Source organism: Sinohyriopsis cumingii, chromosome 6 (assembly GCF_028554795.1).
Source record: "Sinohyriopsis cumingii isolate HCF-2022 chromosome 6, ASM2855479v2, whole genome shotgun sequence".
In the NCBI taxonomy this organism is placed as follows: domain Eukaryota; kingdom Metazoa; phylum Mollusca; class Bivalvia; order Unionida; family Unionidae; genus Sinohyriopsis; species Sinohyriopsis cumingii.
In genome coordinates this window covers 77529007-77650902 of record NC_142966.1, presented here as the reverse complement: position 1 = coordinate 77650902, position 121896 = coordinate 77529007, and the positions used below count along the sequence as shown (strand labels likewise).

The following is a 121896-nucleotide window of genomic DNA, read 5'->3' as shown; positions in this document are numbered from 1 at the left end:
CATTTCACATGATGACAGCAATCATATCTCCTGCCACAGTTGCTTTGCATGAACAAATAGGTACAGTTTAAAGCAACCAGGGTGCTGCTGTAAAGTTAGTCTGGTTCCCTGACTTATTTCGCTAATCCTAATATGAAACCTGATCCATATCAAACATGGATGAACCGATTATCCAGATTTTTTGGCAGCTATCATTTTTCTGTAGTTTTTTCTGGTATGCTGTAAGTCTGTATTTTAAGGGTAATTTTTGTAAGACTTAAGGCAAAATCATAAGAGTTGGCAGGTCTGCTATGGTTTCATAAAATCGCAATAATATATGCCTGCAATTAAATTGAAAGTTTTAAAATAAGCTCTTAAAGCATTCAAATTTAAAACATTTTTGCTGATTTTAATGTTGTAACCAACACTGACAACACTTCTCAAAGTATTTCCTTTATTTCGGAGTTTCCACCAGCCTCAGTAATTTTACAAATCATGAAAGGCTTGAATCATCAGCCAATGGTTAACAACACTTCATTTTTCTCCCCATCTTACTTTAACTTGGACTGTCACAACCAGAGTATTGCAGTGAACTCTTCCACATGCTAAATTTATCATAGGCCTTAGAACCTTTTAGCTAAACACCAATTCACATCTGAGGAAGAATTGAGTTGACAGAAAAAAAACACCAGTATGATATCAAAGCAACTTGGATTGCGTACTGTAATTTGTCTTATTTTAATTTGTTTGCTTTGGTTTGTAGTAATACAGCTTTAGACTCAAACATCTTTAACACATTTTGACATCCATTAGAGTCTACAGTTATTGTACTTCTGGTTCAGAATTGCATAGAGAAAGATATATTTTTTAAATCTTTAAAAATTACTATAGTGTTCACACACCATCCCATTTGTTTGTATCCCTCTACTGATTTTAAAAACAGAAATTTCCATAAAGTTTAAAGCCTACCTGACCAATGTAGAAGATGATTTGCAAATTATAGATCATGTCTTGCTGAAATTCTCCACGACTCCCTTAAATTTTATTCTAAATGTATAACTGCCCAATAATATAATAAATCTCTTAAAAGAGGGAAACACAGCTGATTTGAAATAGAATAAGAACTAGAAATTCTTTGAATAAGAATAATAGTTCTCAATGCTGATGTTCTTGGCTAAAACTGTTGGATTAATTTGGAGTCCAGTGAATTTTCTAAGGCACTATCATTGAATTCACAAAAACATCTACCACACCAAATGCATTGTGTGTGATACACAAATATTTTATTTGGCAAAAACTAGTTGACTAGAGATTACATTTCAGTTATGGAGGAAATACATTTTCTTATGACATAATGATCTTGGTATAAATACAGATGTTAAGCATTTAATATACAATATTAATCAATATGCATCTTCTATATATAAAAAGTGTATACACTGACAGATCAGTCCACCTTGTTACCATAAATAACAGTATTGGATCTGCCATTACAATACCCTGACAGATCAGTCCACCTTGTTACTATAAATAACAGTGTCAGACCTGCCATCACAATTCCCTAACAGATCAGTCCACCTTGTTACTATAAATAAGTGTTGGATCTGCCACAATTCCCTGACGTGTCAGATCTGCCGTCACAATTCCCTGACAGATCAGTCTATCTTCTTACTACAGAAATAACAGTATCTGAGCTGCCTTCACAATTCCCTGACAGATCAGTCCACCTTGTTACTACAAATAACAGTATCAGATCTGCCTTCACAATTCCCCAACAGATCAGTCCATCTTGTTAATGCAAGTTGTGTACATCATATATATTATCACAATTCCCTGACAGATCAGTCCACCTTGTTACTGCAAACAACTTAGTGATGGATCTGCTATCACAATTTTCTGACAGATAGTCCACCTTTTTACTGCAAACAGCATAAGGGTCAGAACTGCCATTACAATTCCCTGACAGATGAGTCAACTTTGTTAATGCAAGCAGTGTAGCCTCAAATCTACCTTGTTACCTCGGTGTAGCCTCAGATCAGCCATCACAATTTCCTGACAGATCAGTCCACCTTTTTACTGCAAACAGCATAAGTGTCATAAGTGTGGCCTCAAATGTACCTTGTTACCACAGTGTAGCCTCAGATCTGCCATCACACTTCCCTGACAGATGAGTCAACTTTGTCAATGCAAGCAGTGTAGCCTCAAATCTACCTTGTTACCACAGTGTAGCCTCAGATCTGCCATCACAATTCCCTGACAGATGAGTCCACCTTTTTACTGCAAACAGCATAAGTGTCAGAGCTGCCATTACATTTCCCTGACAGATGAGTCAACTTTGTTAATGTAAGCAGTGGCCTCAAATCTACCTTGTTACTGTAGTGTAGCCTCAGATCAAAATTCCCTGACAGATCAGTCTCCCTTGTTTTTACTGTGTATCATATCTGCCATTAGAGTTTATCTTGTTATTGCAAACAGTGTAGCCTCAGATCAGTCCACCTTGTTACTGCAAACAGCATAGTATTAGATCTGTCATTACACACATGTAATATGCTGCCAGATCAGGGTCTTTGCTGCTTCCTTGAAAGCATGAGTAAATAGTATTGACCCAGATCTGCCAGCATATACAAAGGCAGATCTGCCAGCTATATAGTCAGTTCTGCTATCTATATGACAGTATCTCACAAGTAAAAATCATCCTTTGAAAATACATTCACTGTGAATGCAAATAACAATCTTTTTGCTAGGATGGGTTACAAAAAGTATTATTAAAGCAAGTTGTTGTTTATACTACTTGCCCTGCAAACATCATTGCCCATTTGTATTAATTATGACTACAGATGCCAAGCAAATGTAAGCCAGGTGGTGAATCAACAAAACTGGCAGCAAGCAATAAACACCTTGTTTAAACTTACTGACAGGATATCAAATGCAAAGACAAAATTGGATGATAAGGAAGCCAACTTTGGTTCCTCTTTAACAGTATTCATGGTGATTTAAAAAATAAATTGAAAAAATGAAACAATTTTTAAAGTGTCACAATATAGTGCTTCATGAACGTACTTCAATAACACAAGCATCAGCCAGAAGATTTAGAGCAAATAAAATCATTTGAAGAATTTGTGAAGGCCAGAAGAGAGAATGATTTTGCCGACAATATTGTCATGAACATGGATGAAATTCCAGTGTACTTTGTTCTCATTCCTGGATGGACCGACGATGTGTGAAAATTAGCATCACTGGTGCAGATTTTTAAAAAATCTGACTTTAGTCCTTGCAGTTTCTGCTTCAGGAGATTTGTCGCCTCCAATGATAATTTTTCATAGCATGGGGAAGCTAAAAAATGTTTATGCACTGAAAGAATGGATCATATGTGTGCATGTGTAATTTTTAAATGATTTGAAAGGTGTCCCACAACTTACAACTTGAAAAAAAAAAAATGATGTGTCCCAGAAGATACAGTGCATAAAAAACTACTTTAAAAATTAAGGTCTCCCAACAAGTATGGTGTCACCTCATACACAACAAAAATACGGTATTTAGTATGATGCTTCACTAACTACCATTTTTTTGTGGGATACAACATTTGTGATTGCTACAAACCCAACAAGCAAATATTCATCAAATAAATTCAATGGATCTCTTTCTAAAATCCACAGATTAAAGTATCCATGCAACACCCTTAATTGCCAAGCCACAGATTAAAATACCCATGAAACACCCTTTGTTGCCAAGCCACAAATTAAAATACCAATGAAACACTCTTTGTTTCCAAGCCACAAATTAAAGCACCCGTGAAATATTGTTTGTTTGCTAATCATTAAATTGAAGTACCCATGAAATTTATGATGATTGATGATTACATTTAAGTCTATCTGATGTTGTTACAATTTGATTCTATCATGTGATTAAAGTAGTTGCCTATTTCACCATACCCAAAAGTATCCTTAAATTAGCCCAAGGACAAAACTCGTACATTTCTGGAAAGATGGATAAGCTGTGGGCTTATCAGTACAAGTGTTCTTAAATCAAAATTAACCAAAACATTCTGAAAGAATAAAGAATGAACTTGTCATCAAACATGGGCTTTTCATGAAACATTAATAGTAATAACGTTGTTTATTTTTATATTCAATTATTACATTATAAACCTTATCCATAATCATGCCAGACTAATACACAAAAATATACAAACAATAAAATACTACAAATAGATTATTTTCTTTCAACTACTGCATATGTAAAAACCATCTCCATCTCCAAGTGATTTAATTGATAAGGCATCTACCACCTTTAAAACGTGAGGAAAATTATTACCACAGATGGAAACAAAGTAGCAACAATTATGCATTTTCTTAAAAGGAGAAATGAAACCTATTCCTCTTTTTACAGGGTAATGAATCAGAAAGTCAAAATTGTGCTAGCATTCATTTTGAACTATGTATGCAAATAGTTGTCTGGGGGACATTATTTCTGGTAATATACCTAAAATAGTAACTGCTCTGTTGACCATGATGTTTTTTTATACCCCCAAGCTGGGGATATATAGTAATTCTCATGCCCATTTTGTTGTCTTTTTTTACTTGTACAAAGATCTCATTCACACAACTAGTCCAGTGGTTAAGAGTCCCTTGAAGGGAGTTACGCTCTCCTTTCTGAAGAGAAATTTCTTGGAAATTATGACCATTTCTTCATTTTAACTGCTGAGTACTGAAACCATCTCTGACATTCTTGAGTGATAGATTTTCAAATTAAGTCGGTGTGGGACCCATACTGGCTGTATGATAAGCACCATTTTCCTCAAGGACAAATTAGATACTATTAGAAGACTTTTGGTGAAAACCAATGCCAGTATCGCCATCCATTCATGAGAATTAGTGACCAGATTTTTAGTATGTTCATTGAAGCAGCCATATTAGACATCTGCAGGGCACCATTTTAATTTTAGACCAAGTAGATATTATAAAGTCTTCTGTGAAAACCCATTGTCAATATAACTTTCCATCGGGAAGTAGCAAAGCTTTCAGAATGGCGTCTGTGATGGCCATATTGGATATCAGATCAGCACAATTGTTATTTAAGACCAACTAGACAATATTAAAAAAATGTTTAATGAAAAACCCCTTACTGATATGATCATCCATTCATGTAGAGTAACAATAACAAGATTTTCAAGATGGCCACTGTGGTGTCCATAATGGAAATCAAGACAACCATTTTTCATTTAGGACCAACTAGATATCATAAGAAGTCTTAAGATGAAAACACCATACCAATATGACCGTCCATTCAGAAATAGGATTGATAAGAATTTCAAGATGGCTGCTATGGCAGCCATATTGGACTTCAGATCAGCACCATTTTCATATGGGACCAACTAGATATAATATGTCTTTCAGTGAAAACACCATATTGATTTGACCATCCATTCAGGAGGAATAATGGCAACAAGAATTTATGACGGCCAATGTAGTGGCAATACTGATGTTCAAGCAGAACATTTTTATTTAGATCTAGAAATGAATGCATCTGTAATGTTTCATGGCAATCCTACAAGTGTTTGTACTCATGGCTTACAGATGACAGATCGCAGACAGCAGACCATCCCATAAGCTTTTATATGACCGGTACAGCTAATAAGACTAACTTCTGAGGTACAGATGCATGTAACGTAATACTGATGCAGTTTCAATCAATGATGACTATCATGACTACTGGGACACATGGATTCACAAGAACTTAAGTTCTCGTCTGGAAATGAAATATATTGGCAGTGTTTGTTTTTCACAATAGTGATCCTGACTTTTGAGATGGTGACCCCACCAAAAAAGAGAACTCACTGAACCCTTCATACCCAAAGGAACGCCACATGATTAAATAAAAAAGAACAAAATTTTGTCAAGTGCATTCCATTTCTCTAGATAAGACAACAATATAACTGGATAAAAGAACAATCTATAACTGCAAAAACTTTTGCAGTATGTGCCCTTGCTATTAACCTAATACTGCTAGGTCTGGCATAATTGAGCTGCTTTTGGATTTTGGTGGACTAGCCTTGAATTAGTGGTGTGATACCTAAGGATCCCATTTGGGCACTTCAGTCTTGTCACCAATACAATAAGATAACAAAACATCCAATACTCATTTTCTTCTCCCAATATCATTGATTAACACCAACTTCTGTTTTTAAGATTGTTTTCTGATTTTATGTCATATAATCTTCCCATTTAAACAAATATTACTAAGCCAGATCTGTATTTATATTAAATTGAGAAAAACAAAGTCATTGCATATAAATAAAAAAATGAAGCAAATATTACACTGGTGATATTTTGGAAGTGCAATTATCAACAACAGCTGACAATTTCCAAACTGCTATCATATACCATTTGTCCAAGTTCAATCCTCAACAAGCTTTCATAAAACATATTATGGACAACATTTTAGATAATTAGGAAACACAATCAATCAATAGTTCAATTAGTTAACCATTCAACCCTTCAAATTGAGATAAACAAACAAAATTTAAAGTTCAACCCTTTTAAGAAGCTGACTATATATAAATTACCTTGTATTGGCTGTTTTTAAAACCCATCCCAGAAAGTTTTAAAGAAATGCAGGACTCTCAAATATATAGTATTAATGTGGTGTATCCAGAATCATGTTATAACAAGTTGCATTATAATGAGGGAGAGCTGTATTTAACTTGTAATGCACAGTATACTTAGTGATATTGCGCATTAAATTTTATTTGAGATATTTGGGTTACATTATATTACATGTGAACTCCACAACCTAAACTGTCTTGGCTAATAGATGATTACAGTAATGCAAAATTCTAGCACTAGAGCAAATACTGAGTTTCCTGTGCTTTAATTTACAAGCACTAGGTACTGTATTTTGTACATTTTTGCAAATGCATGAATAGAAAAGCACTATGAATTGTATTTCATATATTTTTAAAAATGTCAAACAAGACATTTAAAGGACTGACATGCTAAATACATATTTAAAAAACAAGAGGCCCAGGTAGATCTGAGACTGTTCATGTGAATGTCATCTATCTAACAGTCAAAAGCAACAGCAATTGGCAAAGAAATCTGGGTCAGTATACTGGATGCTTTCTGCAGAGATTTCTTCTGATGCTACTGACCACACATAAGAAAACTGTCATTTTTCATAATGTCTGCCATATCTGACATCCTTTGTACAAACTTTAAATCCCTTCATGTAACTATGCTTTAAGTCAAAATTGGGAATATTCTGCTGAGAGCTTTCTCATAAGTCATTTAACGGTTTCTCTAATTTTTAGTAACAGCAGATACAATTGGTGGCAAACTGGCATCTTTTATAAAAAAAAAAAAAATGAAAAAAAGCCCTCATATCAAGAAGCTTTCTGTCAAACTTGGGCAAATTCTCTTGAGTTTTTTTTTTAGTTAGCTTAGGGTTTTCAATCTTTAGCAATGGCAGCAATAATGGCTGCCAAATCAGCATCCTTTGTTTAAAACTGAAGAGCCCTTGATGCCAGACTGGCTTTTGTCAAATTTGGTCCAATTCTGTTGAGTAGTTTTTAAACAGAATTAAGACATCTAAGGTCTTCTTACTTTTGAAGTAATGGTGACCATATGTGATAGTGAATCTACAACAGTTGTAGAAAATTGAAAACACTTAATGCCATTATTATTATTGTCAAATTCTGTGTTCCATGTTATTTTTAAAAAAATCATTTTAAGTTTTTCAAATGTGGGTCAAATTCTATTTAGTGGTTTTTGAGAAGCCTTTTAAAGGTTTTTCTGTTTTAATAAGGCAGATTTGCATAATTTAATTGTTGACTGACATTGTTTAATAACCTTTAAAGCCCTTCATGTCAGGATGCTTTCTGTCAAATTTAAGCGACTTCTTTCTGTGAAAGATTTTTGATAAGAAGTCATTTAAAGATTGTTATATTTTAGTATCAGTGGAAATATCTGAAGGCAAATCATTTGTTCAAACTGGAAAGCCATTCATGCCAGGATGCTTTTTCCTGAATTTGGTTAAATTCTGTTAAGTAGTTTTGATAAGAACCCATTTAAGGTTTTGTTCTTTCAGTAATTGGTGAACTGGCACAAAACAGTAAGACCTAGATGTTAAATTTGGTCAAATTCTTTCAAGTGATAAATTAAAAGACATGTAAAGGTGTTTCTGTTTTTAGCCACAGTGGCCATATCTGATGCTTGATCGGCATCATTTGTAAGTTCTTGAAAACCCTTCATGATAAGATGATCTCTGGCAGGTTTGGTTTAAGGCTATTGGGGGTTGGTTGTAAGGTACTTTTTATTTTCCCCCCACCAACATAAGATATAATTAATATTACTCCCTAACTTGGATGAAATATATATTTCTTAAAGCAACGCCATGCATAATATTTATTTGCAGAAATTCAGCCTAGTATGAATGCATATTAAGTCACAAGACAATCCCTATGATGGCTTCGTTTCATTAAATTTTCAGATCTAGGGTGCACTATATTGTGTATATTTACTCCCCTCAGAAAACAAATTTGTTTGAGTCATAGTTGGAGTTTCTTCCAACCCATCCCACCACATTTTAGGTGTCTGTACATTTGTGTTGGGGTGCAGGGTCAGAATGCATTACTTATTGGCAATGCCACTTGTTGGCATATGGTAGCTGCTTGCTAGCAGGCCATGCAAACATAAACTACCTTACATCAACCCATACCTGCATCAGATTGACAGGAGGATTTATTGTCTCTGAAACCTGCATAGCTAGTCACATAACTGCTCATATTTCACAACCTACATGTCCATGACATCAGAGGTCCCATAGTCACATAATAACAACCTACATGTCCATGACATCAGAGGTCCCACAGTCACATCATAACAACCTACATGTCCATGACATCAGAGGTCCCATAGTCACATAATAACAACCTACATGTCCATGACATCAGAGGTCCCACAGTCACATCATAACAACCTACATGTCCATGACATCAGAGATCCCACAGTCACATCATAACAACCTACATGTCCATGACATCAGAGGTCCCACAGTCACATCATAACAACCTACATGTCCATGACATCAGAGGTCCCACAGTCACATCATAACAACCTACATGTCCATGACATCAAAGGTCCCACAGTCACATCATAACAACTAAAACCTTTCTAAAGTAGTTGTAAAAAAATTGAAAATATTAATAGAAAGTCACAAATAGTTTGTAAACAAATAGATAAGAAAACATACTTCTCAATAATATTTATTCTGAGAACAAGAACCAACTGATATTGCAGCAACCTACTGAATGCTAGACTCATCAAGCAGAGAACACGTCAATATTTTGGTTGGTATCACATGACTACCACACTGACATATGCTCTCTGTCTGCAGAATCTGGCTTTCTCCAGGCTGCTCTGATATCAACAGGTTTCTGGCCATTGTACTTGGAAAAAATATGCTGTGAATTATTTGTCCTTTTGTTATTTTATTACAAACCTGCCATTTAATATTTTTGAATTTTTGTATAACAACACTTGAAATGTAGTTTTGTTGGGATCATGTGATTGTTTAACCTCAGAAGTCATGGACAGGTTGCAAGAGTTGAGCAGTCACATGACGCGCAATGAAAATGGCAAATACCAGGTCAGATTTAATCAACACTATAGTTTCATCTCATCTATCGGATGATTAAACACAAAATGAATGCTAAACTCAAAATATTAGAGAAAATGAATCCTCCTTCTATCCTAGGTATGACTGAATGTAAGGTTGTTTAAATTTTCTAGGGCAGCTAGTAAGTGACTTTCCTATGCCAACACTTCATGGTATCAGTGAATTCCAACTTTTCAAAAGACAATGCGTTCTAACCCCAGACCCCAACATGACTGTCTAAATATCTAAAATGGAGTGGCAAGATTACGAAGAAACTTGGACTAGGTCATCACATTGCTCTTGTATGCTAGTTTTGGTAACTTGCATCATATGCCATAAACCACCACCAGGCATAAATAAAAAATCATGTTGGACCCCATTTTGCATATTTATAAATAATAAAACCCATCCGTCCAACCCTCCCACACCATCATTTCTGGAATAGCTCCCAGTAGTTTAAAGAAGATGGTGAAATAGCAAAAATTGATGGACACACCATGGAGAATGCATGTCTTTATATTTGTATGTTTTGTAGTTACAACTTTAAAATGAATAGTAATAGTTTGAATCAATCAGTGTTAATTACCACAATCATTAAAACATTAACAATTGATCCATTGTTCATGTTTTTTAAATTTTGGCAAATAATCTTCCCAATTAAACAAAACAACACTTTGCCAATAAACAAGAAAAGATGAAAGACAAAGTCATTAACTATAATAAATAAAAAAGCAATTATTGTATGTACCATGTATACTCTCATAAGTCGAGTCCAACTGCTAACATCATAGTCTCTGATATGCTGTTGCATAATGCACAGGCAAATTGGGATCTATGTTGTTTGTTCTACTGGTTACTCTTAAAAAATTGCAGATCTACCAGTGTACTGTGCAGTGGCAGATCTGGGTCTGTGCAGCATGCACCTGAACTTGATAATCAAGCATATATGGTATTATAGCAATAATATCCTGCACAAAAAACAATAACAAACAAGATAAAAAGGTGGATCATTGAAAAATTGCTGTCATATATTTATTGCAAGTCCAGCATTGATATTATTTCCATATTAAACTTCATATGCAGGATATTAATAATAATCAAGACTTTTTAAAAAATTATAAGAAAACAGGAAGAAAATCAACTGCTTGTTTCCAATAAGAAAGTTTACATTTGATGGATGTAGCCTGGATAATAAATGTAAGGTTTTCAAGTTGTGTCTTATAAAATGTATCTTAGAAATAATTGGATGAAATATTATAAATATATTCATGTTAATAAGATTAAGAATTTTAGTTCTTTTCTACTACTATTGCTTTCCTGGAGCAAGGTAAAAAGCAGTTCATCTTGTCACTTCTGACTCAATTCATTTCAATATCTTTGAAGAAAATATAATCTGAGAAAGAATGTCTAGTATTTAACAAAACCTGGATTCTCCAGGAATAGAGACTGTGGTGAAATCGTGTACATTATCACCATGTAACTTTTTTTAATTACCTCTAATTAAACCATAATGTTCTGGTACTTTTGGACTAATTCATTTTAAGACATAGGAATAGACATTTAAAAAATTACCATATATACTTGTTTGTAAGTCAAATCCAACTGCAAACAACACTGACCATAATCTGTCATTACATAAAGCACTGGAAGATCAGAGTTTATGTTATTTGTTCTACTGATTACTCCCAACAAACTGCACAGACACCCATTTTGCAGATGGACTCAACTTATAAGCAAGTATATACAGTACATGTGATTTATATTTCATACATTTAATTCATACTGCAACCACTGATTCAGTAAATCACGAAACACTGCAAAAGACGCATTCAAATATGCTACAAGTGTACATGAAATTTCAACAAGTAGTTGGAGTTATCAATATCACCAAAATGTTTACAGAAGACAGAGTAATCTGTCATTTCTAAGAAACAAAACAATGCAGCAAATGATAAAAACTCATTAAAAACATTTGCTAACTGGCAGGACAAACTATACTTGATATTAAAATAGTAATGAAGGATTTAAATGCTTTTCTGTCAGTGTGTAAATGCCATCTTTGTATATATATATATAGTGTTATTATTTTGATTGTTTTTAACATTTTACCAAACTTGCAAATTTTAGTCATTCTGTTGCTTTTACACTGTCCAGAAAATGAAACATCTAAACATAGGTACAGGAGATTCACTTCAGCCATTTTGTTTTAGGTGTCCAGATAGCTAAGTTTATGCATAGTAAATTAAACTGTTTATGTGAAGGTCACTCAATTATTCTCCATGACTAAAATGTCCAGAGATGTGTCATCTATATATTCCACATCTTCCTTATGGAGGTATGTCTAATATGGGCTTTTCTCTTTCCACTACTATAAAAGCTACACGGGATGCTGCAAAACACCAAGCAGTCCTTAATATAGATGTGTAATGACACTAGCAGCAGCCATCCCAAAAGTTAAAAGTTACACTGCTAAATAACTGATAAACAAAAATTCATTTAAAAAATTTACATTACCCAATAATGACTCACTCTAAACATGGAAATAAGATACAAAGAATCAAGAAAAAAAGGGATATATTGCAAAGGAATATATAATATATAATCTACTAATATAGTTAACAATATGATAATTCCATGCAATACTATCATTAAAAAAATAAAATCTATAAATCTGCATAGATAAATATAAAAATCATCAATTTATTTGAAACTCACTCTAATGAGTTTTAAAATGAATCATAAAATATATTTACACACAAAGCAGGGGTAAAGGAAAAGTACACAACCTTTGTGTAAAAAAAAAAATCAAACATGCAAATCAGCTAAGAAAAAGATGTAAGCAGGATAGAATGTTCTCTCAATCAGGTTGGGGGAGCAGTGAAATGCTTCTAAAAATGCAAAAGTTCCAAACTAAAATTAAACAACCATTCCATATGCAGTTCTTCCTGGCATAACTTATGTAAATTATAATTAATATTTTCAGGCAAGAACACATTTATCACCTACCAGTATAACTCAAAAGCATGCCCTCACCCTATTCTAGCAGGGCTTCTTACAAACAGTGTGAAACATATTATTACATGATGTAAGTAAGCAATGCACTTTCATTTGATAACATGACAGTACGTCATCTGTGATACTTGACCATACTACATTCTTGTGCAAACAGTGACTTTGACATGAAACCATGACTTCTTTTTACATCATGCAGTTGACACAGCACCTGCACTTTGTTGAAACCAAATTAAAATTTGTAATTTGTGATTTGTAATTTAATAATTCATGTAATAAAACAACTTTAGGGCTTTATTTAAAAATGTTTAACTTCATATTCACTGCAATTAAAGGCTAAAACTACATATTTGAGTGTCATTAAAATGTTTGCATGTTCAGCATATTTCTGACATAAAATTTTACAGCTCGTGAAATGGCCAAGTGACTGTTATTTAATATTCTATACACATTAATATAATTGTCATCTGGTGTTTCCATAGTTACCTGCAAAAATGCTATGCTTGTCAAATTTGTGCAATTCAGATTACTTCGACAGAGCTGTTGCTCAAAATGCATTTAACAGAGAAATTAATCCCCAAGATATACTAATTATTGCTTTGTTACAAGATTATCAACAGGCACAAGCAGAACATCTGAACCCAAAGTCGGAGTATGATGGTTCTAATTGTTTTGGAAAATATCTGAACTTAACTGCCAACAAGTGTGACCATTAATCTTATGTGATCATTTACCAAATAAATAAATCACATAGCAAGTGTAATTCTAATAATACAACCAGCTCAAAGGATCAATAAAATCCATGAAACCAGCGTAAACTGGACTAGTTCTATAAGAACATGAATTTGAATTTTAGCAAATACAGAGTTTGTCGATGTGGCACCAAATTTATCTCCAGCGCAGAGCAGCTCTAATGGACTGTTCCAGCTGACGAATCCAGTTGAACTTGTCTTCCTCTGTCTCTGCAGCACAGTACCAATCCTGCCTTGCACACTCTATCCGGAAACCATGAGGAAGATCTGCAGGACACAACAAAGAAAAACATAATCAATCATGATTACATCAGGCAAAAGAAACCTGCATGAAAACTGAGCGATTAAGTTTGTGCATACCAATATAACATACATTAATATTTATAATTATAGTATTTGAGAATCAGCTGAAACAGGGCAATATAAAAGATTTTACAAGGGTGCTCATTTTAAAATGAAATTTATGAAATGAGTCAAATATTATCTATCTTATACAAGCCCTGTGAAGCAAAATATTGAAAATATTTTAAAGGTTTCATAAATATAATGTAAAATTAACACAAATATATCAGTCTATTTGATGAAAAATAATGATTTTATAGAATCAAACCACAGAACAGAGTTGTGAACTGATATGAAATACATTCTTCACTTTACATGATGTTATGACATCATCTGTAATGTCATGTGGTGTTATTACATGTGCTACATGTCTCAAATTATGACATGGGTATATTACTGTAAATAATGCAGTAGTCATGTGAAAAATTGCATGATATTTTGTTTACAACTATCACACTAGAGCTAGCAGCAACAGGTGTGTCAAAGGGTTCTCTACAATCTGTTAGCAAGACCTTAAAAGAAAATTCTGTTGGAAAACCAAAACTGGGAGAAGATAATGGGGCAATAATTCATTCAAATAATGCTGTGGAATGTTAGAAATCTAATTCATCAAAATTCTCTTCAAAATAAATGTGTAAAATAACTTTGGTTGCATAGTATAATTATGCAGTGGAAAACAAAGTCAGAAGAATGGGTAATCATGGGCCACAACTGCTGTAACAATGTTGTGGAATGTGAGATATTTAAACTGTTTCAAGGTATCATCAAGATAAAGCAGCATTCCAAATTTGGTTGAAATATAACAGAGCTTAGTAAAGTTATGCTTTGGAAACCAAAGGCATAAGGACGGGTAATCAGGGCCATAACTCTTGTAAATGCGCTTATGGAAGGCTGAAAATCAAATTCATTCAAAGTATCATTATGACAAAGCTGCATTTCAAATTTGGTTGAAATCCAACACAGCTTAGTAAAGTTATGCTATGAAAACCAAAGTCAGGAAGACTGGCAGTCAGTATAACTCTTGTAAAGATGCTACAGAATGTCAGAAAACAAACTCTCTCAAGGTCTCATGAACCTGGGCAACTAACCAAGTCTGATTTAAATCCAACAAATGATAAGGGATGATTTTGGTCCCTAATAATATACAAACAGACAAAAGAGGCCATATCTCTTCCTTAAATATGTATTTAATTTTTATCCAAAACTGCTTGTACTAAGAGAAAGCAACCATTTAAAAGCCAACAGTTTTTCCTCAATTGAACCCTTTTTTCAATGGATTATAGATATGGTGGCTACCAAATCCCTGTCATGGTAATGGCCCAAAATAATACATTAAATTGTGAATCAATAGGCATAACAGTAATGTGAAGACTTACAAAACTTAATATTTTTTGTTGTATTTGAAACATTGTTTAAATTATATGTGTTCTACATCAAAATTGGGTTGAATACCTCTGATGCCTATTGTTGTTTTCATTTAAAATGGAATGCTTATGGTTATGACTTGTCAAAATCTTAATAGAATCATCCCATAAAGGACAATTGTTGTTTTTCTTAAACATTTTCTTTACAAAACTGCAGTACAAAGATTCTGTACATCATTAATAACCAAATGTTGCTAAGTGTATAGAAAAGAATTAAAAATGCTCAGAACTTAAGCTACCAAAGCGTTTTTTTGTGTATGTTTTGGGTGAGGGAAAAGCTTAATTTTATTTTGTTAATAATTTGATAAAATTATTACTAATTATGATGAATGATTCTCAACTTTGATATTTGTGTATCAGTTTTATGAGAGAGAGAGAGGGTTAGATTGAGATTACAATAGCGGGAAAGCATACAGCATGTGATGCCCTTAAGCAAGATGTACAGTATGGTTATATTACTGCACCCACAGAGGATATAAATTCTTACATATTAATTGTCATGCATGGATAGGCACTGGTTTCTTATTTTATTTCAAATGGGTCTTCAAACTGTGAGGAATGAAAGAAAAGCAACAAAACAGTAATACTGATTAGCAGAACTGTCTTTTTTCCATTGCATACTGCTCTCCCTTACACATTCAATGATATTACCATCAGTGTAATCACTGTCACATAAACAAAATAACTCATCATTATCTCATTAACAGTTTTTAAAAATTGCAGGGTATTTATCTCTAAGGCTCTTGTATCTCTGAAGATTCTAATTTATCACTAATTGATGTTCCAAACTGGCCCTTATCTGAACTTGTTGAAACTTAAGTCAGGAAGATAAGCAATATGGGACCGTAATTTTTCTAAACAAGGATAAATGCATGTAAGGCACAAAGTTAGTCTATGGTTCTTGAGCTATAAATGCCAGTTACAAACAACATCTCATGCAAAAATATGAAATAAATTGTCAAGGGCCATAACTTGGAGATGACAACACAAAACCCATAAAAAGGTACAGCCTGGGTTAAAACACAATCTAAATACCAAACTGCATCAGAATATGTTGAGTGGTTACTTCCCTTTGCTGTTTACAAGAATCTGCCATTGTGAACATCATATATCGATAGAAAAAGGCCAATAACTCTTTTAAAATTGGACTGGTCAGGAGTTATGACTTTAAACTAAAAGGATTTTCATCAACATGAGCTTTTAGCATGCAAAGGGACAAAAATGACAATTATTGAACACTTTTCCTTCGTATATACTAAAATATGCACATCTCAGCACAACAGTACTTTCACAGTAACTTGTTGCCTTTCATTCTGTCCTTATATGTAGCACACATAGTTTTAGCCTTTCTTAGTCGACCACTGCCTGGATTATATTTGTGACTGTCTTCATCTTTGATGATCTTAACACTTAGGAGATTATGTCTAATTGCAGGATCCAGGATTCCTCTTGAGTCATCCTAAATTCTCCACAGAATGGAAAATGTCCTTTTAGCATCTGCATTGGATTGTGGCTATGTTAGTATAACACTGAGTCCATCATAACGTTTAACTTGTTTCCTGCCTGTGGGCAAATGCAGGTTGCTGACTGCTCACCTGAACTTCTTAAGATTGGTTATTATCTGGGTCAAATGTTGGATGTACTTCTTAAATCCACATTACAGGAATAGTAGAAATCATTTTCATGTTCCTTTGTGCTTGATTCCATCATTATTGAATTTCATGCGATATTTTGGTTGTTTTGACTAACTTGAGCTTTTAAGTATTGACTAATTGAACTATAATCCATTCATAGTTGTATTTCTTTCCGAATTACATCGGATGTCACAGTATTATCCATCTTGACAAACTTAAAACAACAATGCCAAACCAACCCTGCTGAAAGAATCCAAGTAATGTTGTTTGTTTTATGCTGCTTGATCTCTTTAGTAATCCAACCATAATATATTAATGTATTTCATCCTTTCTAAATAACTGTGAAAAGGGACCTGGACAAATGTCTGGAATTTGTTAAAAGTAATTTTGAGTATGCAGAGATGTCAGGGAGTGTCAGGATGGATGGGAGACACCTCTCATCTTGGAAGGAAAATTCACATGTATGACTGTTTCAGATGTCAGCCAAGTCCTCAGAGTTGTTTGAAAACTGTTTTGAGAATGGAATACTTTTTCACAATAAGCAGCTTGTAACCAGTCTGAATAAATTAGGGAAATGGTTCTCATGATATCCAAACACAATTTTCCACAATGATGTGCATTCTGCCCCTAGGATATTTCTGTCCAATAATCACATTTGTGACAAGGCCTATATGACAAGATGGACATTATTTCTGTATCACTGCTAATGCACTATCTTCAGATAGTGTTAAAGCATTTGGCCTTTCATCTTCTCAAGTTTCATCCTAAGCAAATGATCTTTCCATCTACCTCACTTTCCGAAACATTTCAGTTATCGTTTGCTTCAACATGACTCACTGCTGTTAGGCAGTTAGGCTCTAGAAATCTCCCATCATGACTGACCAACAGATCAATATGCTATACCTTCAAAGACAGAATTCAATGAGAACCCTCTATAGTGTCTGCAAAATGACAGGAGATTTTGATCATACAGGTGCTTAGTTTCAAACAAGAATAAAACCTAAATATAGATCCATTGAGATCATGGACAAAAGGCAAAAAATAAAATGAGTTAATAAACTTTTTTTTTTGTTGCAATAGAACAAAATCAAGATATGGGCACAACAAATCAAGGTAACTGCAGGTAATCTGCACAATCTATCCCCCACTCTGTTTTAGAAGCTGTATGACTCTGGAAGTCCTTGATCCCACAATGTGGCAGCATGTTAAGTCATGGATAAAGTTTGATCAAAAAATTTCTTTAGTGGTTTGAAAGTTAAACACTGTACAAGGATATAATGTCAAAAATCACATTTTGCTTTGTTGTGATGCTGACTTTGAGGCTGGAGGCCTGGCTTTGATATGCAACCTATATGAAGTCATGATATATACTTGCAAAAGATTTCATGAGCCAGACAAGTGTGTGTGTGTGTGTGTGTGTGATTTGGATTTTTAATGTAGCTTTAACAATTTTTCAGTCATATCGCTATGATGTCTGCAGTGTGACAGTTTATAGTGATGTCTAGCACTGGGGGCATCATGCCGCAGACATGTAACATGATGTCCCACCCAGTCACATTATCCTGACACCAGGCCAACCAGTCCTACCACTAACCTCTTAATGCTGAGTGCCAAGCGAGGCAGCTGTTAGTACCATTTTTGTAAGTTTTTGGTATGACTCGGTCGGGGATTGAACCCACAACCTCCCGCATCTGAGGCAGACGCTCTAACCACTAGGCCACTGGAGTGGTACAAGCAAGTGTTAACAGACAGATGATGGATAGACAATGCCATAACATAAGTGACTTAAGATGGGCATATAAAAAGTGTCCAATGGATCTGATTTAGACAATCTTATGAACTACTGACCAAAATGAATCAACAATTTTCTCAGTAAAGTAATTCTGAAAGCAGTCTAAATATCCTGGTTTTTAAAAGTAATTTCTTTAAGGATGATAAATTTCTGATAAACAAGTGTTCCACGGAACCTGTGGCTTCATTTGTACCCATGCCATAATGATCCACCCACCCACCTGTATCAGACTTGCAAAAATTTAAATACAAAATGTTAATAATACCATCATCAACACCAGTAAGTATAATTGGTTTCTCATCATGCTTATGCTAGTGAGACAAAATTTTCAAGTGAGATGACATCCAAATATTTGCATGCAAGTGAAATGGATTTCCAAGCCTCTGAAATTCATAAAGAAGGCAAAGAAAAGTGGAAGACTGAGAATTTATATTTGTCTACTTTTGTTTACATGGAGGATAAAATATGTCAATAATTACTCATGGCGTTTTATGATGTGCACTTACATTTTGACTTGGGAATATCATGCACTCTCAGCTTGGTCAAGCCAACACAAGATTCAAACTTGTATGTGTACTCCACTGCCCTGCTGTACGGAAAGTTCTTAGAGGTACGACGGGTGATCACCAGCGAGTCATTAAACAGGAACAATCCATACATAGCAACATGTTGGTACACTCTGAAACAAACAAACAAACAAAAGGATTAGATGAAGCTGTAATAAGACCACCACAAAAAGCACATGACACCACCCTCTTGTAACTTGTTCCCTACTGATGACCTTGAACTTTGAGATACAGATATGACTCCTGTATGGCAAAGTGTGGAACTGGGTAAAGTTTTATAAAAAATATATGTAGGGATTAAAAAGTAACAGCATGAATAAAACACAGGCTGCTGATTTACATTACCTCTTGTTGTGACCTTAACCTTGAGGTCATCGTGATATTTCTAAAAATATAAGTGATAAACTTTACAGTCAGGATATACAACAGGTAATGGTATCTTTGCTATATATTCATTGGTTCTAAAGTTATACCTGTACATGGATCGAGATCAACAACTTACCTTCTTTTGGGTGGTATGGATGGTATATGACTAAATGTCTGGTCAGGATATATAACTCCTTAAAGTTACATTAAAATATCTTTGATGATTAAAAAGTTATACTCCAAAGAAGGATATCTAAAGTCAAATTTAGAGTCGCCTTTGCTGTGACCTTCGATTTAATGCAGGATGCATGGCCATGGTATGTGGCACCATCTTGGTTTGTAATACAAAACTGTCTAAAGTTGATTATATATTTAGTGGTTAAAAGTTACACTCGGGACAAAGATAAAAGTCAGACTTATACCCGTTGTCCATAACTGCCAACCTTCTGACTGGCGGTAGAGACTCAAATGAAGACTTTGGTTTCCTAAGGGAGGTGGTAGTGCACATGAACCAAATAAACAATGTTGATAATGAAGTCTCTAGGTATACAAGCTTATAGAAGATGACTGAAATAAATGAAAATTAATTACTGTTTTCTTTGAAGATTTTACACATTTTCAAACAAATCTAGCTGATAGACATTTTTGTATATCACCACACACACACACACACTAAATAAAAAATGGATCGAGATACCTCGCTAAAGTGACTGAAATAAAACATAAATCATGATGGATGGATGTATGTATTTAAAGGCAAGGGTAACAAATCAAAATATGTAATGGTCACACTAGTTATCACTGTCAAATCTTGCCATCCCTGACACAATGATGGCTATATTTTGACATTCTGCCTTCAAAAAGGAATTACACCTTCAAACTACTCTTAACTTTACCATTCAATCTTAACTTTACCGTTCAATCTTAACTTTACCATTCAATCTTAACTTTACCGTTCAATCTTAACTTTACCATTCAATCTTAACTTTACCGTTCAATCTTAACTTTACCATTCAATCTTAACTTTACCATTCAATCTTAACTTTACCGTTCAATCTTAACTTTACCATTCAATCTTAACTTTACCGTTCAATCTTAACTTTACCATTCAATCTTAACTTTACCGTTCAATCTTAACTTTACTGTTCAATCTTAACTTTACCGTTCAATCTTAACTTTACCATTCAATCTTAACTTTACCATTCAATCTTAACTTTACCATTCAATCTTAACTTTACCATTCAATCTTAACTTTACTGTTCAATCTTAACTTTACCATTCAAACAACTGAAAAACAATCATTCTTTAATACTTCAATATTCCATGAAAGGGGAAAACTACAACTTACAAAAACTTTGCCACTGATAACAAACTACCCATTAATGTTTATAAAAATATGATTTTAACAGTCTTATACAGAGTATACAGGTATCTCTGAATTATCTAATTGGCTCTCCCTGACAATGCTCAAACAACTAGCAATACAAATCACAATTGCTGTTGTCAATGAACTAAGTAGTCTGTGTAATGTTGTTTGTTGACCATCATTACTTTATAAAATCAACTCTATAACAGTTTATACCTGCCAGAACATTAATTAAGTGATAAACAAAAATATTCACTCCCAAAGCACCCAGTATGATCATGTTTATAAAAACAATTCCCAGTAAATGTTATGAAAGAGAGTGAGAACATTGCTGACACAATGATACATGCCCATTAAGTTGTATAAATGGGGCCCTGGGTGGATTTGTGGTCAAATTTGCCCCAGGTGATCAAAATTGCTGGATGGTCAAAGTTGCTGGGTGTGGTGAGTGATAAAAGTTGCTGGGTGGTAAAAGTTGCTGACCTTTACAAATCACTCACATCTGACCTCTGTCCATGTGGATTTGTGTCTCAGGCTCAGCCAACATAGGTGCATGAGAATGCTTGCCCATAGCTTTCCTTGGGTCAGTGGTTCTTCCCAGGGTTTTCCAGGTTCTTCCACAACCAGTTATACTTGCCACCATGTATAGTCGATCATGTGCTGAAAAATGGCCTAAAAACCCATAACAACAACAACTTGTCAGAGGTCATTAAAAGGCAAAGAGTTAAACAACCACCACTCTGTTGATTACTTAGATGACTGACAACAGCTAGGGTGATTTTGTATTGCATATCTTTTCAGTGCTGCTGTTGGAGAATCCATCAGACTGTATCATCTTTTTAAATTTTCACTTTGTATTCTAAGGAAATTTTTGTTGAATTTTACAGAACTTGTTGGTTTTTGCTCTTTTCTATTACTTAGTTTAAGACCATTGAGTCGTAATACAATATACATTTTCTTGGCATGAAAAGGCTGTCATTTATGCAAGCAGCATTGGCCCCTGGAAACTAGCTCCCCATTCATAACTTAGAAAATGTTCATAGTCACACACTTAAAGTATATATACTCTTGCCTGGCACACCAAGGTAAGAAAATATATGCCATCTGCATGATTCACAGGTTTGTCCAGTGGAAGCATGAGTGTTCAAGGTGCCTGGGGACAATGTGTTTAGTGGCACCCCTACTTTATTATACAGAACAGTTTTTTGGTCAGCTGCTAACCTCCCTCTCCCCCTGCACTAAATATCAGTTTAGTAAAGAACTGCCCCATTACATTAAGATGAAAATTTAAGCTGCCCCAAAAAATAACCCTCCCAAAATTGACCTTTACCTAATGCCTAGGTTTGCTCCCTTCCAAACCCTCCTTCATGCTGCCACTGCCCCTACTCCTTGGGTCAATTATTGTACTCCACTGAGATCCCAACCCAGGGTGACAATGCGACTCAGCATTTAAGTTGATGCACACATAACTAGAAGCTTGTGGGGTCAATTCACACCATCTCAACCGTGATCTACTATCAAACTTCCCCAAAAAGTTTCTAAGGATATGGGTTTCTTCGCTTTTAGTAATCAAATCTAGAAGTGTTGGACGAGAAAACCCTTATTTATTTTTATTTATAAGTTAAAAATACACACTATAAATTTCATGATAATGGCACTGAATATATAAAATGTCATCAAGTAATGAAATAAATAATGCAACCACATGTACTAACATTAAAAACAACAAATCTTTCATGCAATACCATTTTAAAGTATGCAATAATCTTTTTCTAGTTTTGTTCATTAATGAGAGTAAAGTGTCTAAATGACGGACACTATACAGAAAATTTCTTCACAGAACTGCACATTCACCATTGTTTTCCAAAGTAACCTTATTCACAGCTATTTATCTACTTAGAGTTTTACTTATTACATTGTACATTCTAGAATATTTCTTTCGCTTAAATTACAGAATACTCATCCAAATACCAAAGTTGTATTAACTGCTAATTTATATTACTTGTCTTATTTAAATTTATGCATCATGTTTTTATTAAATCTTCTAAAATTTTATCTGCATGTAGAATTCTGCTTAAACTGAAACCTGAGATTTTCAGAATGCTAATCAAAGGTTACTTCCCTCGTTTTAATAAACAAACTGGTATGTATAGTATACCTTCTATCAAATTTGGTGGAATTCTATTCAACAGTTTTGGAGAAAGAATTGTTTAAAAATTATTATATATTTAGTAACAGTGGTGATATTTAATGTCAAATTAGCATCATTTGTGTAAATTTCAGTCTTATTGCCAAGATGCTATCTAGTCAATTTCTGTTATGTATATTTTGAAAAATCATTTCAAGATGTTTCTAGTTTTAGTAATAGTGGGCACATTTGATGCTAGATCAGCATCATTCAAACCATCTTAAAAGCTCTTCATGCCATAATTCTTCCAGTCAAAGTTGGTCAAATTCTGGCAATCATTTAAAGGTTATTTTATGTTTAATAATGGCAGGCACATATGATGCTAGATCTGCATACTTTGAACCCCATGATATTTTGCACTGAAAATTCTACTGAGTAGTTTTTGAGAAGTCCATTTAAGTTTTTCTATTTTTTTTTTAGTGGGTGCCATGTCTGATGGTGTATAAACATCATTTCTATAATGTTAAAAGCCATCTATGCCAGGCTGCTTCCTAAAAATTTTGCTCAAATACTGTTCAGTAGATCTGGAGAGGAAGTCATTTAAAGGTTCTTCTATTTTTTGTAATAGCGGCCATATTTGATGGTGGACTGGCATCATTTGAACAAACTTGAAAGACTTTCATTTGGTCAAATTCTATTAGGTGGTTTTTGAGAAAAGAAGTTTTAAACAACAATCATGCAATGCATGATGTACAATACACAATCCACAATGGATGATGTACAATATATAATATACAATAGATGATGTACAATACATAATGCACAATGGATGATGTATAACATAATGCATGATGTACAATACACAATCCACAATGGATGATGTACAATACATAATCCACAATGGATGATGTACAATACATAATGCACAATGGATGATGTATAACACAATGGATGATGTATAGCACAATGAATGATGTATAACACAATGGATGATGTATAACACAATGGATGATGTATAGCACAATGGATGATGTATAACACAATGGATGATGTTTAGCACAATGGATGATGTATATAGCACAATGGATGATGTATAACACAATGGATGATGTACATACAATACATAATGCACAATGGATGATGTATAGCACAATTGATGATGTATAACACAATGGCTGATGTATAACACAATGGATGATGTATAGCACAATGGATGATGTACAATACATAATGAACAATGGATGATGTATAACACAATTGATGATGTATAACACAATGGATGATGTATAGCACAATGGATGATGTATAGCACAATGGATGATGTACAATACATAATGAACAATGGATGATGTATAACACAATGGATGATGTATAGCACAATGGATGATGTCTAACACAATGGATGATGTACAATACATAATCCACAATGGATGATGTATAACACAATGGATGATGTACAATACATAATCCACAATGGATGATGTATAACACAATGGATGATATACAATACATAATCCACAATGGATGATGTATAACACAATGGATGATGTACAATACATAATCCACAATGGATGATGTACAATACACAATGGATGATGTACAACAAAGGACCATACCTTAAAGCTCACTTGGCCTTACTGACAGGTGGGTTAAAAATAATAAAATGGAAAGGGAAGTAACTCTTACAAATATTCCTCTACAGACTGTAATGCACAAACCAGACCTGTGAACTCAGAATTCTGGATTGTTCCATAAAATGTTCATACCCAAAAGTTTTCATATTATTTTTATTCTCCTATAAAAAGTACATTGGAAACTCACTGTTCTTCAGGCTTAATGGAATCTGCTGGTGGTTTCATACAGCATACGTCCAGCTGCTTGATCAGGTAGCGGTTTGCCTCCAGAAGGGCCTGAATAAGCCAACAGAAGGAAGCCTTTAGTTACTGCGCAACACATTATATATATACAGATGTAAAATTTAGCAATTACTAATACCAGGAGAATTTGTTTAAGTGTAGACACTCAACAGTACACTGTACCAAGTCAAAACCAGAATGTCATACATCATGACAGAGCTTTCAGTAGCCTCTAAGCAGCATACTAACATTAATTATCATGCAGAAAATAAATCAGACTAAATGATGACCATGACAATAAAACGTTGGACCCTTTTGTAACTAAGGAATTTTCTGGCAATTTTTTGTTTTTCTTATATTTTTCGAACCTAACTCTTAACCAGCACTACATATCCAGTATTTTTGTATGAATGTGCTATTATATATATATATATATATATATATATATATATATATATATATATATATATATATATATATATATACTGGTACATTTATGCATACATATATACACACTGTGACAAGATATGAAAGACCTACATTAAATATACATACTGGTACATGTATACATACATACATAGACATTGTGACACAACACGAAAGACCTAAACCAATTTGCATAAAATATTCTTTTATATTCAATGCAGCAGTAATGAAATGAGTTGAGAAAAAATTTAACTGAAGCCAGTGAAATGTGAAATGTATGTCACAATGACCTTCTTTTGTGTGGTACTAACAGAGATGCAAACAGTCATCAAGTTTGATGATTCTACCGTTAACAGACTTTGAGAAATACATTTATAATACAAAATTTAACTAAAGTCAGTGAAACCTAAAACATAGGTCACAGTGAAATACTTTTATTATGAGGGTGTACAACTCATCAAAACACATCCCCTCCCTTCATTTCATTACTACAGGTATAACAGTATTACACAGTGTGCAAGAAATATATGCTAAACACAAAACATAATGTTCTAAGAATGTACAAGTAATTTATCTCCTCAGTCCCCAACCCAGAGATAAATGCATTGAAATTCACTCCAAATCACTGCCTAGGACTTGGATTCAAATAAACATGTCTAAATCCATTAATAATGATCTGAATATTAATTAAGTAATCTAAAGGAAATACCAGCTATGTATTATGTTGTTTACAAAACTAAATGTCACTGGACAGGTACACCATTAACTTGATTTTGGACAAGGTAAAGTACAAAATACAGATGTACATAACATATAATCATTATGAAAAGCCACCAGATAATACAAATCAAATATACATAACACAAGACTGGATATTTGGTACTGAAGATGTTACTATTTCTTTTTCTTTCTGAGTTCGTATTTGAAGACCAGATCTTTGATTCTAAATATGATACTATTTCTCTCAAATTCAATCTGATATATTTTCAATAGAAAATCAATGAAAATCTAACTTTAATCCTGTCCTTCTGCCTGTGCTGTATAATGATGTATCATCATTTTGTAAATTACTGTTCTTTTTAAAAGATAGAACATGGATAAGTATTTCTTTACAATTTATTGGAAGTTGCAGTGCCAGCCAGATTTCCATATGAGTGATACAGATGAGGAAATAATGCTGTTTTATACAAAACAGTTCAACATTATCCAAGCTGAGACTCGAACCCACACAGACAGAGGTGAGATGTCAGTGATCTGTAAAGGTGAGTGCCATAGACCACTCAACCACCTGGGGCATCAAGCGTAATGGTAATTCTGTAACTACACAATGACTTCAAAATGTACATGGATGACAAAATGTAGACCACTCAACCACCTGGAGCATCAAGCATAATGGTAATTTTGTAACTACACAATAACTTCAAAATGTACATGGATGACAAAATGTAGACCACTCAACCACCTGGAGCATCAAGCATAATGGTAATTTTGTAACTACACAATGACTTCAAAATGTACATGGATGACAAAATGTAGACCACTCAACCACCTGGAGCATCAAGCATAATGGTAATTCTGTAACTACACAATGACTTCAAAATGTACATGGATGACAAAATGTAGACCACTCAACCACCTGGAGCATCAAGCATAATGGTAATTTTGTAACTACACAATGACTTCAAAATGTACATGGATGACAAAATGTAGACCACTCAACCACCTGGAGCATCAAGCATAATGGTAATTTTGTAACTACACAATGACTTCAAAATGTACATGGATGACAAAATGTAGACCACTCAACCACCTGGAGCATCAAGCATAATGGTAATTTTGTAACTACACAATGACTTCAAAATGTACATGGATGACAAAATGTAGACCACTTAACCACCTGGAGCATCAAGCATAATGGTAATTCTGTAACTACACAATGACTTCAAAATGTACATGGATGACAAAATGTAGACCACTCAACCACCTGGAGCATCAAGCATAATGGTAATTCTGTAACTACACAATGACTTCAAAATGTACATGGATGACAAAATGTAGACCACTCAACCACCTGGAGCATCAAGCATAATGGTAATTCTGTAACTACACAATGACTTCAAAATGTACATGGATGACAAAATGTAGACCACTCAACCACCTGGAGCATCAAGCATAATGGTAATTCTGTAGCTACACAATGACTTCAAAATGTACATGGATGACAAAATGTAGACCACTCAACCACCTGGAGCATCAAGCATAATGGTAATTCTGTAACTACACAATGACTTCAAAATGTACATTGATGACAAAATGTAGACCACTCAACCACCTGGGGCATCAAGCATAATGGTAATTCTGTAACTACACAATGACTTCAAAATGTACATGGATGACAAAATGTAGACCACTCAACCACCTGGGGCATCAAGCATAATGGTAATTCTGTAACTACACAATAACTTCAAAATGTACATGAATGACAAAATGTAGATGCATATCTGAACTCACTTTCAGAGATAAAAATTATTAAACAGTGGGGGAGGGGAGAATGCCTGTGAGGGTAATTGGCATTGACCAAAAATGCTCCAGGTGAATGTCCAACAACAGTGCAATTCTTCTTCACACCTCTGGTTGGTTAGGTGGTCTGTCTTTGTTTGTACTACTTGTGATTTGTCCAAGAGAAAACTGGTTCAGCCAGAATAGGTCTCTAGATTACAATTTTTGTATATCCAATCACCTGACCCCTTCCAGACGCCCTAGTGGAGGGGCCTAAAATTATAACACTCTTGTTCATGGTTACTAGATGTACTAAGTTTGGTGAATGTTGAAGTTTTAGGAGACAGAGTGATATACAGTCTGATGGAATACAGTATTGCCATATCTCCCTGGATGGGGAGTTATATTTTAATTATCACATTTCAGTATGGCAAATCAGAAACAGCAAAAAAAATGATGTGCTTTTAACATAATTTTAAGAAAGCAAAATTTTAATAGTGAAATGGTTCCTTGCAAGTTTTGCTCTTTACTGTAACACATACTGGGCAGTTCAGAATCCGTTTTTGAAGTGCAACTAATTCTCTATCCCTCTCCAATCTGAGCTGACACTGGAAAAGAAGAAAAGTAAATACAACATATTCATATTAAAATCATTACATCTAGATAAACTGCATGAAACATTTGAATGTAACATTACATCTAGATAAACTGCATGAAACATCTGAATGTAACATTACATCTAGATAAACTGCATGAAACATTTGAATGTAACATTACATCTAGATAAACTGCATGAAACATTTGAATGTAACATTACATCTAGATAAACTGCATGAAACATTTGAATGTAACATTACATCTTGATAAACTGCATGAAACATTTGAATGTAACATTACAGCTAGATAAACTGCATGAAACATTTGAATGAAACATTATATCTTGATAAACTGCATGAAACATTTGAATGTAACATTACATCTAGATAAACTGCATGAAACATTTGAATGAAACATTACATCTTGATAAATTGCATTAAACATTTGAATGTAACATTACATCTAGATAAACTGCATGAAACATTTGAATGTAACATTACATCTTGATAAACTTCATGAAACATCTGAATGAAACATTACATCTAGATAAACTGCATGAAACATTTGAATGTAACATTACAGCTAGATAAACTGCATGAAACATTTGAATGTAACATTACATATAGATAAACTGCATGAAACATTTGAATGAAACATTATCCCCAATAGCTCCAACAACCTGAGAGCATTTGTGAGTTACACAAAAGTCTAGCACCCACTACATGTGTGCAGCTCATATTAGAAAAAAGCAAAAAGCTACGTGAATAATAATCTGATTCATTATTTTTTTAACATGAGGCCAAGTGGCACAGAGACTGCTCACCTGCACCTCAAAGCTGAATGCAAGGAATCTGAGCTAGGTATGATGCTTTCTAATGTATGAAAGTTTGGTTTTTAGTAATGGTAGCAGTAAGAGAAGGCAGATCATCACCATTTGAAAAGTCTTATGTCAATATGTTTTCAGTGCAGTCTGGAAAAATTATATAAACTGATGTTTCTCAACAAGTCATTTAAGGATTTTTCTATTTTTAGTACCACTGTAAAAACTTTAAAAGTCCTTTATGTTATGATGGTTTCTGTCAAATTTAGTTGAATTTCTTGGAGCAGTTTTTTTAGATGAAGTTATTTGGGATTTTTTTTAGTAATGCAGCCAAATTTGATGACAGATCATCATCATTTGTATAAATTTGCAAGGTCCCATAACACAGATGCTTTTTGTCAAATTTGGTCAAATACTGTTAGAAATTTGGAAGAGAATTGGTTCAATGGTTCTTCTATTTTTAGAAACAGTGGCCATATTTGATAGCAGATCAGCATCATTTGTATAAATTAAAAAGGATTTCAGGACAAACTAGACACCAATAGAAGACTATTGGTGGAAACCCCATGTTGATATGACCATCCATTGTAGAGAATTAGTTTTAAGATTTTCAATATATTCATTGTAGCAGCCATGTCTGAAGTCAGATCAGCATCATTTTTTTTTCAGAACCAACAAAATTACAATTAATCTTCTGGTGAAAACCCCATATTGACCTTCATTTATGAGCAGTAGTAAAAACAGACTGGCTGCCATGGTGGCCACACTGTATTGTCAGACCAGATTAGCACCATTTTTATTTAGTACCAACCAGACATCATATCAAGTCTTCTGGTGACAACCCAATGTTGATATGAATTTCTACCCAGGAAGAGTTGCTGTAAGATTTTCAAGATGGCCACTGTGGCAACAACATTGGATATAAGATTAGCATAACTTTTATTTAAGACCACCTCGACACCATAAGTATTTGTGGTCAAAACCTAAAGCTGATATGACTTTTTTTTCCAGAGGCGTATTGATAACAAGATTGTCAAGATGGCTGCCATGGGACCATTCTGAATGTCAAATCTGCATAATTTTCAATTAGGACCAACCAGACATAATAGAATGTCTTTTTAGGGAAAACCCCATGACGATGTGACCATCCTTTTAGGACAAGTTACAATAACAAAGATTTTAAAGATGGTCACTGTGGTGGCAATACTGAATGTTCAAGCAAAACGATTTTCAATTAGGACCAGCTAGACCTTTGGATGAATGTATGCATAACGTTTCATGCCAATCCTTCAAGTAGTTTAGAAGCAGTGATAATAAACTTGTGCTAACGGACAGATGGAGATCAGATGATGTATGGACTGCAGGCCATCCCATAAACTCTTCTGGTATATGACCAGTATAGCCCAAAATAAATCAAATTAACTTCACTAAAGTCATTTTAAAATTCAAAATCCTTCCCTACTGCTCTTTCTGGAATTTTCTTTCACTCTTATTAACAGTAAATATGCAATGAATCTTACAGTTATAAGAATGTGTCCTAATGTCCAATTTGAAATTTTGTCTGAAATTAAGCTCCTAATGAGTTTTAAACTGTAAATAAGATGAAAATAAGAAAGCAGATTCCTTACTTTAATCTTCACCTTTTATGCTCGAGAATTTTTTTGTCTGACTTTAAGTTTATGTCTCAATGATGGACTGGAACAGAAGTCTTTCATACAAGTATTTCTTCTCATTACTTTCATGCACAAACCAGTCCAGATCTGCAGATCTGGTTTGATCCAGAAAATTCCTTATATCTACTCTTACCTCTCTGATACAGCGATCTAGCTCAGTCAGGATTTCTGTGGCACTGGTAAGATCAGCCCTGTCAGGGTGTGTCTTGGGGGTATGGAGTTCAAACCACCTCAGGAGGGTCACATAATGGTTTACCCTCCTAGGGGGGACCAACAACATATCCTGCAGTCTGGAAAGCACATGATAATGCTGCATAAAACTTACTGTCCTCAATTATATAAAAAAATTCTCAAATTCTGACTAGCTAATCATCCAGGCATCTTTGATGATTATTGGCTGGCAATATGAGAAACAAAATGGACTCATTCACAGAAACTCTTAATGTGATATTATTTTAGCTAGAAACCAATGTTGAATTGCCTATGCATAGTTGACTTTTTATTTTGTTATTATGATTATATTTGCGATAACTGACCTTGACAGCAACTTACACATATTAAATGATCCGAACACATTTATGAAGAGTATCATTCGGAGTTTTATAGTTGCTAAACTGCTGGGTGGTAAATTCTGAAAAGGATTATTTAAATGGGCTAGCTGAGAAAGAATCAATGCAATGGACTCATATAAAAGGAATTAGATTTTCTATTGAATACAAAGATCTGCCATACCATGAAATGTCGCAACAGAAAGCCTTCCAAAATCCAAATTTTAACAGGTAGGACAGTCCAACTACTACCTGAAGCTATAGAAGCTCTCTGCCATGTTAAGCCATGTGAAAAATGAGTGACAGAGCATTTCATCAATGCACATAAAAATATTCATACTTGTATTTTATTTTCACTAAGAAATACTTAAAGTTTCTAAAACTCTTCAACTGAACCAAACTGATGTAAATTCTTTCAGTTACATGTATGTGTGGCTATTTTTAGACTCAATTCAATTCAGAATCCCCACCTCACTGACAAAAAAAAAAAAAAATCAACTAAAAAAAATGTATATACTCACTTATAGGACAAGTTCAACAGCAAACTGCACAGACCCTGATCTGCCATCACATAAGGTGCATGCAGATCAGGTTCTGTGCAGTTTGTTTGGAGTAATTAGTAGAACAAACAAGACAGACCCTGATTTGTTGTCACATTATGCTATGGCAAATCATGATCTTTGTTGTTTAGTTTTACTAGACTTATAAGCGAGTACAGTTGATAATGTTAATTTTACTATAAGCCATCTATAATTTTTTTAAACATGGGAATAAAATCATTACATGGCATTTTATCAGAGTAGATGATAATTCTTCAACCTGGCTGATTCTCTTTTACCCTTGGGATCCAAAGGATAAAGGATTCAATAGGCCAGAAATTCTTACTGCTAAAACACCATATGTAACTAATATCATTCCCAGTTTTTGAAAATTATCTAAATTTGATTGGCCAATTATCCATGTAGATTATTTCTTACACTCCATCTCAGATGGGTAAAACGAACTCTGACAAAATTGCCAATTTACCAAGGCAAACCATTCTGTACACCACGTCTCAGATGGGGTAATATAAATGGTGTTTATGATGATTATTTTCACATCAAGAGTCGACAATGGTGATGATCACCAAAATGCAGCCAATGTTGCTGATCAGTAGTGATATTTATGTATGGCTATCCTAGATGAACAGCTTATTCTGTCTATTTCACACAAAAAAACTGTCTAGAAATGCTTATCTTGCTGAATGCATTCAAAAGTAATGGAAACAGTTTCACTTTAAACATTTAGTACAGTATTGCCAGTGTATTTCTCCTGCTGTCAATATTTAACGATGACACATTCGATTTAATATATGTATGCACATGGGATAATTTTCAGTCATTTCATGCATGTCTGCAATGATAATACTTGACAATGGCAAATCCATATATTAAACAGAGCTATTTAATCAAGTGCACCCCATGTTGATCTTTAACACCAAACAGTTTAATGACCCTTCAAAGGAAAAAATATCCCAAGTTGAATTCTATGAAAGGTTTAAGACACTGTCAATATCAAAGAATACTGGACAACTGATAAACCTTAACATGTTTTTTTCTGGAGAACATTCAACATCAGTTTAAAGGAAACCTCATTCTGAACACAAACTTTTTTCTGTGGCACAACATTTTGCTTTACCATTGACTTATAATAACACTTTGTATTGCCTAAAACTGTATAAAATCAAAGGATATTCAAAATTGAAATTGAGTTTCAATGTATCAAGTATTGAGTCAAGAATTAGAAGGAAAAAAAAGAGCTCTAAAATAAAGATATCAGCAGAACTTAAACATAAATCAATCAAAGAAATGATTTAACTTGTAGAAAAAACATAAATCAATCAAAGAAATGATTTAACTTGTAGAAAAAACATAAATCAATCAAAGAAATGATTTAACTTGTAGAAAAAAAGACAAGAAGAACCAGAATGTTTGGGCATTTCAAAATGTATGACTTCACTAACTCCAAGACTTCAAAAATAATTTAACTTTTATTTAAAGCGTGATTAATTAAAATTCTGATTAACAATGTAATAAAGTATCAATTATGAAGAGAATCTTTAGTTGTGTAAAGCTACTTCTAGATAGGTTTTTTTATGCTTGCAGTGAACAAATACAAACTTTTTTGCTGTAACAGACTTTTTAAATTTTTTTTATCTCAACCAGTCAAGTACAAAAAAATACACAACTTTTTCCATAAAAAACACACAAATGTATATGATGCTATTTATATAACTCATTGCCATCAAAACTCACGTTAACATTTTGGTCTCAGGGATCCGATCATGTCTCTTCAGGAATGCCCTAAAGAGTGGAGATTGTTCCTTACATCTCTCAATGCAGTGCAGAATAACCTCATAGTTGTTTGCAAAGTTGGTGTAGACTTTAAGATGAGAGCAGAACTTGACAAAAATGTCTCCGAGACAGGAGTTCTCCGAGTCCCACTCTGCGATACGGTTCTTCAAATCCTCTGTAAGTTCCCTGTAGACAAAACAAATGGTTCATGAATGTACATGCAGCCTTATCAAGCCATTCAGTATCCTCACTCAGTGAAATACACAGGTCCAGACAATTCAACAAAAAATATTGGAGATGAAAGCCAATAAATTTAAATGTTTTTGGGTGGTTTTCTGTGCTAATTTTCTTCCACAAGTATGTGATATTCTCATTATTAATCTTCCAATGGTGTTTTAAAAAAGCCTCCTAACATAACCCAAGATATTTTTTTTCTCAAGACAAGTGCATGACTTATAATAATCCATATTTCCATGGAATGAATTTTTTCCATACAATTTGTAAGAGTGGATGACCCAGATGATGATGAGCTATGATTCTGAATAAAAGCAATTCAAGTCTTACATTCTGGGAATGATAAGACTGATTTGTTTCTTCTATTTTAAGTATCTTTAATGGAGATCCAAATCAACGGATGTCTAAATTTTTTGCCAAATGCATCACTAAAACTATGTAGCAATTATGAGGAGAATAAAAGGAAATGAAGAAAAAAAAACAGCAGGTTACTTCTTTAAAATGTCTGTATAATATGAACTAAACAAACACAATTCCCAAGCTCTAACAAAGGATGTGATTAAAATGAATCCTGAATATAAAGCTTACATTTACAACCATGCTGTAAACCTTATGACATTGACACAAGCAAGTGTATCACAAACTGAACTGTATTTGCCTCATAATCTTATATCTCAATTCTTGTCACAATGTATGAAAGGGTTAAAGAAATACATGCAAATGAAAAGCTTTTACCAAAAACTTAATGCAAATCTCCGATGATTATGACTTTGACCCCAAGATCAAAAGAGCAGAAAGTTTGTCACAGGAAGTTGTTTGGGGAAAACTGAAACCAATTAGAAATCTTAAACAAAACGTTCATGCAAAGCTTTGACCCAAAGTCAAAAGAACGAGAGATAATGTCACACAATGACCCAACATTGATAATAGCATGGTGGTAGCACTGACTAGTGAATTGAAACTTTGCTGTAGGAAAGTGTCGCTGTACATATAGTACCAAAATAAAGGAAACCGTGTTAGTCTGAGTTTGATTGTCTTTTACAGGAGTCCTGAAATGTGAGTGGACACCTTGAACTAATGGAAAAACTACAAAACATTTGTTAGTAGCTAAAACCACAAACTGACCATCACTTCTGATTTGTGTACTGAACAGTCACATAACCTATGCATCATCTCATAGGGTCCCTTGATAAAAAGGAGCACTGAAAATTTAATTCGTTCAAATTCTCATTAACAGAAAGCTGCATACCCAATTTTACTGAAATCCAACAAACATACATCAATTTATAAATTCATAAACCAAACTGATGATGGACAGTTAATGCAGGCTCCAATGACCTAATGAAAAACTTTAACCAAAACCTGAACAGCACCAAATCCTCCACTGCCAATAAAATGACTGCTCTGTCTCACTTTCCCCTTATTATGGACTCAACAATAAAATAGTAAATGACTAGTCTGTCCCACTTTCCCACTATTATGGACTCAACAATAAAACAGTAAAGTGACTGCCCTGTCTCACATTCCCACTATTATGCTCCATACAACAGTAAAGTGACTGTCCTGTCTTACATTCCCACTATTATGCTCCATGCAACAGTAAAGTGACTGCTGTCTCACTTTCCCACTAACATGGGCTCGACAGTACATCTGTAATTTGACAGTTTTGTCTCACTTTCCCACTAGTATGGACACAACAATGAAACAGTAAAGGGACTGTATTGTCTCACATTCCCACTATTATGGGCTCAACAATAAAACAGTAAAGTGTATTTGTATGCAGTAGTTTTTATGACATATCTGCACAAGTGTAACCATGTGGTTCTAACAAAAGGTCAAGCTCAAAATATGTGAAAATGACTTGTTGAAAAATTAGGATGATAAACCCTATCAAATAAATGGAAACATGAAGTATATAAAGGATAAAACACACAATTTAAATATCATATACTTCTGTAAAATGTACATAAAATGAAAGATGAGGGCAACCCATAATAAATTCTTTAAACATATATGCATTTTACTGACAAGAATAAACTTACTTGCTAAGTTGCAATATGGCCATCACATCAGTGAAGATGATTTGCAGGTTCTGAAAACTAATGATTGCCCTGAAATAAGATGAAAGGAATATTAAGGGACAAAAATCAAGTAAAACAATGAAAATAGCAATAACATCAACTCCAATATGAACCTTTTTCATCTCCCAGTATAATGCATAGAGACACATGATTTTTAGTAAAATATGTTTCTTCAAGAATACTTACCTCATCAAGAAAAATTAGAAGTCCTTCCACTACTTCACAAATTCAGCCTCCCGTGCAAAATAAAACAGATGTGAATGTTTTAGCTTATCATCGCTCTAAAAATACTTAAATACTTAAGATATGATCTGCTTCCCGTAATGGAAAAATACATGAGAGTGGTCTCCCCTTGGAACAAGGGACTGGTGTCATGCTTTTCATGGAATGTCGCTGTGGGGTAGGTTTGAGAGGGAGTACCCATATAATAATGAGATACATATAATAATCAGGTACATATTATCAAATAAACATATTTAACTCCCAAACTTGGTTTATGCTGTTGATGTGCTGTTACAGGTTTTACCAGGTTGAATTGAGCCTTCTGAGATGGCAGATTTCTCAAATAGAAGCTGGCAAATATAACATAAGACATCCATCCTACAGTTTGAAAAATGTCAGAAAGCAATTCTGCTCAAACACTAGGCTGGTAACATCTGCTCTGACCTGACGAGTCAATATGCAAAAGCAGCTCAGGTGATCTTGCATTAATGTTTTTGCTGACTGAACGAATAACCCAGCAAATCCTGGACGAAAGAGACAGACAGTAAGAACAAATAATGTCCTCCCCTCTCAAAGTGGTTAAAAGCAAGTGAGGTCTCCCCCTTCTGCCACAAGTTGGGGTTGACCAATAAGGCATGAATTTTGCTGGCTCTGCCTGCTAAGGATAGTAATCATAGGACGGCTTATTTAAACATATCAAAATCCAAGGCAGGTCCATTTCAGACATAGGGGCAAAATTGGCTAGAAGGTCAGAATCGTCTTTGTTCTGGCCTATGTCCTCCCTTCCATGATGAAAGAGCATGCCAGAAATTGTAGCATGGAAACCTCTGATAGCGATTGGTACTAACTTATTCTCGAACTGCCAAAAAAGGAAGCTTGCAATCTGTGGTATAGAGGCTTTTAAAGGTCTTATTTTTCCCAACTTGCACCACTAGGAGAAAACTGTCCATTTCCCCTCTAAAGCTTTCAAAGTGGTGGACCTTTTTTAACTACCTGTTTGGTGAATGCTTTCTTTTGAGGGCTTGTTTGATATGAGCCAAACAAACAAGTTTAATATTTCTGAATTAAGATGAAAGACCCACAAGCACAGACAAGCATACGGGGCCTCAGGTGGCTGAGTAGCCTAAAGCACTTGCCTTCACCTATCACAGGCCTCTCACCTCTGTCCGCGTGGGTTCAAGTCTCAGATTCATCCAATGTAGGTATGTGAGAAAGCTTCTGGTAGCTACCCATTATTCAGATCTGAGGTTTTCCTGGGTTCTTCCTCCACCAATTCCATGTATAGCATACCTTGTGCTGAAATATGGGGCATTATACCTAAAACAACAACAACGACAAGCTCAAAGACAGCAGGATTTTCCTGGCTGTCTCTACTGTTAGACACAGGGCTTTTTTATCTAGGATTTTTTGCACTTCAGCAGAACAATTAAAATGAGTTTCACCTATTCAATGTTTGGTTGGGGGAAAATGCTATCAAAAAGGACTTGAATTTCAGTAAAAATATGTTCACTGCCTTGACCTTTACATAAGGAAATGGGCAGAGAAAGGTAAGAAGCTTTTTCATTCCACCATGCTGCATATCAGAAGGAAGATGGAGGGGAAAATGAACCATTCTATGTAATTTTACATATACAGTGAGCCCACCAGGACATTAAGCATGCCTCAGAAAATCTCAAATGAAAAGGCACATATCTGGAGACTTGTGTGGCCCCTGCCTTGGGAGATAGTTGACAATATCAGAGTTATCAGAAATAAATCAAAATACCTTTTCTGACAGCCTCCTGTTATGACTGAAATCTGAAATATGTTTGCTCTGGTTTCATCTCCAGAAAGTTGTACACAGACTGCTCCTAAAGGGACCATACCCTGTTCACTTCTTCAAAGAAGGGAAGGAGATGGGCACACTAGCCAATCACACTGGTATTTGTGCAAACCATGATTTCCAGCAGCCAATCCTGGAGCATGATATCGATATAAACTTCCCATACACTCAGATGAAGCCTCTTTTGATTGGAAACTTTGATCATGTGACCAAGTCTGCAGTCACACTATAGATGATTAATAAGGATCCTTTTTATGCACTGGTACATGGTAGTTAAATTCTACCCAAGGTCAGAATTTTGCATCAGACATGAGGCTCTGTTGAGTGCTTGACGCAAAATTTTCACCCAGAGGGTGGAAGTTTTCTATCCTGCATGCAAGCATAAAAAGGGACTGTTTTTGTCACATCTCGAGTCTCAATAAGAAAGAGTCAAAGTCAAAATGGAATATTGTGAATGCTAATGTAACTTTCAAACTGCAAAACAACCACTGAAAAATTTCCTTACCTTAGGAAAGAATGTAAAAAGTAGGTTTACACTGAAAAATTTAAACTTTAAATGATATTTAAACACATTTTAGGTTTCAAAGAACATTAGTTGAAACAGCTATGATAACAGCAATACATAATGTATTGACCGTATATTACAGATAGCTTGCACATTAATATATATGTAAACAAGTCCAAAAATAAAAGTCCACTCTTGTCCATAAGATTAATTGAGACAGATATAAAAAGTCCGTCAAAATAACTTTGATTTAGAACAGATTTACCCTTCAGAAATAATAATGAGAACATGAATTTGTAAGAAATAACAATTACAACAACGGCCTTTTTTTAACTTGGAATTGGACTAATGACGTGTAGCTAGATTGATCAGTGTGAAATGACCCATTTGCAGAACTAATGATGTGTAGCTAGACTGATCAGTGTGAAATGACCCATTTGCAGAACTAATGACATGTAGCTAGACTGATCAGTGTGAAGTGACCCGTTTGCAGGACTAATGACGTGTAGCTAGATTGATCAGTGTGAAATGACCCGTTTCCATGACTAATGATGTGTAGCTAGATTGATCAGTGAGAAATGACCCGTTTGCAGAACTAATGATGTGTAGCTAGATTGATCAGTGTGAAATGACCCATTTGCAGAACTAATGATGTGTAGCTAGACTGATCAGTGTGAAATGACCCATTTGCATGACTAATGATGTGTAGCTAGATTGATCAGTGTGAAATGACCCATTTGCAGAACTAATGATGTGTAGCTAGATTGATCAGTGTGAAATGACCCATTTGCAGAACTAATGATGTGTAGCTAGATTGATCAGTGTGAAATGACCCATTTGCAGAACTAATGATGTGTAGCTAGATTGATCAGTGTGAAATGACCCGTTTGCATGACTAATGCCGTCTAGCTAGATTGATCAGTGTGAAATGACCCATTTGCAGAACTAATGATGTGTAGCTAGATTGATCAGTGTGAAATGACCCGTTTGCATGACTAATGACGTGTAGCTAGATTGATCAGTGTGAAATGACCCATTTGCAGGACTAATGACATGTAGCTAGATTGATCAGTGTGAAATGACCCGTTTGCATGACTAATGACGTCTAGCTAGATTGATCAGTGTGAAATGACCCGTTTGCAGAACTAATGATGTGTAGCTAGATTGATCAGTGTGAAATTACCCGTTTGCATGACTAATGACATGTAGCTAGATTGATCAGTGTGAAATGACCCATTTGCATGACTAATGATGTGTAGCTAGATTGATCAGTGTGAAATGACCCATTTGCAGGACTAATGACATGTAGCTAGATTGATCAGTGTGAAATGACCCGTTTGCATGACTAATGACGTGTAGCTAGATTGATCAGTGTGAAATGACCCGTTTGCAGGACTAATGACATGTAGCTAGATTGATCAGTGTGAAATGACCCGTTTGCATGACTAATGACGTGTAGCTAGATTGATCAGTGTGAAATGACCCGTTTGCAGAACTAATGATGTGTAGCTAGATTGATCAGTGTGAAATGACCAGTTAGGACTAATGACATGTAGCTAGATTGATCAGTGTGAAATGACCCGTTTGCATGACTAATGACTTGTAGCTAGATTGATCAGTGTGAAATGACCCATTTGCATGACTAATGACGTGTAGCTAGATTGATCAGTGTGAAATGACCCGTTTGCATGACTAATGACATGTAGCTAGATTGATCAGTGTGAAATGACCTGTTTGCAGAACTAATGATGTGTAGCTAGATTGATCAGTGTGAAATGACCTGTTTGCATGACTAATGATGGGTTGCTAGATTGATCAGTGTGAAATGACCCGTTTGCCAGACTAATGATGGGTTGCTAGATTGATCAGTGTGAAATGACCCGTTTGCATGACTAATGACGTGTAGCTAGATTGATCAGTATGAAATGACCCGTTTGCTTGACTAATGACGTGTAGCTAGATTGATCAGTGTGAAATGACCCGTTTGCAGAACTAATGATGTGTAGCTAGATTGACCAGTGTGAAATGACCCGTTTGCTGGACTAATGATGGGTTGCTAGATTGATCAGTGTGAAATGACCCGTTTGCCGGACTAATGATGGGTTGCTAGATTGATCAGTGTGAAATGACCCGTTTGCATGACTAATGACGTGTAGCTAGATTGATCAGTGTGAAATGACCTGTTTGCATGACTAATAACGTGTAGCTAGATTGATCAGTGTGAAATGACCCCGTTTGCAGGACTAATGACGTGTAGCTAGATTGATCAGTGTGAAATGACCCGTTTGCATGACTAATGACATGTAGCTAGATTGATCAGTGTGAAATGACCCGTTTGCAGAACTAATGATGTGTAGCTAGATTGATCAGTGTGAAATGACCAGTTAGCAGGACTAATGACAGGTAGCTAGATTGATTAGTGTGAAATGACCTGTTTGCATGACTAATGACATGTAGCTAGATTGATCAGTGTGAAATGACCCATTTGCAGAACTAATGATGTGTAGCTAGATTGATCAGTGAGAAATGGCCCGTTTGCATGACTAATGACATGTAGCTAGATTGATCAGTGTGAAATGACCCGTTTGCATGACTAATGACGTCTAGCTAGGTTGATCAGTGTGAAATGACCCATTTGCATGACTAATGACATGTAGCTAGATTGATCAGTGAGAAATGACCCATTTGCATGACTAATGACGTGTAGCTAGATTGATCAGTGTGAAATGACCCGTTTGCATGACTAATGACATGTAGCTAGATTGATCAGTGTGAAATGACCCGTCTGCATGACTAATGACGTGTAGCTAGATTGGTCAATGTGAAATGACCCGTTTGCAGAACTAATGACATGTAGCTAGATTGATCAGTGTGAAATGACCCGTTTGCAGAACTAATGATGTGTAGCTAGATTGATCAGTGTGAAATGAATCGTTTGCAGGTCTAAAGATGGGTTGCTAGATTGATCAGTGTGAAATGACCCATTTGCCGGACTAATGATGGGTTGCTAGATTGACCAGTGTGAAATGACCCGTTTGCCGGACACTTAACTACAACTGCTGCTCATATTAGTACATAAATTTGTTTCAGTTAATGTTTATCTTGATTACTGTAAAAGAATGTGCAAGTGATGATGGAAATTCAAGTTTTGCTACTTTCTGAGTACTATGCTTGCAGTAGATGATCAAAATAGTCCATGATTCAGAATAAAGGTCACATAAAATGAAGGATAGAACTATCTTGCACAAGTGTTCTAAACTGGAAAACATGATCTGACACAATAGGAATGTGAGAAACCATTATGCCTATGGTGTCAATTCTTTCTTGTACACTAAAGTTGTTATGGTCGGAATTTTTGGACAGGCATATGGTAAAGCTTCATTCATGCCTATAAATTTAAACCCTCCAATGGAATTTCCCAATTTCACACTCAAGCACATGAGGGATTCAAGTCTCACTACATTTAAGCTGGAGAAAAAAAACACAAAAATTCTGCTGGACACTATATCTTGCCTGAAAACTGGGAGTCTCCTTGAACTTAAACATAGAATATTTATCCATTTTATCAAAATACCATCAATACCTGAAAAGTGATACAACGATATATGTTCGTCTGCTAAAGCAGTTAAGACAAATCCAGATTACTTTCTCTTCCACTTGACCAAGCACATAAAAAATACACAACCTGTTTGATTCAAGTGCATCTCTAAGGGGCTTGAAATAAATTTTCTTAATGGCAGTAAGGATGCGGTTGTACTCAATCTCAGTGGTTAGAATTTCCATGGCGATTGGTGAGCGCTTCTCTGGGTGGTCAGAGAACCTCTGAGGTGACTGGAAATGCAACAAAAGAAATATCTTATGTCTTAAGGAACTTTATCCAAAATCAACAATAATAAAAATAATATTCTGTTTTTAATAGACATAAAACTTATGAAATAATAATATGGAGATCATACAGGGTTTGTAAAATTAAAAATGTCTGCCTTTGAGGGGGTAAGATTAAACCTGAATTTTAAACCAAAGGAATCGAAATCTTTCTAGAGTGTTCTAGAGTATTCTAGAGTGTTCTAGTAGTAATTTCAATTCAGCAGCTTCAGTCTATCATTATAATGAAGTAACAAATAATATATTTTGTATGAATTACTCAAATAACAAATAATTTTTTACAAAATTTCTAATTAAACTTTCTATCTGCCATCTTCGATTCTTACATTTAAGAACAGCTTAAGAGATCAAACAGCAAACAAAAAACAAGCTAGACCTGACCTTTATACAAGCGGCCTGTTCCGGATGGCATTTTGTGTTATTTAACAAATATTGAGCACTGTTACAAAGGATATTAAAGAAGTATCTGTTAACAGCATACTCAAATAAGGCCACCCAAAAATTTGGAGGATCTAATTCTGTGGTTTAATTAGCAACTAATGGTTTAGCACTTTTCTTAAGCTGAGACGGAATTAAATGTGTGGAGCCCTCCATCTCACCAGTTTTTCATATCTGCCTGTGAGCCTTATGGATCCAAATCTCTTGCTTAATTCCTGTGTCTGCAACACAACTTGTTTTTTCTGACTCCTCCGTTCCATCGCCCGTGTCTCCAACTCCTCTTTCTCCATCCCATCCTCTTCTTCTTTAGCCTCCTCCTCCTCTTTCTCCTCAGCATCTGAATACATATACAGCTGTCACTACACAGTTAAGAAATTTGCATGTACCTTTAACATTTTAAAAGATTAAATTTAAATTTGACTGTGTGCTCTTAACGGTTTAGGATTTCTGTTGGGAAGAGCTCAGAAAAGCCTAGAAATGACTGATTTCAGTAAAAGTTTAAACTTGTCTGACTGAGCTCAAAATTGATAAATTCAAGTAGAAGCATATCAGACCAAACATAGTAAAGCTTAAACAAACTTGAAATTAAGGCAAAATGGGTTGAAAAAAGCCTGAAGAAAAATGGATTGCTGTCCAGTGGAGTTTGGAAAAAGCTGGACATACCAGCATGACAGAAGCCATGAAATGTTGCCTGAGCTAACTGATCTAATTTTAACAAATTTTCCCCTTCCCCCAAATCTATAATACCCCAGCTTATCCAAAGTTTTCCCAGCTAAAGATAACACCTGAATCCTGGATATTTCTCATCATATAGAAACTGTGTTACTGTTTGAAGAGTACACCATTCTCTTCTCTGCTATCTGTAGAGTCCGTCCCTTCCTGGGATAACACCACATTCATCAGGAATCACAGTTAATAAAATTTAAAGTTAATACAAATTTACCCATCTATGAAAGCCAACAATAATACAAGAGATAATACTTTAATTTATCAAGAGTTCAAGAAACTTTATACAAAAGTATGTTTTCCACAAAGACGTAATCTAGCTACAATACAATCTGAAATAACTAAACTTGGCACTATAATACATGCCCACAAATGGACCCCATTTTCTACAATTTTCTCAGTGGCCATTAAACAGAAAAACTGGTCTTGGGAAACCAAAGTCAGGACAAATGTAAATCAGGGGTCATAACTCAGCTGACGATGTAGAATGCTGGAAGTCAACGCATTAAAAAAAAATCTAATCAGTATAAAGGTGCAAGATACATTTGGTTGAAATCCAACATTCTATAGCAAAATTATGCAAGGCAAACTAAAGGAAGATGGGTTACCAGGGGCCATAACTCTTAGAACTAATGCTGTGGAACATAAGAAATTTAACTCACTAAAGGTTTCAGCAAAACTTCAGATCAAATATATCATTAACTGTCCTAACTTCGTACCCATCCTTGGCTGACGTGCACAATGTTTCTCGCAACCTAACATGCTTGCTTTGAGATCCTGATATCATTATTTGGGTCAATACCTTTCATTAACGGGGGCCAGAGTGGCCGAGTGGTCTAAAGCACTCACCGTTCCGGATCACTGCCATCTCACCTCTACCTGCATGGTTTCGAGTCCAAGGCTCAACTAGCGTGGATATGTGGGAAAGCCTGCCAGTAGTTTCTCATGGGTCGGTGGTTCTTCCCTGGGTTTTCCAGGGTTCTTCCTCCACCAGTTATACTGGCCACCATGTATAGCCTATCTTGTGCTGAAAAATGGCGTTAAACCCTAGAACAACAACAACAACCTTTCATTAACAGTGACAGTAAAGTACTAATAAAGAAATACTTGATGAAATAAAATTTAAATACTTACTACAATTCAAATGCAATAAAGCACAACAGATATGTCCAGTGTAATTAATAACGTTTTTTCCTCAAGTTTGGGGGCCTCGAGTGGCTGAGTGCTGTCCGTTACGGTTCACTGCCATCTCACCTCTGTCTGCATGGGTTCGAGTCTCGGATTCAGCCAATATGGGTATGTGAGAAAGCTTGCCAGAGCTTCTCGTGGGTCGGTGGTTCTTTCCGGGGTTTTCCATGGTTCTTCCTCCACTATTAATACTGGCCGCCATGTATAGCCTATCGTGTGCTGAAAAATGGGTTTAACCCTACAACAACAACAACAACAACAAATCCTCAAGTTTGTGGCCCTGGAGCGAGTATTAGATGTTCAAGCCAGGGCAGCTGTTCATATGTTGGTTTACTGAACTTTTTTATTTGCAGAAAACTCAAGATAAATATTTTTGTGATGGCAAAAGGCAAAGCAAAAACTTGTTTTCTGCAAAATGTACTTCTTTTACCATGTTAGGAAAAATGACTAAAATGAACAACTATACCAAATGAAATTTTTCACTTAAATATTTAAATATATGGAAAAAAGCTTTGTTTTTAATAACATTGAAATAAATCTTATAAAAATTTACCACATATTGAAACTTGGAAATAAAAAAAATAATAAATATATCTTAATTTTTTCTCTGATATTTCTGCCATCATTGTTTTATTGCAGTTCATATGCGTGTAAGAGAAATTAAAAAAATTAATTATACAGGCTACCATAAATGATTGAATTACACATATTGGCCTACCGTATTTACCACATATGTTGGGACACGATAAAATAATTATTTTTTTTCCTGTCCCAAAACTTATGGTGAAACATTTTTTCACTTTGGTCACATGTCCCATGACTTAAGAATGAAATAAACTGATATTGCATTTGTGCCCCCACCCCCAACTGCACGTCGCAATAAAACAGATAAATAAAACGCTTAATTGATTATAAAAAGAAAGAAACTAACCTTGTGTTGTTATCATTTATTCCTTTTTCTCAACATGAGCATTAAAGAATAAAATATTTCCACGAAATCCGTGTAAGTAGCGTAGGCTTCCATAATGTAGCGTGTATCAATTATGTCCGATACCACACACCATGTTGTTCATTGACATGAACACTGAGAAACAACTGTGTTTGGTTGTGCTCAAAGGTTTGAACATGTTATCCAACTGAAAACTGGAGCCAACAAAATCGCATACAAGAGGGAAATAGTCAACTGATATCTTGAAGACGCCATTCACGCATGACACGGTGTTGGGTGCAAAATAATCAAGATTGAATTATATCCAGGTCTACTGTATGACAATATCTCGCCAAAAAAAAATCATCATTTGAAAACACATTCACTCGAGTACAAGTGACAGTCTTTTCACCTGCTAGGGTTACATAATTATCCTTACTATAACAAGTACACATAAGCCCTGGTGGTGAATAAACATGACTGGCAGCAAGCAGTTAACTCCTTCTTTGAACCTACCGACAGGACATCAAAGACAAAAGGTTATTTTTATTACAAAGCAGGCGATCTCAGAAACCAACCCCGGTTACTTTATTTTGTAAAGGATATCAATACAAAGGTTATTTTATTGCAAAGCAAGCCAACATCGGAAGTTGACTATGGATTCTGTGAAGTGAGCCGATTCTTTTATTTTTTTTTGAATATACAAAGACGGCCGAGATATGGAAGCATACTTGGGTTCCTTTTCAACTGTATTCACGGGAATTTTGAAAATAAATTGAAACAATGGAACAAATTTCAAAGTGACACAATATAGTGCTTTGTGCACAGATGTCGATGACCCAGCGTCACCCAGAATATTTGGAGAAAATAAAATCATGTGATGAATTCGTTAAGGCCAGAAGAGAACTATACTGTATGACAGTATCTTGTAAATAAAAATCATTATTTTAAAACACATTCACTTGAGTGCAAATGACAATCTTTTCGCTAGCATGGGTTACATAAGTATCATTAATATTTATCCGCAGACATCAGTGCACCTTTGTATTAATTATTACTAAAGATGCCAAGCACATATAAACCCTGGTGGTAAATAAACACAACAGGCAGCCAGCAGTAAACTTCTTTGAACTTGCCGACAGGACATCAAAGACAAAGGTTATTTTTATTACAAAGCAAGCAGACGTTGGAAGTCGACTTTGGACTCGGAAGCCGATTTTTTTTAAAGGATATCAATACAATGGTTATTTTATTGCAAAGCAAGCTGACCTCAGATGCCGACTACTGGATTCTTTTAAGTGTGCCGATTTATTTTTTTAGCTTTGAATATACAAAGACGACCAAAATATGGAAGCTAACTTTGGTTCCTTTTCAACAGTATTCACAAAAAGTTTGACAATAAAGTAAAACAATGGAACAGTTTTTAAAGTTGCACAATATAGTGCTTTGTGCGCAAACATCGATGACCCAGCATCATCCAGAAGATTTGGAGAAAATAAAATCATGTGATGAATTCGTGATGGCCAGAAGAGAAACAGATCATTTCGCCGACAATACGATCATTAACATGGATGAAACTCTAGTGTACTTTGATCGCATTCCTGGATGGACTGACGATAAGATGGGCATCAAAAGTGCAGATTTGAAAAAAATCTTCCTTTTGTTCTTGCAGTTTCCACTTCAGGTGGTGTGTTACCTCCAACAATTTTTCATGGTATGAGAAAGTTAAAAAAATTTATTCATGTACCAAAATCATAGACCGTACGTGTGCAGGAGAAGGGTTGTGTTGATGAGATGCTGCTGCAGTGGATTAAAGAGTTTTATCTCAAGTACAGTTTTATATTTAAAAAATAAAATTTCAGTTGGATTGCAATTTCCGACATGTAATTTTCGAATGACTTAAAAGGTGTCCCACAACTTACGACTCAAAAAAAAACGATGTGTCCCAGAACATACAGTGCACAAAAAAATTACTTTTAAAATTAATTTATGGTGTCCCAACAAATACGGTGTCCCAACATATGTGGTAAATACGGTAATTGTCACATTCCAGTCTTATATCTCATGGCATTCATATCTGGGGCACTAACTATAGACGTACTTCTGGACAAATCTTTACATGTTTGTGAAAATGGTAGCTGGCAAAAAGTTTGGAGTTTATAAACATTTATCAACTATTAATAAATTAAGCAAATATAGTTGAACACTTTTTAAGGCAAGTTTAAAAGTTTTGCACAATATTAATATATAAGCATTACATTTCATGTTAAGGGCATGAACCATGGCAGGTTGAGGTTAGTGGAGATCCAACAAACCTTGGTAAGGTAATGTAACAGAACCAAAGTCATGAGAATGGGCAATAAAATGCCATGAAACCTGTAACTGTACTGAAATGCCATAAAACCTGTAACTGTACTGAAATGCCATGAAACCTGTAACTGTACTGAAATGCCATTAAACCTGTAACTGTACTGAAATGCCATGAAACCTGTAACTGTACTGAAATGCCATGAAACCTGTAACTGTACTGAAATGCCATGAATCAAATACATTCATTTACACATTAATATAAAGCCCAAAACAAACATGGCTAAAAACCAACAAACCTTGCTACAGATGTGCTGCAGAAATCCAGGTCAGATGGGCTGACAGTTCAGGAGAAAACAAGTCCTGTAAATTACATCACAGAACACTGGAAATCAAACTAATGCAAGATCTTTTAAATATAAAGTCCTATATCAAGTAAAATACAAAGTCCCATATCAAAACTGGTTAAATAAAACAAAGAAACCAAATTATTATCATGAAATGGTGTTTTTGTAGACTTACAATAAATCACTGATAGCAAGTTTCCCTTCATAACCAAAGATTTAGACTGGTGACCATTTGTTGCAAAATGTGCAGTTGCTTAAAAAGGTGTAAAGTGCTTCAAATAGAGTTGAGTAGTTACAAAAATTTCAACCCAAAATTGTCTCTATGTAATTCTATCCCCACCGCCTCTGCCATTGGCAGAACCCAGGGACTGATGTAGTGCTAAAAGATGTATGTGATGAGATTACTGTTCAAAATATCAAGCAGTTATAGAAAAATGAGTGACAACAAGAAACCTTAACCTAGATGTGTCCGCCAGGGTTCCACAATTTTGAAGAAAATATTTCCAATTGTTTTGCAGTTTTTTCTTGGATTAAATTGATTTCTTCAATGTTCACTTATTACCCTTACTGAATGGAATTAAAAACATTTCGGCTTAGAAAATGTGCATTCTTTAAATACAAAAGCTATATATTTTCTTAGATTCTCCCATAACATCTGAATTAGACATATGACATTGTACCAAACTAATAACTATTAAAATCAATTTAAATCTGCATGCAACTCATTTCAATTACAGAACAAAAGTATTTTTACTTTACCCAACTTAAACTGCATATGTTTGATATGAACATATCAATTTAGAAATGCTGTTTAAAATTTTGACAAGAAGCCCTTAAAAATTGTATATCTTGCAGTGAAAAGAAGGCCTGAATTTTTCTCTTCAAATATTTAAAATCTACTATGAAGTTATGGAGAAAATTTTTCTAAGCACTTGTCCTTAGAGTGAATTTCGACAGATATTTGTCCCTGTCATCAATATACTCAACACAATACACTTACATGTATCACTATGATACTTACGGTAACTGTCTCAAAACATGAAGGATTCAATTTTAGACAAAGAGCCAAAATCTTCGGTTAAAATAAGTTAAAGTTTGCAAGCAAGTTTAGAGATTTCTTTGTTCTGACCTATCTCCTTCCTTCCATGTTGAAACATGTCTGAAAATGAGGAACAGTAGTCCTCGAATAATGCAAGCTAACTTGCAAATCTGTAACTTAGTCATCAAGATAAAGTGAATCAGAGTGGTTGAGTGAAAGCCACACGCATTAAAACTTCTCCATGGGTATGGCCTGCCCAGGCTTTTGCACATGGGACTGGAGAAATGATAATTGGGAGCTTTGAGTACCACCCTTCTGCAAATAGGTTCACAACAAGTCAACAACATGATGCACAAATTTGAATGAAGACTGAGGGCTGAATGGACCATTCAGTGCGGATATGCTGATTTCATCAAGACAGTGGGTCATGGAAGACACAGAGCATCCCTGGGATGTGACAGACTTGTCTGTGGATTTGCTTATTCCATCAAGACAGTGGGTCATGGAAGACATAGAGCATGCCTGTGATGTGACAGGCTTCTGTGGATTTGCTGATTCCATTAAGACAGTGGGTCACAGAAGACAAAGCTTCCTGGGATATGACAGGCTTGTCTGTTAATTTGCTGATGACTACTTTACCAGAGAAAATCCCAAATCAGAAGGCAGACATCCAAGGACTTGGTTCCCCACTTTTTAGTAACAGGTGACAATCAAATCCACAGTGTTTCATGCTGCAACTGAAAGGTATTACCATGGCCTTCATCTCAAGGAAATTTACGTTTAATGAATGTTCCCAAAAAGGAACAAATCCTCCTCATTTCATGGAAGGACAAAAGAAGATAGAAACCCAGCCTCTCATGCTGGTATATATGCTGATCGTACCTTCCAGCACTTGTTCCTGCATTGGGATGCCCACCATAAACCAAGCGAGGTCCTGCTATTTGCTGAGATGGTAACTCATACTGTCTGAAACTTTGATCATTTGGTCCAGTGGTAAATCTTTTCACTGCCAATGGGATAGGACAATCATTTGTTGTGATCTCCTAAACAAGAAGCCCAAGGCAATAACTTCATAAACAAGAGGTGCAAGGCAACAACCTCCTAAGCAAGAAGCCCAAGACAATAAGCTCATAAACAAGAGGCCCAAGGCAATAACCTCATAAACAAGAGGCCCAGAGCAATGACAACTGTTGCTACATTGGCAAGACCAAATGAAGAAAAAAAATTCCTCTGATGAAATACGATTCTCTAAGTGAATGGTAGACAAGGTTAAGATGATTTACAAGGCATCTTCCTGTGGACAAATGACTTGATTAAGAGGGTTCTGAACTCTGTAACCAAAAACAAAGTTCTGTGTAGAAACCATTTTTCATCTTTCAGACACAGTGATCTTGACCCTTGATCTGTTGACCCCCAAACTCATAGATTTATTTCATACCCAAAAAGCAAGTTATCAACAATGTTTAATACAGACATATTATGCAAAACCAATATTTTTGTCTGCAAACCATTTTTCTTCATTAAGTAACAGTGATCTTGAACTTTGACCTCAAATCAATAGGCTTCCAACTTATGCCAAGTTCATATTGTCCACAAAGTTTGGTCCAGTTAAGTGATGTTCTAAAAATAGTATTGTACAGAAACCATTTTTCTTATTTCAGTTATGGTGATCTTGACATTTGACGTTTTGATCCCAATATTAACAGGCTTCTTCCTTGCCCCAATTGCAAGTTATTCTCACAGTTCGGTGAAAGTATGTACTGTAGAACTACAGTTATCATGTGAAAAAGAAAAACAGAGCCACTGAGCCGACAACCATACAAACAGATAGCATCACAGCATGGTATGCTCTGCTAAAATGGTGAATGTATAAATAATCAGTTGTCGTCAAAGAATAGATTTGTGGTGACCTTCAGAAGAGCAGACAAGAAGAGGAAGGCATCTCTTTCTGCAAGCCGAATATTAACAAATACAACTATTTAATTGGAATGTGAGTGTTGAGCTGATCTGTTAAGCAAAAAGCCATGTGAAAGACAGACTCACACACATGGCTGTTACCTGGATTCTTGATGAAAGGGTTTAGGCTGTGTTCAGACGCAAAAACCAGCCATTGAAACCAAGATGAACTTGAATCCCATCATTCCCATGCATGAGTGGAGGTAGTAACTGACAACAGAAGAAATTGGCACCAGTACAAATATCCACGGGAGATAACTTTTGTATGACTTCCAACATGGCAAACAGAAGGTTTAGCACCTCTGTTACTACAAGAAGCGAAAAGACAAAGCAAACATTTTTGTTCAGCCTAAGAGGACTGGACTTGTTAGGAAGTGGATATACTCCTAACAGGAAATGTCACTGAGAAAGGAACTAAAACCATGTTAAATGGAAAAATGTAATTGGTAACAATTTCATTTACCATGATGTATTCTGCTTGTGTAAATTTGTATCAAAGTTTGGCTAACATCTATCAAAATACCTTGTCACCTTATAAATATTTTCTTCTCCCCCCCCCCGTCTCCACTTCCTGATTCTACATATCTTATGTTGATACCTGATTCTGCTTGAAGCTCCTCTGTCCCCTTTTCCTCACTATTTTTGTTTTCCTGGCGCCTATTTACTTCATCTTCCTCTTCTAATGGGAACTTCTGAGGTTCTGCAAACTGATGAAAGGACAGAAAAGTACATACATAGGTACTTATTTATTTATGTATCAATGTATCTATATACGTATCTAAATAATTTAGCTTCCTATAAGTTGCACAAACTTAATGGTTTTCATTTTCATGGCATTTTTTATCACATTCATTATCATACCTTCATTTTGTTACTAAGGTATCCTGAATACAGCCTGGGTGATTGCTATCTCAAATCTTGTTCCTGAAGGTCAGGGGTCAACCAAGCAGAAATGTGCTCTTCAATGAGACTTCTACATAACATGACAATCTAACATCAAAAACAAGAGTTTGACAAGAATCTTTAACAAATCAAGAGAAATCAGTCATGGAAAGTTAAATGGTAATAAAAAAAATCACTTGTGCATCTATCCATCAGCATCCATTCTTTTCTTATTAAGGACATTTGATGCAAAGTTTAACTGAATAATCACCTAATCATGCACCTGGAAAATGTTCTTGGCACCTTTTACAAGGACCATGCTTAATTGGATCCTCAAAGGACACCATGGAAACCACAAATGGAGGATGCCATGAAAACCACAAGTGGAGGACACCAAGAAAACCACAAGTGCAGGACACAAAGAAAACAACAAGTGGAGGACACCATAAAAACCACAAGTCGAGGACACCAAGAAATTGACAAGTGGCAGACACCATGAAAACAACAACTCGAAGACAATAAGAAAACCACAAGTGGAGGACACCAAGAAAATGATAAGTGGAGGACACCATGAAAACTAAAAGTGGAGGACACCATGAAAACCATAAGTGGAGGACACCATGGAAATCATAAGTGGAGGACACACAAAAACCACAAGTGGAGGACACAAAGAATACTACAAGTGGAGGACACTATGAAAATCACAAGTGGAGGACACCATGAAAACCAAAAGTGGAGGACACCAAGAAAATGACAAGTGGAAGACACCATGAAAACCAGAAGTGGAAGACACCATGAAAACCACAAGTGGAGGACATCAAGAAAACCATAAATGGACAATAAAATGAAAACCACAAGTGGAGGACACCATGAAAACCACAAATGCAAGATATCACGAAAACCACAAGTGGAGGACACCAAGAAAACCACAAGAAGAGGATACCATGAAAACCACAATTGGAAGACACCAAGAAAACCACAAGTGGAGACACCAAGAAAACCACAAGTGGAGGACACCAAGAAAACCATAAGTGGAGGACACCATGAAAACCACAAGTGGAGGACACTATGAAAACCACAAGTGGAGGACACCATGAAAACCACAAGTGGAGGACACCAAGAAAACCACAAGTGGAGAACATCAAGAAAATGACAAGTGGAGGACATCAAGAAAATGACAAGTGGAGAACACCATACAAACCACAAGTGGAGGACATGAAGAAAACCACAAGTGGAGGACACCAAGAAAATAAAAAGTGGAGGACACCATGAAAACCACAAAGTGGAGGACACCACAAAAACCACAAGTGGAGGATATAATGAAAACCACAAGTGGAAGACTCCATGAAAACCACAAATGAAGGACACCACAAAAATCAAAAGTGGAGGACACCAAGAAAGCCACAAGTGGAAGTTACCAAGAAAACCACAACTGGAGGACACCATGAAAACTACAAATGGAGGACACCAAGAAAACTACAAGTGGAGGACACTATGAAAACCACAAGTGGATGACTCCATGAAAACCACAAGTGGATGACACCAAGAAAATGACAAGTGGAGGAAACCATAAAAACCATAAGTGGAAGAAAGCAACAAGTGGAGGACATCAAGAAAACCACAAGTGGAGGACACCATGAAAACCACAAGTGGAGGACACCATGAAAACCAAAGTGGAGGGTACCATGAAAAGCATAAGTGGAAGACATCAAGAAAACTACAAGTGGATGACACTATGAAAACCACAAGTGGAGGACACCATGAAAACCAAAAGTGGAGGACATCAAGAAAACCACAAGTGGAGGACATCAAGAAAATGACAAGTGGAGGACAAAATGAAAACTACAAGTGGAGGACACCAGGAAACCACAAGTGGAGAACACCATGAAAACCACAAGTGGAGGATGCCATGAAAACCACAAGTGGAGGACACCAAGAAAACCACAAGTGGAGGACACCATGAAAACCACAAGTGGAGGACACCAAGAAAACCACAAGTGGAGGACATCAAGAAAATGATAAGTGGAGGATACCATGAAAACCACAAGTGGAAGACATCGTGAAAACTACAAGTGGATGACACTATGAAAACCACAAGTGGAGGACACCATGAAAACCACAAGTGGAGGATGCCATGAAAACCACAAGTGGAGGACACCAAGAAAATAACAAGTGGAGGACACCATGAAAATGACAAGTGGAGGACTCCATGAAAACTACAAGTTGAGGACAACATTAAAACTACAAGTGAGGACACCAAGAAAACCACAAGTGGAGGACACCATGAAAACCACAAGTGGAAGACACCAAGAAAACCACAAGTGGAGGACATCAAGAAAATGACAAGTGGAGGATACCATGAAAACCACAAGTGGAAGACATCGTGAAAACTACAAGTGGATGACACTATGAAAACCACAAGTGGAGGACATCATGAAAACCACAAGTGGAGGACACCAGGAAACCACAAGTGGAGGACACCATGAAAACCACAAGTGGAGGATGCCATGAAAACCACAAGTGGAGGACACCAAGAAAATGACAAGTGGAGGACACCATGAAAATGACAAGTGGAGGTCACCATGAAAACTACAAGTCGAGGACAACATGAAAACTGCAAGTGGAAGACACCAAGAAAACCACAAGTGGAGGACACCATGAAAACCACAAGTGGAGGACACGAAGAAAACCACAAGTGGAGGACATCAAGAAAATGACAAGTGGAGGACACCAAGAAAACCACAAGTGGAGGACACCAAGAAAACCACAAGTGGAGGACACCAAGAAATAAAAAGTGGAGGACACCATGAAAACCACAAAGTGGAGGACATCACAAAAACAACAAGTGGAAGAAATGAAAACCACAAGTGGAAGACTCCATGAAAACCACAAATGAAGGACACCACAAAAAACACAAGTGGAGGACACCAACAAAGCCACAAGTGGAAGTTACCAAGAAAACCACAACTGGAGGACACCATGAAAACTACAAATGGAGGACACCAAGAAAACTACAAGTGGAGGACACCAAGAAAACTACAAGTGGAGGACACTATGAAAACCACAAGTGGATGACTCCATGAAAACCACAAGTGGAGGACACCAAGAAAAAAACAAGTGGAGGACATCAAGAAAATGACAAGTGGAGGACACCATAAAAACCACAAGTGGAAGAAAGCAACAAGTGGAGGACATCAAGAAAACCACAAGTGGAGGAGACCATGAAAACCACAAGTGGAAGACATCAAGAAAACTACAAGTGGATGACACTATGAAAACCACAAGTGGAGGACACCATGAAAACCAAAAGTGGAAGACATCAAGAAAACCACAAGTGGAGGATATCAAGAAAATGACAAGTGGAGGACACCATGAAAACCACAAGTGGAGGACACCAGGAAACCACAAGTGGAGAACACCATGAAAACCACAAGTGGAGGATGCCATGAAAACCGCAAGTGGAGGACACCAAGAAAACGACAAGTGGAGGACACCATGAAAACGACAAGTGGAGGACACCAAGAAAACCACAAGTGGAGGACATCAAGAAAATGACAAGTGCAGGACATCATAAAAACCACAAGTAGAGGACACCAGGAAACCACAAGTGGAGGACACCATGAAAACCACAAGTGGAGGATGCCATGAAAACCACAAGTGGATGACACCAAGAAAACAACAAGTGGAGGACACCATGAAAACTACAAGTCGAGGACAACATGAAAACTGCAAGTGGAGGATACCAAGAAAACCACAAGTGGAGGACACCATGAAAACCACAAGTGGAGGACACCAAGAAAACCACAAGTGGAGGACATCAAGAAAATGACAAGTGGAGGATACCATGAAAACCACAAGTGGAGGATGCCATGAAAACCACAAGTGGAGGACACCAGGAAAACCACAAGTGGAGGACACCATGAAAACCATAAGTGGAGGACACCAGGAAAACCACAAGTGGAGAACACCAAGAAAACCACAAGTGAAGGACACCATGAAAGCCACAAGTGGAGGACACCATGAAAACCATAAGTAAAGGACACCAAGAAAACCACAAATGGAGGAAGTTGTCATGCATTTATTCTTTCATAGAACAATGCTGGTGCCCATATCCATCATGGTAATACAGTGATAAACAGATATGATAAGGATTTATATTACACTGCCATTCTTAAGTATTCCGCAACTGTAAGCAACATCCATCCATCCATCCATCCATCTGTGTCTGTCAAGACAAAATGAGAGAGTGAGACAGAGAGACAAACACGTTCAAAATGATAGAAAAAATATTGAGAGTCAAGTATACATGAAACAAAAGAATACTGGTATAATGTATAGCATAATGATGTGAAAGTTGCTGGATTGTCAACAATTGATAGCCTATGATATAAACAGCATTGAATTTTTTTAATTCCAAGCAGTGATCACATCTACTACACATTTTCAAATTTGTTTTTCAAAAGCAGGAATCATAGGATGGGCAAAAAAAACCTACTGACATGCTCAAACACTTTTGAAAACTTGTTCAAGGTAAAATGATTGAGATCTCTTACTTGTTTTGTACCAGTGAAGTGCAGATCACTCACACCTGCCTGTTCCAGAAGGTATTGGCCAAGAAATTCTAGTGGATTTACCTGATGGAAGGGGAAAGAATTCAAGTATAGTGAAAGACGTGTAGGTCATATAAAAAGTCAGTATCTTTAAACTATTTAATTTGTATGGACCTGTGTCTAAATGTACAAGCAACTGGTTAGCATAAAGAAAAATTTAAGCATATATTAACTAGTTTAAGAATATTTACTTTTAGAAGAAGACAATTTTCTTTCTCACAAATCGTTGGCATCTGCCTCAGAGCAAATATAAGGTGTTGCTCTTGACAGACGTCTAAAGATTGTAAGAATAACAGTGCTTCTGGAGAGATATCAATTCAAGCTAATTACTGACATAGCTTTTTAAAAGTTGGTATAACTGCATCGTATTCTATGTTTGCAATGGATAATTTCAATTATACCTCTGACAGCTGGATTCAAAGAAGACACCATTCATCTGTAAGATCCAAGGACCCATGTAACTTCTGTCCTTGCCCCTTGCCCCACTGATGACCATAAACTTTCATGTTCACTGCTGATTCCAAGAACAATATATGACAACAATATATCAACTCCTTTGTTTCTGGAAGTTTTAAAGTTCTCACCTGAGACGAAGTAGCAGAAATGAGCCTTCCTTTCTTTTTTTCCTAGCAGATCAAAATAACTGATTCTGAATGAGTTTTCTACTGGCAGATGCTTCTAGAACTTGTTAAGGACTTATTTTATTAACATATAAGCAGAGGGGTTTCATTTTTGCTCTTTAGGTCCAATATTTTATACCCCTGACCCCATATCAAACATAGGCAAAATATCCAAAATTTCAGACATCTGGCCCCACCTCAGACATATGTAATCTTATCATACAGTGTGAAAAGCTTGGTCCAGGATTTCAGATATCTGGCATCACCTTGGACATATGTAATCTTATCATACTATGTGAAAAGCTTGGTCCAGGATTTCAAACACCTGGCCCTACCTCATACATATGTAATCTTATCATACTGTGTGAAAAGCTTGGTCCAGGATTTCAGACACCTGGCCCCACATCATACATATGTAATCTTATCATACTGTGTGAAAAGCTTGGTCCAGGATTTCAGACACCTGGCCCCACCTCATTCATATGTAATCTTATCATACTGTATGAAAAGTTTGGTCCAGGATTTCAGACACCTGGCCCCACATCATACATATGTAATCTTATCATACTGTGTGAAAAGCTTGGTCCAGGATTTCAGACACCTGGCCCCACATCATACATATGTAATCTTATCATACTGTGTGAAAAGCTTGGTCCAGGATTTCAGACACCTGGCCCCACATCATACATATGTAATCTTATCATACTGTGTGAAAAGCTTGGTCCAGGATTTCAAACACCTGGCCCCACATCATACATATGTAATCTTATCATACTGTGTGAAAAGCTTGGTCCAGGATTTCAGACACCTGGCCATACCTCAGACATATGTAATCTCATCATACTGTGTGAAAAGCTTGGTCCAGGATTTCAGACTGTGAAAAGCTAGTTCCAGGATTTCAGACACCTGGCCCCACCCATGACATATGTAATCTTATCTTATTATATGCTCATTTTTGTCTCTGTTAACTTTACATTGTCAGAATCATGCAATATTTTATGATACTGCACACCATCATATTGCACTCATGAGCAGGACACATGTGCCCAATAGTGTATTAGCAACAACTTTGTAAACAAATCACGTACACTCATGTAGTAGAAATTTTACATTCTGGTTAATTAAATTTGCTTCTGAATTAACAAAAGCAGATGTTTCGTGGACTGCCACATACCAGCTGCTTTGCAATATTCTGCGTTAACTTTTTTGATACAATGTTTCAGATTTAGGCTAGCGATAGATGCCAGACAAGTCATAAAATTGCTGGATCCCTACAAATAATATGCAATTGACAAGACATAACCGTGCCTTCCTTAGTTGGTAATAAGAATGGCAAAAAATATACTTAAAGTTTTACATCCTGAATTTCCTCAAAATGTACTTTCTTATTTCTGCAAATCCAAATTACATGAGCCATGTCAAGGGTTCTAAAGCTTGATTACACATTTCGAAATTGTACTTTAATTATGACTACATTCCAAGTGCAATTATATCCTCCTTACTGCACTTAAAATGAAATGAACATTATATGCCATAGCATCTTTTTGATAATTACAAGTGAAAGACTTCACATTTTTCCCACATCATGATTCCAAACATTCAATGACAGAACAGAAACACACTTGCAGATGTCTACATACTGCTCCTTTGCTGCTGAAATCAGATGTACTTCATGTAGAATTGACACAGATAAATCCAGTCCATAATCACAAAATTTAGTAGAAATGACATAAACACAAAAATCTTTTTAATCCAGACCAAATGGAAAAATTGTTGCAATGTGCATTCATTCACAATATGACTCTAAATTTCAATTATAAGTAGACCAAAATACTTTTTTCGTTCAAAAGTGATGTCTAGTGCAGAACTAAGTTAAAATTAATCTGGGCGGAGTTATGTGCACATTAATAATGTTGCTGATGTGTAGTGATACAGCATAAATTTGGTTGCTTTGTTTCTTGCTGTGTATCTTTGTTTATATAATTAAGCCTTAGGAAGAATAAGAAAATGAGCATATAATAAAAAGGTCACTGCATTTGTATGGGAAAATATTAATTCGTTTTGTCAGAAGGATATACTGCACTCCCAAGGTCATGCAGTATATACTCCCAAGGTCGTGCAGTATATCCATCAGAAAAACTTGTTCATATTTTCCCATACAAATGCAGTAACCTATAAATACTGTATGGAAAGCTTGGTTTCAGACACCTGGCCCCACCTATGATTATGTAATCTTATCATACTGTGTGAAAAGCTTGGTCCAAGATTTCAGACACCTGGCCCCACCTATGACATATGTAATCTTATACTGTGTGAAAATCTTTGCTTAGGATTTCAGCATGTAAAATCAAGGACTTCTTGAATAAATTCAATGACTTTTTTTAAAGAATAAAACAAACTTTTTTTCTTCAAAATTTGAAGACATTCAAGGCATTCCCTCAAATTCAGAGAAGTTCTCTAGGTTACAATGCAACAATGCTATAATTCTTTTCACTCTGAAAAATCTGGTCTCAGATTTTCTGCTTTCTTGATGGAAACTTACTTAAAAAATACTGAGGAAATCTGCATTATCCGGCATATTTGTGAAGTTAACTCATTAAGTTATTGGCAAGGTAAACAGCATTAAAGCCATGTAGAAAACATTACAAAACTTGTATGATTTCTGTATCTTGCTTTGGACAACAGTTTCCTCAGGAGAGACAATAAAATAATAAACATCAAAGTATTCCACAAAGAGAAAAAGGAAAAAAATGCAAACAAAATCTTTTTTTAAAAAACCTGTAAGAACTAACATTATTTTGTTGTCCTAGTAGTCGAAGTCCATCTGTTAAGAATGTAGTAATCTTGTGAACCCCATGAATGTTGGCCTGTCCTATAACATCAAAAACCACCTGACCTGAAGAATAAAATGAAAGATGCATGGTGTCATGGTGAGTAAAGGTACTTCAGAAAGTCACCACAAATCCAGTCCTGAATTTCAAAAACTGAACTTCTGTCAGATATCAAATCTAACCTAAAAACAATGGCATAAAATAATGCTTTTGAGCAATCAAATGTTTTAAAATTCAAGACATCTTGGTAAAGCTGAAACTAGTTCCAACTGCATTAAAATCTATTATGCTTTAACACTAACAACAGTATTTTCTGTATGTTTTTGGATGAAGAAAAAAAAAACAAATTTATTCGCTTTCCAAAGACATCATTTAATTACATGCCCAAAGACAAACAGGAGACAAATAAAATAATTACCCTTCACAGACAACCCACCCATATGACAATAAAAACATTAGTGCCAACGATAATGTGCTACGATGAAGTATACAAAGTAATATTTCTATTTTTACATTAAGGGTAATGAATAAAAAACAGGTTTTTCTTTCCTATTTCTTGTATTTGATACATGTTCTTCCACCAGAAAATACTGCCATGGTTCTTCCACCAGAAAATAGTGCCATGACTTTGTGCATTCTTTCAAAGAGAACCACCATGACAAAGACTCATAATACTTGAGAATCAGACTCAGGTCTTCTAAGAGTTTGCCCAAAAATATACATTCTGTAAACAAATTATTGCAAAGCATCATCTGAAACATACAAGGCATTAAAAAATTATTTTCACATACAAATTTTAGTTTCTGAAAAAAAAAACAGCATCTAAAAACATACAGAAAATACATTGCACAGTACAACAAATATTATCCCAATTATGGTGTCTAAAAACAGAGTCCAAAATCATGCAGAAAATTCATTACAAAGCACAACATACATTACCTAGACTTCTTGGAATACACAGATAATTATGCAGTAGTGTTTAATGGAACATCAGCACAAAAGTGGCTATATAGTTCCAAAAAAAGACAGAATATAATGGATAAAGCTGTTACAAGGCTTAAATATTAATTCATATAATTTTTCAAACCATAAATTCAAGACACTTAAACAAGATAAAAGTTTTCAATTACATGATAACTTATCCTGACAAATAACAGAACTAGTATGTCCAAATGAAATGTTTCACCCCCCTCTTTAGCAAGGTGATATTGCAATACCGTCTGTCTGGCCATTCCACTGTAGACATATCTGCCAGGCAGAAATTTACCAACTTTGGTATACACAGTTGGTTGACCCTGTGATGACCATCTGCTAGAGGAGTATGATATTTGAGCCCTTGCCTGGAGGAAAGATGGAATTAATTGCAGATCAAATATTTAAAAACTCCAATTAAAATGACATTGATAAACATATTCATAGCAAACTTTATAAATCCATTTGTAGGAGAACATATCATTTACCTAACTGCTTTTAGATTTTGTTCCTTGGGTCGTGTTCTGAAGAGGGCCAAGGGGGAGTTGGATGTGTGGGTCCAGGGGAACATAAAGAGTGTGGGGACTGCCATCCAAATGTCTGAAACTTCTATACAGATAAATTATCTTTTAATGTCTTCCATTATCTATTGTTAAATTAATGCCTACCAGCTAGCTGGGCCACAATATCTCCATGAACTTTATCGAAGAATGCCGACAGTTGGTTCCTACAGGATTTAATGGCTTCCAGTGCTTGATCTGCCACATTGGCCCAAATATCCAGCTTACTTGGGCAGAAGTATTTCTCTGGTGGTGAACTATCGCTATATGGTATCAGCCATTCTGTGTTCACTGAAATAAATAACAATGCACATAAACTAGAATTAAATGGAGTGTTATGTATTCCCTGATCAAAGGATCTGAACATAAACATCAAAGCAATGCTGTTAAAAAGGTATTACCTATGTCTTGCTTATGTGTTGCCCATAAGAAAAAAAAAACCTATTATGATTTCTGAGTTTATGTACTCAAATGGACTTATTATTAGTTACTGCATTTCCTATTATCTGCATGTCCTTTCATAAATTTTCAAAGTATGTGCCCCTTTAAAAGTATACCATGTCGTTAAGGTGTTTGCATGCTGGCATATAAGTAAGGTCAAACAACTCAGACTCAAAAGCTACAGTACTGAGTCAATGAGGTCAAACGACTCAAAGACTCAGCTACAGTACTTGGTCTGGGAGGTCAAGCAAATCATACACTCCCTACATGACTAAAACTGATTACAGACATGGATCTGTGAGGTCAACCAGCTCAAAGGCTTAGCTACAGCACTGGGTCAGTTAGGTCAAACAACTAAAAAGGCTTAGCTACAGTACTGGGTCAGTGAGGTCAACCAACTCAAAGGCTTAGCTACAGTACTGGGTCAGTTAGGTCAACCAGCTCAAAGGCTTAGCTACAGCACTGGGTCAGTTAGGTCAAAGAACTAAAAAGGCTTAGCTACATCATTGGGTCAGTGATGTCAACCAACTCAAAGGCTTAGCTATAGCACTGGGTCAGTGAGGTCAAATGATTCAAAGACTCAAAAGCTACATCACTCGGACAGTGAAGAGTGTGTGTGTGTGTGTGTGTGTGTGTGTGTGTGTGTGTGTGTGTGTGTGTGTGTGTGTGTGTGTGTGTGTGTGTGTGTGTGTGTGTGTGTGTGTGTGTGTGTGTGTGTGTGTGTGTGTGTGTGTGTGTGTGTGTGTGTGTGTGCGTGTGTGTGAGTTTTGGATTTTTAGCATAGCTTTAACAATGTTTCAGTCATATTGCAACAATGTCTGCTGTGTGACAGTTTATAGTGACGTCTACCACTGGGGCATCATGACACAGCCATGTAGTATGATGTCCCACCCAGTCACATTATCCTAACACCAGGCTGACCAGTCGCAACACTAACCACTTAATGCTGAGCGCCTAGCAAGGCAGCTGCTAGTACCATTTTTATAAGTTTTTGGTATGTCTCAGCCTGGGTTTGAACCCACGACCTCCCGCATCTGAGGCAGACGCTAAAACTACTAGGCCACTGGAGCAGTGCAGTCAGTAAAGTCAAACAACTCAAACGCAAAGCTACAGTACTGGGTCAGTCAGGTCAAACAACTCAAGGACTCAAAAGCTACAGTACTGGGTTAGTGAGGTCCAACAATTCAAACACTCAGCTACAGTTCTGGATCAGCAAAGTTAAACATCTCATAGACTCGCCTACAGTAGTGGGTCCATGAGATCAAACAACTCAAAGGCTCAGCAATAGTAATGTGCCAGTGAGGTCAAATAACTCAAAAGCTACAGAATTTGGTTGTAATAGAAAACTTTTTAATGCAGTCACTTTTACACCAATGATGTCTCCTGGTTATACTGATGGTGCCAACAACTTTAATGGTTTATAGTCAGCATGTGATTATAGATTTTCCTCAAATTTTTCTTCCACCTCAAGACCACTATATTCATAACTGATTTGTCAAACAATACCTAAAACAATTTTCTGTATTTTTCTGTTAAGGAAAAAACAAATAAGTAAATCAAGTTGAATTTTAATAGCATGGGTATGTCAAAACAGTGAGAGGCTAACCACATACAATAATCGTTCAAAAGCATATTAACCTGACAAGTGAATTTACAACCTAAACTTTGATGGCAGTGATTCAATACAAAGTTACAACACACTAGACAGAATTTTACCTTCATGCCACAGAGAATATTCAATGCAAAACATTCTCATCTTTATTTAAACATTGCTACAGGTGAAACAGCATCAAATGTTGCAGTTGGTTAAAAAATTTCCAAGATGGGCAGGTGTCTAATTTTTATTGAGCAACACAATATTAACTGAAAAATACACAACACTCTAAACTAGAAGTCCTGTTGGAACAATGTATTAGCATTGGACTAAGTGAAAAGTCCAGCTGGAACAATGTTTTAGTGTTGAACTAAGTGAAAAGTCCAATTGAAACAATGTACTAGTATTGGACTAAGTGTAAAGTCCAGTTAAACAATGTATTAGTGTTGGACTAAGTGAAAAGTCCAGTTTAAACAACAATGTATTAGTGATGGACTAAATGAAAAGTCCAGTTGGAACAATGTATTAGTGATGGACTAAATAAAAAGTCCAGCTGAACAATATACTAGCGATGGACTATATGAAAAGTCAAGTTCAAACAATGTATTAGTGTTGAACTAAGTGTGTTGGACCAAGTGAAAAATCCAGTTTGAACATAGTATTAGTGTTGGACAAAGTGACAAGTCCAGTTTTAACAATGTATGAATGTTTGACTAAATGAAAGTTTTAAACTAAGTGAAAATCCAGTTTAAACAATGTATTAGTTTTGGACTAAGTGAAGAGTCCAATCTGACTAAATTAAAAGTCAAGTCAGAACAATGTGTTTGAGTTGATCTAAATGGAAAACCCAGTTTTACAAGGCATTAGTGTTGGACTTGGTGAAAAGATCACATAGATTCACTACGTATGTATAGTAACAAGAAACAAACTTTCATCCATAGGATTTTTACTATGTTGAAATTATTGCACTGGGCATGATGCCAAATTTTCATCCGAATACAATAGAAACATAGATTATCCAGACACACAATACATAGATTATCCTAGAGACAAATCAAACAGATTATGCAGAAACAATACATACATAGATTATCCAGATACAATACATGGATTATCCAGATACAAGACATGGATCATCCAGATACAATACAGATTACCCAGAAACTATACATACATAGATTTTCCAGATACAAGACATGGATTATCCAGATACAATAGAAATAAAGATTAGCCAGACACAATGAGGAACATATTTTGACATAACTGATAAAACCTAACATAGAATTGTGTATCCAAGGTATCAAAAATTCTGCACATGTGGCATTTGTATCAACCAGTTTACTGAAGCAATGATTGTTTTTTATCCTCATTTTGCAAAACAGCAATAAGATTAATAACATTTCTATGCTCTGTATTCTGATTTAGACTAAATGGGTTGATTTTGTCTTTTAGATAACTAGGGTCTGGACTTGTGCCCCATTACATTAAGTTCTGGGATGCCAATAGGAAAAGCACTTAACTTTAATTTGCTATAATCTCTTCAGATTAAATGAGTACCATATGTACTCCCTTATAAGTCATGGCAAACTGCAAACAACTGAGATCATTATCTGCTGTAGCATAATGCACCTGCAGTTCAGGGTCGATGTTGTTTGTTCTACTGATGACTCCTAACAAATTGCACAGACCTAGATCTGCTGGCACATTAGATCTGGGTCTATGACTAAATAGCGTATGTGTGGCAAAAAAGAAGGTTGTGTTTCTCAGAAGTTCTGTATGGTAAGAAATATCAATATCATGTTTGATTGTTTTTATTATCTGATTTCATGATCATGTATGATGAGTGACTTAAAAGTAGCAACTGGAAAGACAAACAGCCATAAGAAATTGAAAATTTCACCAAGCATAACCATAACAAAACAACAACATCATCTTCTAATCCAATATCAGGTTCTAATAATGTTCAACAAAGTGTGAATCATGCTGTATTTGTATCTCTCCCTTGCATTTGCAACAAGTGCCTCAAATATTCCTTCATAACAAAACTATGTGTGTCTGTGTGTGATTTGATTTTTTAATGTAGCTTTAACAATTTTTCAGTCATATCCCTAAGATGTCTGCAGTATGGCAATTTATAGTGATGTCTAGCACTAGTGCATCATGCCACAGTGCAGACATGTAGCATGATGTCCCACCCAGTCACATTATCCTGACACCAGGCCAACCAGTCCTAACACTAACCTCTTAATGCTGAGCGCCTAGCAAGGCAGCTGTTAGTACCATTTATTTAAAAAGTCTTTGGTATGACTTGGCCAGGGTTCAAACCCATGACTTCCCACATCCGAGGTGGACACTCTAACCACTAGGCCACTGGAGTGGTCATATAACAACACTGTCATGTAATGCTAATTTATACATCAACATCTCTACCCAGGTATTTGGTCACTGGTACTCGCACCTCTGCCTGCATGAACTGTACCAGTGTACTTGTATCAAAATGTGCAATCTCCACAGACCTCTGGATCTGCGTCTCCACAGAGAAATGTCCAAAAGAATTCTGATCTTGTATATTGTGGAAATAGACAAAAACTCAATCATGTTGTGCATAACTGGACAAAAGTTGATGACCCTGACAAACAGTTCATGGAACTAAAAATGGAAATTCAGGGAATTAGTGGTGAATATGACACTTTAGAAAAATCTCTACAGTTAGGACTAACAATTAGACTAAAGAACAGACAATGAAAAAACAGCTGATAAAACACTTGCCATACTGCAACCTGAAAATCAAACAAGAAAAAAAAAGTACAACAGTGAAATACAAATTAATAGCATGGGATGATAACATATTTACTAAGATACCTGAAACTGAAAATGAAGATTTCAAACTGTGTTGAGGTGCTAAAAAAATTATCAGAAAAAAGTTGCAATCTGACCCCAAAACTTCTTTAGTTATGCAATGAAAATCTGAGTGCTGCCAAATTCTCTTGCTACAAGGGTCATTTAAGAAAAGCAGTACCTCTCAAATAGAATCCATATGACATAAATTACAAGTTTCCAAAAGAGGTTTCAGAATGCTGAAATATGTTTTTGCCAGATTTTAGAAAGGAAAACAAAGACTGAACTTTGAGAGTTAAACTTGTCATGAACAGACTTTATATCATGGCAAACTAACAAGCAACAAGCAGCAGTCTACATAAATGAACAACCTGTTTCCTCCACAAAACATATCTTGGGTGACAGGTGGTGTTGATGCCTATAATGACTTTGATTCTACTCAAGATTTTAAAACACCATAAGAACCTCTTCTCAGGATCGCCAACAATGTACAAGCAAAGTGACCATGCAAATAGTCCACAACAGGTCATAAAGGACCTGACTATGGACAATCGCTTTAGTGTGTTTGCTAATAATGACCCAGAAACTGGCCAATTAAATGCTTAATAGTGTCAAGGCAGTAGATGTCAGGAATACGAACCTGTACAATATGAACCTGTACAATACAAAGCTGTACAATTTGAACCTCTACAATATGAACCTGTCCAATACAAAGCCATATAATTAGAACCTCTACAATATGAACCTGTACAATATAAACCTGTGCAATATAAACCTGTACAATATGAACCTGTATAATACAAAGCTATACAATTTGAACCTCTACAATATCAACCTGTATGACAGAAAGCTATACAATTTGAACCTCTGCAATATGAACCTGTAGAATACAAACCTGTACAATATGAACTGGTACAACCTGAATGTTTGAAAATTGCTTTTGTAAATGTTTGTGGTTTAAGAAAATGAAAAACCTTATTACAAAAGTTCTTTAAATTTTTTAATTTATGATATTGTTTCATTTGCTGAAAGAAAGCTTGTTTTCCGAATTGTGTAATCCCTATTAATCATTACATCATTCATGTTGATTTTCCAATATACCTCACATGTTGTCACCTAACAACATCAGCATAATAAAGCCACATTGTTTTTGACTTGACCAAAAAAGAGTACTCCCTGCCTTGACCAGACAAGAGTATGTCCTGTCTTGACCAAGTAGAGCACTCCAAGTATACATAACTTTCAATCTGTTCCTGACAGATTCTTAATTTCTGAAATTTCATGACAGGCCCTTACAAAGATCATACCAAACAAAATGAAAAATGTAAGCTGATGTTTACAGACTGAATGATGAATTTTTTTTAGTAAAGTAATTTTGAACAAAAAGGATTATAAACTTATTTCAAATATATCTAAAAATTCTTGACAACATTGAAAAGCAGAAAACCTTATTGGACTGAAGAACTTAAAATCTTTATGGACAGATATGCAACAGAAGAAGAAACAGTTTTATAATCTTAATGGATGTAACTCAGTCGAGCTACCTAAGACACTCAACGTCATGCAAGATTCATCTGATAAGCATTTTCAATACTAATATTTTTTATATAGGTTTTCAACAGTGGTTTATATTGAATTAATAGTTACAGATAATCCTGAACAATTCCAGAAAAAGCTTCAGCAACCTGACCAAGGAAAAATTCCAGTATTTTGATGGAGATTTATGAGAATTCCGGAAATGGAATTTTGAGAGATTTTTTTTAACCCAATTGAAACTGTACATTTGATGAAAATTTTTAACAGCACATTCAGGCCCATAAACAAAATCTTGCAGACAGAAGACTTCTAGATCCCTTGTATGAGAGAATATCCACACTGAATCATATCATTCAATTTAAAGTTCTTGAAAGAATTGTGGTGAAATGAAATAATGTAAAACTCCCTGGAATAGATACAATTCCCATTAATGTATTAAAAAAGATTGAAAATGTTGATGTTGTGGGTTTAATGTCATTTTTCAGCACATGATAGGCTATACATAGCAGCCAATTTAACTGGTGCAGGAAAAACCTGGGATAACCCCGGTAAGAACCACTGACCCACAGGAAATTACTGGCAAGTTTTCTCACATACCCACATTGGCTGAGCCCGAGACTTGAACCCATGTCTACAGAGGAGAGATGGCAGTGATCAGTAAAGGTGAGCAATTTAGACCATTCAACAGGGCCACAAGATCAAAAAATGTTAAAATGCTACATGTTTCAACCAATATTCACCACTGGAGTTATTCCATCGAAATGGAAAAGAACCACTATATTCCCTACACTGAAAGAAAAATCTACAGATGTAAGAACATTGTCCATTACAGAGGACTGACTTGATTGTCATGCAACTAAAAATGTGTAGTGCTTTTTTGGAAAAATAAAAATAGCGATGAGCAGAATGGTTTTAGACTAGATAGATCATGTGAAGATCCCATTTTTACACTGCACTCGATTATACAGAACAAGAAAAATCTGTTTGCAACATTCAGCGATTTACAAGAAATCGTTTGATTCTGCTGACAAGAACATGCTGCTTTACAAGGTTTTGTGTAAAATAGATGGTAAAGTGTACACCTCAATAAAATCCATGTGCATAAATTATATCAGCATCTATAAGATTAAATGGAACAGATTGGTTTGAGTGTAAAACAGGCATTAAAAAGGGAGATAACTTGTCCCCATCCTTGGGCTGATTGATACTGATGGATTAAAAATATCGACTATACATGGACAATATATCTTGTCAAGATAATAATGAAGGAGGCATGCAATTAATGCTAGATGTATACCATGAATTACATAAAACGTGGCAAGTACTTATAAATTTTAAGAAGACAAAGTTTTGAGGAAGAATTTACTACAGGTAAAAATGTTATGAAATACACAGATAGCTATAAATATCCTGGTCTTAAATTCAAAGAGAATTGTGGTTTCCAGAAAAACATGGAAGTTCTTGCAAATACTGCTGGGAGAGCTCTGGGATCAGTTATTTCAAAACTAACATAAGCCTAGAAACATTGGATTTAAAACTTTTGATCCGATCTTTCACTCATGTATAAATCCAATTCTGGATTACGGTTTATCAATTTGGAGATATAAACCATAGATAAATATAAACAGACTTGGCCTGAGAAGATGTACAATATTCAAAAGTTGAAAATGTATATAAAACTTAATGAAATATTTTGTATTGAAAATTGTACTTCCCTTATTCTATCAAGGCTGGAAAGATCAATCATAGTACAGTTTAGGAGTGGTGGTTTACCTCTGAGAATAGAAACTGGGAGCTTTGTAAAAGAAATGATAGAGAACAGAATCTGTAAGTTTGTGTTGCTTTGTGTGACTAAACATAAATAATTTTTCACTAAGTTGTTGTATGGAGATATACAGAGACCTCTCTATGACTTGATCAGTTCTCAGTTCTCAAAACAAAGGATTTTTAAGTTTGGAATGAACTGAAAAATTAACAAGAATGTTGAAATTTTACCATAAAAAAATTATTTTTAAATCTTTAATGACTGGATGAGGCAAATGCATCAAAAGTGCATCAATAGAGTATGTGAAATATATGACACATATTAGTCATCATATTCACTGTATATGAACTAGAGATTAATTAGACTACAGTAAATGTCACTTCACTGACAGAATGAATTGTTCTAAATACAAAATTTGTCTTTTGTTATATATATATATATATATATATATATATATATATATATATATATATATATATATATATTTATTTGTTCTGTGCAATATATTTGAATGTATCTTATGCACATGTCATGATAATAAAAATCATACTTATATTTACCTGCATTTGTTAATTATTGGACAGTAGCACGTCTAACGGAATTAATGAGTGCACAGTTGCATTATTTGATGAATGGTAACCTCAAAAGCATTGGAACCCATCTAACAGACTTAATTTATTTACATTTCCATCATTACATGAATGTTAACATCTGATGGACTGGAGCCTGTAGAATGAAATTAAAGTTTAGCTCAATTCCATCATGACATGGAAGTCAGAATAAAGTTCTAGCTTTATAATCCACCATTATCAAGTTCTATCCTTATTTTTTACATTTAGCCTTACCATGATTATAATTTCCAATTATTCCTGTGGGACTTGAGATCTGCATCCCAGTCAGGACACTTAGTTGTACAATCAACTCCATTCCAGGCTCTGCAAGAAATATATAATTTATGATCAAATGGTAACTTTCTTGTGATTGTTTTTGTTTTGATCATCAACATTTCATCATCCAAAACAAAGCTAAAAGGATGTTAATCTGAATCATTATGAGATCTGAACAATTGCCACAGCCATTTCACAACACTTTTTTTCCTTTTACAACAATAATTAAGACCTCAGAATGACTGATATCAACATCTGAACAAATGCCACAACCAATCCTCAACAATTTTTTGTGTCTTAGCATGAAAATAATTAAGATCTTAGAATGACTCATATCATCATCTGAACAATTACTAAAACCAATGCACAACATTTTTCACGTCTTCACATTAATAATCAAGATCTCAGAATGACTGATATCATATGAACAATTACCACAACCAATCTTCAACATTTTCATGTCTTCACAAAGAATAATCAAGACCTCAGAATGACTGATATCATCATCTGAACAATTACCACAACCAATCCACAACATTTTTCACATCTTCACAGCAATAATTAAGGTCTCACAATGACTGATATCATCATCTTCACTAGAATAATCATGATCTTAGAATGACTGACATCACACGATCATACTTATTTGGTTGTGGAAATCTTGGCAATTCCAACCAAATATATCCAAAGTTATTTGTTTCTCTGAGCAAAATCTGAAATAGACCAAATAAATTGATAGCAAGGAAATATACCAAATAAACTGATCACTAGTAAATTGACCAAATAAATGGATAGCAAGAAAATAGACCAAATAAACTGATAATGAGGAAACAGCTTTTTAGAACTAATGATGACTGGTAAATCGAGTCAGTGCCAAACAGAATAAATAAAATAATGGACTAAATCATAGTTGGCTAATGTAAGGTCAGTAGAAGAGATAATAAAGTTCACATGATTTTGAACATTAACTATACATGGCCATGAACACTTTTTTAAGTATTACTGTTCCAAACAACTAAGGCCTGTAAAAATTGGTTCAGTCTTTGAAACAATGAGATTCAAACAACAATAATAGAAAATATTTACTGCACATGCAGTTCTAGTAGATATTAGCCTTTAAGGAGATGTGAAATCCTAAAGACAGTATTAATTTTACATCTTATTTTATATCTGGTCAATAAATCTAAACATACTGCTGTAGATCAACGTGTAACATACTAATGTACTGTTCATTCAATATCGTAACAAAATCTACAATTATTTTCAAGAACAAAATGACCTCTCTTGAGATCACTGACATGAAATCTCTAACCAAATAATTCCATTGCCTAAAGCATGTAACTGTTTGTTCTTCATATCAAGCTATATTTTGTGTCTGACAAGACTTGCAAAGGAACCATTCTATGAATTTCATGGCCAACAGGGACAATTAGCAATAAGTGTATTGCTCAGAAATGCCTTGAATAAATTTTGACAAAGCAAAAAATGGGTGTATATGTTGTTGTTATAGGTTTAATGACATTTTTCAGCACATGATAGGCTATGTTAGCCATGACAGGCCATGTTAGCCATGAGAGTCCATGTTAGCCATGATAAGCCATAATAGGCCATGTTAGCCAGTATATCTGGTGGAGGAAGGACCATGTAAAACCCTTGTAAGAACCACCAACCCACTAGAAGCTAGCAGTAAGTTTTCCCACACTCACACTGGCCAAGCCAGAAACCTGAACCCTTGTTAACAGACGTGAGGAATCCTTTTGGACAGAGGTGAGATTCACTGTTGAGTACATGATCCATGCACAAGACTGACTTCCAAGTGTCTGTAAGTCGGAGTCTTAACAGTAGGATTGTAACTAAAAACATGGAACAATCACTAAGCTGTCAACAAATTGCATGTCATGGAAAGGTTTCTGATCCATGCACACAAAGGACAGAATTGATATAACCAGACTTGCACTATTCATGTTGCCAGCTGGGGCTTTGGAGTAGAAACCTGCAAGGAAGGCCTGATTGAAGTTTTATGGAAGTCATCATTCCAAGATGTAAGGTCTTGTAAGACAGGCAATACGTTAGTAACTTAACCCAACTGTGGCAACTGTTTTAAAGAATTCTGATCTTTCTTGCTTAAAAAATTCAGGGATACCAGAATTCTACAAGTGGCCACTGATGGAACAGTAGTGGAAGAGGACAGAACACTTGAGGCAGATGACTTCTAAAATGAAGTGTGGTTGCCTGATGTGGAAATCTCCAGATTGAGTTCTGAAGTGGGAACTTACGTGTGTATATTTTCTATGTCAAAGGTGTGAAGCAACAAAGGAACCTCCTATTATGATGGTAACTTTTACTGGTCAGGAAAAGGAAGTGGTCAAGGATGATGTACATGGTTGGGATTCCAACCAGCTGGGAAACAGCGATTTCCAGAAATTTACTTTGAGCATCAGCAAAAGTCTGGGTATTCAAGAAAAGGACACAGTCATAACCAGTACAGGATCATGACAAAACCAGGACAAGGGATGAACCTGTCTAGTGCCTTCACATATTCAGTAGTGGATATTGTGGGACACTTAATCACTAAATTTGGTTTTGGTTGCACTGTATTTCTGCAAACATTATCAGGCATAGAACTGGCATGACTTGGAGCCATCAGCTGTCTGCATCTGAGTCCAGGACTGTATGTCAGGAAGTATTGTTCCTGTACAAAGTCCCAATGACATTTGGCACAGGTCAAGATGGTGCTGGAGATGGTGTAGACAAGGAACCAAGGTGCCAAAATGTCTGGTGCCAAAAACTTAGCAAGGTATGCATGTGGTGATGCAGTGATGGGTTTTCCTGGACTGATCCAGGTGGGCCAAAAAACTTTGCTGGCATTGGTCCAGTAGCCTGTTCAGTGCTGGTTTGGACAGAGAAGAACAAACTGGGTGACTTTGCTGCAGGTTATGGGGACCCTAAGTGAGCAACAAATGCCCAAAAGGTCTTTTTTTCATCATCAACTTCTCAGCCTCAAGTGATTGTGATATTAAAAAGTGAATGACTGAGGCAGTGTTGGTGGCAAGGCAGACAGCAACTGCATCCTTTGATGATCACTTTGTATCTCTCTCACTAGCTTGGGAGAGATATTTGTGTCTCTCTCACTAGCTTGGGACAGCTATTTGTATCTCTCTCACTAGCTTGGGACAGCTATTTGACAAAAAAACAGGACTGATCTATCCATGTCCACAGCATGCAGATTTGTACAGTCTGAATAACACCCCATACAGGTCATCCAATCAGGCTAATGACCTTTGGCCATCTTAAATGTTATACATGTTCCACATTTAATCCTGCCCATATTGCCTGTAATTAAAGAGAACAAAGTAATGGAATGTACATGCAAAATCACGTAAGTGTCATGCCAAGTACACCGTGAAATGTACGCTAAGAAATGAAATAAATGTAAAACAAAAGAAATGATCTAAGTACTGAAAATAAATTACGGTACAATGATATGGAAATGCAACAAAGATCAAGTATTGAAATGTATTGTATATACTACTGTCCACTGGTGTAGATAATTAAGATGGTGATGATTAGCTTATCATATGATGAAATAGACAATTAAAATGCAAAATATTCATCTGCAATGAGGACAGAGAAAAAATCAATAAAAATATAAATGGAGTTGGAGTATACTTCCATATGATGCAAAAATTCCTAAAGATGGCTCAAGCTAGTGGAAAAACATGAAAAAGAAAGGTTCAAGCAAGGCTTCTTAAGATAATGCACTGACTAAGCATAAACAGTGGTAGCAACTGATGAATGCTGGAACTATGGTGACTTTACTGCTAAAATAAACCAAAAGACATGGTGGCATGTTTTTCACTTCAGATAATGAATTTGTGAGGCAGTGGATGTTCTCCCAATATATTATGATCAGGTAAATATTATAAGAGAGTACCCCACAGCAATCTAGTTTAAGTGTATTACACACCTCCATTCCAAATGTACCCACACTGTCCTTTTGTATTTCAAAAGGTGTATTGAATGAGAGTTACAGCCTGTATGAGGAGGACAGATAAAACAACACATGCACAATGTACAGATGCATGAGTAAAAACATGCAGGATAGGAAGAAAAGTAAATCCTATTTACTTCCCCCTGTTGCAAAAGTAAAATTAAAAATTCCTGTGAAAAAATCATTTTGGAGGGATGGAACTCACCTGATGCAGCAAGGGGCATGAATACATCTAACTGGCCACCTTGTTGTACTGGCCGGATGTGGGAAGTTATGACTTTGAAAAACTCTCTGACTTCTACAAGGTCAAAAGTATCCAAGGTAACAGAGCAGCTACGGACCAATCGGATCTCTCCTGGCTCCTCTTGGTGACAAAATAATCCAATGCTCCTAGAAAATAGAAATGAACATGTATGAAGAAAACTGGTTACCTTTCCCTAACAAAAAAGCAAGTTTATAAAAGAATTAAAATTATTAATATTATTCAATATCACATTCAAATTAATAATTCAGTATTTTGCTGCTACAAGCCATTTCCAAGACAGACAAAAGCTTCCTTTCTGAAGATCACTTCTCATGTGCAAATATTAAAGAATGTCATTATAAAGTAGTTATTCACACATATGATGTTACAATTATATGGTCTTAAACTAACTAACAGAAAAAGCAAAACCAACAAGTTTTGTAAAATCTAACAAATAATTTAATTCTCTAAGTTATAAAATAAAATTTAAGAGGAACTTACAATATTGTGAAATAAATCCAAACTAATCCTAAACGTTCTGTCACAGGTCCAAATGTACATAGTGTTCTGAATCAATGCCAATATTGGATGTGTTGATGTACCAATAGCACTGAATAGTTCTGACGTACCAACAGTCTTGAATGTGCTGACATACCAATAGTCTTGCTTTATCAAAATGATATAATCCAGAATGTCTTTGAAAGAATTCACAATAATCCCAAAATACTGTTTTAGCCCAAAAGTCAATGAGCACATGGTAATACCAATGAATAATTTATATAAATCTCTCAAATTATAATTGAACACAACTAAAATTGATTTCACCAAGACTGATGTTAAGATGGGAATAAATAATTCTGTTGATAACAACCTTATATATATATATATATATATATATATATATATATATATATATATATATATATATATATATATATATATATATATATATAAGAAAAATGAAGCTAGAACTTCTTTGTAGACTGTTGTCCTGTCATTACAACATTCTAAAGCTGATATAGAAAGGACATTCTTCATTACTTGCAAAATACTAGGTGATACAGGGGCAAATCTGGACAGAGAACTATTGAGAGCCAGTTACTAAACTGTGAAGCTTAATAATCACAATGAATGTCACCACACAGTGATGTTGTGTAGGAAACTAAACAAACTCTCTGATGCTATTAAAAAATCCTTGCAGTGAACTATAAGAAAACAACTCTTCCTGTGGAATAATTTACAAAGTACTGATTCATATTAATTAATTATTATTGCAACACTGCTGTCAGAATCTAAACCTGACATAAGTTCAAAATTTGCTACTTTATTACACTATGAAGACCATGCATACTTTATTACACTATGAAGACCATGCATACTTTATTACACTATGAAGACCATGCATACTTTATTACACTATGAAGACCATGCATACTTTATTACACTATGAAGACCATGCATACTTTATTACACTATGAAGACCATGCATACTTTATTACACTATGAAGACCATGCATACTTTATTACACTATGAAGACCATGCATACTTTATTACACTATGAAGACCATGCTACTTTATTACACTATGAAGACCATGCATACTTTATTACACTATGAAGACCATGCTACTTTATTACACTATGAAGAGAATACATATGGCAAAAAATGCACTTATTTTGTTCTCAATCCACTTGAAAAATGTAACATTTATTCAGATAAAAAATCTACTGGTTTAGAAGCCAATCTACTGATCAAAGTAAATCTTTTGGTTTAAGATCCCGGTTCTGTCACATGTATGCTTATGACCATGGGGTGATTGGACCATTCTGTGTGAATTGGTTGATTCTGTCTAAACAGTGAGTCCACTAGGATAGTGAACATGTCTGGGCTGTGACAGACTTGAATTTGGATTTGTTGACAATAAATCCACCGATGAAAATCCAAAACGCAAATCCTGATGTCTGGGAAATTTGATCTGCCATGATACTTAAGATAACTGACAGTAGAGTTATTGGAATGGATCAGAAAGTCCCTTCTAGATAGTATCTCCTGTCACAATATTAAAAGGCATATGCTTAGTTTCATTTCCAGGAGGTTGTTGTGCATAAAGTGTCCTGAAGGGACCAAATAATGCCCAGATCTTGAAAGAAGGGAATGTGACAGGCACCCAGCCATTGTGCATCTAACATTAAGGTGTGGACAGATGTAGGGACACATGGATGAATGGATGTCAAGTTAGTCAATATTATGAGCTCCTGGCCATTATGCAAGGTTGTTTTCTATAAAAAATAAAAGGGTCATTATGCCTACTTGTTTTCTGTCAAATTTCATCTAATTTCCTTCAGCAGTTTTGGAGAAGATTCTGTTAAAATGTTTCTCAAATTTTGGTAGCAACTGATAGCAGATCTGCAATAATTGTAAGAATCTGAAAGATCTTCATGTGAAGATGCTTTCAGTCAAATTTGGTCAGATTCACTTTGGCAGTTTTGGTGTGAACTTATTTAAAGTGTGTGTGTGTGTGTGTGTGTGTGTGTGATTTGGTGATTTGGATTTTTAATGTAGCTTTGACAATTTTTCAGTCATATCACTATGATGTCTGCAGTGTGGCAGTTATAGTGATGTACAGCACTGAGGCATCATGCCGCAGACATACAGCATGATGTCCCACCCAGTCACATTATCCTGACACCAGGCCAACCAGTCCTATCACTAACCGCTTAATGCTGAGCACCAAGCAAGGCAGCTGTTAGTACCATTTTTTTATAAGCCTTTGGTATGACTTGGCCAGGGTTCAAACCTCCGACCTTCCGCATCTGAGGCAGACACTCTAATCACAAGACCACCAGGGCAGTCAGTTATTTAAAGATTCTTTTCTTGTTAGTAATGTCAGGCATATCTGACTGCAGTTCAGCATTATCTTAACTAAATTACTTTCATGCTAGGATGCTTTCTGCAAAGTATAGTCAACTTCTGTTCAGCAATTTTTGAGAACTGATTAAAAGTTTGTTTGTTCTGTTTTCAGTACTGGTGGCAATATTTTAATGCTAAAGTTCTGCATCGTGAATATACTTAAAAGCACTTCAAGTCTGGATGCTATCAAACTGGTCAAATTCTGTTCAGTGGCTTCTGCATTCATTTAAGAATTTTTGAATTTTAATAACAGCCACCACATCTGATGACAGAGTAGTATTACATGCACCTAACTGGAAGGCTTACAAGCTATCAATTCATAAACATACTGCCTTAAATCTGGTCTAACTGCAAACAAGATAGATCCTGATCTGCCATCTTGTACTGCACCAGCAAATCAGGGTCAATGTTGCTTGTTCTACTCATTAGTCCTAACAAACTAAATAGACTCAAATCTTCCTGCATATTATACAATGCCAGATATGGATCTGCCTGCATATTATACAATATCAGATATGGATCTGCCTGCATATTATACAATGCCAGATATGGATCTGCTGCATATTATACAATGCCAGATATGGATTTGCCTGCATATTATACAATGGCAGATATGGATCTGCCTGCATATTATATAATACCAGATATGGATCTGCCTGCATATTATACAATGGCAGATATGGATCTGCCTGCATATTATACAATGCCAGATATGGATCTGCCTGCATATTATACAATGCCAGATATGGATTTGTCTGCATATTATACAATGCCAGATATGGATCTGCCTGCATATTATTCAATGCCAGATATGGATCTGCCTGCATATTATACAATGCCAGATATGGATCTGCTGTTTGCAGTTGGATTCCAATTATGCAGAGTATATATGGTATACAAATCCAGCTAAGTGAGTGGACAAATCTATTCACAACCTTGTTGTTTTTTTCTCTGTTGATATCTGACCCCACTAATGTAACCTACTTTAGTACTTACTGAGCATTTCTACCCTTGAGCACCTGCTCCAGCCTCATTCTGAGAGTTTCAATTGTTGTCCCTTCATACTCATATACAATAGGTAGCACTCCAAACATCACAGCATCATGTAACAGCTGTTAGAAGAAAACACTGTATGATATAACAACATATAAAACACACAAGTAATAAACTAAGTTGATTGGTACCATATATATTCACTTATAACTTGAGTCTGACTGCAAACTCCACAGACCCACATAAGGCACCAGCAAATCAATGTCTGTGTTGTTTACAGTTGGACTTAACTTATAAGCAAGTATAAATATCTTAATCCAAACTTTTTCTCAAATGCATCATCAAAGGTTAGTTTTCCACAAAATTACCCACACTGCAAATTTCCTAAGACAGAAAAATCAAAGGAATGAGAAAACAGGCAACCATTCTTTTCATTTAGACATGCAGAAAGTAATTTAAAATCCACAAAGATTTTGCTACACGAAAAATGTCCTCTTATCTATATAACAACCGTCTTGACAGTCATCAAAACCAGACAAAGAGGAACAATATAGATTCCTCTGTAATTAAAATTTTACTCCATTCCATAAATGTAAATTGGGAATTTAATTGAGGTTTTCATGGAATAAAAGCAGGCTACAACATCAACATAAAAAGACCCATGACACAGTATAATATATTTCCAAACTTTACAATTTTAACTGAAATTTTTTTAGTTCCAATTTTTACTTAAAATAATGGGCCCAACTGCTAGTTCTAATAAACAACTATAAAATTCCCAACAAAGGTTACTCAAAGGGACTGATGCTCTAATGGCTGAAAAGATTTGCCAGGAATCCAAATTAAGTTTGTTTTTTTGACAATAGTAATTTTTTTAACTTCTGAGTATTGAAACCATCTCTAAGATTCCAAATTTGATAACAAAAATGTTTCATATACCATTTTCACATGATATATTAGGTGCAGTAAAAAAATCTTTGTCATGGTCTTTGACTTTGTACCTGATGTCAGAGACAGAAGGTCAATGAAACTGTTGAAGATGATATCAAAATATACACTTGCTTAAATCATTGATAAATGTCTTTAAGGAAAAAAAGAAATTAGTGAAGTGGTATCATTCCAGGTATTCTACAAATATCTCCACAAAGTGAATAAAATCCACACATATATGTTTTTGTGTTATCATGCTAATAAACCATAAAAACCAAAGTTAAGACCTTTGACTCCGAAATCAATGTCAGATTGCTTACCATCAACCTGCACTTTGGAATGAGACTAAATACAATGTCTGGTCAAAATTCACTTGTATAAATCACTGTATTCATAAGCTCAATAAAGTACACAAATGAAAGTAATGACCTTTCACTTGACCCCAAGGTTAATTAGGTCTGGTTTTCAAACATCTTTACAAAGTGTGGCCATCTTGGTGAATGAAGTATTTTAGTGAAAAGCCCTATGTCAAAGCCACCATTTGTAAAAGAGTAGTGACAAGGGTTTTAAGATGGCCACCATCCAAGCTTAGTGGGTAATTCTGGGTTTTCTAGTTCTCAGGTTTCCTCCACTCTGAAGAGCACTTCATACCATCACCATATTGAAGGTCAGATAAGCTCCATTCAGAACCAGATACATACTGCTATTTTGTTTTGTTTTGTTTAAAGATAGTGTTGACAAGAAACCATATCAAGATTTTAAGGAAGGCAGTCATGTCAGCTGCTACAAGGCTTTTAACATTTTTGGAGGTCAAAATGGCATCATTTTTTGAGGTCAAAATGGCATCATTTTTGAAGGTAACAATGGCATCGGTTTTTGGAGGTCACAATGGCATCAGTTTTTGGAGGTAACAATTGCATCATTTTGTTTGGAGGTCACAATGGCATCAGTTTTTGGATGTCACAATGGCATCAGTTTTTGGAGGTCACAATGGCATCATTTTTGTCGGTCACAAAGGCATCTGTTTTTGAAGGTCACAATGTTTAGGACCAACTACATCATAATGAGATGTAGTTTTGGGGAGGTGAAACTAATTTTAATTATGTAAAGCTTACAGGATACTATTGTGTTGCTCTTTTTCTGGTACTAGTACAGTCCAAGGACACTATTCCTTTCTCCAGTTATTAACTGGAGATTAAAAATAAAACATAACCTGATCCCAGTCTGATACCACAGTCAACTTCTGACAATCAGAATAATCTCCTTCTTTGAATTAGAAAGAGACTGAAAGGACATCTGAGCAGGAAGGTAGGATGGAATGGGGCAATAATGGCAATTATGTATTATATAATTAAAATTAGTTTTACCACCCCCACCCCCTAAAAAAACACACATCTGAACAGAGGAGTCATTAAAAACATAAAAACAAAGAGGTAAATGTATGTTCCATCTCCCAATCAGTTGCAACATTACCAAGTCTGAAAACATTGTGATTCTTTAAAAGATAAATGAAAGTAATATAGTCCTTAACAGTCATTCATAAACATGATAAAACTGAACAAGTTTTTACATGCTATCTGAGTGACATACCTCAGATGCAGGGATTCTTGAAGAGATAAAAATTATACGTGGATTTTCAAAGTCCAAAGCCTGACCTCCTGGGGTAGCCCCTGCTACTAGTGGGACAACAGTCCTGGGATAAGATGAAAGTTCTAATCTGAAAGTAAAAAACATTTGACATTGGCTGCCCACAATGTCCAACATGTGGTCTAATGTCATCAATCTAACTTATGTTTTTCCCACTTCTGTGTCTTCCTAACACTAATGTAAGCAATTATTACAAGTCATTCAAAACATTACTTATTTATCCTACAGTCAAAATAATCCAACCATTTTTGAGGGGAATGGTCTGCTTTGGACAAATGAAACTAAACCATATGTAGAGAAGGACATGCTGAGCATATCATGCTTTTTTTGTAGACTAAACAATAAAAACGTTTTGCATAAAATATTAATGAATTTATATCAGTACACATTTTAATTAATTTTCATCAACATTCTAAAATTCTGTTGCCTTTTCTAAAGGCAGGGGTTCTGTGGAAAATGCACAAAACATTGGCACAAAACTACACTAAGACAATATCAGCACTATTATTGACAAGGTTTAACTTGTGATATGTGATTAACTGATTTAGCTAATCACTAGTTATTTTAAGCGACATGACAAATTGTTCAATTATCTGACTGTTACTGACTTGCTATGACTAATTATATATTGATAACTGATATAGCCAAGTACTAGTTACTGCAAGTGACATGACAAATTATTTATTTGACTGTTACTGACTACCTATGACTAATGATATATTATTAATTGATTTAGCTAAGTACTAGTTACTTTAAGTGACATGACAAATTATTCAGTTATTTGATTGTTACTGACTTGCTATGACTAATTATATATTATTAACTGATATAGCCAAGTACTAGTTACTTTAAGTGATTTGACAAATTATTCAATTATTTGACTGTTACTGACTAGCTATGACTTTTTATATATTTGTAACTGATTTAGCTAAGTACTAGTTACTTCAAGTGATATGACAAATTATTTAATTGACTATTACTAATTGATTTAGCTAAGTACTAGTTACTTTAAGTGATAAGATAAATTATTTTGTTATTTCGATTATGAGTACCATCATTGATTACTGTAATTACTCCAAATTAGGAAATCTTAAAAAGCTGACACCTAATAAATTGAAAGTAGTTAATTTGTATCTAAAACTGAAAATTTTAAGTAAACATTTTGAAAGTTTTGTGTACAAATGAAAGGAACAAAAATGTGACAAACTGGCATATAAAAAATACAACTTATTTTTTTGAAGTCCTTGCAAAACAAAATGTGGTAATATCATAAAGGTTAGGACCGATTAAGATGACAATGAACACTGAAACCAACATATCTGAATGGAATGCCTAAGTCATCAACAATAACTGATGCCATGTACAAGTGACTAGCAATGGAGGCATTGAGTGTTTTGTTTGCTGTTCTCTTTGGTCTTCCATTAATTAAGTAAAATGATAATCCACACACAAGTTTAACTCTTATTCACTGCTTCTTAAAGACTAATCCTACTGAGTTATATTTCATCACTAAATGAACAATACAAAGAAATTCAACAGTCGGATCCCAAACAATGAGTGATACATGTGATCACTTGTCATCACAATATCTACTGCTGTTCATTAACAGAAATAATGACCGTAACAGCTCATAAACATATCTTCATTTCCCTATTGTCAGCCTCATTTACTGACTAATAGCCTCATTCTTTGTTTGATCTCATCTGTGGAAATCTTGCCCTCATCCAGCCTTGATTAAAATTACCTGGGCAGAAAATATGGTTTCTGCCAAATCCCTAGCCGTATTTAATTATCAAATATAACCCTACCTTCTCATCTTGTTCTTGAGGTAATGTGACAATGGTTGTCATAATTAAAATCGGAATTAACTATTAATTAACAACAAATCAAAGAAGTGCTCTTGCACAGGAGGAAGATCTACCAGCATTAGGTAACTGAACAATGAACAATACTCCAAATCTATTTAAGAAATGCACACTCCAAATTTATCACCTCTCTCTGACTGTAAACATGTTCGCATATGGTAGCCATTATATGTTTAAATTAATGGAGTCTAAAGAGATGATGTTCAATTCCCTATTTATTTATGTATCCAGACAAGTAAACCGCAAGCTATTTCATGAATAATGAAAAATAGATCAGTTCAAGATTAACAGTCCTCGGCTCTTGAACTTTTGCTGATCAAAGTTTCTGTCATATTACTTTAACTAAATCTCCAGAATACACAAATGTCACAAGAAAGTCAATTAATCAGTTAAATGTTGTGGTTTGAAAAAGATATCAAAACACAATACACAGTCATTCGATCTTTATTTTGCTGAAAATAGAATATAAGAGCAGAATCAGAATATTTCATCTGTAATTTTCATCTTCTAGAAAGGTAAACCTTCTAAAGTTATAGCCTTCAAACCTGAAAGCCCTTAAAATGTATCTATTACAAGAACCACAAAATTGAAAAGGGCTAAATAGGGTGTCTAAATTAGAATAGATATGGTAGGTCCAAATTCAGCTGTGCCATCTTCACTGTTTTGGATGTCAAGTTATTTGAAGAATGTTCCAAGTTTCAGTAAAATATACTGGACAAATTAATCAAATATTAATCAATCATTGATGGGTTAGGAGAAACCAACGATCATTCATGAAGTTCTATCAAATTCCCAATCATGAAATTATCACTGCTGAAAAAAGACACCCATGAGTCTTGATATCTGTAGGTGAGATAACAACAAAAAGAATGATGAGCGATTTGCTAACGTAAATATACCCATGCCTCATCCAAGGCCAATAACTCTTAACAAAATCAAGGGCATACCAATAATTTATCAACAGGTGCATCTTTAAATGATGAGCATAATACATGCCAAGTTTCAAAGCAATCCATAAAAATGTGCAAGACAATTTATGTTCACAATATTCTATCTTACACTGCCTAGCTGAAAGAGCAATAACTCTAAAAAAAATGTGTGAAACAAAGAGCAATAACTCTAACAAAATGTGTGATTTGTTGCTGTGAGCATCTTCAAATGATGACCATGACATTTTTGTACCAACTTTTCATGGCAATCTATCAAGAACTGCACGACTGGTTGTGCTAACAAGATATTTTCATGCACTGTTTAAACTAGAAGAAAGAAACAGTAATAGCTTAAAAAATAGCAAAGTAATTTGTCAAGACATACAATTTCTTATGATGACCATAATACTAACAAACTTTCACAGCAATGCATCAGAAACTATGGAACTAGTTGCACTAACAAAACTGTGTCATGCTAAATGGAAAAAGGGCAATAACTCTGACAAAAATTGAGGGAACAAAGTGATTTGCCAGAAAGCTTATCTTCAGGTCATGACCATAATATTTTTCATGGCAATCCATACAAAAATATGAGACAAAAATATATGAGACTAGATGCACTAAAAAGATTGTCATACTACATTACCAAAAGTGAAATAACTCTAAAAAAAATTATGAGTGTTGATATGCTATCTTCAGGTTATGACCATAATATTTACCAACTTTCGTGGCAATCCATCAAAAACTGCAGTACTAAACCTGCTAATGAGAAGATGCCAGATGGACAGACAGACAGACACAAGGAGTAATATATACTCCCAAAGGGTATAACACCTAAAATACAGTCCTAAAACTCTCACAAACTGCGAGAATTTTATTTTAAAAATACCGTTTAGACTTGGTCCTTTCTGGTGGCTCCCATGAGGCTCCAACAAGAGTCATAAGTCGTTTCTCATGCATACTCTCCACCTCCAGGTATTCTGTCATGGTCATTGTATGACTTGTCTTCAGCATATCAAGAACATCACCTGACTGGACAACAAAAAAAGAAAAGAAAAGAAAAAGAAAAATAAGAAACCTGGCAAGAAATCACATATCTCCTTTCCAAAATGATGTAATGAAGCATCTTTGCTTAAACACAATAGCACAAACTTAAAAGTCAAAAGGTGGATAATTCATTCAAATTTCTGAGGAAAAAAAACAACTGAAACTCTTACTTGATTCATGTCTTCTTGACATTAATTCCCAGACTGAATGAGCTTATCTGATTTTGTCATAACAAAGTTACTAAGTGCAAATGAATTTAGTAATGTTTATAGGTCTGAATGTACATGAGTAACTCTCATCATAAAATGTGACAAGACAAAAAAGACATTCATGCTAATGTAACTGGACAATGTGGAATCATAACAACACTGAGGGAAACATAAAGGAAGATATTAACTCCTAATATGGGTTTGGCATAATGACATCAGAAGTAAAAAGGTCAGAGGTTTCCCAGCTAAGGCGGCACAGTAGCCATTCTGTTATTACAAGTAGGATTTCAGATAGCAATTCATTCACAATCCTAACTACTGATATCTAGACACCACCTTTTCTTATGAGCTTTTAAGAGACCAACATGCCCACTATTGCCTAAAAAACTAAAATGAAATTTCTCTACACTTTGTCCATCTGTAACCCTGCTTCTCCTGCCAAATCAGAGATAACCACCTATACTAATTCACAAACCAATTTTATTAAATCAAAGCCTTTTTGGGGCTGAAAATTGGACGAATTTATTGCCACAATTGATTTTCAGTTCACTACGAAAAATTCATGACAACTGGCTGAAAGACTGCACATTTCTAAACCTGTGAATCTGTACAAGTTATACAGTGGAAATGGCCATGGTGACAGACCATTACTTAGCCAGGCTGCTGTATCAGTCTATCAAACTTAGTATATTACACAATATTATAAAATAAGTCAAAACTAAACCTGACATGAGTGGGCAACAGACTATTAGAATGCTTAACCAATAATGCTTGCCTGACAGCTGGCAGCAAGTAATTGGAACCTGGGAATTCATCATTAAGACAGATATAATAGTAATCAAACCTCTGTATACTGGACACTTCAAATTTGTTCCTGCAATGTCCAGTTTAGTAAAATTTAATCTAGCATTACCATATTGTTTTAGTAACCATGGAAGTTACTCTTTTCTTATTTAATTCCTTTTGGTCACTTTCAATTAATACAATACAAAAATAAGTGGTGCATGCAATTGCAATGACCCTGATATTCTGGACAAATGAGTTTTCATTCAGGAAAATGGCAGAATCTTCTGGAGAATTTATATGCTATTCAGTGCTGATGGATAACCTCATACTCATCCATAACAATACATTTATAAAAATTATAGGTGAATAAAAATGCATACAGCATTATATTCACAGAGCACACTCCAGTCGAAGTAACAAATATTGGCAGAAGGCTTTGCTTCTGTGTCTAATTCATTATAATTTTAAAACTATATTAAATTGGCACTTACTGTAAGAGCCCTGTGCTGATCTCTTCGTCTCTTAGTATCAAGTCCAAGTTCGAAATCTTGGGATTTGGACAAATGGTCATCATGCAATCTTTTTTTAAGAATCCCCCACTTGTTGTGGAAAAGAAGCACTGCCTTCGGGATATTGGGATCATTGGGATTGAAGTCATGCAGGAATGCATAATGATTCTTATCCAAGTCTTTTGGATGGTAGTTGGGGCCTTGCCAGGGTGGTCTAGAAGTTCTCAGAGTATCTGAAATAGGAAGTCTTTGAATATGGATAATTTTTATTATCGTATACACTTGCTTATAAGTTGAGTCCAAATGCAAATAACACAGACCCTGATCTGCAATTGCATTATGCACTGGCAGATCAGGATTTATGCTGTTTGTTGTACTGATAACCCCAAAACAAAATGCATGAAACCTGATCTGCCAGTGCATTATGTGACTGCAGATCTGGATCTTTACAGTTTGCAGTTAAATTGACTTACATGCAAGTATAGACAGTACTTTTACATGTGTCTCCTAATGAGAAAAAATGTTCATGGAACATGAATGCCCAATTACAATGTCTACAAAAACTTGACAACTAAATGGACAAGAGCAACACCCTACTTCATTGTATCTGCTTAAATGGCATCAAACAGTGTGTAGTAAGTTCACATATTTGATTATCTGCCTCACGAGGAATACCAAGGAATATAAAACATGCTGTCACCTGACTCGCTATGATTTGTTATGCTTCCAGAGAAAGAGCTTTATCAATAAAATCTCTCAGCATCCTTCAACAAGTCATCATCAGGCACCGATGGCTTGTTCATTTGTTTTTTGCCCAAATGCCTAATATGATACCAAATCTGAATGAATGTGTCAACAAGGACTAAAATGTCAACTTTAATCTCTGATGACAAAAACATGAAGATGATGTGGACTTACTACTCTCCATCAGGGTTAGTCTGGCCGACTGAGACCTGCTAGGTTTGTTCCGTGGGCTGGCTATTTCTGTTCCTTGTAGCTCCAGATTTCTCATATTGTAACCATACATTGCCTCCTGGAAATACAGAATCTCAATGTAGTTCATTTCAGCATAAAATGATGTCATTTGTTTCTTTTTCTGGACCTTTCCAACATGATCTTCCAGTTAGACTTGTCAAAGCATATATATAGAATAATGTACAAAGATCAGCCTCTAGGTTATGGTAAAAATAAGTGACTTTTCATTTGAAACAAGGCGTAAGTAAACAACAATTTAAAAACTGTTTACAGGACAGGTCTAGTCAAAACCAAATCTAAAACTGATTTAACTGCATATTAAAATAACACACATTACTTAACTAATAAAAAAGAAACACAAAGAGAGAACTCTTAATCACAGAAAGAGTACAAATGCACATGTGACTTACATCTCTTTCAACAGGATTCACTATGACATGAACACAGGCAGCATAAAAGTTCTTCCAGCCACCATACTCATTGTCTATCGGCTCATAAGGGATAAACCACCCCTTCCTTATACACTTGGATTTCCAAATAACATCCTGAAACCAAAGCAACATATCAAATCAACACAAGGGCAAATACATGTAGATAAATAAATAGAATAAGATCAAAAAGTACTCTTCAATCCAAATTGATAAGTAATAAAAGGAGATGAGTAATAAAAGGAGATAATCAGTTAAGTCTGAATAAGGCCAAATGAGAAAAGTAAAGAAAAAGGAGGGGTCTGAAAAGGGAAGAAAGAGTAAGCATACATGATCATCTTTTACTGTGTTCAGAGATATAACATATTGGGGCATTCTTTGAATAGTTTATACTGTCTCTTACCTCAGCAGTTGGACAGTTCTATATGTGTAGCAACTGTATTCTATTTTAATGCAGTGTATGAATCCTGTTTATATGTACAGCATTGCACATGGTGTATGCTTTAGTTCTTTTGGATGATTGTGATGAATGGTTTTGCACACTTTGTCTTACTGAGGTACATGCAGCAAAGTGCTGGTTGTAGGAGCTCACTTTATGTTTTCTTGTTAATTTTTCCTGCCATGCACCAGTATATATTATTCTAATTTTTCAGTATAGTCACATTGCTTGAGACCTCACCAGGATGCCATCTCCTTTACGACAGTAATATTTAAGCAATAGAGGTATGTAATATTGAGGTATATAAATAATTTTCTCTCTATCCTCTATAACACACAGTAGTACGCTATTTTAGAATAATTTGGCACTCATCCCTAAATTTCTATTACTTCACACAAATTTCTCAGAATATAATATCAGATTTAATACTGTCTGTGTCAGGTGACAGTTGCATTATTATCTGAACTGACAACATGGGTTAAATTATGTATCTTGACAACATGGGTTAAATTATGTATCTTGACAACATTATATATCTTGACAACATGGGTTAAATTATGTATCTTGACAACATGGGTTAAATTATGTATCTTGACAACATTATGTATCTTGACAACATGGGTTAAATTATGTATCTTGACAACATGGGTTAAATTATGTATCTTGACAACATGGGTTAAATTATGTATCTTGACAACATGGGTTAAATTATGTATCTTGACAACATTATGTATCTTGACAACATGGGTTAAATTATATATCTTGACAACATGGGTTAAATTATGTATCTTGAATGCAGTAATACACGGTAACAATGATAAGTTTTTTATAATCACATGCAATTATTCTTGCTGCGGAAAGAGTCATGTACAATCCTGGTAATAATGTAATTCCATACACATGTGGTCATTCTAATTTTGGAACTTTTTTATGTTTAGCCAGATTTTTTTATTGTGTATGCAATACATAACACATACACACACAGATATATATATATATATATATATATATATATATATATATATATATATATATATATATATATATATATATATATATATATATATATATATATTGTACAAAAACACACTAGAAGTTTGTGACCCCCCAAAAAAGAGACCAAAATAGAGAGACTGTTTGATCTGTGTTGCATCAGTTACTTCCCTTGTATAGACTGCAAGGTGGCAGGGCATAGTTTCATAAACTGGCACTTGTCATAAGGCTATGGTGTGACTTTTTCAGCTATTATTGTTATCTAATTAAAGATATGGATATATTTGTAAACTAGGTGGTTTGGGCATGTGTTGTTCTTGAAATTTATGTGAGGCATATACACATACTATAGCTACTCTGCAGTATGGAGATAGTGAAATACCAATAGTCAGCTAGGAAGAAGAGTTATCCCCCCATACCAGTAAACACGTTGGTTCAAGGCAAGAAGAATATCTCAAAAAGGCTTGGATGGCAACAATTTTCAATTGCTTCAGCCTGTTTAGTACACAATGTTTTGCAGAATTATCAAAAGGAAATGGGCTTATTTTTACACTGTGAGTATCACATAGTGTCAAAAATGATCTTTAAACATAAAAAATGCAGGTATAAATTTAGGGTTGGGTGCATAAACTTCTTTTGCTATGAACTGCCATTGACTTTTCTGGTCAAGTGGATAATATTCTTATGCTTTGTTTTAAAATATAGGTATCCAAAAATATGGACCTGTTTTACCTCACTTGTGTAATTTCTTTTAACGACTTATTTTCTTAAACTAGGCCAGTGAATGCACATTAAATTTGTGCATAAAAACTGTCCCTCGCACCCAAAAGTAACTTAATGCTCTGCTTAGAAACTATCAAATGGGGAAGTAACTATTTTTACCTTAAAGTATTTTTCATCCCATTTATAGAGAAGTATTGTTCATCTCTCTTTCTTCTAATGTATTTGCCTAAACAGACCAGGACTTTTTTCTTATTCAAACATTTCTCGAGTTATATTTTTCCCCACTATGAAATACTAGTTATATATTTTATAGCTCAGACGAACCACAGATTTTGCATTTTTACTAATTATATTGATTTCATAAGATAAAATTTGTTGCATATTGTGATTTTCAATCAATATTTATACATTTCTCAAGGAAAATATATCTTGTTGAAATTGTGACAATTTGGTCCCAGTGACTATTTTTAAGTTCTGGAGTAAATTTCTTGACATGCATTGTTAGGTAAGATATAATTCTATGTAGCTTCATGTGAATTTGACATCTGAACAAAATAAACAACGTCCTCAACTAACCATCGGAATGATATATTACCAAGATGAAAAGCTGTTGCCATGTCAACAATCTCTGACAACTTATCATTGGCATTTTTTTAGCCATTCATTTGCAGCATTACAAAAACAAATAGGAGCAGCCTTAGTAATGCACAACTGTAACATTACAAAAGATACAATTTACAACTTTTTTTATTTTGTGCTAACTGCAGTATATACCTTCTACCTTGGTGGAGTAAAGGTTTTACGTTCTTTTAACACATTAACCCATGGAGTTTTTTGCCGTTTTCACCTTAAATTTGAGTAGGAAACAAATTTTGAAAGCTATTTCTGAACTGATCCGAAAACACCAAATCCCAGTGATCTTTCAATAACATACTGCCTAGTTGTGTTAGAAACATCATTTTTCATTGGCTATTTGGCTCACACATGAGCAGAAGGGTAAAAGTTGAGTACCTTTTTTCTTTTTTTTTGCTAAACTGACCCATTATTTTTGTATCCAGACCACTCTTTATTCCAAATACCCAACTTATCCTACTTTTTGCTAAAGTTCATCTGTCTGTTTGCAGTTCATACCGGTTTGCCTTAGATCTGAGACCAAAAAGTCTAAAATCTGGACACAAAATCAGATCGCATTCACGAGCCAATTTTGGGTAGAAAAAAAATCGAGTCCAACACATGAGGTTTTTCCCTCTGTATTTTGTAGTGCAACTAGAACGTCCAGATTATTTGTATCATTGTAGAGCTACATCTGTCTACCTTTCTATAATACTACCCACTTTAGTGTATCATGCATGACCATGACACTACAGAGCTTGGCAGTAGGCTACTACCTCCTGCCACATTAACTCGTCGCTAGGGGTTAATGTGTTAAAAGGCTTGGTATGTTGTAGAATGTTTTCAGGGTTTAATAAATAAATTTCCTCAAATAATCATCAGATGATCCGAATGATATGTTACCAAGATGGGAAGCTGTTGCCACTGGTATGTCAACAACATTTACAGCTTGTAAATAACAGGACTTAGGAAACAAAATCATCCTAACTTCTGACAACTATTTCCCACATAACACTGGCAATTTGCTTCAGTCCATTTATTTGCAGTCATTACAAAAAGAAGTCATGTCCATTTGAGCAGCCTTAGCAATTTAAAACCTTTTGTAATTTTGTGCTTACTTCAGTGTATACTATCTACCTTGGTGGAGCAAAAGTTTTACATTCATTTAAAGGGTAAGAGTGCTCTGGTGTAGAATGCTTTCAACTGGGTTTAGTATGGTGTAAAATCTTTTCAACTGAGTTTAGCATGGTGTAGAATGCTTTCAACTGGGTTTAGTATGGTGTAAAATCTTTTCAACTGAGTTTAGCATGGTGTAGAATGTTTTCAACTGGGTTTAGCATGGTGTAGAATCTTTCTGACTGGATTTAGTAGGGTCTAGAATGTTTTCAACTGAGTTTAGTATGGTGTAGAATCTTTTCAACTGAGTTTGGTGTGGTGTAGAATGTTTTCAACTGGGTTTGGTGTAGTGTAGAATCTTTTCAACTGAGTTTGGTGTGGTGTAGAATGTTTTCAACTGGGTTTAATATGGTGTAGAATGTTTTCAACTGAGTTTGGTGTGGTGTAGAATCTTTTCAACTGGGTTTAGTATGTGTAAAATCTTTTCAACTGGGTTTAGTATGGTGTAAAATCTTTTCAACTGGGTTTAGTATAGAAATGAATCTTTTCAACTGGGTTCAGTATGGTGTAGAATCTTTTCAACTGGATTTAGTATGGTGTAGAATCTTTTCAACTGGGTTCAGTATGGTGTATAATCTTTTCAATTGGGTTTAGTATAGAAATGAATCTTTTGAACTGGGTTTAGTATGGTGTAGAATCTTTTCAACTGGGTTCAGTATGGTGTAGAATCTTTTCAACTGGGTTCAGTATGGTGTAGAATCTTTTCAATTGGGTTTAGTACAGAAATGAATCTTTTAAACTGGGTTAAGTATGGTGTAGAATCTTTTCAACTGGGTTCAGTATGGTGTAGAATCTTTTCAATTGGGTTTAGTACAGAAATGAATCTTTTAAACTGGGTTAAGTATGGTGTAGAATCTTTTCAACTGGGTTTAATATGGTGTAGAATCTTTTCAACTGGGTTCAGTATGGTGTAGAATCTTTTCAACTGGGTTTAATATGGTGTAGAATCTTTTCAACTGGGTTCAGTATGGTGTAGAATCTTTTCAACTGGTTTAAGTATGGTGTAGAATCTTTTCAACTGGGTTCAGTATGGTGTAGAATCTTTTCAACTGGGTTCAGTATGGTGTAGAATCTTTTCAACTGGGTTTAATATGGTGTAGAATCTTTTCAACTGGGTTCAGTATGGTGTAGAATCTTTTCAACTGGGTTAAGTATGGTGTAGAATCTTTTCAACTGGGTTTAGTATGTGCAGAATCTTTTCAACTGGGTTTAATATGGTGTAGAATCTTTTCAACTGGGTTTAGTATGTGTAGAATCTTTTCAACTGGGGTCAGCATGGTGTAGAATCTTTTCAACTGGGTTAAGTATGGTGTAGAATCTTTTCAACTGGGTTCAGTATGGTGTAGAATCTTTTCAACTGGGTTCAGTATGGTGTAGAATCTTTTCAACTGGGTTCAGTATGGTGTAAAATCTTTTCAACTGGGTTCAGTATGGTGTAGAATCTTTTCAACTGGGTTTAGTATGTGCAGAATCTTTTCAACTGGGTTTAATATGGTGTAGAATCTTTTCAACTGGGTTTAGTATGTGTAGAATCTTTTCAACTGGGTTCAGTATGATGTAGAATCTTTTCAACTGGGTTAAGTATGGTGTAGAATCTTTTCAACTGGGTTCAGTATGGTGTAGAATCTTTTCAACTGGGTTCAGTATGGTGTAGAATCTTTTCAACTGGGTTCAGTATGGTGTAAAATCTTTTCAACTGGGTTAAGTATGGTGTAGAATCTTTTCAACTGGGTTTAGTATGTGTAGAATCTTTTCAACTGGGTTCAGTATGGTGCAGAATCTTTTCAACTGGGTTCAGTATGGTGTAGAATCTTTTCAACTGGGTTAAGTATGGTGTAGAATCTTTTCAACTGGGTTTAGTATGTGCAGAATCTTTTCAACTGGGTTTAATATGGTGTAGAATCTTTTCAACTGGGTTCAGTATGGTGTAGAATCTTTTCAACTGGGTTAAGTATGGTGTAGAATCTTTTCAACTGGGTTTAGTATGTGCAGAATCTTTTCAACTGGGTTTAATATGGTGTAGAATCTTTTCAACTGGGTTTAGTATGTGTAGAATCTTTTCAACTGGGTTCAGTATGGTGTAGAATCTTTTCAACTGGGTTCAGTATGGTGTAGAATCTTTTCAACTGGGTTTAATATGGTGTAGAATCTTTTCAACTGGGTTCAGTATGGTGTAGAATCTTTTCAACTGGGTTCAGTATGGTGTAGAATCTTTTCAACTGGGTTTAATATGGTGTAGAATCTTTTCAACTGGGTTCAGTATGGTGTAAAATCTTTTCAACTGGGTTTAGTATGTGCAGAATCTTTTCAACTGGGTTCAGTATGGTGTAGAATCTTTTCAACTGGGTTAAGTATGGTGTAGAATCTTTTCAACTGGGTTTAGTATGTGCAGAATCTTTTCAACTGGGTTTAATATGGTGTAGAATCTTTTCAACTGGGTTCAGTATGGTGTAGAATCTTTTCAACTGGGTTTAATATGGTGTAGAATCTTTTCAACTGGGTTCAGTATGGTGTAGAATCTTTTCAACTGGGTTTAGTATGTGCAGAATCTTTTCAACTGGGTTTAATATGGTGTAGAATCTTTTCAACTGGGTTCAGTTTGGTGTAGAATCTTTTCAACTGGGTTCAGTATGGTGTAGAATCTTTTCAATTGGGTTCAGTTTGGTGTAGAATCTTTTCAACTGGGTTCAGTATGGTGTAGAATCTTTTCAACTTGATTCAGTATGGTGTAGAATCTTTTCAACTGGGTTTAGTATGTGCAGAATCTTTTCAACTGGGTTTAATATGGTGTAGAATCTTTTCAACTGGGTTCAGTATGGTGTAGAATCTTTTCAACTGGGTTCAGTATGGTGTAGAATCTTTTCAACTGGGTTCAGTTTGGTGTAGAATCTTTTCAACTGGGATAAGTATGGTGTAGAATCTTTTCAACTGGATTTAATATGGTGTAGAATCTTTTCAACTGGATTCAGTATGGTGTAGAATCTTTTCAACTGGGTTCAGTTTGGTGTAGAATCTTTTCAACTGGATTCAGTATGGTGTAGAATCTTTTCAATTGGGTTCAGTATGGTGTAGAATCTTTTCAACTGGGTTCAGTTTGGTGTAGAATCTTTTCAACTGGATTTAGTATGGTGTAGAATCTTTTCAACTGGATTCAGTTTGGTGTAGAATCTTTTCAACTGGGTTTAATATGGTGTAGAATCTTTTCAACTGGGTTTAGTAAAGTGTAGAATCTTTTCAACTGGGTTTAGTATGGTGTAGAATCTTTTCAACTGGATTTAGTATGGTGTAGAATCTTTTCAACTGGATTTAGTATGGTGTAGAATCTTTTCAACTGGATTCAGTTTGGTGTAGAATCTTTTCAACTGGGTTTAATATGATGTAGAATCTTTTCAACTGGGTTTAGTAAAGTGTAGAATCTTTTCAACTGGGTTTAGTATGGTGTAGAATCTTTTCAACTGGGTTTAGTATGTGTAGAATCTTTTCAACTGGGTTCAGTATGGTGTAGAATCTTTTCAACTGGATTTAGTATGGTGTAGAATCTTTTCAACTGGATTCAGTTTGGTGTAGAATCTTTTCAACTGGGTTTAATATGGTGTAGAAACTTTTCAACTGGGTTTAGTAAAGTGTAGAATCTTTTCAACTGGGTTTAGTAAGCATAGTAATTGCCAGATTACATCCACATTCTTCTAAGCAAGCTCGACATAATTCCTTGGATACTGCAGGATATAATTCCTTGGATACTACAGGATATAATTCCTTGGATACTACACAATATAATTCCCTGGATACTACAGGATATAATTCCTCAGATACTACAGTAATGGTTTCAGTTTTCTGATTGAACAGTTCTATTCAATACTACCATGTGGCATTTGTTTCACATAGCCTTATTTCTTATGGCCAGCAAATCTAACTTGGTTCTGAGGACAGAATCTTCTTTTAATCCTAATAAACAACTCACTAGAATCACAACTCCATGCTTTAAGTGCTTGAAATTCCAATAACATGGTTGAAAATCATCAATGATCCATGATTCATTTTGATGATAGAGACTTAATTATTCCACTTACAAAAATCACGGGATCTCCTTATGTCCAGTGTCAGCATTTAACACCATGTGTAAAATAACTCCTAAATCTCCTGAAAATGATGTTCCATAATTATTTATAACTTATTTTCAGTTGGCCAATGAGAAGATAGTATTCCATTCAGGGCGTTGTTCTTGCATATTAAGTGGGCGCGATTAGAGCCATGTTGATTTGGGAAAATGATTTGGCGTTCCTTAAAGGTATGATTGTAAGTCAAACTTCTGATAGTGATACACAATCGAATGCCTGAGCTAAATATCGGTACCAAACTTATTAAACTACGCAAAGCGTAGCTTGAAATATCAGCATTTATTCTTGAACAGGTTGTGAGAGCAAGGAGACAAGTGTCCTCCCTTGTAGTTATTATATAGTACATGTATGACAGGTCAAATGTAAGCAACGATACGAGCTCCTGTGATAAAAACATATTCAGCAAATGGAAAAAAATCAGTCTCAATCAAGCAATACAGTTATTTTATGTTGCCGCCACAATGGACATTTTGTTTGGTTCTCCAATGCTGTCCTTTAGCTGTGACTTCAATAATGGATGCACTTTTCATCAAAGAAAGCAGACTACAATCTTCAATAAAAGCAAAAACCTTTTCTTTAAAGGAAGTCAGTACCAAACTTAAATAAAAGTAATGGAATCTGATGGATTTTTACATTTTCTAACATGACTGGAACATGTTAACTGTGCCTTGAAAGTTTCCTTTTTGCAGGGAAAAAGTTTATGTTTACAAACATTACCTATGATGGCTTAAAACATAGACTAACTTTTACTGACTTGGGACATACTGAAAAGTAAATGTGTTTTGTCATTCATTACGTGATTGTGCTATGTTTTTCCACTGAATTCAGACCAATATGACCTGTGACAAAATTACTGAATATTTTAAATCTGTGTGTGCATATTTTCTATGGAATCACTTGTATTGTGAATTCAATGTATATGATGAAATTCGCAGGTGAGTACATGGTGTTGATACTCTATTCATGCTATACATTAGACATGTATATATAAACAGTATTCATATATATGCACCAACTCGTGGTTCTCTAAATAAAGTAAAATATGCCCTCTCTGTTTTCACTACAGGTATATTTCTCATTTAATATTCATCAATTTAAGATGGTAACTGTGCCAATGAAGCATGTATTTTACTGCCTGCATTTATTACCTACCCTCCACCGCAATTTTTTGGGGTACATGCATCATTTGGGGTACATGCATATGATTGCTTATAACACGGTCAGGTTCTATGGCTCACAATTACCGTGTTATAGTGGGGTAACACTGTACCAACATAAATTCCTAATATTGTAATTTGTTAACATCAGCGATGTCAATGCAAGAAAAAGTTTACCCATATCCTGATATCTGCAAATTTTGAGGAAAACAATATGAAAGAATGGTACCTGTTCAGTAAGAAATTTCCAGTTCCAGCAGACCTGTGCAGCCTGACAAAGACCGATTGGCTCCAGAAAGGAAAAGATGTACAAGGAGAGAAATCGTGGAAGGACACGCGTGAAGTCTAGATGTTGAAATGGCACATTGTTCTCAAACCATTCCTGCACAAATCCATACTGGGACTTTGAGCAGTGACAGAAAATCTTATCCAAGAATCTTTTTCTCTGGGAGTTGGACCAAAGATCAAACTGAAATTTGAAAAAAATTATAAAGGTAATGTTTTAAATTAATGTAATGCCTTAGCAAGCTTGACCTTGACCAGTTGACCTCTGGGAATATTTAATGTTTCCTGATAAAACAGCATGCAGATTATTAACATTCACTGATGCAATATGGGTAAATATCAATTTCAGATGAGTGACAGATTGTATGTAAGAAAGCTTGCCGGTAGTTTCTCGTGGGTCAGTGGTTCTTTCCAGGGTTTTCCCGGGTTCCTCCACCATTTATATGGGCCACCATGTATAGCCTATCTTGTACTAAAAAATGGCATTAAACCCTACAACAACAACAAAAACAACCTAGAAAATGTTAAAATAGCTATTCCTATAAATGCATTTATTAGCAAATGTTTCAAAATAAATGTCAGCTTTACCAGCAAACTTTCTCTGCCAACTAGTGTCAAAAGAAAATGTGAATAAAGTTAATGGCAGTTCTAGATTTGTGTTCTTGCAAAGCAGGCCCCCGCCTCCCAAGCAAAGAAAAAGTCCAGAGAATTCGTAAAGATGCTGATGTCAGAAAGATAATTTACTGGACACAAAACTCAATTCATCTAGGCTCTAGTTTCTGCCCTCCTCACTGGCAGCTTGTACCCCTGCCCCTACCAATTTAAAAGTGAAAAGCATCAAGGATATAAAAATGTACAAAGCTTACTCATTTCATTCAGTGATATCTAATTTCTAACCCAGTGGACAGTCTGAGTAAATCTCCAACATGTTAAAGCCAAATGTAAATCTTATCAATAATTTTTGTATTTTATTCAAGTATCTTCTTAACATATGTTATTATTTCTACTTTTTCTTCTCTTTTCAACAGAATATTTATTTCTGTCATAAATACGGTCAGATTTACAGTTACTGGACCTGGGCCATTTGATTCAGATACTTCCATTCAATGTTATACCTTTTCTTCAAAATCTGATCATCCAGACACCCAAATATATCCTTGTAATTCATCAGAGGGAAAAGTTCTTGTTGACACAATGCTTCAGCTGGTCATCACATCTCACTGGTGTGAAGTTTGCATACCCCCTAGCAGCTGATGCAGCCAACACAGCTGCCCTTTCAGCCATGTAACATAGGCAAAGCTGGTTTTGTAGTAGGCAAACAAATCACAAACCAAATGTTTGCAGCTGGTACACTTGGGTCAAACATTATTTTCTTGTAATACAGCCAGGCTTTGACTTCATTAATAACAACAAAATATGTTTATTTTTGGTGGGGTGGGGGCAAGCAATTAGTGGTTAAACAACTCTAACTACACATATTTTTGTAAATAAAAAAGAATTTATATTCCGTTAATGAATGACTTGTGCAATGCTTTATTTAATGAAAAAGGACTGATGTCACAGTAATTGACAAAATGGGAGACTGGACATTATATTTTAAATGCATACAGAAACAAGTTTACTAAATTGCATTTGTCTGGGTCAAGTAATTGCTTTTATGTGTAATCATGCTAACAAGCTTTCCCAGCCAGATGTACAGATGGATGGAAGACCAGAGCCAATTCAAGATTCCCCTACTGAAAGCAGGATGGACACAGGCATTTTTAAATGAAGAGTAAACAAGTTTTGCATGTATATACATGATCTGCCAAGTCCATACATGAAAGAAGCACAAACATGTGGCAAATGAAACAAGAGTCCCTTGCAAGGACTGGCAAAAAGAGACTTTTTTCACTGCCAAATACTGAAACCATATGAAATATTCTTGAGAAATTGAAACATACCCAATTCATAAAAACAAGTAGTCATGTGTATAGATTTTGAAATAATTCTGAGTTTCAGTATACTTCAGTTAATTCACCCTCATCTAATGTCAACACAGAAACATATGCCATGTATAACTTTCACTGGAACTTTCAAAATAATTAACACTGAGACCTTTTGAGACAGAGTATTTAGCTTTTTGATCCAGAACGATTCATTAACTTTCACAAAAAGCTAAATATTCTGTCTCAAGAGGAAAAAATTCTCAGTTAGAACTGTACTGAAATCTCCATCAAAGATAATATGTAGCATTTTGTTTCGATGTTACTTTTTACGTGTCATCACTTTCAAGTTCTTTACATTCAGAAGCCACTAATGAAGGTAAATTAGCTAAATTGTAAACAAACCCCAAAAGATGTATGTATGTATGTATGTATGTATGTACGTACGTATGTATGTATGTATGTATGTATGTATGTATGTATGTATGTATGTATTTGCATACTATTCATGTATGTGTGTACTTGGGTATTATTCATGTTTTGTATATTTGTTTACTATTCCAGTATTTGTGTACATTTATACTATTCATGTATTTGTGTACTTGTGCACTATTCATGTATGTGTGTACCTGGGTACCATTCATGTATTTATGTATTGGTTTACTATTCATATAGTTGCATACTTGGGCACTATCATGTATTGTGTACTTGTGTACTATTCATGTATTTGTATACATGTACTTGTGTACTATTCATGTATTTATATACTTGTGTACTATTCATGTATTTGTATACTTGTGTATTATTCATGTATTTAAGACCCAAACAAACATCCTAATTATTCTATTCTACCTGATACTCACCCAATGACTGACCAGATCTGTTCTTTCACTGAAAATCTGGAAAGATGAAATGAAGAACTATGAGGTACTTTATATTTTGGTGGATTTCCAATCCTACTTCAACTTGGACTCCGACTTTTTCATCTACATTTATTTGGCATAGAGGAGGGGAGCATAACAATTTCACCATCTTACATCACAGACATTTGGTCAATTCTGGCTTTTCAGCAGAGCTTTAAATATAGACCAAATGAAACAACTTATCAAAGTGTTTGGAATGATCAGAACCTATTCATACAACATTTCTTACAGTAAAATTAGAGACAAAAATATTCCTTTAATTGGATATGTTTTTCAATATGGCAGTGTCTGTTTTAGAAAATCTTATGCACCAAGAATACAGCAGCTATTAACCTTGACCTATTTTCTTGTATGACCAGCTCCAAGATCTTCTACACTACAACCAACTATTCAGATTATCTTACACATAAAGCCACTTCCAAAATGCATGCAGTATTCACATTCATGTAACATAATTGTGAGACTGAATAATCCGAATTTCACATTAGTCAGTAACATATTTCCACATGCCAACAAGGCCCAAGCCAATATAGGAAAATTTTATGAGGTGGAAAAATGGAAAAGAAAAGAAATGTTGAAGTGAATAAAAAATATGCAGCAAATAAAACACTAATAAAAAGTTGTAGCCCCTCCCCTCACTGTTACTGCACAGAGGTGACACTTCTGAATGAACCAAAGGGCAGCAAAACCCTAAATAAATCCCTGATTACAGTTGTCCTTCATTACAGCACCCATCACTATAATATGATTCTTAATATGTGGCTTGCAGACCTGGACAACCAAATTTTAGTTACAGACAACAGTGTTGCTCAAAAAGCTTGTACCTGACCAGGTAATCTGGCCAACATGTACTTTATCAGCAGTGAGCTTACTTTGATGTAAGGTCAATAATAGTGGGCTCTGAATTAAATTTTTGCCCACTAAAGCTGAGAACAGTAATGCCAGGTCTCACCAATAATTTCATGTGTGGCAATCATAAATGAGCCTCAACATTTTATTCAATATAGGCAACTGAACCCCATACTTTATTTGCATACACACAGCTTGCTAGAATCAGCAAAGCAAAACAGTCACTGGTCAGATTAACACTACAACCAATAAATTTTACTCTTCTTTTCCCTCTCGGATAAAGAATTAAAAAAAATTAAACAAAAAAAAGTCACTCTCTACTGTTCTGCTGATTAGGAATATTTTTCATTGTAATTCAGTTTGATTAAAATGAAAGAAATGACTTTGGTGTGACATATTAGTAAAAATGGATACAATAAAATTTATGTGGAATTTACATTGTACCAGTGATATGACTGAGATGAAACAGCTCAAACTAGCATCCCTAGTGTTTGACTATGTTCATATTAAAAGTTATGTCACATTTTTCTGTTCTAATATAGATTATGGATTGTGATCTGGATGAAGCTCAATCAAATACTATAATGTATGTCATAATGTGTATTCTTGTACACATCCTATTATTAGGCTCTAATTTTCATGAAAGTATCAGCATTTTATAAATAAATTGATACGAATCATAACATTATGACATCAAATGAGTACTATTTCATTCCTAGCACAGGTGCTAACCAACATATCCTCTGTGATGATGAATTTACATTCAATAAATAATTGATAGGTGATTTTAACATGGCTCACAATGCCTGAAATAGACATTTACTTAATGACCCCTTAGCTAATTGCTTGACAGCTGGATTTTGAATTCCCATAATATTTCTCTGTTATTCAATTTATGTTTTACTTTGAAAACAATTTGCAAAGGCTGTCAAAGTTTCTTTCATTTTCTTTATGAAAAGTTGTATGACGGAGTAAATTCTTAACTCTACATACCTGCCCCCTTTATTAATATATACAGTATCTCTTACATTATTTTATTCATTGGATAAAGTTCCATTACACAAAACAAAACACAAAAGAACAAATTTTATTTTAATTTCATATTAGATGTGATTATGATATTATTCCATGAAGTCTAAACCAAGTAACTCTTCATTTAATAATTGTTTTCAATACTGAGGAATGCATGTGACATGCCAAAAGCTGAATTATAGTGTAAATGAAACTATAAAAAATTTACAGCATCCAGATAGCTTTGCTGGTCAAACAAACTTCCCAATCTAGTTTTATAATGCACATTTATCTGCCCCTGTACATGTAGATGGGTAAAGACTAATGCTCAATGGCAGCAAGATTTATCTGCCCCTGTACATGTAGATGGGTAAAGACTAATGCTCAATGGCAGCAAGATTTATCTGCCCCTGTACATGTAGATGGGTAAAGACTAATGCTCAATGGCAGCAAGATTTATCTGCCCCTGTACATGTAGATGGGTAAAGACCAATACTCAATGGCAGCAAGATTTATCTGCCCCTGTACATGTAGATGGGTAAAGACTAATGCTCAATGACAACAAGATCAAGAATGGAAGCTATTTCCAAAGTGCAGCTCTTCTCAGCCAAACCAGATTTTCAAACATATCAATGTTCTTAAGACTTACACAAGCAGTTTATTTCAATAATGTAAGCTTTCACAGAAAAGATGATATTGCATTGCAGATGATCAGGTTACAATCCCAAAACTGTGAAAACAGGTGGGATGACTTCTTTTCTTTTTTTCTATACCATTACTGAACTATAGTGCCTCAAATATTTTCCAGCATCTCCCTTTGTCCCTTTGAAATTCTGTGTGGCCCCCAAATCAAGAAGACATGAGAACAGTCTTGGGACCTTGTTACAACACTGTATTATGACTTCAAAGGGTCACAAAAATAAGCACCCACTATAAAAAGATCACCTGTACCTAATGTTATATATGTATTGATTTAAATTTGTGCTTTACATTTTTATTGACATGGTATATATATATATATATATATATATATATATATATATATATATATATATATATATATATATATATATGCACTAAATAAATATATATATAATAGATTTCAAATGAAATACTGCTCTTCCATCACCTGTTCATTGGACGGCCTGTTGGTCATTGGTGTCCAGGCACTGTTGGAGGTCTTCATCTTCAATGTGTCAAATCGCTGGGACTGGGTAACCTTTTCTTTCCGCATGCTGGTCACTCGGCCCAGGATCTTCGTGTCATTGTGTGTCAGAATGGACAGTTTGTCAGACTTCATCTTCCTGCCAGTCGGATGTCTGGTCTCCATGTTCTGATCCAAAACAGCCATCGACATGATGGAAGTTTTTAGTTAATATTGCCACAACACTTGCTTGAATTACTTGCCTGAAATATACACAAGGTTAGTGCTGAACACTAAGACTCAACTGCTAATATGTAATAATTCTCACCTTTTGAAAAACTTTATTAAACTGTTGCCAATACTGCCGTCACTCATAACTATGTGTATTTCTTCAAGCAGGACACACAGCAAACTTTAAGTTATAGTAAAATTCATATGTCATTTAGCAACTATCACTTCCTGTTTTCCACAAGTTATCCTTTGATGACCCAAAAAATGTGCTTTGAAACTTTAACAAAAGTATGTAAATAGCGCTTTGTGATTTTAAGAATAGAATCAGTGAAATGAATATTTTAACTCTCGCATAAATATAGATTTCTTAAAAAATCAGCCTGAAACCCTAAGTGACTCTCCCATGGGAAAATAAAGGCTGACATTCCTGTGTCCAGGAAATACCACTTTATCAGATTTTCTGTTTTCAGAAACCATTGGGCAAATATACTCAAGAAGCTATACAATTCATAGAAAGCAAAGTCTAAACATCGTGTTATTGAAGATTCAGATTTAAAATACAATTATGTAGGTCAGAAACATACGGGACAATGATATGTTATGGAATTCAACGCTGTAACTGTAAGGTCAAGGTTATTTTCTGACTTCACTCATTTTTGTGAAAACACAAAAAAGCAGCAAACCAAATACTATGTAACCAATGCCTAACTTTGCTTTCAAGTATGTCGACAAATAATAAAACATTTCATTTACGTATATACATGTATAATTATGTATTTACAAGTTCACTGATGTACTAACAAGTTATTTTATTTCTTATTAATTTATCAGGGCTTGAAAATGACTAAACTAAGCTAAGATTTAGCAAGTTACAATTCTGAAATTACTCACTGAAACAAAATGAGCTAAAAGTTTGCTGCTAACGATATTTACCAATAATATTTCTCAAAATATGAAATGTGGTAGTGAACACTGAAAATACCTTATTTTTGCTAGTTAAAAATATTACGAGCATCAAAATGCTGCTAGTACTGAAATTTTTTAAATTCTGAGCCCTGATTTATTGATATTATGTGCCGTTGCTCAGAACAATTATATGGACGCCAATTCAAAGGTAGATGATCTGACCCATAACAATTTGCATTTTAAGAGGCTCCCAGCTAAGAAAACAAATTATCTGAATTTACTTTTGTATTTGGACATCTTTTCAAACAATCCATAACGAACAGCAATCCCTCTGAGAATCAAACACATATCAATCCAGAAAATACTGAATAGCAAACCCTCTCAAAATCAACCACATATCAGTCCAGTGGCTACTGAATAGCAATCCCTCTCAGAATCAACCACATATCAGTCCAGTGGCCATTGAATGGCAATCCATCTCAGAATCAACCAAATATCAGTCCAGTGGCCATTGAATAGCATTCCCTCTCAGAATCAACCACATATCAGTCCAGTGGCCACTGAATAGCAATCCCTCTCAAAATCGAACCACATATCAGTCCAGTGGCCACTGAATAGCAGTCCCTCTCAGAATCAACCACATATCAGTCCAGTGGCCGTTGAATAGCAGTCCCTCTCAGAATCAACCACATATATCAGTCCAGTGGCCGTTGAATGACATTCCCTGTCAGAATCAACCAAATATCAGTCCAGTGGCCGTTGAATAGCATTCCCTCTCAGAATCAACTACATATCAGTCCAGTGGCCACTGAATGGCATTCCCTCTCAGAATCAACTACATATCAGTCCAGTGGCCACTGAATGGCATTCCCTCTCAGAATCAACAACATATCAGTCCAGTGGCCACTGAATGGCATTCCCTCTCAGAATCAATCACATATCAGTCCAGTGGCTACTGAATGGCATTCCCTCTCAGAACCAACCACATATCAGTCCAGTGGCCATTGAATGGCATTCCCGCTCAGAATCAACCACATATCAGTCCAGTGGCCATTGAATGGCATTCCCTTTCAGAATCAACCACATACCAGTCCAGTGGCCACTGAATGGCAGTCCCCCTCAGAATCAACCACATATCAGTCCAGTGGCCATTGAATGGCAGTCCCCCTCAGAATCAACCACATATCAGTCCAGTGGCCACTGAATGGCATTTCCTCTCAGAATCAACCACATATCCGTCCAGTGGCCATTGAATGGCATTCCCTCTCAGAATCAACCACATATCAGTCCAGTGGCCGGTGATCTATTAAAACTGTTCATGCATGAGCAAAGACCATGCATCACTAAACTGCTGCTACAACAATTGCCCTCTGTCATGGCCAGTAATGTCAAACAATAATATAACATGGTGGAGAGAACCATCAAACATTAGTGTCTGTGATGGCAAACAAATGTAACAGTGGCAAATTAAATGGTGGCCACTCCACCTTGCACAAATTCTATAGTTCAGGCAACTTGCAACTAAGAATTATGTTGTATGGACTAATATGTTTACACTGTGAGTTTATTCCCTCTTCTACCAATACACTGCATCAAATCTTTCCAAATACAGTAGAACCTGTCTTGAAAGAACACCCCTTCTGCTAAACAAACTAATGGTCTCTCAAGACAGGTGGTCTCTCATGACATGTAATAACACTATATAACCAATAAATACATGCAAGGAGAACCTGGTTTCTCAGGACAGGTGGTCTTTCATAGCAGTGGTCTCAGAAGACAGGTTTTACTGTACTCTATCATTTATATTAATCCCTCTCTATATCAAACACCTATTAATCAAGCTGCTGTTGAACTAATACATGAATCGATAACAAAATCAGCAGATCATACACTCTGGAATTGCAGCTTTTATGGTCTTTTTTCCTCCACAGCCAATAATTAAAAAACAGACACTAAAATCTGTCTTGTACAACCACTTCCATCAAAAACCAGCTGTCTTGAGAAACAACATTTACAATCCACCGATACAATGTAATAAGACCACCTGGCTTGAGATCACATTTTGTTGGCAGAAATGATGGTCTCTCTGAGTCAGGTTCAACGAGAATAAAAAGTGGCAGACAAAAAAATGTAAAACCAGTTACAGTAACTGACTTAGGTATTTCTTGGCTATCATAGCTCTTCAACCAACTCACATGGCAGTAAACATATGTTCAAAAACCCAACAGCCTGTTTGTGTCTGGATATACACCAGTAAGGAAAATAGCACCAGAGAAAGTATATTACAACTAAAGCAATCCAACTCTTCTGTACAACCATGTAAATATGGGCTACCAACTATTTAACATATACCCCAAAATTTGTCCTGTTCTGAGGTATAAAAACTTTCGAATAACAAATAGTAGAATATATATCAAAAGTAATCTTCATAAATGTAAATAAATGAATGTTTGCTATCCTTTTTATGTTGTTGTTTAGCACATATAGAGTTATTCCCCTTGTTTGCACCAAGACATACATTAACTAATTATATATAATTATTAGATACATATGTATCAAGGTTAAAAAAAATCTATTGCCAGGGGGCCTGAAACAACTAAATTTTAAAGCTGGAGGACCACTTTTCCCCAATGTAAAAACCCTGTCAAGCAACTAAAACATTACAAAATTATCATATTAAAAATTAAAATCAAATTTAATATTTTTTCCAGCAGTAAGCATTAGATCATTAAACCATCCCCCTGGGAACCTGCAGCAGAGTGCTTGAATTATCTCTGTTTAATCTATAGTTTCACAGTATTTAGTAATTTCTATCACTAGAGATCACACTAATCCACAAGTTGGCAAATCATTATCTGATTAAGTTATCACAATCCATGTAACCAACCCTTCATGGAAACAGGACTTGTAAATGTATATCTTTTTTCCAACACAACAGCATATGGTAGATGTATCTTTCACCTTCAGCTTAACATACTGAATGCCTATGAATTAGTAATATGCATTCTGACTGGTCTGTTGCAGAAATATGAGCTCACTGAAGAGAACATGACCACTGTTTCTGTTGGCTATCTTTAGCTAAAAGAACATGACATGTATACAAATAATCAAACCAATCAGAGTTGTTGTTGCATACTATATTTGGTTTGATGGGTAATCGATAAACATAAATCTCACATGGAAAGTTAGCATTAAGCTGACAGTTTAGACAGGATTTTTTAAAATAGCAATGGATTACTACTAATGTCAGTCATAATGTTATAATAGCAATGGATTGATACTATTGACACTCATAATGTTATAATAGCAATGGATTAATACTAATGTCACTCAAAATGTTATAATAGCAATGGATTAATACTAATGTCACTCAAAATGTTATAATAGCAATGGATTAATACTAATGTCACTCAAAATGTTATAATAGCAATGGATTAATACTACTGTCACTCAAAATATTATAACAGCAATGGATTAATACTAATGTCACTCATAAAGTTATAATAGCAATGGATTAATACTAATGTCACTCATAAAGTTGTAATAGCAATGGATTAATACTAATGTCACTCATAAAGTTGTAATAGCAATGGATTAATACTAATGTCACTCATAAAGTTATAATAGCAATGGATTAATACTAATGTCACTCATAAAGTTGTAATAGCAATGGATTAATACTAATGTCACTCATAAAGTTGTAATAGCAATGGATTAATACTAATGTCACTCATAATGTTATAATAGCAATGGATTAATACTAATGTCACTCAAAATGTTATAATAGCAATGGATTAATACTACTGTCACTCAAAATATTATAACAGCAATGGATTAATACTAATGTCACTCATAAAGTTATAATAGCAATGGATTAATACTAATGTCACTCATAAAGTTGTAATAGCAATGGATTAATACTAATGTCACTCATAAAGTTGTAATAGCAATGGATTAATACTAATGTCACTCATAATGTTATAATAGCAATGGATTAATACTAATGTCACTCAAAAAGTTATAATAGCAATGGATTAATACTAATGTCACTCAAAAAGTTATAATAGCAATGGATTAATACTAATGTCACTCAAAATGTTATAATAGCAATGGATTGATACTAATGTCACTCATAATGATGTAAACTCAGATAAACATAAAAATGTATACAGAATTCTGGTCATGCACAGCCATTTGGTACAAATCTGATGAACAACATGACACCATCAAGAAATCTGACAGCAAGGCACCATCAAGAAAAGGAAATTTTATATATATATATATATATATATATATATATATATATATATATATATATATATATATATATATATATATATATATATATATATAATTGCTGAATACTTTTGATTACAACAATCTATGGGGCAGCTAGAGCAATTTACACAAGGCAATCAGAAAAATCTACTGGTGAAAAGCCAGCCTGACAGATTTTCATATATAAATATATATTTCTCTCTCTCTCTCTCTCTCACTTTCTCTCTCATTATATATATATATAAAATTCCAGAATTATACCATTTTTGAAATACAATAAAACCCATTTCAGAAACCATACCAACTACCAAAACAAGTGGTCTGTCTAAAAGGAAATGGATTAGTTCATGTATTGAGGTTCCAAAGATTGCTGATGACCATATGTCAGATGTTAAGCAAAGCAAAAACGAAACACTTGCAACATATAACATGCACCACTATGGCAAATATTTATCAGTTTGCTCAACAGGAACAATAAATCATTGCACAAATTTATGTGGTTTTAAACATGCACTTTATTTCATCTAATGCTGTTTTATTAATTCTTGAATTTCAAGAAAACTGTACAACATAAGATAGCACATTAAGATATATTACTTTCTATTTCTACAAAGAGATAATTTTTATTAAGCATGAATCACACTTATAATGCAAAAAATAAACGTTGCTCAACATGAACAACAAACCTGTCCTTAACTTTCAATGTATATTTTAGAGCACATATTTACACACATATTTTGATTTTCATCACCACTAGAAAAATTAATATAGGGCAGAAATATTTTTTTTAAAGATGAATCACACTTATGATGCAAAAAAACAATCAAGTTACTCAACAGGAACAAGAAACATGTCCATAACTTTTAATGTACATTATAGACCATTTATTTACATATTTTGAATTTCATCACCACTAAAAAATTAATATAGGGTAGAAATATAAATTACTTTTTGCTTCTAAAAAAATTCCTTTTTTACAAATTGCATTTGTGATGCAAATATTTCTGACTGTACCTCACAGCACATTTAAAAGCTTAGTTATTTTAGCAAAGCATACATAAAAATGACAATGATATATTCCACAATACTGTTTTTAACATTCTTTCATCCAGATGACCACCTGTGAGAAAGATTGTGTATTAATTACATTACCATTTTTGATGCACTTGAAAAACGTTTGCTCCGTGTTCATATTAGGATTGTTGTTCTGTCTGTATCACTCAGTTCTGATCCGTATTTTGCTAATAATGTCAGTCAGAGATGTGTTTTCTCAAGAACTGGGAGTCTGTCACTTCATCATAACAGGGAGTGAGACATTAATAATCAAGTTATTGAACACCAATTTCAATGGACATTTTAAAGACACTTTTTATACATTTTTAAAAGTTTAAAACAAACCATAAAGATCAAGAAAGAACAGAAGGATAACTTATTTTCTATTTTAATTTTTATCTTTTGTGTGCGAGATGACAAATCTGTGCAAGTTTGAAAAACGTTTGCTTCGTGTTAATATTAGGGTTGACCCTGTAAGACCAGAAGGACATTATTATTTAAAATTTACATAGCATGAAAAGATTTAATAATTCTGTGCAAGACTGTAGTTACTTTTCACAAATGAGAAAGGAGTGGTTTAGAAGCCTATTAGTATGCAGGGTGGCAACTCCTTGTACACCGCAGGAATTTGAAAAATAAATTGTAATTAGGATGTGCAGGGTTGTATAGTGAATTGCTTCTCACGTGTTGTGGTGCTCTTCTGTGATATTACATGATTAGTTTCTAATTCAAAATAATCCAATTTAAAAACACAATAAAAAAGAAAAGCCTCTTTTGAAAGACATCCCTCAGTCGTTCGTCACAATTTGCTACTATAAACACAGCAATGTGCGATAAATCGTCGTATCCGTAACATAAGAAAATGTCAGTTAAATAAACTGAGTAATGATTTTATATTGGGCAATTATTCTGAAATAATGTAAAAGTCAGCACCTACAATTTCTTCTAGAGATAACTGTCATAACAGGTGCGAGTCGCCATTTTCTTACTACTGCTTCACCACTGAGCATGCGTAGCATCAAAATCACTACGACAACGGGACATTTTACTTCTAAGATCGGTAACTCCTACAGGCTTAGCTGTTATCGATATCCGAGTTATTCCTCGCACTATTTTCTTTTTTTAATAGCACAACTTTCACAGAAAAATGTTCTGTTTCCGTTTACTCCGGCTTGTTAATATTGCATAGTATCATCCTTGACTTGAAAAAAGAGGGCCGTCAATCTTTAAAATATATATGCAGATTAATCTCACTTGGTTATTATTGGGTGGGGTGGGGGTGGATCCCTGTAAAAACTATTAACCTTTTGGAATAGACTAGTTTTACCTGCTTCGGCATAACTAAAACACCAGTTTAACATAAGCTCTAGCTAGTTTTATACCAACTATGCATAAACAAACAAAAAAACAACAACAACAAAAATAAGCACCAAACATAGCATTGCATAGTACATAATTACAGTAAGGGAAAAATCACACAACACAGAACTTAAAATGTACATGAACAATACTTGCAATAGCTTCAGTGTGTGCATATGAGAGAGAGAGAGAGAGAGAGAGAGAGAGAGAGAGAGTTTAATATGAAATCTACATTAATGAAGTCTACTGGCTAGCCAGTGACCACAATCTTGCGCTGACCTGGCTGTTGTTTTTCAAAGAATAAATGAAATTAATTACTTTTGTATTTTCAATTTAAAATGACCATCTGCATGTTTAGCACTACCTTGATCGTCATCCAAATATATAAACAGACTAACCAGTCAATCAAGTTAGATCGGATGAGAGGAGACGTTGATATAAAGGGAAACAACCCTGTGGAGACTACAATGTCATCCACGTGTCGTGTGGTGTGTATGTGCGTTTTCAGTGTGTATATGTGAAACACTGGGAAACGGAATGTAGTCTACGTCGTTTAGCAAAATGTGACTTCAAATGTCCAATAGTTTCAAGCAAAGTCAAGTAAGATCTCATGAGTCCCTTATAAATAAAATAAAACTTCTAACCCCTTTGTAATGGCCTTACGCTCCACCTTTTAAGCAAAATTACCATCTCTTACCAAAGATTCTCACGAAAAAATTGGTATGTATGTGCCTGACAGTATGTTTACCAACTTTTTATCCGAGGTCAGTACACTTGTTACAAATCTAACCATCTTGCACATGACCAAGGATTTTGTGTTGTTTTTTTTTTTTCTTTTTCTTTTTCTTTCCAAAAATTTCTTTGATCTCGAATGAAGACATTCACATACTGTTACAGTCCTCAAAATGTGCTTCGTTTGTATTGGAAGAAAACAATACACCAACATCATACTTAAAAACAAGGTCATTTAGTCTGCTTTATTATTATTTTGTTTTGCAGACCAAGATTTTAATTATTTCACTACTGCTGACATATTTGTTTTGCGTGATAACTATACTGGCATAAAACGATGTCTAAGCGGTGCATCTTACTCTAGGGAGAGAATAATATTTGGCCAACCCAAAGAATGAGGCGGAAGAGAAAGATAAATTTAATAGGACACCACAAGATTATTCTATTGGAAGATTGCTTTCTTCATAACTATACAACAGTTTATTCAAAATAGATGCCAATATTTTGGACCAATTCACAATGTAACCGCTTGGATTGTTCATATTTCCTTTTGAAATATCTGACATATCTGACCAGCAGCAGGGAAGGCGAATCCTACAAGATACTTTTCCGAGATACCCCATCCACGGAAACTATTCCCGATAGAAGCGTTATTTCCATGAAATAACACTTTTATTCAGAAAACGAGACAAAAAAAAATATCCAAAAAAAATTCGGGGAGTCTCTCCTCGAGAAATTTTTCGAATTTCCCCAGGGATGCAATACATTTCCGCTGGCAACTTGGGTTACTTCAATAAATCTGAAACAGTTTCCGTGGCGGGGTCGTTATTGCAAAATCCATGATCGGTCCAGCCCCCCCTGTGTGCTGCTGCTCGGGAGAATTAAATCATGGACAAATAAATAATGGCAAATATCGGAGAAGCACTTACTACTAGACTAGCACGAGAACGACTCGAAGCAATTAAAAAATTTATTCCTGTCCGTGATAGTGTCAGAGAAAAATTACAAGCAAGACAAGAAGCAAAAATCGAATTTGCAGCTGGCGCGGAAGAATTATTTAAGCCCGTTACAACAGCTACAAAAAAAGCCGCAACAGCCGCTGAAAAGGCAATATGGGGCGATATTAAAGAGGAGGAGAGAGAAAAGTTGGGTATTATCCCGTTGACTCAAAAAATAGCAAAAAGAACGAAGCAAACAAAAAAGATTTTACAAGATCTTCCGGCTGATATAGTTGCAGCTCAGCCTCCACCCGTCGCTGAAGTCGTTGAAGTCTCCAAAGCTGCTACACCCCAACCAGTAAAGGAAATTGTTGAACTAACTGCGAGATTTGATCCGGGTTTTATTAAATTCCTTAAAAATACGCCAGAAGAAAAATTACCTGAATTGATATTAGATGGTTTATACTCCAAAGAAAAATTTTTAACCGAGAAGTATAAGAACACGACTGATGATAATTTTATTAAATGGACTTATCGTCTGTACTACGACAAGAAAACGGTTAAATCTAACGATCAGAAATACTCAGCACTTATAAGCGCAATAAAGAAACTTAGCAAAAGTAAACGACAAGGATCTCCACCTCCCTATTCACCGCCAGAGAGAGAGAAGTATCCAGATGATGATGTTCTCGAAAATATTGGCCTCTTTGAAGCTACAGGTAGTGGTCTTGGTGGTCACATTACTTGCCCTGATAATATCGTCAATGACGTATCACGGTTGGAAGTTCTCATCGGAGGAAGACGTGCCGGAAACAACTCTCCGGAAATTATAAATGAAGCCGCAAATATCTGTCAACGACTATTTCAGCGTGGCATTATGGATATCGGCATCTACCGGGGGCTCATTGATGAACTCGCAGACGGTTACCACAGCGACTAATAATTAAATTTGCTAGCAAATTCAGTTAGATAAACAATAATTAAATAAAATGATACTACACGATTCTTTTCGCAGACCAAGAAGTGTCAGAGTAGTAAACTCACGATTACCAGTATACGAGGTTGTTTACGGAGATGGAGTCGGTGATGTTGTTAGGGATTTAGTCACAAGAATCGCTCCGAAAGCTGGACCGTTAGCAAAACAATTCGCGATGAAAGCCGCTGATGTTGTCAAGGATAAAGCCATTGGCACTGTTGGTAGTCTTGCCGGGAAAGCATTTCAATCAATTAAGGATCGACTAGCACAGCTGATACGAAAAAAAAACCCAGTCGAGAGGTTGGTGCCAGTAAAACTACCATCCACTGAAGCTATGCCGGCAAATGTTAGTAGCGTAGTAAATAAGGCCGTAAATCAGAAATTAGCTGAGATCGCAACAGCAGGAATTACCTCCAAAGCGTTGCAAGATAGTGTAACTGCTAATTTGATAGCTGGTAGTGGTTTCCGGTGACGATAACATTTTAATTAGATCATCACAAATAATAATAATGTTTGCACGAAAATCCAATGACGCGTTTGATATGTCCAAACCAGTACTTAAAGATGATTCTGTACGTGATTTTCAATATTATTCTTATGAAGCACGTGATCCTAACCAACGCGGAAGAATTGAACTACAGGTCCAGGATACAAGTAGATACTTCTTGCCCGCTGAGGCCTTCATCGAAGTTGAAGGTAGGCTTTTAAAGAATGATAACACTAACTACGGAATCGGCGACCGAGTTGGATTTGTTAACAACGGCATCATGGCGTTATTTAAATCCGCTATTTACATGATAGATGGAAAAGAAATTGAAACAATTCATGATAACGTCGACGTTGCCACAACAATTCTCGGGTTGGCGAGATACTCGGATGATTACACCAGATCAGCCGGACCATCAATGATGTTTGCAAAGGATATAACCGACAGTCCCGAGAACAGGAATGTAACAATGAATGCTGCCGGTGACGCAGTTGCATCGATGAACGAAAATTTTAATTTGGGTTTTGCAACACGTAGATCGATGTTAAGTGGAGATGAAGAGTTCTCAGGTATGATTCCATTGTCTCACATCTTTGGATTCTGCAGAGATGTCCACAAGGTCATATTCGGTGCCAAACACACAGTTGTACTTGTGCGAAAACCTGATGATAATGACGCTATCTGGCGAAATGCTGCTGTTGCCCCTGGTCAGGTAATACTAACTAAACTGTGGTTGTGGATGCCAGTGTTGTCTCCGTCAATCACCGAAGAACAACTACTGTTGTCTTTCATGGACACGGGCGGTAAATCACTGCTATCCTGGAAAACAACAACCACAGACGTTATTCAAGGTGATCACGGCGGGTTGTTTACATGGCATATATCATCGCAACAAGGAGTATCAGCACCACGACATATTTTCATTGCATTTCAACTCCGTGCTAGAATAGGTAGCCAGGAAAGAAATCCAATGGTATTTGATACACTTGGAGTTTCTGAAGTTTCGTTGAGAATAAATGGGCATCAGGAGCCATCTGAGGATATATTAATAGATTTCGAACATCATCGTGTCGCACGCGCGTATCATCGTCTGATGTCATTTATGGGGCGCGACCTTAATGTAGACACTGGCCTGCAAATATCACAGCGAGACTTTATGAGTTTATATCCGATTTATTACTTTTCGCTGGAACATCTTGATCTGGTTAAACAATCTGTTGTCGACCTACATTTCCGAGCTCGTGTAGGTGCTCCTGCTGGTGGTTACAGAGCGATTGCGGTTATACTCTCCGATAAAGCAATGCTGCTTGAAGGTGTTGGCGGACGAATGAGGGTCATCGACGCTCCAATCGAGAATATGTAACGCAATTAAAATCAAACTTAGGATATAATGTCATACAGTCATGTTAATGTCACCTTGACTTCCGGTCAAACGAAGAAATTGCAATCAAAGAACGCAAGCGTGTGCGGGACATCAATAACACTAAAACGAGATCAACTTGTTGGTGGTCCAAACAAGCTGTCGTTGACTAATACTCAGATTAAACATTTTAATAAGGCACTAACAGCAAAAACCGGTGTCCGACTTGATTTCTCTGCTGCAGCTATCAAGGACATGACTAAAACCGGTGGAATATTTCCTCTTCTCGCAGCAATACCGGCGTTGATTGCCGCGGCAGCACCAGCCGTAGCAAAAGCCGCAGCACTTGGTGCAGTTGGAACCGCAGCTGGACTGGCACTAAAAAAGGCAACGGGAAACGGATATAGCAAACGGGGCACGACAACGGGTGGTATATTACCACTTGCGGCCCTTCCGGCACTTTTAGCTTCATCGTCATCAAATTCCCCCGCAACGCGAGCACGCGCATTAGGTCTTGTTGCACCAGCTCTTGCCGCAGCTGGAATGGCACTAAAGAAAACAACCGGACAGGGGTACAAAAAAAAGGGGAGATCCGCTCGCGGATCAGGGCTAAGACTACCAGGAACTCCCGCATCATGGTATCCAAAAAATTTCTAACGCCGAAACATAAAGTGTCCCCGATGTTGAAGCTTCCAGCTTCTAATTTTGATTTACTCGATGCTGTTAAAAAATTGCGTGTAAAACATTTCAGAGGCGTATTTATGCGAGATCAATTACCGACGCGGCCGAATAATCCAGAAACTGGCATTATCAATCTCGACAACAAAGACGGTCCTGGAACTCACTGGGTTGCTTACGCGATCGATCCACGTGGAATTATCTATTTCGATTCGTACGGTTTAGCACCGCCAGTTGAGTTTCTCAGGTATGTCCGCGGAGTGCCTCGCACTCTCAACAGCAGATTTTTTAATGTTCCAGTGTGGCAGTCGACGTTACCAACACAAACATTAGTTGATCCGCCCATTTGTGGTCGCGAAGTATTGAACGTTCTTGATGCAATCTCAAGAAATCCAGCAACTCCTCCTCATAAGGTAGTGTATGAATATACCGCATCGAGAAATGCTTAGCATTTTCATGCTCGCATTTAAAAAACAGCAATAAGAATAATGGTGGATATTTACGGAAGACCTTTCACACGAAGAGGTACAAGCACAGATGCTGATCTCTCAAAATATGCGACCCGAGATGAAGTCGATAATCTTTTGAATCTAGCCGGAGTTGACCCAGATGAAGTTGCTATTTTCCAAGACAGGCAAGGAAAACTAAGAACGAGCAACATTAAGTGGAATGATATAATTCGCAGAGTTCTTGGAGCTACCAAGGATAACTTCGTTGCATTTAGTGATGGCGGCCGGATCAAGGACTCGAATATATCAATCGCAAGCATCAAAGACAGTATTGATAAAGGTGTTGATAAATGTGTGAAAAAAACCGGCGACGTAATGACCGGAGAACTCAGCATGAACGGCAACAAAATAACCGTTCTAAAAAATCCGGAAGGTCTCGAAGATGCCGCAAACAAACAGTATGTGGACACAGCCGACAGCGTCATAGATACCAAATTATCCACGTTACGAGCTGAGTATGATGTTCATGTGACCCAGTTTGGAAGACTTCGCAGAAACGTTTTTAACACCGTAGATGAGTTCTTCGGGAAACCTAATGCCGTCAGTATGAAACTCACCGAAATTAAGGAAACATTAAATAACGTAGTAAATGGAATTCCGCAGATAATGGAAAAATTTAATTTAATTAAAATTCCTGCCGGAGTAACCCCAAAAAACATTGTGTGTACGATAAAATCAGGAAGGGAAACATGGTCACAACAAAACAAGACTATTACACATACTGCAGATGTTACTGGAATATACAGACTGACAGTACTCTCTGCTGTAGAATTTAAGATATTTATCAGACATGATTTAACTAGAGAGTTTTCCCGAGTTGCGTCTGTGGTGATAAACAAAAGAACCGAAGAAACTTTTACGCTGGAAGCCGAAAATCCGGAAGGATTAGCCACAGTCAATTACTGGTATTGTCTGGAATTTGTCGCCGAAACACCTTAATTGGTCACCGGGTAAAGTAATAATGGAAGCATCCGCGTATAGATACAATCAAGTCCGTGAGTGGCAATCTGAGTTAAAAACTGTCATCGAAGTAACCAGTCGAAAGGTAAAAAAATACAAGCGCCGCATAACAGTGTTAGACATTATGGTTTATTCAGTATCTGCCGTTGTTGCATCCGCGGGAGTAATACTATCAGCGGTCACTCCGGTAACAGCAGTAGTCGCTGCCACGATCTCTGTTTGTGCGACCACAACCACGGCAGGAGTTTTCGGCATCATAGCAAAAAAAATATCCTCGTGTGCTAACACAAAATTACACGATTACACGACAAAATTAAATACAGCCACGACCGCATATCAGAAATTATCATCGCTGATATCATCATCGTTAGACGCGCAATCCAGCGACGCTGCGTTGATATCAGATTCTGAATTTAAACTAATGTCAGATGCGTACAATGACTATTTGAAAACTAAACAAATAAATAATGTCACAAGAACTGCTTCAACAAATAGTCACAAACACAACACCGGTAAGGACCACAATGATCTCAGTGTCCTCGACGACACCAGAATTCAGCATTAATTTTCCAACTCCAATTCGTGTGAGTGAAATCGCATTAGCAAAGCTCAGTGTGTATCACAGCTGGCCTAATGTCAGAGCGGCATCATTTGGTGGTCAGCAGCCAAATAATTCGTTTGTGTTTTCGTGGAAACCCAAAGCCAACTCTGACGAATTTGACTGGAATACAATTACACTTCCCACTGGGAGTTATCAGATCGAAGAAATCAACAATGAGATACAACGCCAAATAAAACGAATCACCGGCAAGGAAGCCAAAATATCTATAACAGCTCATGAACCAACGCTGTCTGCGGTCATTGAAATCTCAACACCGGGATACGCCGTGGATATTTATAGCAGCTCAATCAGGGCCGTATTAGGATGGCCACAAGAACGACCCGAGGTCGAACCGGGTCCACCAGAACCTAAAAAATCAGATTTCGAGACCGTTAAGCAAGACCCACACGATCTCGTCGGGGATTATTTATTATTTGTAGATAAATTAATATCCGGAGAAGCCTGGTTTTCAACATCACCTAGAATTCCCGTAGATATAATAGGGGCAGCTTTCACGGGCGGGGAATACCGTCAATACCGGCCAGAAGATATAGAAGCTCATTTTTTTAATCCGATCAAACAAGCACATAAACAACAGCTAGAACTGTTGCGAGTATATTTTCAAGATTATATTTCTGATTTAACAAGTTCGCGCAATAAAATTATCACAGCCATAGAAAAACTAAACAAACTCGCATCCGCGATGGAAATTATAAATCAAAAAATAATTCAGCATCTACTGAATCTCAAGGGCGATTACGGAAACGAAAAAAAATCCAAGTTCGCATCCCAATTTGGTATTCCCGTGGAGAAGATTTCAGAATTTACACTTCCTGGATATAACGCGCACACGCTGAGAAAATCAGTCCAGGATCTCATCGAGGAATCTTTCGAAGATATTCTTGCCGCGTACACGCGAACAAAACCGCAACCTGTTATTTTAAGACACGACAACAGTACATCCGCCGATGGCAGACACATCTCACCGGGGATCGTTTCGATCACAGATGTTATCGCGGTCAATCTTGTATGTGACGTCATCGATGGCAGTTACAGCGCTGGCGCTGACACAACGACGGCACAACAGGGGTTTATCCTGTATACGTTCACACCAAAAGACCCCCCTGGTTTTCTGATTGTGCAAGAACCAATCAATGTGGTCTATCTACGGTGTAATAACTCATGGTTGTCAACGATAAATTTCAAACTTGCCGACCAACGGGGGAATTTGTTGGACCTGCGTGGCGAGACTGTTAGTATAAACTTACTGGTGAAGTCCTGAAACTCGAAGAGTTTCCCTGGAAGTCCAAGGGACTTCTCATGCATTTAAAAAAAAACGGTTGTGTATAATGTGTGAGTACATTCACGCACGAGTTCATATTCATGATAAGCAAATTCTTTACGAGGCAATAAAAACCGCATTTGGAAACTCAAAGAGTTTCTCGGGACAGACACGAGAACAGTATTTCCCCGTTAAAATAATCGTTGACGTGTATGGTGACGAAGACTTTTTGTTGACTCGGTCACAATTGACGCAGTTACAGCAAAATCATATGATCACAGCTTGGTGTCAACGAGAACAGATTATGAACTATTCTCATTGTTGTATTGATGTTGAAACGCTCAAGCAAATCCTGAAAATGTAAAACATTTCCAAAATCTGAAAACGCCCCTGGAACCGTTAACGGTTCCCAGAAACTCTTTGAGTTGAGAAATTCAAAGAGTTTCCAAGGGCAAAAAAAATAATACACTTTTTTTTTACCCGTGGTTCAGGTTCTACTTGTGTCACACGCGGTGGTATTTATACTTGGGCGTCACAAATACTAGTATTTGTGGGTATTTCCGTGTCTAAGAAACTCTTTGAGTTTCCGTTCTTTATATACCCTTTTAACAGTCTCACCCTGGTGTTAATTAATTTTCGAGTCTCATACTCGGATGACAATTCAAGCCTGATCTTCTCAACTGCATGGCACAGTGGAATAAATTCAGATACCTGATTGGACGTTATCGTGGCAAGCGATCTGTAAATGCGATCTTGCAAACCCTTAATGAACCTATATCTGGCAGGGAGATTGTTCTTCCCGGACCGTGATAGCTCATTCAAGGATTCAAAATCTGACATAATTGTTTCAGTGTCTAGTAAAATATTAAAACCCCGCTGTTGTAATTCTTTAATTTCAACAAGTATGGTATTTATATTTTCGTGATTCATATTATTATATATTTTTATATTTTTAAATTAGGAAACGCTAGCGTTTCTGAGAAGTCCCTTGGACTTCCAGAGAAATGCTTTGCATTTCCAGAGAAATTCAAAGAATTTCCAGAGAAACTCTTCCGGTTTTTTTTTCTTGGTCTTATACTGAGTTATCGTTGTTGTCAATGATATAACAGAATGAAATCTTCTGTTTGAGCTTCTTGGAAAATGCTGTTTTGTAGATCCCGGTTGCGACATGCTGTACAGCAGGTGAACAAATACCGAAATACCTACTGGCGGCGTTTATTGAGGGGAATACAATTTCTTCACCTGTAATTGCGTTTATAGATTTAATAGCTCTTCTTGCAACTGTTTTACAACACCCTGTGTTACCCAGTAGGCAGTTTTTGCTCTGAGTGACCACACGAAGATTGTTTATAGAGTTATCAAGTATGTTACCGTTAATGTGATCAATGACAAAACCCTTAGGGATCACTCCGTTAAAAACCTCATAGACGAAACGATGACATAAATACCTCTTTGAGCACGTGGCAGTAAATCTTAAATAACCAGCATTATCAACTGTACCAACTGGTCGTCTTCGCGTGCAGTGTCGTACTATGCCATCTCGGTTTGCCTCATAATTTGGAATAGTTGGATGTGGAACAAATTCTTGTTCGGGGACGAATTCTTGATTCATTATACTATAAGCAAATCATTTGTCTAATTCATAATTTGCCTGAAAACTTATTTATGTAATCACGCTCCGTGAGAGTGTTCGAGTCTGGATTTTTTTTATCATAATACCGTTTTAGTTCTCGATAGCGTTTTCCCC

General features: G+C 35.5%; 1 protein-coding gene across 2 annotated transcripts; it reads right to left on the bottom strand.

Moving 5' to 3' along the window:
• Positions 1–416: 416 nt before the first annotated feature.
• On the bottom strand, positions 417–111261 carry LOC149797267 (epithelial cell-transforming sequence 2 oncogene-like). Of its 2 annotated transcripts, XR_016421790.1 has the most exons (26): positions 111205–111261; positions 103785–104062; positions 100736–100771; positions 97892–98131; positions 88427–88561; positions 87960–88074; positions 87024–87274; positions 85380–85522; positions 81640–81766; positions 79123–79238; positions 75178–75362; positions 70940–71029; positions 62029–62211; positions 60350–60453; positions 56881–56961; positions 52044–52152; positions 43116–43291; positions 42317–42462; positions 36044–36112; positions 33729–33953; positions 31020–31176; positions 28339–28404; positions 24837–24925; positions 19096–19268; positions 2354–13664; positions 417–1997 (listed from the first exon to the last, which is right to left on the bottom strand). XR_016421790.1 is itself a non-coding variant. In XM_089961976.1 (25 exons), the coding sequence occupies exons 2-25, from the start codon at positions 104010–104012 to the stop codon at positions 13534–13536; spliced, it is 3375 nt and encodes a 1124-aa protein (XP_089818102.1). In that variant the 5' UTR covers positions 104013–104062; positions 111205–111261; the 3' UTR covers positions 417–13533. The 2 variants fall into 2 exon arrangements, 1 of the variants encoding a protein (XP_089818102.1); XM_089961976.1 differs by having other exon boundaries at positions 417–13664.
• Between the last annotated feature and the right edge of the window lie 10635 nt (positions 111262–121896).

Bases quoted from the DNA above. Each gene is read 5' to 3' on its own strand.
- LOC149797267 (XM_089961976.1), bottom strand. From the start codon at position 104,012: ATGTCGATGGCTGTTTTGGATCAGAACATGGAGACCAGACATCCGACT. The intron at 85,523-87,023 runs GTAAGTGCCAAT...TTTGTTGTCCAG, and splicing joins ATCAGCACAGGGCTCTTACA to TCAGGTGATGTTCTTGATAT. The intron at 43,292-52,043 runs GTATCAACATAA...ATATGTATTCAG, and splicing joins GGAGCTTCAAGCAGAATCAG to ATGCTGAGGAGAAAGAGGAG.